The sequence below is a fragment of the Loxodonta africana genome, chromosome 26 (genome assembly GCF_030014295.1).
Source record: "Loxodonta africana isolate mLoxAfr1 chromosome 26, mLoxAfr1.hap2, whole genome shotgun sequence".
Taxonomy (NCBI): domain Eukaryota; kingdom Metazoa; phylum Chordata; class Mammalia; order Proboscidea; family Elephantidae; genus Loxodonta; species Loxodonta africana.
The window spans coordinates 45,527,830-45,672,008 of record NC_087367.1 but is presented as its reverse complement, the minus strand read 5'-3'; the positions used below and the strand labels follow the sequence as shown (position 1 = coordinate 45,672,008).

Here is a 144,179-nt window from a genome sequence, read left to right as displayed (position 1 = left end):
TTTTTAGAATTAGTCTTAATTTGTTTGTTTTTGTGCTTTCCCTGTTTGAGTTGCGTTGATATCAGGACGTTCTGTTTTGTGACCTTGTATTGTGCTGGTACCTGATATTATTGGTCATCAGGCCAAACAATCTCCTTTAGCATTTCTTGCAGTCTTGGTTTAGTTTTTGCAAATTCTCTAAACTTGTGTTTATCTGTAAATATCTTAATTTCTCCTTCATATTTCAGAGAGAGTTTTGCTGGATATATGATCCTTGGTTGGCAGTTTTTCTCGTTTAGTGCTCTGTATGTGTCGTCCCATTCCCTTCTTGCCTGCATGGTTTCTGCTGAGTAGTCTGAACTTATTCTTATTGATTCTCCCTTGAAGGAAACCTTTCTTTTCTCCCTGGCTGCTTTTAAAATTTTCTGTTTGTCTTTGGTTTTGGCAAGTTTGATGATGATATGTCTTGGTGTTTTTCTTTTTGGATCAATCTTAAATGGGGTTCGATGAGCATCTTGGATAGATATCCTTTCTTCTTTCATGATGTCAGGGAAGTTTTGTGTCAGGAGTTCTTCAACTATTTTCTCTGTGTTTTCTGTCCCCCCTCCCTGTTCTGGGACTCCAATCACTCGCAAGTTATCCTTCTTGATAGAGTCCCACATGATTCTTAGGGTTTCTTCATTTTTTTAAATTCTTTTATCTGATTTTTTTCCAGCTATGTTGGTGTTGTTTCCCTGGTCCTCCAGAAGTCCCAGTCTACATTCTAATTGTTCGAGTCTGCTCCTCTGACTTTCTATTGCGTTGTCAAATTCTGTAATTTTATTGTTAATCTTTTGGATTTCTACATGCTGTCTCTCTATGGATTCTTGCAACTTGTTAATTTTTCCACTATGTTCTTGAATAATCTTTTTGAGTTCTTCAACAGTTTTATCAGTGTGTTCCTTGGCTTTTTCTGCATTTATCCTAATTTCATTTGTGATATCTTTAAGCATTCTGTAAATTAGTTTTTTATATTCTGTATCTGATAATTCCAGGATTGTATCTTCATTTGGGAAAGATTTTGATTCTTTTGTTTGGGGGGTTGGAGAAGCTGTCATGGTCTGTTTCTTTATGTGGTTTGATATGGACTGCTGTCTCCGAGCCATCACTGGGAAACTAGATTTTCCAAGTAGTCAGCTGGTGCGCTGGCTCCTAGTTCTGAAAACAGTCGCTGTCTGCCCGTATTTGTTCGTCCTCCGTCTCTAAGTCTGTGCTTGTTGTTCAGAGTTCATAGATTGTTATGTATGTGATCGATTCCCTTGTTTTTCCGAGTCTTTGTTGCAAGAGGGATCCGCGGGAGCGTCCACCTAGTCCGCCATCTTGGCCCCCCCCTCTTAAACAGCTCCATCTTCTTTTGATGCTTCCCGAGTCTTTTAATATTTTCCCCATAGAATCCTTCAATATTGCAACTCAAGACTTGCATTTTTTCTTCGGTTCTTTCAGTTTTAGAAATGCAGAGCATGTTCTTCCCTTTTGGTTTTCCACCTCCAGGTCTTTGCACATGTCATTATAATACTTTGTCTTCAGGCCATCCTTTGAAATCTTCTGTTCAACTCTTTTGCTTCATTTCTTCCTTTCACTTTAGCTACACGTCATTCAAGATCAAGTTTCAGAGTCTCTTCTGACATCTATTTTGGTCTTTTCCTTCCTTCCTCTCTTTTTAACGACCTCTTGCTTTCTTCATTTATGATGTCTTTGATGTCATTTCACAGCTTATCTGGTCTTCAGTCATTAGCGTTTGATGCATCAAATCTATTCCTGAGATTGTCTCTACATTCAGGTGGGATATACTAACGGTCGTACTTTGGCTCTCATTGACTCGTTCTAATTTTCTTCAGTTTCAACTTGAGCTTGCGTAAGAGCAATTGATGGTCTGTTCTGCATTTGGCCCTTGGCCTTGTTCTGACTGATGATACTGAGCTTTTCCGTTGTCTCTTCCCACAGATGTAGTTGATTTGATTCCTGTGTGTATTCCATCTGGCAAGGTCCACATGTGTAGTCGCTGTTTACGTTGGTGAAAAAAGGTATTTGCAATGAAGGGGTCATTGGTCTTGCAAAATTCAATCATGCAATCTCCAGCATAATTTCTATCACCAAGACCATATTTTCCAACTATCAATCCTTATTCTTTGTTTCCAGCTTTCACATTCTAATCACCTGTAATTATCAGTGCATCTTGATTGCATGTTAGATCAATTTCAGACTGCGGAAGTTAGTAAAAATCTTCGATTTCCTCATCTTTGGCCTTAGTGGTTGGTGTATAAATTTGAATAATAGTCATATTAACTGGTCTTCCTAGTAGGCATATGGATATTATCCACCACTGAGAACGTTGTACTTCCGGATAGATCTTAAAATGTTCTTTTTGATGATGACTGCAATGCCACTCCTCTTCAAGTTATCATTCCCGTATGATTGTCTGATTCAAAAAGCCAACAGCAGTCCATTTCCGCTAACTAATGCCTAGGATGTCAATGTTTATGCATTCCATTTCATTTTTGACAACTTCCAATTTTGCTAGATTCATACTTTGTGCACTCCATTTTGCGGTTATTAATGGCTCTTTGCAGCTGTTTCTTCTCATTCAGAGTTGTGCCTCGTCAGCAAGTGAAGGTCCTGAAAGCCTAGCTCCACGCACGTTGTTCAGGTGACTCTGAGGAGGTGGCTCTTCCCCAGTTGCCTTTTTTTAAAAAAATAATTTTTATTGTGCTTTAAGCGAAAGTTTACAAAACAAGTCAGTCTGTCACATATAAGTTAATATACATCTTACTCCTTACTCCCACTTGCTCTCCCCCTAATGAGTCAGCCCTTCCAGTCTCTCCTTTCATGAAAACTTTGGCAGCCTCCAACTCTCTCTATCCTCCCATCCCTCCTCCAGACAGGAGATGCCAACACAGTCTCAAGTGTCCACCTGATACAAGTAGCTCACTCTTCATCAGCATCTGTCTCCTACCCACTGTCCAGTCCCTTTCATGTCTGATGAGTTGTCTTCGGGGATGGTTCCTGTCCTGTGCCAGCAGAAGGTCTGGGAACCATGACTGCCGGGATTCCTCTAGTCTCAGTCAGACCATTAAGTCTGGTCTTTTTGTGAGTATTTGGGGTCTGCATCCCACTGATCTCCTGCTCCCTCCGGGGTTCTCTATTGTGCTCCCTGTCAGGGCAGTAACCGGTTGTGGCCGGGCACCATCTAGTTCTTCTGGCCTCAGGATGATGTAAGTCTCTAGTTCATGTGGCCCTTTCTGTCTCGGGCTCATAGTTATCATGTGACCTTGGTGTTCTTCATTCTTCTTTGATCCAGATGGGTTGAGACCAACTGATGCATTTTAGATGGCCGCTTGTTAGCATTTAAGACCCCAGACACCACACTTCAAAGTGGGATGCAGAATGTTTTCATAATAGAATTTATTTTGCCAATTGACTTAGAAGTCCCCTTAAGCCATAGTCTCCAAACCCCCGCCCTTGCTGCGCTGACCTTTGAAGCATTCAGTTTATCCCGGAAACTTCTTTGCTTTTGGTCCAGTCCAATTAAGCTGACCTTCCGTGTTTGAGTATTGTCCTTCCCTTCAACTAAAGTAGTTCTTATCTACTAAAAAAAGAAAGTAATCAGTAAATAACCCTCTCCCACCCTCCCTCCCCGCCTCATAACCACAAAAGAATGTGTTCTTCTCAGTTTATACTATTTCTCAAGATCTTATAATAGTGGTCTTATACAGTATTTGTCTTTTTGCATCTGACTAATTTCACTCAGCATAATGCCTTCCAGGTTCCTCCATGTTATGAAATGTTTCACAGATTCCTCACTGTTCTTTATTGATGCGTAGTATTCCATTGTGTGAATATACCATAATTTATTTATCCATTCATCCGTTGATGGGCACCTTGGTTGCTTCCAGCTTTTTGCTATTGTAAACAGAGCTGCAATAAACATGGGCGTGCATATATCTGTCTGTGTAAAGGCTCTTATTTCTCTAGGGTATATTCCAAGGAGTGGGATTTCTGGGTTGTATGGTAGTTCTATTTCTAACTTTTTAAGATAACGCCAGATAGATTTCCAAAGTGGTTGTACCGTTTTACATTCCCACCAGCAGTGTATAAGAGTTCCAATCTCTCCGCAGCCTCTCCAACATTTATTATGTTGTGTTTTTTGGATTAATGCCAGCCTTTTTGGAGTGAGATGGAATCTCATCGGAGTTTTAATTTGCATTTCTCTAATGGCTAATGATCGAGAGCATTTTCTCATGTATCTGTTAGCTGCCTGAATACCTTCTTTAGTGAAATGCATGTTCATATCCTTTGCCCACTTTTTGATTGGGTTGTTTGTCTTTTTGTGGCTGAGTTTTAACAGAATCATACAGATTTTAGAGATCAGGTGCTGGTCGGAGATGTCATAGCTGAAAATTCTTTGCCAATCTGTAGGTGGTCTTTTTATTCTTTTGGTGAAGTCTTTAGATGAGCATAGGTGTTTGATTTTTAGGAGCTCCCAGTTATCTGGTTTCTCTTCATCATTTTTGGTAATGTTTTGTATTCTGTTTATGCCTTGTATTAGGGCTCCTAACGTTGTCCCTATTTTTTCTTCCATGATCTTTATCGTTTTAGCCTTTATGTTTAGGTCTTTGATCCACTTGGAGTTAGTTTTTGTGCTTGGTGTGAGGTATGGGTCCTGTTTCATTTTTTTGCAAATGGATATCCAGTTATGCCAGCACCATTTGTTAAAAAGACTATCTTTTCCCCAATTAACTGACACTGGGCCTTTGTCAAATATCAGCTGCTCATATGTGGATGGATTTATATCTGGATTCTCAATTCTGTTCCATTGGTCTATGTGCCTGTTGTTTTACCAGTACCAGGCTGTTTTGACTACTGTGGCTGTATAATATGTTCTAAAATCAGGTCGAGTGAGGCCTCCCACTTTCTTCTTCTTTTTCAGTAATGCTTTACTTATCCGCGGCTTCTTCCCTTCCGTATGAAGTTGGTGATTTGTTTCTCCATCACATTAAAAAATATCATTGGAATTTGGATCGGAAGTGCATTGTATGTATAGATGGCTTTTGGTAGAATAGACATTTTTACTATGTTAAGTCTTCCTGTGCATGAGCAAGGTATGTTTTTCCACTTATGTAGGTCCTTTTTAGTTTCTTGCACTAGTACTTTGTAGTTTTCTTTGTATAGGTCTTTTACATCTTTGGTAAGATTTATTCCTAAGTATTTTATCTTCTTGGGGGCTACTGTGAATGGTATTGATTTGGTGATTTCCTCTTCGATGTTCTTTTTGTTGATGTAGAGGAATCCAAGTGATTTTTGTGTGTTTATCTTATAACCTGAGACTCTGCCAAACTCTTCTATTAGTTTCAGTAGTTTTCTGGAGGATTCCTTAGGGTTTTCTGTGTATAAGATCATGTCATCTGCAAATAGAGATAATTTTACTTCTTCCTTGCCAATCCGGATGCCCTTTATTTCTTTGTCTAGCCTAATTGCTCTGGCTAGGACCTCTAGCACAATGTTGAATAAGAGCGGTGATAAAGGGCATCCTTGTCTGGTTCCCGTTCTCAAGGGAAATGCTTTCAGGCTCTCTCCATTTAGAGTGATGTTGGCTATTGGCTTTGTATAGATGCCCTTTATTATGTTGAGGAATTTTCCTTCAATTCCTATTTTGCTGAGAGTTTTTATCATGAATGGGTGTTGGACTTTGTCAAATGCCTTTTCTGCATCAATTGATAAGATCATGTGGTTTTTGTCTTTTGCTTTATTTATATGGTGGATTACATTAATGGTTTTTCTAATGTTGAGCCATCCCTGCATACCTGGTATAAATCCCACTTGGTCGTGGTGGATTATTTTTCTGATATGTTGTTGAATTCTATTGGCTAGAATTTTGTTGAGGATTTTTGCGTCTATGTTCATGAGGGATATAGGTCTGTAATTTTTTTTTTTTTTTTTTGTGGTGTCTTTACCTGGTTTCGGTATCAGGGATATGGTGGCTTCATAGAATGAGTTAGGTAGTATTCCATCATTTTCTACTCTTTGAAATATCTTTGGTAGTAGTGGTGTTAACTCTTCTCTGAAAGTTTGGTAGAACTTTACAGTGAAGCCATCCAGGCCAGGGCTTTTTTTTTCGCGGGGGGGGGGGGGGAGTTTTTTGATTACCTTTTCAATCTCTTTTTTTGTTATGGGTCTATTTAGTTGTTCTGCTTCTGATTGTGTTAGTTTAGGTAGGGTAGTGTTTTTCTAGGAATTCACCCATTTCTTCTAGGTTTGCAAATTTGTTAGAGTACAATTTTTCATAATAATCTGATATGATTCTTTTAATTTCAGTTGGGTCTGCTGTGATATTGGCCCATCTCGTTTCTTATTCGGGTTATTTGTTTCCTTTCCTGTATTTCTTTAGTCAGTCTAGCCAATGGTTTATCAATTTTGTTAATTTTTTCAAAGAACCAGCTTTTGGCTTTGTTAATTCTTTCAATTGTTTTTCTGTCCTCTAATTCATTTAGTTCAGCTCTAATTTTTATTAATTATTTTCTTCTGGTGCCTGATGGATTCTTTTGTTGCTCGCTTTCTATTTGTTCAAGTTGTAGGGACAGTTCTCTGATTTTGGCTCTTTCTTCTTTATGTATGTGTGCACTTATCGATATAAATTGACCTCTGAGCACTGCTTTTGCTGTGTCCCAGAGATTTTGATAGGAAGTGTTTTCATTCTCGTTGCATTCTATGAATCTCTTTATTCCCTCCTTAATGTCTTCTATAACCCAGTCTTTTTTGAGCAGGGTATTGTTCAGTTTCCAAGTATTTGATTTCTTTTCCCTGATTTTTCTGTTATTGATTTCCACTTTTATGGCCTTGTGGTCTGAGAAGATGCTTTGTAATATTTTGATGTTTTGGATTCTGCAAAGGTTTGTTTTATGACCTAATATGTGGTCTATTCTAGAGAATGTTCCATGTGCACTAGAAAAAAAGTATATTTTGCAGCTGTTGGGTGGAGTGTTCTGTATAAGTCTATGAGGTCAAGTTGGTTGATTGTAGCAATTGGGTCTTCTGTGTCTCTATTGAGCTTCTTACTGGAATTCCTGTCCTTCTCCGAAAGTGGTGTGTTGAAGTCTCCTACTATAATTGTGGAGGTGTCTATCTCACTTTCCAGTTCTGTTAAAGTTTGTTTTATGTATCTTGCAGCCCTGTCATTGGGTACATAAATATTTAATATGATTGTATCTTCCTGGTCAATTGTCCCTTTAATCATTATGTAGTGTCCTTCTTTAATCCTTTGTGGTGGATTTAACTTTGAAGTCTTTTTTGTCAGAAATTAATGTTGCTACTCCTGCTCATTTTTGCTTGTTGTTTGCTTGATATATTTTTTTCCATCCTTTGAGTTTTAGTTTGTTTGTATCTCCAAGTCTAAGGTGTGTCTCTTGTAGGCAGCATATAGACGGATCGGGTTTCTTTATCCAGTCTGAGACTCTCTGTCTCTTTATTGGTGCATTTAGTCTATTTACATTCAGTGTAATTATAGATAAGAATGTGTTCAGTGCTGTCATTTTGATGCCTTTTTGTGTGTGTTGTTGACTATTTCATTTTTCCACTTACTTTTTTTGTGCTGAGACATTTTTCTTTGTAAATTGTGTGTTCCTCATTTTCATGGTAGTTGAATTTATGTTCTCTGAGTCGTTATGTTTTTCTTGGTTTTTATTTTGATTTATGGAATTGTTGGACCTCTTTGTGGTTACCTTAATATTTACCCCTATTTTTCTAAGTAAAAACCTAACTCTTATCGTCCTATATCGCCTTGTTTTCCTCTCCATATGGTAGTTCTATGCCTCCTGTATTTAGTCCCTCTTTTTGATTATTGTGATATTTTACATATTGACTTCAATGATTCCCTGTTTTGAGGATTTTTTGTTTTTAAAATTAATCTTAATTTGTTTTTGCGATTTCCCTATTTGAGTTGATATCAGGATGTTCTGTTCTGTGACCTTTTGTTGTGTTGGTATCTGATATTATTGATTTTCTGACCAAACAATTTCCTTTAGTATTTCTTGTAGCTTTGGCTTGATTTTTGCAAATTCTCTAAGCTTGTGTTTATCTGTAAATGTTTTAATTTCACCTTCATATTTGAGAGAGAGTTTTGCTGGATATATGATCCTTGGCTGGCAGTTTTTCTCCTTCAGTGCTCTATATATATCATCCCAGTGCCTTCTTGCCTGCATGGTTTCTGCTGAGTAGTCTGAACTTATTCTTATTGATTCTCCTTTGTAGGAGACCTTTCTTTTATTACTGGCTGCTTTTAAAATTTTCTCTTTATCTTTGGTTTTGGCAAGTTTGATGATAATATGTCTTGGTGATTTTCTTTTTGGATCAATCTTTTATGGGGTTCGATAAACATCTTGGATAGATATCCTTTCGTGTTTCATGATGTCAGGGAAGTTTTCTGCCAACAGATCTCCAACTATTCTGTCTGTATTTTCTGTTATCCCTCCCTGTTCTGGGACTCCAATCACATGCAAGTTATTCTTCTTGATAGAGTCCCACATGATTCGTAGGGCTTCTTCGTTTTTTTTAATTCTTTTATCTGATTTTTTTTCAACTATAGTGATGTCAATTGCCTTATCCTCCAGCTCCCCCACTCTGCATTCCAATTCCTCGATTATCCTCTGACTTCCTATTGCGTTGTCTAATTCTGTAATTTTACTGTTAATCTTTTGGATTTCTGAATGCTGTCTCTCTATGGATTCTTGCAGCTTATTAATTTTTCCACTATGTTCTTGAATAATCTTTTTGATTTCTTCAACTGCTTTATCAGTGTGTTCCTTGGCTTTTTCTGTAGATTGCTTATTTCATTTCTGAGGTCATCCCTTATGTCTTGAAGTATTCTGTAAATTAGTTTTTTGTATTCTGCATCTGGCAATTCCAGGATTGTATCTTCATTTGGGAAAGATTTTGATTCTTTAATTTGGGGAGTTGTAGAAGCAATCATGGTCTGCTTCTTTATGTGGTTTGATATCGACTGCTGTCTCCGAGCCATCTATAAGATATTGTAATCATTTATTTTATATTTGCTCACTGAGTCTTGTTTTGTTTTCTTCCAATATATGTAGATGGGCTACTAGGTTGCACTGTCTTGATTGATGTATCCCTTGAATCACTTATGTCCTATTACCAGCTGGTTTGGGCTGTTACCACATATATAAGCCCAAGAGTCCATGCACTATTCTTGAGTAGAATCTGATTTTGGGTCACCAAGTGTGTGGTGTAGACTGTCACCTATTTTTTTTTAGAGGAGTAGTGGTGATAGTTGTGTGCACCAGATTCTAGTAGCAGCAAGGGGTCACATTCCGGGGGGGCAGGATGCTAACAGGCTTCCTCCAAGTGCTAGCGAGGTAGGTGTGTCTCTATTCCTAAAGCACTTTGGTGGGTGGGCTCTGCAGCTGTACCTTAGGCACCCAATGTATGTACCTCTACAGATTGGTAGGTGTCACTATCCTCAGACCCCTATGGCAGGAGGCTGGGTGGTTTGGGTGGAGCTTCAGCCCTCAGTTCCCCATTGTGGGTCAGTGAGGCCTCTGTTTAATAGGTAGAGTTATCAGACCTGGGAAACTTGTCTTTCCAGTAATCAGCTAAAATAATTACAGTCAGATCACTATCAGAATTGCCTTTGCGTTATAATAGCCACCTTGTTCCCTGTAGGGATGAAAGCCCAAGACTGTGGATTTCATATGCTTGGCTGGAGCTGGTTCTGTATTTTTAGTCCAATTTGGGGAAGTAAGGGAAGGATTCTTGGTCCCTCGGTTTTTTGTAGCTGCTTCTCTCAGGCCAGGAGAATGGGTTAGGAAAAGACAAAAACAAAACAAAACAAAACAAAACAAAAAAAACACGCAGAGCACTTCACTCTCTGGCTCAGGAAATTCCAATGGTAATGAAGCTGCCTGGGAAGGGGAGGGATCAGATAGATAGGAGAGAGTAGCACCCAGGAATATAGACAAAGTTACTTATCTTTCTTGGTGATGACTGTTTTATCTGAGATTCCCGAGGGGCCTGTAGCCTGTGTGCGCTGGCTGGGTAGAGATTGCCCCCGAGGGTCAGGCCCACGTCCTGTGCTTGTGCTGTCTCAGAAGCCGCGGTCAGTTCCTCCTTTCCCAATCCAAAGCCCAGCGCCAAGGTTCCCTGGCTGGGACGCTGCACTCCAGGCTCCAAAACCAGTCGCTGCCTCCCAGTGACTTCTCCTGTCAGCCGCGTTGCTGCGCTGCCTGCGTGCACTGGCTGGGCTGCCCCCGAGGTCACTTCTGGGGGCTAGGGCTGCGTCCTGTGTTTGCGCTATCTCAGGACGCGCCCCTGCACCCAGTCCAAAGCCCGGCACCAAGGTTTTCTGACTGGGACGCTGGCTCCAGGCTCTGAATCAGTTGCTGCTTCCCTGTGCTCGTTCTCCCGTTAGCCGCGTCAGTGTGTAGCCCACTTGCACTGGCTGAGTCTCTGTCACTCAGGTCAACTCTTTAGATCTGTGTTTGATGGTCAGCATTCATAGATTGTCACGTATGTGATCGATTCACTTGTTTTTCTGAGTCTTTGTTGCAAGAGGGATCCGAGGTAGCTTCTACCTAGTCAGCCGTCTTGGCCCCCCCATCCCCAGTTGTCTTTTGAGTGCCCTGCAACCTGAGGGGCTCATCTTCTGGCACTGTATCTGACAGTGTTCCACTGCTATTCATAAGGTTTTCGCTGGCTAAATCTTTTCAGAAGTAGACTGCCAGGTCCTTCTTCCTAGTCTGTCTTAGTCTGGAAGCTCAGCTGAAACCCCCACCTGTCTGTCAGTTTGTTATACTGTGGGGGCTTACATGTTGCTGTAATGCTGGAAGCTATACCACCAGTATTCAAATACCAGGGGCAGGGTCACCGATGGCGGACAGGACTTTTTTGGGTAAAATCTTCTAATGTCTCTAACCCTGGGGAAAATTTTAAATATTCAAGAAAAAATAATTAGTTACAGCAAAAACTTTAGGGGGAAATATTGTTGAAAATCAACATTTTTTGAGAATGAAAATATTAAAAGAATCATTGGCAGGGAGGGTAAAGTCTTATTTGAAGTTAGATTTCGGTAAATCAAAATAAAGATTTCAGGAGCAATATGCTGTGGGAAAATATCTAGTGACAAAACTTGGAAACATTTAACTATGAAATAATGCCAAACATTGTATGAATTATAGTTACAAAATAAAATATAAGTATTAGTTTCTGTAAAAATGTTAATATCACAATATGTGAATATGGGAGGAGAAGGGAAGAAGGGTTTGGAGCCAAAGTCCTCATCTTTCACAGCAGGGAGTCAGATGATATTGGCTAAAGTACGGAATGAAAAAATGATGACTCTAATTTCATTTTTTTTCTTTTTCAAAATCTTTTGTTGTACTCTTACTCATAGAAGGATCTTTTCAAAAAATACTCTATTGAGGTGAACAAACCTTTATTTGAAATTTTATAATTTCAGATTCCCTTCAGTTTCTTTTTCAAGTGCTAAATACAAATGAAGTTAAATGCAATAACTTACCATAAATAACATAAAATTATCACATATAATGATGTTTCAGTGTATCTACTTAGCAATTCTGGACCACAGGCATGAGAAGATTCTGGAATGATATTTACTAAATGTAAATGTTAATTATTTATGAGGGACAGCATTTGAATATTTTAACCTCTATGCATTGTTTGAATAATTTACGAAACCATGCATTCTTTTTATAAAACTCCTACTGATTTTTCTTTAAATAAAGAGAAAATTTAAAAGACAAATTAACTCTCTGCTTATTCTAATCTTGTCTTCATAACCTTAAATTGATTCTTTGCAGGAGTTCTGTCTTACCCTTTGAAAGTATAACTCTAGGCTTACTGTTAATTTCCGATGGAATGTAACCCTTACTCTCCAGGTCATGGAAACTGCACTGCTTGTTTTATTGTTACATTTGTTAGAGAAGAGTGCAATTATTAAGATGCTTGTGGTAAAAAAAATTCTGAGTGTTCACCTAGACTTGCAAACGAGGAAATTGGATTTGTTTACCAACCACTTGACAAGTAATCCCCTGACTGTGTCCCCTCCGATCTTGTTATAATTAATCTGAGAATATGTAAACTAAGTACTTGAGTCTGGTGAATAATAAATTTAATGGTAAGCTTTCCTTCTTAAAAAAAAATTGTAACAGATTTATTTTTAAATAAAACACAAAAATCTCTTTTAAGACAACTACAGTCCATGATTCAGATCAAACCCGGGAGTGGTGGGACAAGGGGCTCAGCCTCCCAGGCACAGGGCTTTATCTGAGGGGCTCCTGGGAGCGCAGCAAACTCCCTTCCTGCTCAAAGCTAGTGGGGGGGCTGATTTGCTGTATACTTGCTAAATCACACAAGGAAAGGAAATGCCTGCCTGCAGACCAGCCTGGCCAAGACCCAAGGTTTTAGAAATTCTGCCAGTGAATAAATTTTCTTTAAGAATTTAAGGTTATAGTTGAGAGGTGGTGTATTGGTTTCCTATAGCTCCTGTAACAAATGACCACAAACTTGGTGGCTTAAAACAATAAACATTTGTTGTATACATTTTGGGAGGCCACAAATTTGAAATCAGTATTGCTAGGCTGAAATCAAGGTGTCAGCGGGGCCCTGTGCTTCCTCTGGAGGTTCTAGGTGAGATCCGTTTCTTGCCTCTTCCAATGACTGCTCACATTCCTTGGCTTGTGACCACTCCAGTGTCTACCTCCGTTGTTACGCTGCCTTCTTCTCTTCTCTGTGTGTCAAATCTCCTTCTGCTTCCCTCTTATAAGGACACTTGTGATTGTCCAAAATAATTCCACAACTCAAGATCTTTAACTTCATCACATCTACAAAGTCTTTGCTATTAAAGTGACATTCAGGTTCCAGAGATTAGAAGGTGGACATATATGGGGGAAGGGGGAGCATTATTTAGCCTACTGCAAGTGGAAAGATTAAGGAAGAGCTAGAAAAGTTGCTCTCTCTTCAAAAAACAAAACAAAATCCATTGCTATCCAGTTGATTCCAACTCATAGTGACCTTATAAGACAGAGTAGAACTGCCCCATAGGGTTTCCAAGGAGCAGCTGGTGGATTCGAACTGCCGACCTTTTGGTTAGCAGCCAAATGCTTAACCAGCGCACCACCAGGGCTCCACTCTCTCCTCTAGGGGTGGCTATTTCACATTAATTAAGGTTTCAGTCTGATAGATATGAATGTGTGAATTTACTCTGAGGTGAATTGTGAAGCCATCACCTGGGAAGTTTCCAGCTCTGCCCCAGACCCCAGGCTCCAGCTCTCCTCAGGTGTACCCAGGCACCCACCCCACCTCCCTTCCTAAAGGCTCTTCCATGACTAGAGGATAAAGCCTCAGTTGGAGAGCTGCCCACAGCTGACTCGTCTGAGTGTGTTTGCTCTCTTGGCCCCTGGGTGAGAACAAGAAGGCAGAGGGGATTGTGTTGACCCACAAATGGCTGGGCTGAGACTTTAATGTGTTCAGTCCCTACCTGTTTCAACAGGAGTTGGTTCTGACCAACAGCGTCACTTTCTTTTTCCTAACTGGCATGAGTGTTCCGCGGAAACATCATTCACACATAAACAATGGCCCACAATTTGTGAGCCAGAACAGAGAGGGAGACTTGCTGTATTTGTGTCAAGGATGTGTAGCCCCCTCTCTGGTTGTTGGTCTTCTGCTTTGCGCCCCAGGGAATCCCCAAACTTGACTCAACTAAGTCCTGATAGCACTCCTGTGAGTTGAGAAGGCCTCCTTGCACTCTCCAGCCGCACTGAGTACCTGTGTCCCATTGTCTAAGAGTGAACGGCATTCCGCAAGAAGGCCCCTGTGTGGTGAGGTGGGAGGAAGGAAGAGGGTCTGCCTTTAGGGATGTCCACCCAGCATGTATGAATCAAGGACATAGGAGGCTCTCAATCCAAAGATGTGGGATGACATTGTAGGGGCAGTAAGATAAACAGTAGCATGATTTATAGACCCCAGGCTCATTGCTTTAATAATCAGAGGCTTCGTGAACATTTTGTTTCTGCCTCACTGTCCACATGTCCCACAGCCAAGTGGGACAATCTTTGCGATCTCACAGAAATCCGAGTGAAACAGCATGATTTTTGAACTCAAAGATGTATGTAAGTACATTAAACAACTTACAGAAAATGAGTGGATAGAGGACAAGACTTTAAAAAGTCTCTGTTTTTGGAGTAGGTACCTTGTGAGTAAGAAATTAAACTATGCAATAATAATTAAGCTTTTATTTAACAAGTAAATATTGTCCTCTGACAAGAGAAACCAAATACACACAGATATTTTGGGGGCAAAAAGCTATTGATTATTACCTTTTCATTTCCAAGATGAATTTCAAACAATAATTAAAATTTATGTTGATGTTAACTGATAATTCTATTTTTTCCCACATCATTTCTTTTATTCCGTTTCAGATGATACAGAGTAGAAGGTAGGGGGGAAAGTCAGTTCTCTTCTTTATTAAGTTAAAAATAAAGCAGCCTTTTGGCTTAAAGCCATCTCTAGCTTAAGTAAGTTGCAGGGCAGGTGGTGCTTTGCAGGATGGTAAGATCAGCCTTTATTCAAAGTAGCTCATAACTATAAGGGTAAGTCGTAAAAAGGTTACAATCAGAAATACTTTCCTTTTGAGGACTTTGTAACGCAAAGATCATTTATTGTAAGAGGTGGTAAAATATTATTGAATAAAAAAGCCACGTGGATTTCTGATCAGCATCTGATCTCTAAAATCTACATGATACTGCAAAAACTCAACTACAAAAAGACAAATAACCCAATTAAAAAATGGGCAAAATATACGAATAGCCACTTCACTAAAGAAGACATTCGGGTAGCTAACAGATATATGAGGAAATGTTCACGATCATTAGCCATTAGAGAAATGCAGATCAAAACCACAATGAGATTTCATCTCACTCCAACAAGGCTGGTATTAATCCAAAAAATACAAAAGGCTAAATGTTGGAGAGGCTGTGGAGAGATTGGAACACTTCTACACTGCTGGTGGGAATGCAAAATGGTACAACCACTTTGGAAATCGATTTGGTGCTTCCTTAAAAAGCTAGAAATAGCACTACCATACGATCCAGCAATCCCACTCCTTGGAATATACCCTAGAGAAATAAGAGCCTTTACATGAACAGATATATGCACTCCCATGTTTATTGCAGCACTGTTTATAATAGCAAAAAGCTGGAAGCAACCAAGGTGCCCATCAATGGATGAATGGTTAAATAAATTATGGTATATTCACACAATGGAACCCTACGCATCGATAAAGAACAGCGAGGAATCTGTGAAAATTTTCATAACATGGAGGAACCTGGAAGGCATTATGCTGAGTGAAATTAGTCAGATGCAAAAGGACAAATATTGTATAAGACCACTATTATAAGAACTTGAGAAATAGCTTAAACTGAGAAGAAAACATTCTTTTGTGGTTATGAGAGGGGGAAAGGAGGGAGAGTGGGAGGGGGCATTCACTAATTAGATAGTAGATGGGAACTACTTTAGGTGAAGGGAAAGACAACACACAATACAGGGGAGGTCAGCACACCTGAACTAAACCAAAAGCAAAGAAGTTTCCTGAATAAACTGAATGCTTCAAAGGCAGGGGTCTGGGGACCATGGTTTCAGGGGACATCTAAGTCAATTGGCATAATAAAATCTATTAAGAAAACATTCTGCATCCCACTTTGAAGAGTGGCATCTGGAGTCTTAAACGCTAGCAAGCAGCCATCTAAGATGCATCAATTGGTCTCAACCCACCTGGATCAAAGGAGAATGAAGAACACCAAGAATGCAAAGTAATTACGAGCCCAAGAGACAGAAAGGACCACATGAACCAGCAACTACATCATCCTGAGACCAGAGGAACTGGATGGTGCCTGGCTACAACCGATGACTGCCCTGACAGGGAACATAACAGAGAACCCCTGAGGGAGCAGGAGAGCAGTGGGATGCAGACCCCAGATTCTCATAAGACCAGACTTAATGGTCTGACTAAGACTAGAAGGACCTCAGTGGTCATGGCCCCCAGACCATCTGTTGGCCCAGGACAGGAACCATTCCCGAAGCCAACTCTTCAGACATGGATTGGACTGGACAATGGGTTGGAGAGGGATGCTGGTGAGGAGTGAGCTTCTTGGATCAGGTGGACACTTGAGACTATGTTGGCATCTCCTGCCTGGAGGGGAGATGAGAGGATGGGGGAGCGGTTAGAAGCTGGCAAAATGGACACGAAAAGAGAGGGTGGAGGGAGAGAGTGGGCTGTCTCCTTAGGGGGAGAGTAATTGGGAGTATGTAGCAAGGTATATATGGGTTTTTGTGTGAGAGACTGACTTGATTTGTAAACTTTCACTTAAAAAAATTTTTTTGTGTGTTTTAGCAAAGTATATATGGGTTTTTGTGTGAGAGACTGACTTGATTTGTAAACTTTCACTTAAAGCACAATAAAAATTATTTTTAAAAAAAGCCACGTGGGTTGATTTTAATCTAAAATTTACTCAGGATTCCTAATTAAATAAACCTTTGGAAAATTACACATTTGATGTGAGTTTTACTTTAACGATAATTCTGTGCTATATTCCTGGGTCCAGTTATTACGGTGTCCAATTGAGATGCACGCATGACATTTTAACATTTATTCTGTGAAATACAATACACAGGAGTATATAAAACATAAATGGACAGCTCAATGAATTATCACAGATACTGTACCCACCTCCAGTTCAAGAAGTAGAACATTGTCACAATCATAGAAGCCTCTCTCATGTCCCCTCCCCATTGCCAAGCCTTCCCTCCTTCCCAAAGTTCACCACTTTCCTGATTTTTAATAGTATTGTTTAGTCTTGCCTGTTTTTAGAGTCTTAGGGTATGTAGTCTTATGCCTTAGTTTTTCACTCTGTAATGTTTGTGAGATTCATCCGTGATGTTATGGTTTCTATAGCTCATTTCTGTTCATTACTGTATGTATTGTATGTGTATTAGTGTGCTTGTGTATGTGTTGTTTCCAGTTTGGGGCTGTTACGAACAATGTTATGAAACACCTTGGACATGTCTCCTGGTGCACATGTGCAATACATTTATGCTGGGTTTTATATGCCTAGGAGTGGATACTAGGTCAGATAATAGGAAGATATTCAACAATAGTGGAAAATGCAAAAATATTTTCAAAATGATTACACTAATTTACGCTTCCACCGACAATGTATGAGTTTCTATCGCTTCATATTCTTGTCAACACGCAGTATGATCAGGCTTTTTAATTTTAGCCATTCTGGTTGGGTTGTAGTAGAAACATACTGTGTTTTTAATTTTATTTCTGTGATGACTAATGGGATTAAGGACATCTTAATGTATTTACTGACCATTTAAGGAGCCCTGGTAGTGCATGGTTAAGCACTCAGCTGCAAATGGAAAGGCTGGAGGTTTGAACCCACTAGTGGCTCCATGGGAGGAAAGACCAGGCGATCTGCTTCTGTAAAGATTAGAGCCTTGGAAACCCAATGGGGCAGTTCTACTCTGTTGTATGGGATCGCTATTAGTCAGAATCGACTTGACAGCACCTAACAACAACATAGACCATTTAGATATCCTCTTTTGTGAAGTGTCTTTTCAAGTCTTTTTGCACATTTTTATTTTGGATATCTATCTTTTTCTTATTTATGTGTGGGTGCTTGATGTACATATTATGGATATAAGTCTTTTGTCTGTTGTATAAGTTGGAAATCTCTTTTCCCTCTCTGTCACTTGCTGTTTCACTCTCTTAATGGTTTGTTCATTTGTTTATGAACGGAAGTATTTAACTATAATGTAGTTAAATTGGAAACCCTGGTGGAGTAGTGGTTAAGTGCTACAGCTGCTAACCAAAAGGTTGGTAGTTTGAATCCACCAGCTGCTCTTTGGAAACTTTATGGGGCAGTTCTACTCTGTCCTGTAGGGTCCCTATGAGTTGGAATCAACTCAATGGCAATTGGTTTGGTTTGGGTAGTTAAATTTATCAGTTTTTTTTTTTATGGTCCATTCTACTTGTATCCTATGTAAAAATTGTTACTGGGTCCCACTTCCATTTAGAATTAGAAATCTGCAAGAGAACTTTGCTCCCATTCTTAAAACAAGAAAAAGTCCAGATAACCTATAAGGACATAACTTTTCATGAATCTGTCATGAGGTTGAGGTTGCAAGGCAACAAAGGCCACTGGCAAAACACAAGCCATTTCACCTTTGGTGGAGTATGGGAGGAAGATGTGGCCACCAGCCAAGTGCGTAAAAAGAAATCAGCTGCAATTGTAATAAATTCCTAAAAGTTGAATGTGGGCTATCGTACCAGTTTGTAATAACTGGAAATACCAGGCAAAAATACTAATAATTTACTGTTGGATTTAGAAAATACAGAAAGATGTAACATATGAAAACAAAGCACAAAAGGAGGGGAAAAGTAGAAGCATACTGTTGTAATATGATACTGAAGTGGTATAGTATTATTTGAAGGCAGAGTATGGTAAGTTAAAGATATATGTTTTTAGCTGCTGAGTGGGGATCAGCAAACTGTAGCCTGTGAACCAAATCCAGCCTGTAGCCTGTTTTTGTACACCTTACGAGCTAAGAATGTTTTTATTTTGTTTTACATTTTTAAAGGGTTATAAATACAAACAAAGAACATATGACAGAGACCAGATGTGCCCTGCAAAGCCTAAAATTTTTGCTACCTGGGCCTTGACAGAAAAAGTTTGCTGGTTTCTGCCTTAAAGCAACCACAGCATTTTTTTTTAAAGGTAAAAAAACATAAGCCAGTAGCAAAGATAAAATGAAATAAAAGAAAAACTCCCCCTAAAAGAATGCAGGAAAAGAACAAAGAACAGAAGGAATAAATAGAAAATAGGAACAATGTAGATTTAATTGAATCATATCAATAATGGCATTCATTAGTCTAAATATCCCATCTAAAATGCAGAGGTTGTCAGATTGAATTAAAGAAAGCAAGACTCAACTATATGCTGTCTACAAGAAGCTCACTTTAAATATAAAGATACAGCTGGGCTGAAAGCGAAAGAATGGAAAAATGTACATCATAAAAACACTAATCAAGACAAAGCTGGGTGACTGTTTTAATACCAGAATAAGTACATTCTTGAAAAAGAAATCCAAGAAATACTATCAGGTGTAAAGAAGGACATTAAATCATGATAAGTGGGCCCAAAAATAGAACAACCCTAAGTATGCATGCACCTAATAACAGTGCTGAAATACATAAAGTAAAATTACATTCGAGAATATGTATATGCAAAGTAAAACAAGAGTTTTAAAATAAATTATGTTATAATTGCAATAGCTTGTGTTCCTTGCAAGATAATTCTCATCAAAGTTAAATGACGCAAAATTTTGTAGATTCAAAAAGTTGTTTTACTTAAACTTCTTTTTTTTCAGGAGTAATTTTCTTTGACACTTTGTTGATATCAACATTTATTGTATTATACTTAGAAATAAATTTTCTTATTTTTTGAACTTCCTAAATTGACCTTTTCAACTTTAGACTGATATAATAATACTAAGGTAATAGATAATTACATTCATTTAAATATTTCTAATAAAGCAAAAGTTTCAAATATCCTAAAAGATGACTGAAAACCACAAAAAATGTGGTTCCACTAAAATGTAAGTTCTATGAAGGACGGGTTTTTGACATTGTGGAGAGAGGATTTTATACTCACTTCACCACTGTATCTCTGACATCTGCACAATGCCTGGCATACAATGGGCTCTCAAGGAGCACTTATTGCACGAACGGAAGTGAATGAATGGGAACGTATGTATAAAAGTAGGCACACATGCACCCCTGCACACACTCGATCTGTAAACTTGGCCCGGAAAGATTAAAAATGTAAAGATTAATTCTAGATAAAACATTAAAACTTGTGTTTGTCTATTTTTCTTTATGTTTGTCAATCATATACATTCTATCTAAAAAAATAGAAAATTCTCTTTTCTAGTATTCCTTTAAAGATGAGTTTATAAAGACAGGATAATCCATATCTATTTACCGTAAGCCTGATTCCAAGACAATGGAGCCAATAACAAGGATCTAGAGTGACCGCACAGATCTCATGTGCTCTGCAAAGGTCGGTCTGTCATGTGTGTTATGTGTGGTGTATTCGTTCTTCATAAAGCTTAAATTAAAAGGGTAATTAGCTAATGTATTATAAGAATTATCTTCTGAAATGCTTAAATAAAAACTTAATTATACTTTAAAAACTACATTAGTAAAGCTTTAAATAATGGTTTAATGTGGAGCTGGATAAACAAAGAAATAAAAACAGGTGTAGATGATAAAATTGTATAGAACTTAATGCATACATACCCACGCACACAAATGAATAAAATGGGGGAAATCTGAATGAGATGGGTGGATTGTATCAATGTTAATATCCTGATTGTGATATTATTCTACAGTCTTGCAAAATGTTAACACTTGGGGAACCTAGGCGAAGTGTACAAGGGATCTCTCTGTAGTATTTTTACAACTGCATGTGAATTTATAATTATCTCAATAAATTTTCAATTAATAAAAGTATCCTAGAGAAAATTAACCAAATGTAGGATATTTAGAGTAGTATCTGCCCTTTTTCAGACAGCCGTAGCTGCATTTCCCTGGGAAAACTGAAAAAGCATACTGTAAATTCCTGCCTTCAAGGAAACCGAGATGATTCATTGTCTGAGCTGACGCTGCGTAAGGCACCATCCACGCAGGCTCTGGAAAACTGGAATATCCAGCAGCTGGTCTTAAAATACAAGTTAAGACCAGGTTCACCCTACAAATACGTGAATTTTAAAACCTCATATTTTGTTAAATATTTGAGAAATAGTAAGATAATTTGAGATATAAGTTAAGGAGCTTAAGCCATTTGAAACAACAGTATTTTGTGACTAAGATGTGTACAATGAAAAGATATTAAAAATATGAAGTTAAAATCAATTTTACGTGGGGAAAAAGGAATGAACTACTGATTGAATCTCAAAACCATTATGCGAGTGGGGAAAAAAAGCCAGATGCCCCCCAAAAGGGTACATGCTTAAGAGTCTATTTATATGAAGTTCTGGAACAGGAATAAGTGATCTATATAGATAGAAATCAGATCAGTGTTTCCCTGGAAACAAGGAGTATAAGAGTGGGAAGAGGCTGACTACGAATGGGCAGGAGGGAACTTACTACTCATCCCATTGCTGTTGAGTCAATTCCAACTCATAGCGACCCTATAGGACAGAGTTGAACAGTCCTATAGGGTTTCCAAGGAGCAGCTGGTGGATTCCAACTGCTGACCTTTTGGTCAGCAGCCAAACTCTGGAAGAGACTGACTATAAATGGGCAGAAGGGAACTTACTAGGGAGATGGAAATGCTCTAGTTGTGTGGATATATATGCTTGTCAAAACACATTTCCGTAAAGTAGAGAGGCGTCGGTATTATTGTATGTAAATTATACTCTAATACAGTTGATTACAATACCAAGTTTTTGAGAAGATGCAGAGCACGTGAACTCGTCATCATTGGTGAAAATCGTAAAATGTCAGGATGACTTTGGAACCAGTTTGGCAGGTTTCTATAAAGTTCAACATTCTCATACTCCATGATGCAGCAATTTTTATTCATAGGTATTTCCCCAAGAGAAATGAAAACATGGGCCCACCAGAAGACTTGTACACAAATGTTCATAACAGCTTTATTCATAACAGTAAGAAACTTGTAGGTAACTTAAATGCCTCGGTGAATGGACAAACTGTAGTATGTTCATCAATGGAATACTAAACAGCAATAAAAAAGAGGGAACTATTGATCTATACAACCACATGAATGAATTTCAAAAACATTATACTAAGCCAAAGAAGTCAGACACAAAAAGACTATGTATTGTATGTATTATTGTATAATCCCATTTGCATGAAATTCTAGAACAAATAAAGTTAATCTGTAGTGAAATAAGGTACATCAGTAGTTGCTCAAGTGGGGAGGGAAGACAGAGTGGGGCTGGAGATAGTATTGACTGCAAAGGGGTACCAAGGAATTTTCTGGGCATCCCGGAAATGTTCTATATCTTGATGAAAACGGTCATTACATGGTTGTATACATTTGTCAAAACTCATTGAACGGTAAGTGGGTTTAAAATTAGTGCTTTCCGTTGTATGTAAGTTAAAGTCAAATGAAGTTGATTTTTTTTTAAGTTTATTTTCTATTTTCTCCAAGCTTCTGGTCTAATCAGTTAGAACACTAAAAACGCTGGAGTGTCATTAATTGAGATGGGGTACTCAGTAAAAGGAGGTTAGAGGAGAAAGATGGGGAGTTCAGTCTTGAACTTGGACTTGATTATCTCTCAGGCCAAAATCAGACAGATGCCTGGTATCACCACTTATTCCTCACATCAAGTCCTGCCAAATTTCCCTGCTCGTTCTTTCTTTTTTAAATATTTTGTATTTTTGGTGAACATATATGCAGCAAAACACTCTCCCATCGAACAATTTCTACATGTAATGTTAAGTGGCATTGGTTACATTCCTCAAATCTCTGCTCATTATTTCTTCAACAAAGCCCTCTCCCTGTCCCTGTCCCTTTCCCTCTCCCTCTCCTTGTCCCTCTCCCTGTCCCTCTCCCTCTCCAAGGCCCCAGCCCTAGACTGCCCTTTTCAACACTCACCTGGATTTCTGGCGGCTTTGCTTGGCTCTTTAGGGTTGGGGTGGGAGGATTTAAATCCTTACATGGGGCAGGCAGGCTATGTGGGGACTGAACAATCTTAAGAGCACAGGTACCACCTACTCAGCTCTAGCCCATTGTTGTGGGGCTGGAGTGCTGGTTCAGGGATTTTCAAAAGAAAATCTGAGATTCAAACTCTCCCAACTTTTAAATGTTAGTAGCTAATTTTAAAATAAATGTCATGTAGGTCAATTAGAACCCATGGGCTGGGCCCAGAGACAGCCAGTTCCCAAGGTCAGCTTTATAACAAGGCAGGGTCTAGCGCAGGGACCAGCTCCTGCTGACTCAACTTGAGCCCTGGCACTCCAGCAGCACCCAGCCTTGCAGCAGGAAGCCTGTGGGTGCCTGGGATGCTTCTGCTGTGCTCTGGTCCTGCCCTGGTCTCTGGACCCCGTGGGACATCCAAGCTCTGACCCTCTTCAGTACCAGTGTACCCAGCCACCATAATAACAAGAAGGAGGCCTCCCTCCCAAGAGTCTACCTTAGCCAGCAGGGCTCCCACTCCCAAGTACACCTGCAATCCCTGCAGCCTTTTAACATGGAAATCCAGTTGCATCTTGTTTCTGTTTAAAACCTGTCAGTAGCTCCCCATTACCCACAGGTGGAGCCCCAGTTTCTAAAGGAAATGTGTATGCTGAGCCCTCCCTCCAGACCCATCTCCCACCATGCTGCCTTCTGCAACTTGTAACTGTTCGCACTACCTACCTTCTGCACTCCTGGTGCTCAGCACTTGCCGAGTGCCCAGTCTGTGACAGGATGGGCGCTTGGCTCTTCCCCAGGTGGGCAACGACCAGGATACAGACATAAGTTCCTCTCGATGCCGCTTCCTGTCTCCAGGAGGTGCTCTGGTAACGTTGCGGGGCCGGGGGGGGGCGGGGGGGTGATTGGGGGAAGGTGGGAGCAAGGCTACCTAAGCACCTCGCAGCCGCGGAATGATAGGTGCCAGACGGCGACGCTGTGGGGAGACTGACAGCATCTGGATGGGAATACCCCGACACCGAGGGCCAGGTGACCGCCCAGCTCAGGGCAGGTCAGAGAGCCTGGGGGAAACCCTTGTGTGCCCCGCGTCTCCTCCACCCACCCCCAGTGGTTTGTGGCATATTTGCCTCTACTTTTCCTCTTTCTTTAACGTGCTTATTACACTTTTGTATTGAAAATATAGATACACACAATAAACGATACTGGAGGGGCGAGCAGGTACCGGTGTGCTCAGGCCCTGGGCCACTCTAGGGTGGCCAGGGTAGGGTTGCCGTGGGGAGTCCCGCAGGAACGAGAGCGCTCGGCCAGGGAGGACCGGTGGTCGGAGTCGCACCAGGCTAGTGCCGGGGAGTCCCCCAGCCGAGCGCAGGAGCGGACACCTTCCCCAGCGTCCCCTAGCCCCGGGAGGCGTGGTGCCTCTGCAGGTCTCACTGCAGGGCCGCGGCCGAGGGGGCGGCGCCCTCTGGTGGCAGATTGCGACACACTGCCCGCCCACCAGCCTGCGGGCGGGCGCAGCTCTCTGCAAACCTTCACACCTGCGTTCCTGGCGCGCACCTGCGTCGTGGAAATCAGAGAAAAGGAGCCAATACCACTGTCCACTGCGCCTCACTTTCCTCGTCTGTGAAATGAGCATGAGAATTGCATCTCATAGGGCTGTGGTGACGATAAAAGGAGCACTTACGAGGGCGTCTGGTACTTTTCTGAGCTACCAACACACTTAAGCCGTTGAAACTCTGGGCTTCAGGAGCCCTTCTGATATCTGTGTGTGTCTTGAGAAGCGGTACAGGTCAAGGAGCCGGGCAGGAGCGGAGTGAAACCTGTCTCTGACCCCTCTCAGCAGGGATTGAAGGGAGAGCTACTTTGTCCAGAACCGCAAACCAAACCAATGTTGGTCCTTATCTGGGACCTCTGAGGTCACTTTTGTGAATTTTGGGATACCCGGTGTATCTCACTGTGATGGAGCCACAGAGCAAAGAGAAAGTGAATTAACACCACACTGGGGGTCTGATCAGAGGCTCCTTTGAGGTAGCTGACCTGCCTTTCTCTGAGACTGTGCCCCTATGACTTTGCAGCTCCATGGCTGGGGCTCCAGCGTCTGCACAGGGAGAGAGAGGAGGTGGGCTGGGAAGGGAGGGCAGAGCAGCCCCCACATTGCCTTGGGTTGGGCAGCTTTGGGGCACTAGAGGGTGGCTGGGAAATAGCAAGCTCCTCCAAGCATGCAAGATGGGGGCTGCCTGTGAGTGTACTGGGCAGTGGCTCACCCAGGAGCCCCTTCCCAATGTGGACTCAGGAAGGGACACTGAGCTGGGAATGTCTTCCAGGGCTTGGTCAGTTGGCCATTCTCCTGAGGTCTTGAGTGAGCAGAGGTGGCACTGACCCACAACTCATGGCCCTCAGCTCTCAGGACCCTCCAGGCTGGACCCGACTGCCCCTCCAGGCCTTGCCACTGCCCTCCGTGGGCCCTATGCCCAGCGAGCCTCAGAACTTGCTCAGGGGTTCCTGCTTCCTTACCTTTGTCTGTGCTATTTCCTCTGCCTGGAAAGCCTTTTACTGCACCTTTGGTTCTCTTGAAGAGACCAGGATCAAGTTTCTTTCTCGATTTCTCAGCTGAATGAACTCATAGCATTTTGCCCTGTGTTAAGATCATATTCTTGCACCAAATTATATGCCCTTGAAGGGCAGGAACCATGTGTTTGTCACATTTTATCCTCATATACATCAGATACTAAATAAATAAATGAAGGCATGAGTGACAACTGGAAGGGGCCTCATTTTCTCCATCTGTAGGATGGGACTAGTCATATTAACCTCTCAGGGTTGGTGTAAGCTCTAGGAGAGATTCCTCCACTGTGGTTCAGTTCACCTCCTCCCCTTCATGGACTTTGGGACTTCAGCTGTTTTTCTCTGTCTGGCTCCTTGGCCTCTTCTATCCTTCGGCCTTTTGCCCAAGCAAACCTCTCCCATTTTAATAGAACCTTCCTCCAACATTGCATCTTTCTAAGTCACCACACCATTTAAGCCTCCTCAGAGTCAATCTCCTCCCCCACCTCCCCATCACTCTGCAAATTGGCTGCTGCCTCAGTCTTACCTGGAAATCATTTCTTTGCCTTTTGGATCCAGAATTGATGCTCTGTCTTTGTGGAAATTTTTCCAGACTCTCACTTTCCTCTCACTCTCACCAAATAGCCTGATAAAGCTGGCTTAAGCATCCTGGTGAGCTATCCCAGCATTCATCCATAACTGCTTTTTGTCTTTCCTGAGCACAAAGGAAGGTTATCCATTCCCACCCGCATGGCAGTTAGGCAGGGCCATGCAATGAGTTCTGGCCAATGGGCTGTGAGCAGAATGTGTGTTGCTTTGGGGCCAAAACATTTAATTACAGGTGCAAGACCCTCAAGGACTTTTCCCCTGTGGCATCTTGTCATGAAATGGGGCTATATGAGGCTGCAAGTAGCCTAAATTGCTGAGCAACCATTTGAGGGCCACTGCCCTGGAGAGTCCACCAGACCTTCAGTGGACTTTATGTGACAAGATATAAGCTCTTGTTGTGCCAGGTCACCGAGATTTGGTGACATTTTACGACAGCATCACCAAACCTGACTTACCCTAATAAAAAAAAAAATTTGTTAAACGAATGGATGGCTTTGTAAACTGCAAAGATCTATGCACATTTGAGTTATTACTGTCATCAAGGTGTAGCAGGGACCTGGGGTGGGCGGTTTTGGCAAGGTGGGGTGAACCCTGGGTAGTGTGGTAGTGCCATATGGGTGGGAATGGGGGTGGAAAGTGGATGAATGGGCAGGGAGTGTCATAAGAGAAAAACTTCCTCTTGTTTAGGATTTGCCAAGGTCTTGCCCAGGACCCGCTTACATATTTAATCTCTGATGAAAGATTATAACGAATCCAGTGCTTTTGGCAGGAGATAGACATTTCTCCCAGGTATTTAGTACCTGTGGTTGTGAAAGATAGGATTTATCTCCTGAATTTGCAGGGTCTCTCTCTCTCTTTCATACACACACACACGCACAGCATTGCCAATCTCTCTGGGAACCTAAAATATTTTAATATCAAATTTGATACTGATCAGATTCAGCCCGCAGCTTAGTTTTCTCTCTCCATCTTTGAGAATGGTTGGGAAACAACACAATATGGCTTTGTGTCATAAGCAAGACTCTGCTAGTCAGTCACCAGATGGGAGTGCGCCCCTGAAGGTCTGTCTATGTGCAGACTTCTCAGGGCCTTTTCTTGTGAAAGCCTTTTTCTCTTTGTTCAAATGCAACTCTCTTTTCTCCATGACTAAGCTTTAAGAGTTTTTGGGATCCTTTAACTCATGGTGCTACAGGGCTAAATCAGCTCTATTTAATGAATAGTTGTAATGTTCTTGCTACTTGAATTTAAGGTGCGTAAATGAAATTGTATCTAGTTCTCCTCATGTCCCGTTACCCAACTTGCAAGGTCCTCGGTAGAGTCTTCCACTTCCCTTCCATGGGCTAGTGAATTTCACTGGGAGAGGAGGGTACCTCCCTACCATGTTTCAGTGACTCAGTAGGTGAGATGGTGCTGGACCAGACAGATGGACCACCTGGTTTGAGTCCAGGCCTGGTCAGTTATTATTTGTGTGAAGTTGGTCATGACAGCCATTCCTTGATCTCAGTTTGCTCATCACCTGATGAGCAGTCTGGCCTCTGTCACGAGGCTGTGGTGAGGATCACCCCGGGGGGCTTTGGGCCAAAGGACAGTTTATAGAGATACTAACTGGTGTTTGGCTTTCACTCTTCTATTCCAAGAAGGTTCAAATAAGGATGAGGTAAAGAAAAAAGTTCCTGGAGACCCTTCCTTTTCTGGTTGGAGAGGCTGTATCGTGCTGGAGAAGGAAGTGGTGCAGAGGGGTGGGCTTCTATTTTTGGACAGGGAAGGAGGGCGTGGCTGTGGGTATGCACAGGGAGGTGGCCCTAGCCCTGTGATCTGGTCTCTGCAGGGTTTCCAAGTTTAGGGAGAAGCAGGACCACTAACCAAAAAACCAAACCCTTTGCCATCAAGTCGATTCCGACTCATAGTGACTCTATAGAAGAGGGCCTTAAACTGGGAAAGGGCCAAAGACCCAGCATGGCCTTCTAAAATGCAGAAGCACCCAAGGACCTGTGGGTACTCTGGGAGCCACATTCATGCATGACTGATGTTGAATTTCCAACCAGCCAGCAAGATGAGAGCTTGAAGTCAGCTTTAATTGATTTAAAGAAACAACTGTGGCCCATTTGCACACCTAAGCTTGTGGAGTGAGAGTTCCTCTCTCAGTACTTACAGGGCCTAGTATAAATATGAGCTCCTAGACTGTTTGTCATGCCTACTCCTCCTGACTGGAACCTTTCAGGAAGTCAGATTTGCAGCTACCCCTTCACCTTGTCATCCTTGACTCACACTTGAATTTACCAAAGGCCTGTTGAGTTTGTAAATATCTCAGTAGTGTGAACCCAAGTTCTGACGCTCTGCTACCCTGAGGCCCCACCACGCAGGGCTTGAGGACCATTCACATTAGCCTCACAGAACGTGTTGTTAAAAGTGTGATTCCCGAGCCCCCTTCAGACCTATAGAAATGGAGTCTGGGACGGGGTGGAGGGTGTTAGGACTCTGCATTTTAACAAGTTCCTCTATGAAAGTTTTATACTGATGGATGCTCATTCATCTTTGCTCTAGAATGTAAAACGGCACATGCTATTATATTCCCAGCTGGCGGTGGAGAGGAAAGATTTGCTGGGGAAGTAGTACCATTGATTTAACTGTTTGTGTCCAACTCCACTCTGGATTACAAATACGGGGACAGAGATTAGGTCTAGCTAGAGCCCATAGTATGGGCCCTGGACAGTTCAGAACTTAACTGAAGGAACAAGAAGTGCCTGCTGCCTGCTCAGTACTAGCCTGATGATTGAGAACTGCATTCCCTCCCATCCTCATGAGCCCCTCTGTCCCAAAAGTCAGGTTCTGTCTGCTCTGTGACAGATGTACATGTCGGCACAAATTCATGACCAAGTTACATCAATAGTAAAATTATAATATATTAACAGCAATAGTTATAATAGGGTAAAGGTTTCAGAAGGAAACCAGTCTTCCAGAATCTGAAGGTCGGCACTCACTCACTGTTCGTGAACTCAGTTGAAGGCAAAGCCTCCAGAAATTGGTTAAATCACTGTGAGAAGGGCCAGGGTTAGTTGCAGGAAATCATTTTTCAAGCAGAACCATTGTAAATGCTGAATCTGGCCCCTGAGGTTGCAGAGAGCCTCCCTTCCTGCGTGAGATCTTTGGAAATAAGGCTGTCTGTAACAGTAGTTTCCACGAAGACTTCAGTCTCAAGGCAGTTTGGGCATTGGCATAATTTTTTTTTTGACTTATTGCCATATGAGGCCTTCTTGGGAGGTGGCACAAGGAAGTATGTTCCTGGAGTGCTCTTCCCAGAGGAGTGGCACTCAAGGTCCTTGTATGGCAAAGGACAGATGACCAGTTGCTCCAGAGGACATGGTATACCAGGACCCTGCCCAGCAAAGGGTCAGGCGCAAGGTCAGTCTGGTGGAGCCATGGATGGTTAGGATCCTTGTTGACAATCTTTGAGTTCCTGCTGTGCCTCCCCCCCAAACACTGCTCACTGAGCACTCTCTGGGAGGAGGTTCTAGGGTAGCAGAAGGTAGGTGAGGTAAGATCTGTGGAGAACTATGTACTAGGGAGATGTCCGTGCACTGCCTTGCACAACAAAGTTGGTCTCCAGTAAATACAGTGTTTGTTAATGAGAAGCCTCTTTCATTGGCTTCTAACTCTGAGTGTCTACCACGTAGCAGCGGGGTCTCTCAACCCATGCCAGGCTCACAGAGGGCACCCACCTCCCTGGAGGAAGTGAGAAGAGGCTGAGAAAATGTTGATGAACATAAGCATGTCTGAAGCCAGAAAGTCGATCTTGCCTGTCTCCAATTTGGGCCACAGCTAGCTACATAGCATGGTGGCAGTTAGCATTCACTCAGCTTCATCAGTTGCTTTGCTGACATTTCCTACTGCTTCTCTTTACAACTTCTTGGCAGACAGGCTGAAGTCCAGACAGGAAAAACCATGTGAATCTACTTCATGTGCTCCAGAGAAACTTAAGGAGAGTCTTCTCATTACTCTGAGATGAGGGGTCTTGTCCCTACTCTGGGAGGGTGGGAGTTTGAGCACCACCACCATCCCACAGCCTTGCTTCAGGTCTTCATCATGGTGTGGTTTCCTCAGTTTGAAATGCACTCTCCCAGAAACACAGAGAAAAACATATGCAAATACAAGTATAAAAAGGGCTAAGGCTAACGCGAACAGCATTTGGATGGGCCATTCTTGGAGTTTCTTAGTCCCTGCTCTGGTGCCTGAGTGTGGGTGACTGAGAGGGAACTAGCTGGCAGTACTTTCAACATGGCAGCCTCCAAAATGGCCTCTAGGGGCAGGAAGCAATGGTCTGAGGGGGAAAGGAGCTAGCCTCACCTGGGTCCCAAGATGATGTCTAACCCAGCTTGAAGAGAGGCTACAGCCAGGCTCCAGTGCTCCTTCCCCTGGCCTGGCTCTGGGCCATTAATGACTCAGCCCACTCCCTTCTTCCTCTCACCTCTGCTTCTCCATAGCAGTTGGGCAGCTAGAGGACAAGAAGGGCAGATATCCCCTTTCCCCTACCCACTTAGGGGCTGGTGAGGGGCAAGAGCGACCTTAATGGGCATCCAAGTAGGGGGACCCAGCAGTGGGGATAGCCTGGGCATGTGAGGGCCCCTCCCAAGGATCTAGGGAAGACCTGACCCTCCAGCTGTATGCCTACTACCTCCCCCCACCGCCCACCGGGGTACACTGCAGCCCTAAGGAGCCATGGAGGAGGAACTTTGGGAGGACGAGATGGCAGGGAAGGCAAATGATGGTTGGGGTTTTCTTTCTTACTTTAAAAGAACGAAAAGGAAATAACTTGTTAACATTAGTAAATACAGGCAGGTGGGGGAGGGGGCAGGGTCCACTCTCTGGGGCAGAGCGGCAGCCTGAGACCCAGCATCAGATGAGGCCCGTAGCCTTCTCCTGCACATTGTATTCCTTGTTTTTCTTCACTCTCCAGCTGGTGACGAAGAGCAGCAGCAAGCCCAGTACCTTGTAGCCCACCTGCAGGCCCAGGTATCTGTGGGGCAGGAGGAGACAGGCCCAGTGATGGGGAGGGGAGCTCTACTCCCATGTCCCAGGCCAAGGCCAGCAGGAAGAAGAGCATTATTCCCACTAGTGGTACTGAGGCTGCATCGGGCATCACCCAGGTGGGAGCCACTTTCTTTGTTCCTTTGACCCAACAGGGTGCAAAGCTCCTGGGAAGTATGTAGGGAGGAGGGAGTAGGCAGGAAGTAGGGATGGGTCTCCTAATCCAGTGATCCTCATCCCTCCACTAGCACCCCCTAGAAGGCCAGACCAGGAGGGTCCTTTCCTCTAAGCAGAGCCAAGGCTTCCAGCTGGTCAAAATCCCCAGGGCTTCCAGGAAGCAGAGGCTGCTCAGCCAGGGGGAGGAGAGAAGCACCTTTTCTCTCCCCTCTTGTTCTGTCTCCTGTTGAGCTTCAAGCCAGTTCAGTCTGGTTTGAACCCCTGCTCATAATTTGCATTTCTAGTAAGTTCTGTGCTGAGAATTTGCATTTCCACCCTAGATATACTAAGTCAGAATCTACAGTTTAACAAGATCTCCAGGTGAGTCTATATATAACTTCCTGGGAAACTATTAGAAATGCAAATTCTCAGCAGGGGTTAGAACTAGAAGGAACCAGCTTGAAGCTCTGGTCTGCTGGCCTTCTCAGTCACTCTCCAACCATTTCCAGATCCCATTTAGCCTCCTTAAGCCCACCCTCCCCATGGTTTCTGGTCATGTGACGGCAGCAGGTATGGTGGCTAGAAGGAATGCAGAACTCAGCAGTACTGCAAGTTGGGCTCAGGCCACCGAGGCAAGGTGGGCTCCCTGTCCTTTACCTCTGCCAGGAGCCAGGATGGGGACCCCTTCTCTCTGAGCAGTGGGAGGCTGGCGTGGCATCATTCTTGGCTCCACAGCTGTGGCCTCTCCCCTTGATCCCCACTATCCCCTTTCCCTTTGACAAATTTTTCTGCTGTTGCCCCTCCTGAGGGCCTGCCGGGACAGCAGATTGGGGGCTACTTCTGAGGGGCCCTGGGTCTTGTTACCTAGATGGCTCCCTGTGAGCCCTGAGATGCCTGTCACTGGTGGCCCCTACCCCCTGTCCATGGCGGAGCCTGCAGAGATGGCCCCTTGGGTCCCCCCTTTCAGAAGGCTTACAGCCACCCAGTGGCCACTGGGGCCACTGACTGCTCTTTGCTCATTCTGGGCTCTCACCTGTCTCGGAGTGCATCGTTGTCATAGTAGGCGCAGGCGCCTCGCCTCCCCGAACACTGCGAGCTCCACTGGATACAGGAGTAGTCGATGGTGAGGCCGTACAGGGCTGGAGATGGCAGCCAGGCTGGCATCAGCAGGGGAGAGAGTCAGAGAGCCCAGGTCATGCTGCGGCTGTAGGAGCTGGCACCTAGGCCCCCCCCCCAGCACCCCTGACCAGTTGACACACATGAGAACAGCTCTGCCCTGGCCTGGGAGTCACAGTGACTTTGGACAGCAAAAGAGCTTTCAGTGAAGCCTGAATTCCTCTTTCACCAGAAGGCTTAGGAGAGAAGAAGGACCCAAGCTACCCTCTCAGCATAGAATGAGTCTCAGGGGTCACTTTGATGCCAACTCAGAGACATACAAACATAATTCCCATGCTTGGGATTGGCCCCAATTTAAGGTATAACTGAGCTCCACTGTGGGGAAGGAGGCTCTCGAGGGCTCTCAGCAAATTCTCACACAGCCCGGCGAGTGGGAGGGTGCCTTCATTTGTACCAAGGTGGAAAGTGAACTTAGCAGCTGACTGCCACACAGCCAAGAGGGGTCAGGGCCTGGCTTTGAACTCTGATATAAAACCGAAAACCAAACCCATTGCCATTGAGTTGATTCCGACTCATAGCAACCCTACAGGACAGAGTAGAACTGCCCCGTAGGAACACCTGGTGGATTCAAACTGCTGGCTTTTTAGTTAGCAGCAGGAACACTTAACCACAATGCCACCAGGGTTTCCTGAACCCTGGTATACCCAGGTTCAGGTCCCCTGTTCTTCCACTATACCCAGCTGCTCTGCTGGCTTAGACAACCCCTGGAAGACCTCAAGACCCTGCCTCCTCAGAGCCTCTGCCCCAGGCCCTCAAACTTCCCAGGAGCTGAGAGTTAAGGCCCGGTTCGGCAGCAGCATGCCTTAAATTAAAGCCAAACTAAACCCACTGCTGTTCAGCCAATTCCGACTCATGGCGACTCAGCGTGTGACAGAATAGACCCACTCCACAGGGTTTTCTTGACTGAAATCTTGATGGAAGCAGATTGCCAGGACTTTCTTCCACAGTGCTGCTCAGTGGGTTTAAACTACCAACCTTAAGTTAGTCGAGTGCGAACTGTTTTGCACCACCCAGGAACCTTACTAGCTGTTAAATATTTTGAATCTCTCCTACCCTGTATTGTTAATTATATAGCTCTAGGCAATCACTACACCGAGGAGTGACGTGTCTAGGATTTGAACCCAGGTCAGGCTGTCCCTATTCCCAGCCTCTGCTTAGGGCCCTATAAGGTGCTGCTTTGGGACCAAAGGAGACAATCTTCAGGCCATGGCCCCACAATGAGTGGGAACCTTCGCAGAAGCAGCCTCTCTACTCTGCTCACTCCGAAGTCTCCAGGTGAATGGGGGCAGGAACCGACCAGTAGGATTAACCTCCAATGACCAAATCCAGAAAATTTTAAACCAAACCCTCATAAGTAATTTAAAACCTGCTTAAGTTTATAAATACAAAGTTCTTTTTTCCACCCCAGGGTGGAATTCTGTTCCTGGGTGATGACTCCCTCCAGGTCCAAGTTTTCTAACTATAGTTCCAACTTGAGTTAGCTGAGCTCAAACAAAAAGCCAAAAGCAGTAGGAGAGAGCCATTGTTTTCAAGGTCACTGAAATAAGCAGGGCAGGTTCTTCCCAGCCCATCCTAGCTGCTGGTTGGGCTGGGACGAATGCAAGGTTTTTTTCCTAGGGGGAGGTCTTAAAGAATGTTATAAATGAAGGAAAACAAGGAGCTTTGATCCAAGAGCACCTCTAATGTGAGGACTGGGCAGATTCCGCTGTTTGTAACATGGACCAGAGAGCCGGGCCTGAAAGGGCTCAGCAGAGGGGAGAAGAGTAAGTGGCTCGAGGCCCAGAAATCCCACTGAAAAAGCTGTTTCACTCCTCATCATCTGATCTTCACCCAACCCAGGGTCACAGAGGGCCCTGCCCAGGCTCTTGCTCAGCTGGTCCCAGGAGGGACATCACCAACACACCCCGGAATGACAGTGGGAGCCATCGCAGAGTGAGGTGCGTGACTGGCTCCCCTGGCAATAATGACAATGGGCTTTGCAGGGATTTCAGCGTTTAAGGTCAGAAAGTACACTTGATCGTAACTCAAGTTGCTCTGCTGTAATTTTATATTCCCCACTGCAGTGAACACTCAAGCCAGTTGCTGTCAAGTCAGTTCTGACTCATGGTGACCCCATGTGCCTCAAAGTAGAACTGTGCTCCAGAGGGTTGTCACTGGCTAATTTTTTTGGAAGTAGATTTTTAGGCACAGCGGTTAAGTGCTCTGCTGCTAACTGAAAAGTCAGTGGTTCAAACCCACCAGCTGCTCCATGGGAGAAAGATGTGGTGGTCTGCTTCTGTAAAGATTTACAGCTTTGAAAACAGCTCTACTCTGTCCTATAGGGTCGCTATGAGTCAGAATTGACTCGACAGCAACGGGTAGATTGTCAGGCTTTTCTTCCAAGGCACCTCTCAGTGGACTCGAACCTCCAATCTTTCAGGTAGCAGCCAAGTGCATCAACCTTTTGCATCACCCAGGGACTCCAGCGAGCACTCACTGGGTCCTTACTTAATAAACACGTCCTTAGTTGAATTCATTAAATAACTAGCTCTTCATATGAGTGCCTAGTGTTAAATCTATGCCTGGATGTGACAAGAAAGGACAGCACAACCTAAGCAGTCTGGAAAACGACTTGCAACTTGTAGCAAGGCCCACTGCATGTCTCCCTGCCCAGGGCCGAGGGGTCTGGCCTGTGCACCCAGGGACTGCAGGGTGTTCCTGCCCCCAGCAGCTAGCCTTCCCTGTGGGGCAGAGCTGATCATACACATAGATGGAGTCCTCCGCTGGACACTGGGCTGCTTGAGGGCAGGCAGGGCTTGCCGGCAGAGGGCCCACACACAGGAAATATTTGCTGAATTGCAGTAGGAGGAGTCAATTTTATAAATGGGAAGGAAGCCAGGGTTGAGCCCAGCTGCTGTTCTGGCTGACGCAGAAATGCAAGGTTTTGTTCCTACAGCAAAGTTCTTGGAGAAAGATTAAAAAAACAAAATAAAAACAAAAAAACACCTGCCTTGAACTCTTTATTAGGTATTCTCAGCTGCATCCACTTTTCATTTTTCTTACATGATTTAGTGTGGAATTAATGCCATAGATGGAATCTTTTCTAATCCCAACCATTCAGGGAAACTGGCTGTATCAAGTGTTTGGCATCTGCTGTTGATTATGCAGAGCTTGCCTTTATAACAGACGAGACGAGGCCCCAGCCCTGCTCCGCACCCCATAGTCCTCTGATGCCCTGGGGCAGCTTCTTGTGCAGCAAGGGGATGGCAGACACTTACCCAGCAGGCGCATCAGCAAGAACTGTACCCCGATGGCAAACGACTTCTCTTCCTGGTTCACCACCCTGCAAAGGAAAGCAGGAAATCAGGGGCAGGAAGGTTCAGGCTGTGCCGCCTCTTGGTCGGGGGCAGCCAGCCTGGAGCTGACAGAACCTGCCCTCACACACCGACAGGCCACCCGGCTGACTAAGTTCACCTGGACTGAGTGCCCATTTCTCCATCAGTGGTTCTCAAAGCATGACCCCCGGACCAGCAGCAGCAGCACCTGGGAGCTTGTTAGAAATGCACGTTCTCAGGCCCCGATTACGAGGTGCTGAATCAGAAACCGAGGGCAGGGCCTAGTAATCTGTATTTTAACAAGCCCTCCAGGAGATTGTGATGCATGCTCAAGTCTGAGACCCGCTGGTCCATGTGATTCTCATGGCTGTCTAGGACCTCCCTGAAGAGGTAGAAGGCAGGAGAAAGAGGCTGAATATGTGTTTATAAGGGCAGGTCTGGACAACTCCCACAGAGTGGCTTATCCTAGTAAAAGAAAGCCCAGACGCAAAGTGTAATTAGGGCTCCTGGGCCAGAGGCTTCTGTGTGCAACTAGAAGAATCCCCTACCCAGGGCGGGCTTCACGGGAGTGCGGCGTGCAGTCACACAGGACCCCGGACTCCGAAGGGCCCTGTGTTTGCTTAATGCTCTGCTGTTGCTATCTTGAAATTCTTCATCGTTTTTGAATACAGGGCCCCACATTTTCCTTTTGTGATGGGTCCTGCTTCTACCCTTCCTCCCTGAAGAGGAGAAATGTGTTTGACTGATAAAGGGGGTTCAGAGAGAGAGAGAAACGGGGAGAGAGTGGGCAATGTTGCTAGGCCCCGCCCAATCCCAGCTGAGGAGCAGAGCAGAGAGCACACAAGGTGGGGAGCTGGGAGCTGGCCAGCAGCAGCCCAGCCCAGAGAGCTCCAGCAAAAGTATCCAGCTGTAGGCCTGTAAGAAAGGGCCCCTCCCTGGCCTGGCCCGGCTCCTGTTTGGCCCTTAGCCCAGGTCAGCCTCAGTGGACCCTATGGCTTTGGAAAAGCCCCAGATGAGCGACTTGACTACAGACTTTTCTGTGCTCTGAGCATACACTCTCCCAGGTGGGTACTTGTCAGGAGAAAGCACTCAGGGCTGAGGGGAAAGTGAGGAAGGGAACTCAGAAGCAACCCCTGGACCTCCACACCCCCACCGCCACAGTTCTACTAGTACACTGGGCACGGACCTCTGCCAGCTCCTCTGAGTGGTGGTCCAGTGAGGAAAATACTCATCAGGGTGTAGGGAGGGGATAGAGGCACCCACTGGGATACTTTCCACTAGAAAGTGCCTCAAACCCAATCCTAATGGGTGCCCCCTTGACACCTACAGATCCCTCCGACCACCCAACCTGTAATAGACACCCCCGCCACATGTCTTGGACACAGTTACCATGCTTGGCTGCTAGCCAAAACGTTGGAGGTTTGAGTCCATTCAGAGCATCCTTGGAAGAGAGGCCTGATGGCCTACTTCCCAAAAAGCAGCCATTGAAAACCCTACAGAGCACAGTTCTGCTCTGACACACATGGGGTCCCTGTGAGTTGGAATCGGCTTGATGACAATTGTTTTGGGTGTCATGGGTCTGTACTTCCTTACACAGGCAGAATCCCCTAAATCCTCAGCTGAATGGAACTTGGGCACCCTGATTTGACATCCGATTTAAATCGTGGGCTCCTTCCTGGTCTCTGCCCCATTAGGCCCTGAATGAACGCCGATTTCCTGACCTCTCTCTCTCCTTGCACATTTCCAGCTGACCTTCTCTCCTAGCCTGTACTGCATGCCTGGTTGGGGGCCCAGACTGATACCAATAATGCTAGGGTTGCCTACAATGTCATCTTTAAGCCTCACTTTCTCACACTAGATCACATCCATTCTTTTATCTTTCCCAGTGGGATTTCTCTTTAAACCATCTTGGAGTCTCCTTTCCGTTTCTCCTCAGTCCCTGACCTGACTTGCAAGTGACAGATTTTTCTAGGACAGCCACAAGTTGCCTGGCCCGGAGTTGAAATGATGCTCTGTTCTCCATTACTTCCCCATCTCTGGAGTTTGACGAAAGCCCTCTTGGAAGTGATTTGACTGGGATTGCCCTCTGTCGCCAGCTTCTCAGGGACTCCACTATGACATTTCCTTACCTTGTACCCTTTCCTTGTCATGGCCTGTCTCAGGTCTATCTCAGGGTTAGTGCCCACCATGATCCATCTGACCCAGGGTGCAAGAAGGGGCCCATCCAAGTGACTTGAGTGAAAACGTTAGGAATTGGAATGCACAGAATGGGGAGGAATAGAGGAGAAGAGGGTGGCAATAGCAAGAGGCAATATGCATTGGCCTTAGTGCCCCTGCACGTTCTATGCCGAGAATGCTAGGTCCTGATTGCTCTTCTCCTGGGTCATTTCTCAGGGTTGAGATCGCAGCAAGCACCCTTAAGGGATGAGGTAACGTCTTCTTCCCTAGACCAAGAGCCAAAAACCAAAAAGAAACCCGTTGCCATTGAGTCGATTCCAACTCATAGCGACCCTATAGGACGGAGTAGAACTGCCCCATAGAGTTACGAGCGAGCACCTGGTGGATTTGAACTGTCGATGTTTTGGTTAGCAGCCGTAGCTCTTAACCACTACACCACCAGGGTTGATAAAAAGCAGTGGCTCCCCTAAGCTCAGTGTTCTTCAGCTGCAGCACAAACCCACTAGGTGGGAAACACATACCTGAGACCCTTGTATCACCCCCGTGGGGCTGGGGGGCAAGGGTACTCAGTGCTGTATGATGCTCATGCTGCTTGCTGTGCAGTGAGAGTAACACCCTTTGGCTCTGACCCAGGAGTCTCACACTTCCGCCAGCATCTGTGAGATGCTAACAGGCTAACTTATAAATAGGGTAAAAACCCAGGCCCTGAAAATGGCTGCTTCTGCTCCTTCCTTACCTTTTAACCTTCTGAAGAAAACAGGTCACAAGCACCTAGCTATCTGGTAATAACAGTTAGTACTATTATTTGGTTAATAGTGGTAATTAACCAATACATGGAGCATCTGTATTTACTAAGTGAATTACCATCTAACCCTTTGACGTGGATATCATTATCCCTGTTTCATAAATGCGGAAACTGAGGCTCACCAAGGTTAGGCAACAGCCAAGGACATTCAGCCAGTGTGTGGCAGAGCTGGGACTTTGACCCTGGCACCCAGATCCAAATCCTGTGTTTCCCTCTCTGCAGTGAGGGGATGAGGACAGGAGGGAAGATGATGAAGCAGGCCGGGGGATGGGCCAGGTGACCTTGGTTGCAGAGGGTGAGGTGAAGGGAGGGTCACTCCCTGTGTAAACCTCAGAGGCCCTTTAGTAGTGGCTGTAATGGAACGTGTCTCCCTCTCCCTCCAGCTCTGGCCAGCCTCTCCCTGCCTGACCTGAGCACTCAGTTCTGGCTCCTAGCACAATGGGCTGTACTTATCTCCACTCCCACTCTGTCTCTGGAACTTTCCTTCCTTGACTTTTTGCATCCAACTGAATTCTCCTCCCTCCCCTTAGTTCTTCTAGGATTTAAGAATAAGCAACTCTATAGGCATTTCTAAAAGGTGGAGCCAGGCAGCCTGGCTTCACCGGGTGGCTCTGCCATTGTGGCTCTGCGATGGTGGGTGGAGATTTAACCTCTCATGTGCAGAATGGAGGTGCTGATAGTGCTGACATTGAGAGGATGCTGTGAGGACTGATGAGGGTTGCAGTGAGGTGCTCAGCACAGAGCCTGGTACAGGGTGGGGCTCCTCCGCCACTAATACCACTGGCGTTGTCTTCCTGTGTCACTGAGAGAAACCTGAGCATTGCTGTTCAAAGGACTCTGAGGGCCAGCAAAGCGAGAAGGGATGAGAAGCAGACAGCTGGGTATATAGTCAAAGGTGTACATCCCCGCAAAGCACGGGGAAGGAGTAGCCCAGCCTGGCTGAGAGGTGCCACTCACCGCAGAACCATCATGTAGAGGGGGTTGTGGGAAATGCAGGCTATCAGGGCTACAAAGGAGATGAGGAAGATGGATGGGAGCAGGAAGTGGGCACAGGAGATGGGGCACGACCCCGTCTTTGCAGAACTGGATCCTTCAGTCACACAGCTGCAGTTCAAATAGATCTTGAAGAGGAGAGGGAGGAATAAAGAGAAAATCTGCTGTTAGTATTTCACTTCCGCACACTTCACATGCCTGCACCAGTTCTTGCTAGACAGTCCCTCAGGCTTCAAACCCTCTGCCCTCAGGGTCCTCTAAGGAGCACCCAAATCCAGGTGATGCTGGATGCTAAGGGAGGAGAGGAGGCCAGGTGAGAGTTTCAAGGTGCCCCATGGGTCCTGCCTCTGATCGTATAGAACCATCTTCACCAAAACTTGTCATTCCAGCTTGGGCTGGGCTCCTCCAGCAGTTAAACCCACCTCAGGGTGTCCAAGCATGGCTCAGGGCTCTCCTTGGAGCCAAGCCACCCCATACCCACCAGCATTGGTTTTGTGGGTGGTTGTTTTTGCTGTTCATGTGTTTATGGCAGGGGAAGGTATAAAGAGAAAGAGAAAACAATGGGAACACAATGGAGTCCACCAAGCTCTGAATCTGTCAGGCTTTTGCCAGAGCCTCCTGCCCGAGAGGAATTCCTCCTGTGCATAAAGGGCTCTGGGGAAGGAGATCTCACTCTCAAATCAGCAAGTCCATATGGGTCAACACTGATGTGCAACACACCTTGGTGGCCACTGCCTATGCCTGGTGGTCCTTGCTCTCCCTCTTGCAGTGTCCAGTGGCCCAGCCTATGACCATTTCAGTGTCATAGCACTTATGGGGTCAGGACTGGAACTAAGGAGCTGGAATCAACTTGGTAGCAATGGGTTTGGTTTTGATTATGCTTCCTTCTACCAGGTGGAGAGAACTATGCACCCTCTTTACCCTGGCTGTTAGGAAGCTCAAAAATAACTTATGGACAATAGGCTGTAACTTCCCTCAGTTTGGATTTTTATAATACAGATATTTTTCCTTACATTTTATTATTTTTTTCTTGATACTGTGCTAATGGATTTTGGTCTTGATGTGCTTGTGCTATTATTGGAAGCTTGTCAAGATTATTTCTGGAAGTAGATGAGTCAGAGGTAAGTAAATAAAGATAAGAAAACCACAGAAACCACTTCAGACTCCTCCAACTGGGAGCCAGCTAAGAAAGCATCTTGTCTAAGTTCCTTGTTCTTCCCCTGCCTGGGAGCTAAGTTCCTTTGCCCATAGAGGTAGCTGTGGAGCAGCCCTGCCCTGTCCTTTCAGAAAAAAAAGCCTCCATGCAGGCTTAAGGTAATGAGATGCATTCCTTTTCTAAGGGCGTCCTTAAACCAGAATCAAACCCATTGCAGAGTTGATTCTGGACCATAGAGACCCCCTAGACTTCCTACTGTTCTTAGGAAAAATAACATCCAGCTCCTAAGTCTGGCCTACCCAACTCTGTCCCCTGCTTGCCTCCCTAACCCAGCTGGGTGTGAGGCTCCTCCCCACTCAGGACCAACCCTGGCCTTCTCTCTTTTCTCCTGGGGCATATCCAGCTCATTCATGCCCTGGGGCCTTGCACTTGCTGTTCTCTTTACCTGGAATGCTTCACTCCCAAGTTTTCTTCTGATTGTTCAATTTTACTGTTGCCTCCTCAGGGAGGCCTTCCCTGACCATCAGTGTCAAGAAGGCCCCCAGGCACTCTCGGCCCCATTAAGTCTTTCTGTGGCATTTATTGCTCATTCTATCTGATAGACTGCAAACTCCTTGTTTGATGTGTTCATTGCTGTGTCCTCAGCACCTGCGGCTGTGTCTGATGTTCACAAAGTATCTATTCAATCACTGAACAAACAACCCTATTTGGCTTGTTGCTGGCTGACTTTAGAAGGTGGGAGCCACAACGCGCTCACAGCACGGATGGAGAAAACCTCATCAAGTACGCAACAGTGAATGCAGGCTGCATGAGTGAAGGGCTGATGGCCAGGAGACATCTAGCCGTGAAGAGAAGAGCCCTGGGGCTCTGGGTGCTAGTCCCAGGTCTACACTAAACAGGCCGACTTCCCTCCAGCTGTGTGGCCTCATCTGGGATCTGAGGGGTTGAACCAAATGACCTCTATTCTGGCTCCTAGCTCTAACCTTGAGGCTCACACCATAGAGGCCCTGTGTCCTTGATTGATCTAGGTCAGTCCACGTGGCTTTGCAACATGGCCAGGTCTCAGGACCCAGAGATGCCCACTAGGATCCACCAGGATGAGTCTCGAAGAATTTGGCTGAAGCAGTGCTTTGCATTGTCTGCTGTGAGCATTGTTAGGCCTCAAACATTTGAATTTGTTGGGTAGCGACCAGTCTTTAAGTGTCTTTGGGCTGTAGGCATCTGGTCATGACCCTAGGGAAGGGGATGTGGGAGCAGAGGGTGTGGCCCAGAGGAGGCCAGGATGCTGGTAATGAGAGAGAGTAGAGCCCATCCCATCCCAGAGCCAAGGGGCAGTCTGTGAGGACAGACACTGAACTCGGAGGTGCTCTAGCCTCCTTTTGCCCCCGGGTCCCCAGCTACCCTCACCATTTGTTTGGAGGCCATAGAACTGATGTTGATTTGGCTGCAGCCGGCATGGCAAGGGGAGAGGTACTCGATTCCATTTTCTCCGCAGACGGGGTGGAAGATAGTTTTTGGGCACGAGCAGTTCCTGCGGCAGGCAGGAAACTGCGGATGTATAGAACTTGATGTGCTGCCAGCAAAACAGGAAACGGGGAATCAAACAAAGTAAGACCAAAGAAAAACTATACTCCAACCCAGTGTGAGCTCCTAGACTGGTTAACATGCCTGTGTGTCTTAGTTTGTTTTGGGCCAGTGCCACCCTGGGATCTGAATTATGCCTATTAGAGCCAATGGTGAATTTGTCACTGGCTGGCGGTCATAACACCTCCTCTTTCTTCCACCACTTGGCGCCCTGTCCATCTGCTTCCCAGACCAAAACCAGCAACTATTCAGAAAGCTTGCCTGGCAAATCCCCCGCAACAGCAGGGGTCAAGGCCACCAACCAACCAGGACTCTAATGAGAGAAACGGCAGCTGGGACAGGAAAGCCGTAGGTAGTATTTTTTTCTCTTCCACTTGTACTCAAGTTGGGGGGAGACGCTGGGACCTCTTGAGACAATCTTGGGTCTAGCTGGCTGCCTGTCTCCTGGGTCTGTGTAGACATTGCCCAGGTCACTCAATGCCTCTGAACTTCAACGAAGAGGATTTCACTGGCTGATCTCATGGTTCCCACCATCCCCATCTCTGATATTCATGATATTCTTTGGGGAGAGCTGGGATAGGGACAGACAAACCACAGTTCAGAGCTTTGCTAAAATAATATCAACGTTGTTGTTCGTTGATATTGAGTCGGCTCCAACTCATGGCGACCTTATATATAACAGAACGAAATGTCGCCTGGTCCTGCACCATCTTCAAAATTGTTGGTATGTTCGAATCCATTGTTGTGGCTACATACAAATGATAGTTAATGCTTATGTATGGGACATCTCCTGTGTGCCAGGCACTGTGCTGAGGGCCTTTTATGCATAGTCATCACAATAACTTTAGAGATAATTATCCTCATTTTGTGGATGAGAAAATTGAAGTGAAGTAACTTCCCCTAGCTAGTAAAGAGCAGTGCCAGGACAAGAATCCAGGCCTGCTGATTTCTGAGCCCTGTGCTAAACTCCCAGTGAAAGCCACCCAACCCCTGAAGGCTTCTCAGGTTCCCCCAATCCGTAGTCAGCCTGAGAAGACCAATACGGGCCAGGGTGAGGTTCCCATCCTGAGCAACCCTCCCTTCTTTGGCCCTTTTCCCCTCACCCACCAAAGACAGAGGAGGTTATTTCAAAGAAAAAGACAGAAAACATGAAGACCAAAAGGTATACCACCTCCAAATGCTGCAGTCTCATTAGGCAAAATCTAAAAGAAAAAGTTGTTGAAAGGTGGTAGCCAGGGAAAATGAAAATGTTCCTTGCTCAGCCTCTTTCCCCATAGGCCTCTAAAGTCCTTCCTCGGCTTGAAAGAAAAAAAAGGCTTGAAGCCAGGCTTAAAACTTACGTCTCACATGGCTTTGTGCAAACCGACAGATAAACTGCCGCTTTTCTCACCTGCCCTAATTTTTCAAGTCTGCCATCATTTTCATTGTTTTTCTCCAGATCTTTTCAAGCCTACTTCTCTCATCTTTCTTTAGCAGCTCAATGAGACGCTGTAATTGTAGCCAGGACAGAGACAATGCTAAACAGAACTTACTTCTTGGTTTCTGTGGCTCACAGCTCAACAGATTCATCCTGAAACTGCATTAATCAGTGTCTTAAAGAACGGGACTCTAACCCTGATTGCTGTGTGGTCCACTAGGACCCTCCGATCTCTTCTCATAATTGAGTGACTACTCGGGATTTGATTTTCTAAATTGCTACATGAGACATTAGTTCAAAAACAGAAAAGGAGAGAAAAGATTTGAGGAGGCAGGAAGGACAATATGTGGCAGCCAGATCCAGACTCTGGCCTCAGCGACAGGTATCTCTGTACCCCTCATTCCTATTACCTGGGGGGATAGACCTCTGCCACGGTTGGAGTGGAGCATCCCATGAAGAAGAGAGGGGTAGAGAGGATAATGGAGATGATGATGATGGTGGCAGCCACACGGGGGATGGTTTGCAGGGAGAAGACAAAACGCTTCATGAGGATCCCTCCAAACAGCATCCCCAAGGCCGCAGCAGGAAGGTTCACAGCACCTGGGGATGGAGAGAAGCAGTGGGTCTCAGGGCCCAGGCCTGGGGGTATGCGTGGGCCACTGACATTGAGCTGGACCATGGAGACGGGGCATGGCTTCAAGGAGAAACATTTGATATGTTAAAAAATAATAGCAAGACCATTGCCCCTGAGTCGAATTCCGACTGAAAACTCATAGCAACCCTGTGATAGCTATAGCCAGCACTTATTGAGTTCATACTGTTTGCCAGGCAGTGTTCTAGGTTCACATGACAGAATTATCTTGACACGGATAATTGCCCTGTCTGTGCAAAGAACACAGGAGGAAGAAATGGGGCCAGAGGGCTACAAGTTGAATGTGCATGTATTAAGCACCTTTCATTGCCTGCCCCTTCAGTGCATCCTCCCTGACCACATGGGGCTGGAAAGGCAAGGGTGATGACCCCCAATGTGTCATTCAGAGGAGTGAAGTGTAACCTAGCGCCACACGGGAGGTCGGGGTACAGAGGAGCTGCCTTGGGTCTCGCCCTGACCCCCTGCACTGCCCAGGTGGCCTTTCGTACAGAAGTCTGGCAGAACGCCGTTGCTCTCGAGAAGCTGGGGAATCCGATCTCATGGCCTGTTCTCTGCAGCAGGGAGCTCTCTAGGCCTGTCGGGAGACTGAAGGGTTCTCCCTGGAGGGACAGGAAAGATAAATAGGGAGCCTTGCTCCCTTTCAAGACACCGTTCCTGGGATCGTCTGGCTCAATACTAAGGGAGGGGCAGGCCTGCAGCTCAGAGATCTAACTCAGCTGCCAGCGGACTCTGCCCAGTCCTGCCTGGTCGAGGGCTTGGGCAAGCTCCCACGAACTCCTGGGGCCAGTGGGTTGTAGGGCTTGGAAGTGTGGTTCACGCCAAAGGGGCAGAGTGTCAGGGGGTAAATGAAGCCAGGGTGGTGTTGCTGGGCTGGGGGTTAGATGTCCTCAAGGTGCCCCCAGGGGTGGAGCAGAGGCTGATGGCACCAGTGAGACACTTGATCCGCAGACCATGGAGCCCACAAATAAACCAATAAATAGTGTTTTCTCCATTTTGTAAAAGTAATATATGTTACATAAGTTAGTAAATGTACAGGAAAACTATAAGAGAGTCCACATTCAACCCTTAACCATGACCGTGTCTAGGTGCATGTTGAGGGAACTTTTAGTTCCTGGTTTTTAGACTTTAGTTACCATTTAAATTTCTCACACCAGCCTGTATTTTTATAAGCCCCCCTCCCCCAAAAGCTCATTTTAGAACAAATGGTAGTGTTTCAGAAGATTAGCATGTACTTTAAGTGTGATCCACCTCCCTCATCGGACCGAAAACAGTGCCTGGAACGATACACAGGTACCGGTTGCCGTTGAGTCGCTCTGATTCCACAGCGACCCCATGTATATCAGAGTAGAACTGTGCTCCATAGGGTTTTTGATGGCTGATTTTTAGGAAATAAATCACTAGGACTTTCTTCCGAGGCGCCTCTGGGTGGACTTGAACCTCCAACCTTTTGATTAACAGCTGAGCGTGTTAACGGTTTGCACCACCCAGGGACTCCATCTGGGATGCAGCAGGACCTCAAAATGTATTGGTTAAATGAAGGGAATCTTTCTGAAGGTAGGAAGCACATATTTTTCCCTTGAATCTCCTCCCAGCCACTAGAGCATCAATAAATTTTGTGGGCAAGAGGGAAGAAGGAATGGTAGGTGGCCTTATGGAGGCTGGATAGAGTTGGGGGAGTGGTGGGTGTGGGAACCCAAAGTCCAATGTAAAGAAGATTCTGTGCTGGGGTGTTGGGAGGGCCAACAGCCAGCACTCCATCCACCCGATGGCTGATGGACAGCAGGCCTCAGAGCTGCCCCATGACTGACCCAGTTCTGGGCATGGGCATGGGTCTGGCAGGGCATATCCATCACTGCTCCTCCTGGCTCCTCACACTGGAGGGGCCGTTCTGGTCTGGAGCTGATCAGCCCCCACCTCAGGATCTTGGGAAGGCTGCTTGAAGCCCATGGTGAATACCATGGTTTTGCTGAGTCTCTGAATCACAGGTGCTGTCTGTAGGGGCTTGCTTACAAATGACCCCAGAGTAATTTCACCAACTGGCTGGTGGGACTCAGCAGCTGAGCTCTGAGAACTGAGCCTGACTTTCCTGGGGGGGCCTACGGAGTGTGATCACACCCATATGGTCAAGCTCACCTATGGATTGGGCCCCCACACTTGGGTGCTTAGTAGAACCTCATTAGCGGTTCTCAACCCCAGCTGTAAAACAGTGATGCTGAGCCCCGCTACCAGAGATTCTGGTTTCAATAATCTAGGGTGAGGCCTAGGGCACCTGTATTTTTTAACCCTAGGGGAGCCTAAGTCCCTGGGTGGAGCAAATAGTTAAGCTCTCAGCTACTAACCGAAAGGCAGTGGTTTGAATCCGTAGAAGTCATCTGGCAACCTACTTCTGAAAGATCATAACCGTTGAAATCTTATGGAACACATTTCTACTCTGACATGCATGGGATCACCATGAGTCAAAATCTACTTGATGGCAACTGGTTTTTTGTTGTCGGTTTTTTTTTTTTTTTTTTGGTTTAGGGGAGCCTAAAGTATGGCCAGGGTTGAGAATCATTGGGCCACATAGTCTCTTACCTCAGCAAATGTATCCAAGTGCCTGGAGGAGAAAGCACTTGCCTAAGCCAAAATTCCATCCTCCCCCTTCCCTCTGTTGTCCTCAAGATGTCAGGACCTTTGAGAGGCTGCCAGACTTGCAGCCCCTCTGACAGGGAGGAAGGCAGCCCCCAGGCTCCACCCATCTGGGAAGAGGAAACCTTAGACGACCTCCTGACTAGAAAGATAAAAAAAAAAAAAAAGGATAGGGGCCCTAGAAATCTGCCAAGAACATTCTAGATTGCCAACCAGGAAAAATGTCCTTAAAATTCTTTCTCCTGGGCAAGCCTTTCTTCCGCTCCTGTCTGTGTCCGGTCTGGCCTCCACACCCCTTCCCCCTAACCCCCAGGGGTAACCGGAGTGTCCAGCCCCTCCCTCAGGCAGAGCCGTCTGGCTCCTGCTGCACCTTCCCAACTTACCGATGAGAAAGTTGGCATAGGCCGCGGAGGCGCCATACTGCTTCTCCAGGAACTTGTTAAGGAACGTGGAGAGACCGGCAATGACGGAAGAGAAGGTGCACTGGGCCAGGACCACCAGCATGAAAAGTGGGTTCATCAGAAGCCTTAGGAAGATGCGGGGGAACCCTGCAAACAGACCACGTCAGGGGCCAGGCCTACAGGGCAGACTATCACAAGAGTACTGTGAGACTGGTCACTGCCCTTCCCCTTCCTTCCAGGAAATTCTCGTCTCTTCCTCAGGGGAGAAATTGAGGCATCAAAATGTTCAGTGGCCAGCTCAGCGGCACAGCCACTCAGACTCACACTCAACATGCTCATGGGCTAAATAAGATTAGGATGCGACTAAAAGAAATCAGGTGGCAGGTAGACTGAAATACGACAACACTGGGAATGGTCTCCTCTCATAACAGCCCCCTCCACATGAAGAAGGGAGAGGAATATGGGGGCCAAGTCATAGGGTGGGAGGTGGGACTGACTCTGCCTGGAGGTCTGGGCTTGAATTTGGGTCTCCTAATACCTGGAAGGAGCCCTGGTGACGCAGTGGTTAAGAGCTTGGCTGCTAACCAAAAGGTCAGCAGTTGGAATAAACCAGCTGCTCCTTGGAAACATTATGGGGCAGTTCTACTCTGTCCTGTAGGATCACTATGAGTTGGAATCAACTCGACGGCAACAGGTTTGGTTTTTTAGTTTGATACCTGCAAAGAAGCAGAGTCACCAGGACCCTGGCAGAAACCCTCCTGAGCTGCAGGACCTGGGGGTTAGGGTCCAATTACAGACCATCTGCTTTTACTGCCTCTGAGGGGTCCTGGTGACTCTGCTTTGCAGGTACTAAACCAAAAAACCAAACCTGTTGCCATTGAGTTGATTCCAACTCATAGTGACCCTGTAGGACTACATACCACCACATGGGTTGGGGTACCACCTGACTTCTGCCCTGCCTTAAGCCAGCCCACCCAGTGCTGCTGGGTCAGTCAGTTACGTTTAATGAAATCCACCAGGGAGCCTCTTGACTTGGCCTCTTCTATCTTCCTTGTCTCATCTGCCACGGAAGCAGAGCTCTGAAGGCAGAAAAGGGAGTGAGTGTTAATGGCTCCAGCTCCTGCAATTACCCTTCCCTGGGCCTTTGACCCTTCTGGTCTTTGTGGCTTTGGGCTGGACAGCTGTGAGCCACCCAGGTGTGCATGTGGGAGGGCATCCGGAGGATGTTCTTTTTGAAGCAAACGCTGCCTGCCTTTCAGTGAGCCCAGTGCTTTGGCTGACGACCAGCTTGCATCCATGCCAATGTCTCTGAAGATTCCCACAGGCCTGTTATTTCATATCTAATTTGCCCATGACTGATGCCAAAATGTGTCTTACTGGATCCCATGCCTGTCTGTCTGTCATAACTACACTCCTCCCTAATTCTCAGATTCCAGGAGGTGCTGGCTTCTGGGGCACTCTGGTCTACGATGTCCTCTATTTCTAGCTCTCCCCTTTTGTCTCCTCTATGGGGTCCCTGCCTCCTCCTGGTTCAAAGTTGAGTCCTGTTTAAGACTCTGTACTGGCCCTTTGCCTGCACTTCCTGTGCATCTACCTCAGTGAACACGTTTACCTCTGGTTAACTCATCTGCTCTAGCCTGAGCCCCTGACTCTGAGCCACCAGCACAAATACTAGTCCCCTGAACTCTGACACTGTTTGGACCCTGTAGGGGAACTCATTGCCAGGAACAGGAGCTCCGTCTTTTGAGGGCTTACTGCATGCCGGCTGCTGTGCCTAGTGGTACATGCATCATCTCGTTCCTCCTAACCTCCTTCCAAGATAGATACCCTATCTCTAGTATTTCAAAGAAGACAAAACTTAGAAACAAAGAAACTTGCCTAAATCTAAATTCAGAGTTGGGTTCAACACCAAGTCTGCCTGACCCCAAACCACCAAGACGTGCTGCCAACTTCTGAAAATTTTACCCTTGCCCCTCTTCCCATGAATGGGCCTTCATTTCGCACACCTCATTACTGAACATTGAGCTCAATCCCTGACTCAAAACCTTGGCACAGGCACAAATGGTTAAGTGCTAGACTGCTAACTGAAAGGATGGTAGTTCAAACCCACCCAGAGCTGCCTCAGAAGAAAGGCCTGGCAATCTGTTTCCAAAAACCTTGAAAACCCTATGGAGCAGTTCTACTCCTCAACACGTGGGGTGGTCATGAGTCAGAATCAACTCGACACCATCTGTTTTTCAGTTTTGGTCTCCAAATCTAGCTCACTGCTGGGTCCTTCTTGGCATTCCTTCTAAGAACGTTTGTCTTTGCCCTGACCTCAGCTCCTTCACGGCCATTTCCCTGGTCCTTGGCGGTGTCTGCCATCTCTCCCCTGGGCCTCTGCACTGGGCTCTTCAGATTTCCAGCCTTCATTCCTTCCTGACCCCCAAACTCAACGTAGCCACCATGTTGCCAGCCAAGTGGCTGCCCAGCAACTGCAGTGTCCCAGGACTTTACGGCATTAGAGCAAGTTTTAGACCCTTCAACCTAACATCAAGTCTTCCTACCCCAACTTCTCATCCTTCCCTGATTTCTTTCCCCAACAGATATGACTGGAAGAAGCATGGGAAGTCACCCTGCTCACAATATGTTCCACTTCCACCTCACCCCTCACACTTTTCAGTGCTAGGAATCTCTTTCTTATTCAGTTCTTCAGGTTCAGACATCGATGGGCTCTGTTAAAGGCGAAAATCAGCTGCACCAGGTCACATACTCAGGTTTTACTGCCTCTTAACTCTTTAGCCCAATTTAGATGAACTCAGTGCTTCCCTGGAATCTCCTGACCCTTGAGATGTTAACACGGTAAGGGAACACTGATGAGATACCACATTTTGGGAATTTACCAGCACTCTCTCCTCTCAAAGCCTCTGCGAGGTCCTGCACCCATGAAATTTGTTTGAATTTCACACAGAATTTGCCTAATCTGCTGTAGCTTCTTAGCTCTGTGTATATTCTACACGCCCACTCCCCCAACCGCTCCCTTTCTTAAACTTCTATGGGTAGAATCATGGGCTCTGAGAACCTTACCTCTACTCCTCTGGACATTGTTCGGGGAAAGAAAAAAAAGGGGAAAGAGATGACAACCAAGAAGGCTGAGGAAATGAGCAGGCCCAACCACCAGGCTCCAATCCATCGGGGGTCTCCAGGGCTCAAGTTAACTGTGGCTGAAGAGAAACCAAAGAACATGAGTGTTTGTTGAATGAATGCATGATTGAAGTTTACTGGGAAGAGACCCTCTGATTAGGGGGCATTTCAGTGGCTTTCTGCCCGTGATGGAGAATAGGTAAGCCATGGACTAGATAGAACCTTAGGCACTCCGGGATGTTCTGGTCTTCCCAGAGAGCCAAGGCCGTGCACTACACATAGAAAGTTAAAAAAAAAAGAAAAATCCTCAGGCTGAAGGGACCACAACTTCTACCTCACCTTGTTTTCTTCCTAACTCTTGGCAGAATACTGATGAAAGCAGCTGACCCTGCTGAGGGCTTCCCATGGGCCAGACACTAGACCATGTGCTTTGTATGTGTTAGCCCACTGGGCTCTCCTAGCAAGTCTATCTACCTCTAACCAATCAGAAAACTGAGGGCCAGAGAGGGTAAGTCTTGTGCTCAAGGTTAAGGCTAGTAAGTGCCATTTCATTAGTCAGTTTCAACCTAGATCTTTCTAGTGCCCAAATCTGCACTCTTAGCCACCAAACTCTCCTGTCTCCTGTCTCCCAACTTTGTTAACCCCTAAAAAAGTAGGTCCCCATAACCCTCTGGGGCCTGAGCAAACAGCTATCAGCAGTGTGGCCTCTGAAAGGGAAGCTTTCTCCTGGCAATTCTCCCCACCCACGTCTCAAAGTCTGCCTTAATGTTTCTCTACATAAAGCAATCACACACAGAGAGGGAGAAGGTGGCAGAAAGGCCCACAGATAAATAAGAAAAGGCATTCCTGGACACTTGCCCAGGGTGGATAGGGAATTCAATTGGTGGTCTCTTCAGGCAACCAAGAGCCACGAGTCAACTCCGGAAGGATGGCCTGGCTCTGAGGCAGGAACACTGTCCCTCGCTTTCCACTTTCATTTGCAGCGCAGATGACATAGTGCAGATGACACGGTCTGACAGTCTTGGGGACAGGAGTCTCTAGGCTCTGGCAGTATGGCTGGGTTTCACACCTGCCCAAATTTTTTGTGAAAATGCTCTGATCTCTGTGACGGGCACCAGTGGGGGTGTTATTTCTAAGGGTCTGGCTCAGACCTACCTACAAGCTGCACCTTCCAGCAAGTGGGAACCCTACATGCCATCCACACACTTCCCACACATTCCACTCTCTTGGCTTTGTTCAGGTGGTTTCCTCCACCTGGGAATGCCTTTACCCCAATGGCTACCTGCTGCAATCCCACCTATCTGTCATGGCTCCATGCAGATGTCACCTCCTTGGGAAGCCCTCACTGATCCCATCATTCAGTAGCTCTCTCTCTTCCTTTGAACTTCGAAGGCACTTTGCCAGTTCCTCTGTTGTGGCACTGACACTCCCTGCATCACGGGCAGCTGGGTATGTGTAGGACAAACTTACAGAGGCTAAGCCCTTGCTGGATTCATCCTAAAGGAGCCTTGGTTGTACAGTGGTTAAGCACTCAGCTGCTAACCAATAGCTCATCAGTTTGAACCCACCAGCTGCTCCACGGCAGAAAGATGTGGCAGTCTGCTTCTGTAAAGATTTACAACCTTGGAAACCCTGCTGGGCAGTTCTGCTGTGTCGTACAGGGTCGCTATGAATCAGAATTGACCTGATGGCAATGAGTTTGGTTTTGGTTTTGGATTCATCCTGGCGCTGGCTCCCTGAATGGCTGACTCAGTATTTGTGGCCTTATCCATGGTCTATATTTTCTCACTCTAAGATACACAGCGATTTATTCCATACCATTTTTTTTGAAAAATAAGAGATCATACCTATTAGCCTCTTACTATGTATCAGGCATGTTCTAATCTTCCCAACAACTCTATTTTACCAGTGCCAGCCCCATTTTATCAACGAGGAAACTACGCATAGAAAATGGTTACTTGCCCAGTGTTGCTCAGCTCGTAATAGGTGGAGCCAGGGTTAACACAGGCAGTCCAATACCAGTGCCCCCACACTTAAACATAGCGTTATACCCTCTAGATGACACTCACAATCCATGTGTACATGTTATACAGTGAGCTCTTAATTTTTTTTTTTTTTAAGGAAATCCTACAATTTGTTTTAGAAAATTCTATGATGGGCACCTGTGGTGGCAAGACCAGAGGCCCTGGCCTGGGTCTCAAGGCCTCCTCACACAAAAGCTTTTCTTCAGCAGGGCATTCCCACAGCGTCCAGCACAGGCTGTGGGACAGGAGGTGCACAGTGACTGTACCTGGCTGGTGAGCGAGTGAGCCAGTGAGGTGGCAATGAGCATTTGGAGTGGAAGCCACCCAGAAAGCCGCCTCATTTTCTGCCCCGACTGGACAGTAGGGACAGCTCTGTGGAAGGTGATGGAAGTGGGTGTCCTCCCCATGCACTCACCTGTGTCCACCCTGCCGTAGTCCACAAAGATCTGTAGCATGACAGAGCCCAGCAGGTACCCGAAAGCTGGTCCAAATACAGCAATGGCAAACAGGATGGCTGGAAATGGAGCGAGTGAAGGAGGCTGAGGGGCTCAAGAGGGTTTGGTAGCCTCAGGCTCCCAAGCTGAGAGGGATTCCTGAGATGTTGCCCCATTTGTCCCCTGGCCATCACAAGTCCACAGCTGTGACATCTCTAGGAAAGAAACAGCCTCCTGGATTTGAAAGCTGCCAGCCCAGGGGTGTGCTGATGGGTGAAGCTCCCTGTAGGTACAAGGTTGGTGGCCCAGGCAGGAACTTGTGGGGCCACTGAGCCTGTGGGGCTGGTTTGTCTGGTCAGGTGCGTGGGCCCCGAGGATGCTGAATGTTGCTCGTTCTAAGGGAAACGTTTGGGCATTCAAATGGTCATCTGCAATCTGCTTCGCATGGGTTTCTGTGAGGCCACGCCTGTCCCTGAGGACACATGTGGCCCAGTCTGTGTCTGGAGGACCGGAGAGCAGCAGTAGATGCTTGGTTGAGGGCTTACCCTGTAGCTGGCATGGGGCTAAGTGGTTGCACACGTTATCTCATGTAATCTCACAGGCATCCAGTGCAGCAAATAATACTAACCCCACTGCACAGGCAAGGAGCCTGGGGTTCAGCCGCAGGATCACATAGCCGGTAGGAAATAGCACTAGCAGCCAAGCCCAGGTCTGTCTGACCCCCAAACCTCTGCACTCATTTGCTCAGTTGTAGGGTAAAGAGGGTCAGACCTGGATTCTGCTCTCCAGGGTGCTAAGCCAGTACCATGTCAGAGCCCGACCTCCCCCCGCCCCTCGAAGCCCTCCTCAAGTGCACAACTTACAGATGTACAGGGGTGAGTTGTTGGGCTCTGCAAAGTCGTCCACATAAGAGATCCCAAATGGCTGAATAGGCACCGTCCCAATGCCGGCCAGCAGCTGGGCAACCACCATCAGGCCCCACATGCTGCTGGTCTCCTTCCGGAAGTCCTGGGTGGTACTGTGGCATTTATGGGAGGGCAGGCCCTGCCCGTGCTTCTGACAGAGCTCAGCCTGGAAGTGGCTGCTGTTCCCTGCAATGAGAGCATGCAACGGCTGTCACCACTTGGGTCTCTCGGTGCTACCAGTTAGCCTCCAGACCTGGGTTCACTCCCAAGTGCCTCAGTGAGGGCCAACCCTGGGCCAGAGGCTGTGCTGGCAAATGGGGCATGATCCCCAAGGACCACCTCCTTCTGTTTGGGTAGGCAGAGGGACTCTAGAAACAAAACTGAGTGTGGCCCCCACCCTGCAGGAGCAGCCTGCTCCAGTGGGAGAGGATTCTTCCTCTGGTGGGTGTCCATTCTTCCTCCTCTATGGGGACTATGGGGGGCTGAGCATGGAGGGGTCAATACCTTCATCCCTGGAGGGAGGAGTCACCCAGTTGGAAAGGGGGAAGGTGGGATAGAAACCCAGGCTTGCTGGCCTCTATGCCTTGTGCTTTGTCCTGGGGTTCTGAACCCCCAGGTACGGCCCTTACGACTAGGACGGAGGTCATTCTGTCCCACAGAAGATGGTGTTGACTCCAGCCTGGGATGCACCCCTCCGGATCATGACTCCCAGAACTATTCCTCCTAAATAAGCCCTATGTCACGTCACATTGAAGGACCTACTGCCAAAAGACAGTTAATGTCCTTACTATACCTGGGCAGCTCCCCAGAGTCATAGAACTTTCTGAGGCTGGCAAGGACTCTGAGACCCCCTGGGAAAACTGAGGCTGTAGCCAGAGGATCCAGGCTGCACCTTGAGGTCCTCCTGTGAGGGTCCCAGATGCCCCTAGTGTCGCCTGCTGGTTGGTCCTTATGACTGTGGGCACTTGGCAAGGCTGGGCCGCTGCTGCCATGCCTCTGCTTTGAATTTGGCTGACACTAAACAATTAGCAATGCAGAGCTTTCCAAGGCCTGGAGGGCTCTTTAGGGCTTGTTTCTATGAGATCCTTTCTTGTCCTGCCTTGTCCAAGCCAATGGAAACCACTGACATCACCCATATTGCTCTGTTGGGCTGTTCACTTAACACTAATGCAATTCAGGTTCTCATTTGTGCTGCTCTCAGAGAGGTGGGCACAGCCCTGAGCTAGGTGGGCTTCATAGTCCACACCGAGGGAAAATGAGAATTGTAAACTAGAGCTGCTTATACTAGACTCTGCCCAGGACAGTTGGGCTCAGCGCTGCCCTGATGGTGGAGCTGGGGGGAGAAGGGGTGCCCTGCCCTCCTCATTGTCCCCGCCCCAACTTCGTCCAGCCTCCTTCCACTGTTGCCAGTACACTGGCATCTGTACAGAACACGTTTGAAAATTGCTGGCCTAGGGAACAGCCTGGAAGGCCTGTCCAAAGAAAATCCAAAGCATTGGTTTGGTCGGGGTCATATAGACCTAACCCCAGCTGTGGCAGGGAACTGAGTGCCTGGGCAAGCAGCCAGTCCCCTGAACTCTGGGCGGCGTCCCCTCTGTGCCTTCCTCCTTTCTTCCACTCTCGTTACCTTACCTTCAGTTGCAAAACTCAAACAAAGTGGTACAACCACACGATGAAGTAGTGTACGGTCGTAGAATTATGGTGGGAATATGGGTTTATTAGCAAGGAAAGAGCATTGTAATACCTTGTTAGAAGAATATGGGCCCTAATTGATGAAACTTACGTGGACTGACTAATTGAAAATATAGAGAAAAGCTCTGGAAGACTGCCTTTCTGGTTCGTGGACTAGATTTGGGTTGTGGGATTGAGGTGATCTTTTCTGTATTTGTTGAAATGTGTTTTCGAATTTTTCTGTAATGAATGCACGGTACTTTTGAAAGAAAGCAATCAATAATTAATTTTTTTTAATTAAAAGTTTTCATACATATTTGCAAAATTGAATGATGTCTTTCCCATTCATTTTTCTTTGCTCCATTCCTATTGCCCTTCTCCCTGGTCAAAGCCTTAGGCCTGCCAACCCAAACAAAGGTATGTATTACACCAGGGCTGTGTTCTCTGCCACTCCCACCACCCACCACCTCCTCTTCTCTGGGGGGTGTTCAGCCTGCCCTGATTTGAAGGCTCCACTGTAAAGACTCAAGTTCCAGCACCAGGATTTTGAGTGTGTGTGTGTGGTAGTAAATATATAGATAACAAAACATTTGCCGTTTCAATGTGCTTCAGATGTACGGGTAGGTGACATTGTGCTCGTTACACTGCCAGCGTCAGACTTTTTAAGCTCCCATTTACTGAATGTGCCTTTCTTCGTTGAGACACCGTCCCTGCTCACAGAGGGCACTGGCATACCTAAGGGGCTGACTGGAGCCCTGGTGGCACAGTGGTTAAGAGCTTGGCTGCTAACAAAAATGTTGTCAATTCAAACCCACCAGCCACTGTGGGGCAGTTCTACTCTGTCCCTTAGGGTCACTGTGAGTCAAAATGGACTCGATGGCAATAGGCTTAAGGGCTGATTGGGGGCAGAGCTGGGATTTCAATCCAGGTCTGTCTGACTCCAAGTCCACACTGGCCTAAAGTGCCAACTTTGAAAAGACAGAATATACATTTAAGCTTCTCCCAGGGATGAAGGAGCAAGGCTTGAAGGGGAATTCTCCCATCCCTAGCCAACTTCAAACACAGTAGCTCTCCTCCCTCATGCCCTGTAGGTGGCTGGGGTTTATACCTGCACACGTACTTCCTCCCAAGCAGAGGTGTTCTGGAAAGGGGCTGGCTGCCGGGAATTTTGCTAAAATCTGGGATTACGAGATGAAATAAACACATAGTATAAGGAGTCCAGACGCCCTGGTGGCATAGTGATTAAGTGCTACAGCTGCTAACCAAAGGGTCGGCAGTTCAAATCCGCAAGGTGCTCCTTGTAAACTCTATGGGGCAGTTCTACTTTGCTCTATAGGGTCGCTATGAGTCTGAATCGACTCGACGGCACTGGGTTTGGTTTTGGTTAAAGAGTCCAGGGCATATAGGGAAATTGGTTTTAACCCTAAATAGCTACGTGACTTTGAGTGAGTCTTTGACTGTGTGACTCTCAGCCTCAGTTTCCCTGGATACAAAGATTCTCCTTCTGGGTTCTCAAAGAGCTGGAAGGCTATGGGCTGTGTCCTGGTGTGACTCAGCAATGCTGCCAGGGTTCCAATCTCAGGCCAGTCACTTTAGCCTAGAAGTACAGAATTGTAAAATGCTCCTGCTGAGAGAGACCACGGAGGCTGTCTACCCCACTCCACCTCACTCAGGGACTGTTCCAACCACACTGACTTGTGTTAAACACCCAGTAACAGAGATGTGATGCTGGCAGACTCACGTAGATCCCTAGGGGGAGGTCTGTGTGGCTGTGGGTAGGCAAGGCCAACAGATGTTGGAAGGGCTGGACTGGGAGCCTGGGACATGGGATCTAGCCCTGAATCTGACACCTTCTAGCTTCTTGACCTTGATGTTGAAAGGCCTCCGAGGATTCTACAGGGGGGCCAAGCACTGCAGAAGGTGAGTAGGCTGCTGGTCCCACGGTGTCAGAGGGCCAAGTGAGCAGTGTTGGTGTCAGGCTCACCGCTTGCTTCCTACCCTCAGTGCCGTGGTCACACAGAGAAGCATTTACATGTCACTGCCTGTGATAGAATGATTGATGGGCAAATTCCATAACTTTATGCTCTCCCCATTGTCGTAGAGTTGATTCTAACTCATAGGAGCCTATAGGACAGAGTAGAACTGCCCCACTGGGTTTCCAAGGCTGTAATCTTTCTAGAAGCAGGCTGCCACATCTTTCTCCCCCAGAGCGGCTGGTGGGTTCAAACTGAGCACTTAACCACTGAGCAACCAGAGCTCCTTCCTACGCCCTTACCAAGACCAAATGGGCATGCTCAAGAAGGAGGGCTGAGCAGCCTGCCCAGCCTGGAAGGGCTCAGGCACTTACACACAGATCGTTGCAGCACATTTCTCTGCTCACCTCCCTGTGCCGGTTCTGACTGAGGAACAAAGATACACTTGGGGATCCATAAATAAAAGGGCGGTTGACAATTTTGCAAATGGGTATTTCTTCCAGGAGATTCAAACAAATTTCTAGTACATTTTGTAAGAGGAGACTGAGCAAGTTCTGATATACCCTAAAGCCACAGGCTGTTGTCATTCGTGACTGTATTTGGCTGAGCTGGCTCCCTGTGGTATGTTGTCTCATAGGCTAGGGGGTGGCAGGGAGGGCCAGGTTTATGTTATATGCAAGAGTGGTTTAAAGACCACCTGAAGACAAATGATGATTTTGGGAAAGAAGTGCACAGAATCAGCTCCTTCTCCCAGTTGAGCCGTTCAACGACCACACCCAGGCCTGACCCGTCCGTGGTCCTCCACACCCCTGCCATCTTTCTGGCTCCACCTAGGATGATGCCTGCCAAAACCTGAAGCTGGGTCATTCACTCTTCAGTTACTCAGTTATTTGGCCAATAGTAGCTGTGAGTGGGCACTCTGCTGGGCTGGGAGATGTGGAGGTGACTGAGACAGGCACAGACCCTTTGGACCTGGATCATCAAATAAACAATCACCTGGTATTTGCTGAGCTATGGAGGTCAGGGTCCCAGGGAGCACTTGAGAGAGGCAACAAACCCAGTGTTGTGTGTGTGGGAAGCGTTTGGGAAAAGCTTCTCAAGAAGCCAACAGGAGCAGACGGAAACTAAGTTTGAGGAGAGAGAAAGAGTATGTGGGAGGGTGGGAGGTGCGTGGGCACCCTCCTCAACGTGAAATGAAGCACAACCGGGGCGAGGCATGGATGCTCCTGGAGTGCTTGTGTGTCCTGGGAAGGGGGTAGGATTGTGTCCTAAGAAAATGGAAAACTCCAGAAGGGCGAAGATCATCAAGGGGGCAGTGTAATAATAACACATTAGATGCATTAAGACCAGTTTTTAAGGAGTAAGTTTTTAAGGATTAAGTCCCAGTGCGTAAGGAGGGGAGTTGATTTGATCAGGAGGTATTTAGGAGGTAAAATAGCTGAGGCTGCATGTGGCTTGAGGAAAGGGAGGGCTGGGTAGCTGCGTGGATGGAGAATGCACTGCCCAGAGGGGTGTGTGTAAGACACACAAGGCCAGGTTTGTTGTATGAGTGTCCACCAGCTGTCGTCAAGTCGATTGGGACTCACAGTGACCCCATGTGTGTCAGAGAAGAGCTGTGCTCCACAGGGTTCTCAATGGCTGATTTTTCAGAGGTAGTTTGCCAGGCCTTTCTTCCAAGGCACCTGGGGTAAACTCAAACCTCTAATCTTTCAGTTACCAGCCAAGCATATTTACTGTTTGCACTACCCAGGGAGTCTGTTGTACAGAAACAGAGGCACGAGGAAGACCTCTGGCAAAACAAAGGGCCGGAGAAGAAATGTTTCTTTTAAGAGTGCTAGTTCTTTATTTTGCTGATTCTCATTATTTTGCTAAGTTCACATGTATTAGAACATTGTTGCTGACTTGGCTGGTAAAATTATTTTTCGTGGGACATTAAATGGTCATCAAAGATTGTAAAAATGTTGACTGGCATATCAAGCCTTTACTAAGTCTTTACATGGCACACTGCATGGCATGTCAGTGCCACAAACATCCTCATGAAATGTCACCCAAAGAAACGTCCAGGAGGCAAAGATTCTCAGGGATGGTTTAACCATTATCATTAACTTCAAACATCTCCAATTATAAGTTAAAACGGCTTTTATTAAAAATGTTTATTTCTAAAAATAATTGATCGGCCCCAATTAAATCCAAGTCTACGGACATCATCTTTGTCTAGTTCAAAGTGATTCCAAATCGATTCAAGATCTCCCAAGGAGCTCTGTTTTCACAATACCAGCCTGAATGGGGCCTAAACTCATCCCAGTCAGGATCTGACACATATGAAGGAGACGACAGTTAAATTTAACCCGAGGGCCAGGTTTCTTTCATCTGTGGACACGGCTCTCAGGGAAGTAGCAGCTGACTGGCCTGAAGACAGGGAGGCTTTGAGCCCTGGAGCCAGGAAGAAAAGGAAACAGCAGTGGGTAGGGCCTTCTAATCCCCACTTATGCCTGGCTTTATGTGGGGTAAGTGTTTATTTCAGAGTCAGCCACAGTGTGGGCTTCCCAGAAACTTGTGTTTGGGACCCCCTGCAGTGTGTGGCCCTGGCCAGCTCACCAGGTGAGGCAGAATCTTCTAGAATAGACATTTAGGATCTTCTCTTAAAAATAAGAGTACAGAAACAGGTAAGTCCAAGGGATGGGAAGAAGGGGAAGATAAGACCTTGCCTTGCCTCAGGAGCACCCCCCGGCCCCCGCCATGGTCAGCCCTCTGGTCCAGGGACTGTGACAGTAGGTAACCCTGGCAGACAGAATTGGGGGGTTTGGCTTTCTTTTCCCCATTCCATCCCCCTCCTCCTTGGAGCAGACTCCCCAGCTTTCTTCAGGAGCTCGACCCAAGTGAGGGAAGACACAGCAACCTCTAACCATTTCTCAGGGTCTGCAGCAAAGGCTCTGTCACGACTACTCTCCCTTTAACTTATGGAAGCACATGGCCTCCCCCTCAGAGACTGTTAAATCCTACTATCCCACCATGTCAAATCCTCTGGGGAGGTCAGAGAAATGCCTGTCTTTTCCAGCCACCACAGTCCCCATAGGCCACCTGCCCACCCAAGGCCACCTACCTTTGTCTTGGAGAGGGCCCCTATAAGGCAGGGGAGTCTCTTTGTTAGCAGATGTCAGTCTGTTTCTCATTGTCCCTGAGGCAGGCTTCTGGACCGCTCAAGTTCATCAGAGCACATTCTTTTTCGCTCAGGACACCAGAGGCCTGGCTTTGCCAGTTTTCACAGGGATGTGAAATGCTAACTAGAAACAGGCCAGCACCTCTCTCCTCCTCCTGCTACCCCAGCCTCACCCTAGCTGCACGTGAGTCAACTCTCTGTCTCAGCCTACAATTTAAATATGCAGAATTTCAGTTTTAATTTCTGGACCCATTAGCAGATTAAAACCCATTGCCATTGAGTCGATTCCAACTCATAGCAACCCTGGTTAAGTGGTTAAGTGCTATGGCTGCTACCCAAAAGGTTGGCAGTTCAAATCCACCAGGCACTCCTTGAAAAGTCTATGGGGCAGTTCTACTCTGTCCTATAGGGTTGCTATGAGTTGGAATTGACTCGATGGCAATGAGGTTTTATTGGCAGATTTGGAAATACAGGAGACTCTCCACCAGAAAGGTCTACTTTCCTTGAATGGGACCTATGAAGATGGAACAAATCTGGCCACTCCATTCTTCAAGGATACATGTTTCAGGCCTTCTTTCTACCCCTCTGTGTGCCCAGGCTGAGCCAGCTGGAAGGCTGTCAAGGGTATGATAAGAGGTCTTTGCACAAAGCCTGGATCTAGAATAGAGAGAGGACCCTGGAGAGATCAAGCCACATGAGAAGGCTGTGGCAAGTGGGACTTTCCTTTAGCTAGTCATTTCAGTCATTCTGGCAGAGAAAAGAGGAGAATTCTACAAAGTAACAGGCGGGCAGCAGCAAGTTCCCCATGTAAGTCATGGTACTTGGGTAAAGCCATCCATCCCCAAGCTGGTGGGAGAGTAGGGTCAAATGGGGATATGGTTGCCCCCAAACCTCAGAAAGCAATCCTTAAAAGAACAATGGGTGAAAGCCAGGGGTGTTTCTGCAGAGTTGGCCATCTGACTGCAAAGGTGCCAAGCCCTCGGGCTATCAGCACAACCCCTGGAACCTCATTCATAATGTTCCACTTTCAAAGACCTATGTCCTCATTCTCCTACATTCGGCTACTCAAAAGTTCTTCCCAAAACCCCACCAACACTCACTGGCAGGTCTGGTACAGGCTGTCCCTAACTCACTCAGAATTTGTGATCTCAAAGTCATTTGTAAATTGGGTTGTTTGCAAATAAGAAAGTGATTGGGTTCCCAGTGGAGTCCACAAAGTCTTGATAATCCATGTTGTTGTTGTTAGGTGCCATCAAGTGGGTTCTGACTCATAGTGACCCTATGTACAACAGAGAAAACACTGCCCAGTCCTGTGCCGTTCTCACAATCCTTGCTGTGTTTGAGCCCATTGTTGCAGCCACTGTGTCAATCCATCTAATTGAGGATCTTCTTTTTCACTGGCCCTCTACTTTACTAAGCATAATGTTCTTCTCCAGGGACAGGTCCCTCCTGATAATATGTCCATCAAAAGTAGACGAAATGAAGTCTTGGCATCCATAATGCCCCTTAATATGTATTCTATTCTAACTAAATGAAACATCCATTTACAAAGAGATTTCTGTGAGGAAATACATTCTGAGTTCTATCTTGGAAAACTAGGAGAACATATTCTTCTGCCCCAGGAGAACCAGCAAAATGGAGATTGACAGCCTGGGGCACATTGTTCTCTCTCTCTCTCTCTCTTTTTTTTTATACTTTAGATGAAGGTATATAGAACAAGTTAGTTTCTCATTAAACAGTTAGTACACATACTGTTTTATGACATTAGATAACAACCCCATGACATGTCAACACTCTCTCTTCTCAACCTTGGGTCCCCTATTACCAGCTTTCCTGTCTCTCTTGCCTTTTAGTCCTTGCCCCTGGGCTGGTGTGCCCCTTTAGTCTTGTTTTCTGGGCCTGTCTAATCTTTGGCTGAAGGGTGACCCTCAGGAGCGACTTCATTACTGAGCTAAAAGAGTGTCCAGGGGCCATACTCTGGAGGTTTCTCAAGTCTCTGTCAGGCCAGCAAGTCTAGTCTTTTTCTGTGAGTTAGAATTTTGTTCTACATTTTTCTCCAGCTCTGTCCAGGGCCCTCTATTGTGATCCCTGTCAGAGCAGTCAGTGGTAGTAGCTGGGCACCATCTAGTTGTTCTGGACTCACTCTGGTGGAGGCCATGGTAGTTGTGGTCCATCAGTCCTCTGGGGCACATCTCTGTGGTGCAATGAAAGGAATTCATGCTTTGAAGCTACATAGATGTGGTTCAGATCTTGATTTCACTGCTCACTAACTGGGGGCTTCTCTGAGCCTCAGTGTCTTCATCTCCAAAACAGACATAATAATACCTACTTCGTAATATCCTTATGAGGATTAAAAATAATGAGTCTCTGGGATGTAGTGATCATACAATAAGATCGATTTTCATCCAAATAGTTGGGTAACTTTGAGAAACTCAAATGAATAAGGGAGATGACAGAACCATAGAGACAGGCAATGTTGCCAGGTTTTTAAGAACTTGGGGACAAAGTCCAGAAACTAGAGACAAGTAAGATAAGTGCTGGTCACCAGCAGTGGAGGAATTGTAATAAAGGAGTTATGGGGACAAGTGGTATGCCTGGAAGAATTTTCATCTGTGGAAGAAAAGAGTGAGCTCAGGAAGGAGCAGGAGGCAGTTCCTCTGTTCTGCTCTCAAGACTGAGTTTCTGAGACTAGTTCTGTGGCTGTAACTGGAAACTCCTTCCAACACAGCCACCCTGGAACTAGAGGGGGAATGTGGGGAAAATGCCTACTTGTATCAAGGAGGCCACAGGAAGGGTGAGCTGGGCCCACCATACATGACACAACCAAAGCTGGGGGTTACACTGCTGCTAAGAGTTTCTCTCTGCCCTTGCTCACCACCCTGCACACGCTTGTCCCTTGCACATATATCTACTCCCTGAGGAATCACCACCAGGCCAAGGAAGGAGGCAGTGCCAGGCGGCTCATCATTGTAGATGTTTCTGCAGTTGATAGGAGGGAAGCAAGACAACCTAAGAGAGCAAGGGGGCAGCTCAGAGATATTTAATCTTAACATTCAAAGAGATGTGCACTTAATTTGCAACCGCCCAAGAGGGTGTGAAGCAGAACTTATAGATCACAGATTTGTTCAATAGATTGATGAGGTGCTCTTAAAAAAAAAAAAAGCTATTAGCTGAGCCAACATGAGTTCGTCAAGAGCCAGTCATGCCAAAACAACCTCATTTCCTTTGTTAATGGGGGCACTGAGACTAGCAGGAAACCATAACATAGTGTTACTTGACTGGTGGAAGCCTTTTGACAAAGCCTTGATGACATCAGTGGTGACAAGGACATGTGGCTGGAGAGTTCTCAAGACAGAGCTAGCTCAAAGTGTGCCCAGTGCTGATGGGCTAGTGTAGTCTGGGAAGAAGGCCACCATAAATGTGCACCTGTTCAACACTATTGCCAAGGACTTGGGGGAAAGTGAGGAAAAATCTTTTTTAAAGATATGTGAATGACATGAATGGTGTGAAGCTGGGAGGAATGATTAATAGGACAGTCCAAAGGCTGAAAATTCAAAATTAGACCCAAGGCTCTAAGGAGGGGCCCCAACCAAGGAGAATACATCTAATGGGGATAAAATACGAAGCATTACTTTCACTTCAAAGAATTTAGGTAGTCAAGAATTGAATGGGCTAGACCTGGCATGAAAAAATTTATGGGGATAAATCCTTGGTATTTTGACCACAAGTTCACAATTCCAGCCTGCATTGATGGGGGCCTTCCCATCCAGAGGGGAGAGTCCCACTGTCTCCTTACCAGGGAGACCACCCCAAGGGTGCCATGTTCCAGCCTTGGCAGCATTGGACCCAAAGGGTCTGAAGCCTTATTTTGTGAGGAAGAGCTAAAGAGACTAGAGCTACCGAAGCCAAGACCCTGGGATCATGTGATGACAGTTTCCACTGTTGTGGACTGATGGATTTGTTCTGGATGGTTCCAGAGAGCAGACCTGGGACCCACAAAGTAGCGTACAGAAAGGCAGAATTCAGGGAAACCTAAGGAAAGAGGGACATGAGAGAGAAAAAAGAGGCCTGTTCCTGGGAATCATGACTATCCATTTCAAGGCAGCCTTGAGGTCCTGTGTCCCCAGGGTTTGACTCTGTATATCTGGAGGGCCTGGAAGAGATCTTGGGGACTATCTAGTCCAAAAGTTTGCAATTTATAACCCAAAGGCTAAATTCCACCCTCAGCCTGTTTTTGTCAATAAAGTTTCATTGTAACATGCTGTTGTTGTTAGGTACTGTTGAGTTGGTTCTGACTCATAGCGACCCTATGTACAACCGAACGAAACACTGCCTGGTCCTGCACCATCCTCACAATCTTTGTTATGCCTGAGCCCATTGTTGTAGCCACTGTGTCAGTCCATCTTGTGGAGGGTCTTCCTATTTTTCTCTGACCCTCTACTCTACCAAGCATGATGTCCTTCTCCAGAGACTGGTCCCTCCTGATAACATGTCCAAAATATGCAAGATGAAGTCTAGCTATCCTTGCTTCTGGGGCAATTATTGTTAAATTGCTGAATGATTTTTCACAGCTGGGATGGGAACTGTGATGGCCAACAGAATAGAAATTGTTAATTGGTGCCCCGCTGCCAGAGGTGCCCCTACCTGCTCCCACCACTAACTTAGGCCTCTGGCTAACATACTGCTGAAAGTACCTGGTGGTTCCCATTTCAGGCCTTGGGCCACAGTGGGTATCTGGGCACAGCCAGTGGCCCTGGCTCTACTGAGTGTGGCAAGAAGAGCAGAATGTTCCTCCCTTTCTATTCACAGGGTCTTTGGGGAGGCCAGGGCCTCCCTTGACGGGAAGAGCAATGATTTTCTCAAATAACTTTTCCCAGCAGGACAGGGGCCACATCCTGTTTCTGTGAGGTATCCCTCACTCCCCAACAGTTTTCCCAGGGTGCCCAAAGCCACTGGACAGTAACTAGCCTTCCTTTTCCACCCTGGCTGATGACTGTCCCAAGGAAACCCTCCCACCAGCCTCAGGTGAGCCCGAGACATAGTCTGCCAGTGCTTCTGGGGAAGTGGGACAAAGTTTGCCTCCTAGGCTTGGCCCAAGCCAGGCTCATTCCTGAGCAAGGGAAATGACTAAATGTACCCAAGAGAGAATGCTGGGGCACAGGATCTGGGCTCAGGTCTCACTCAGGCCTGTGCTGGAGACCAGGAGGGGAACATGGGTTGTTTCCAGCCCGGGCAAGGGGGGTTTATGACTTGCCCATAAAACAGATGTTAGAAGGGCTTGATGAAGAGCCAACTACTTTTATGCCAACTGCCCAGCTCATGCCTTTGCCATGGAGACGGCCAGTTCTTCCACAGAGCCCCTTGTTCTTTCCCCAGTCTTCCTCTAACGTTCAACACAGAAGTCTCGTGTTTTCTATCTTTCCTCCGGGCTTGTTTCTATTCTTTCCTACATTATGCATTTAAAAACGTTCCACATCAAATCTCATCAGGTTTTGTTCTGCTCATCTATTTGAGGCTATTTTTCTTTCAGTTAAATTAATAACACCCATATGTTTGTGATCTCTACTCTTTTTCTTTTATTGTGCTTTAAGTCAAATTCACAATTCAAGTTAGTTTCTTATACAAAAATTTATACACACATTGTTATGTGACCCTAGTTGCTCTCCCTATAATGAGACAGCACACTCCTCCATTCCACCCTGGATTTCTCGTGTCCATTCAACCAGCTCCTGTCCCTTTTTGCCTTCTCATCTTGCCTCCAGATAGGAGCTGCCCATTTAGTCTCATGTATCTACTTGAGCAAAGAAGCACTCTCTTCATGAGTATCATTTTATGTCTTATAGTCCAGTCTAATCTTTGATCTTCACTCTTGTTTTCCTTTATAGGTTAAATAGATCAAACTGGCCAGGCTGTGCAGCTTCCACTTCAACCCTACACCCATTCACACACACATATCCCCACATGCACACATATATACATGCGTTTTCACCCCTCACATGCGCTTTCCATCTCACACTCCACGCACCCACTTAAATACACATACACGTTCCCCTTTGCGTGCATCTCGGACTCTCACCTACACACACCCACCCACAGGTACACACACACACTCCCCTTCACATGCATCTCCCACCCTCACTCTGTACACATCCACCCACAGATACACACATTCCCCTTCACATGTATCTCCTACCTTAGCCCTCCACGCACCCACATATTTCTCACATCCCCACCTCTCCACATATATCCACCTCCCCTCTACACCCATACACCTCCTCACCACACTCAACTTCACACAGATAGAAACACCTCCTTCACGCACACACCTCTCCACAATTACCCTACAAACACCCTTGCACCTCCCTGCACACCAGGTGCCCTTTACTTTCCTCACAGCTTCCCAGTGTATCCATTTCACACCACTGTGGGTGTTCACCACTGAGTCTTCCTGAGCTCAAGACTCAAGAAAAGTTTCCTCAGTTAGAAGACCCTGCACATCATACATGGTTTAGTGGAGTGGGTTCTTTTCTGGGAGCTGGGGAACTGAGTCTCAGCCCCACGTGTTCCCCACTGATGAAGGAATTGCAGTCACCTAGGACACCAACACTTCCCTCACCCTGCGGTTTTCCACCACCTGCCTTCCCAGGGACACCCTTGGGATGTGTGAGCACGGGTTGCGGTTCTGGGAACTTCAGGAAAAAATAACTCGAAAGGACTCTTCCCTTCCTTTTCAGGATGGCACCAAAAATAAATTCCCGACTCTTCCCTCCCTGCTTATCCGTAGGAAGCTTCCTGCCTGCGTGCATCCATTGTGTGTGTGTGTGTGTGTGTGCAGACTTCCCTCTGGATTCGTGGAACCAACTTCCACAGTTTACACCTAATCCTACCAGACTCTCGTTTCCACAGACTCTTATCTCCTGGGAGAACTGGTCACATGTTGGCCTGCTTCCCTTCTAAGAAAACCTCTTCATGCCTTCCAGAACTGATCTGGGAGGCTTTGGCTGGGTAGCTAGTCTTTTCTCCAAAGGCGCCAGGGCACATTTCCGGACCCCACTGACATTTAGAAAATCTAAACATTCAAAAGCCTTTGCATGGCCTGTTTAAAATTAGCAATTAGTTGCTAAAGGTCTCTGTGATTCCCACAATGATCAGCTTTTCTGTAATTCTTTTTCCTAAAACACATAGTTACTCTTCATTTCCCATGCTCATTTCTGGAGCAGCTTTGCTCCAAGGGGAGGAAATCATTAATTGACTCATAGTAATAGGTCTGGGTGACATGAGTAACGAATTTCAAATACCACAACAAGCTCAGGAAAAGAGAAATTTGCTGAACAACCAGTCACTTTACCCATATGATTTCGTTTTAATTTTACCCTCAGAAGAGCCCCTGGTCAGCACAAATGGTTAAATGCTCGTCTACTAAGCCAAAGGTTGGCAAGTTGAACCCACCAAGAGGCACCTTGGAAGAAAAACCTGGCTATCTGCTTCTGAAAGGTCACAGTCATGAGAACCCTATGGAGCACTGTTCTGCTCTACGCACACTGGGTCACCATGAGTTGGAGGTGACTCGAGGTTTTACCCTCAGAGTACCCTGAAAGTAAAGGTATTGTGGTTCTGTTTTTACGGTTAAGAAAACTGTGATTCAACAAGATGAAGTAGCTTGCCTAAGGAGACTAGGCAATTGTTATGGATTGAATCGTGTCCCTCCCCAGATATGTGTTGGAATCTTAACCCCTATACCTGTGAAAGGAGCCCTGGCAAAACAATGGTTAAACACTTGGCTTCTAACCGAAAGGTTGGCGGTTCGAACCCACTGGCCATTCCATGGGAGAAAGATGTGGCAGTCTACTTCCATCAAGATTTATAGCCTTGGAAATGCCATGGGGCAGTTCTAGTCTGTCGTATGGGGTCTGTATGAGTCGGAAGCCATTGGAAATAGAGTTTTCTATATTACGTCAACAAGCCCATATGCAGAGTATGTGTCCTAAACCTAATCATTTCTGAGTTATAACAAGAGCAGATTAGACCAAGATGCAGGCACGTAAGGGGAAGACAAACTCTACCTGAAAACGATGGAGGCAGATGATTCCATAAGTACAGAAACTGCAAAGACTGCTAGCTACTAGAAGTAGCTCTGGTGGTACAGTGGGTAAGTGCTCGGTTGCTAAATGAAAGGTCAACAGTTCAAACCCACTCGTCACTCTGTGGGAGAAAAGACCTGGTGATCTGCTCTTGTACAGATGACAGCCTAAAAATCCTATGGGGCTGTTCTCTGTCCTATAGGGTTGCTAGGGTTTGGAATCAACTCAATGGCACACAACAACAACAACAGAAGCTGAAATAGTGAAAGAAGGACCTCCTCCTAGAGTCACACGCTAAATTCGAACATCTAGCCTCCTGAACTGTAGGAAAATAAATTCCAGTTATTTAAAGTCACCCGCTTGTAATATTTGTGTTACAAAAAAACAACCAAAAAACAAAACCCATTGTCGTCGATTGATTTTGACTCTTAGCAACCCGATAGGACAGAACAGAACTTCCCACAGGCTTTCCAAGGCTGTGATCTTTATAAAAGCAGGCTGCCACGTTTTATTCCAGCAGAGCGATTGATGGCTTAGAACTGCCAGCCTTTTGGTTAGCAGCCCAGTGCTTAACCACTGTTCCACCAGAGTGCCTTATTTGTCTTATAACCAAAAAAAAAAAAAAAAAACCAAAAAACCCACTGTTATCAAGTTGATTCCATCACACCAGGCTGCTCCAGCCTGGGAATCTGGGAATAGAATAGAACGGCCTCCTAAACTAAAACTGAGGGAAACCCTATGGACTACATGTCAAGATGCAGCATGGACTACACTGAGATAGGGTCCCTGCTCTAATCCAGAGTAAAGGACCTACTGTGAGGCAGAAGGAAAAGCTGCCTTCAGATGGACCCAGGCCAACCGGCCCATCAGTCAAGAGCTGTCAGACTCTCGTCCTTCCCAGGAAGCAAGGTGCTTCCTCCTTTGAACCCTGAAGACTCACCACTTTTCTGAACATCACATGTGTATTGTCCCCACCACCAGCAGTAACAGAGCCACCACTTACTGTTCATTGCACATGACAGCCACTGGGTTCAGTTCTGAACAGGCATCCTCTCAGCCCCAGCAGCTGAGAGGGAGGGTCTCTCATGTATCCATTTTATATGGGGAGGAACTAAGAGCTGTAGGGGAAGTTACCCGAGGTCCCGCCTTTAGGGAGTATCCAAGCCCAGATTTGGACGGAGGACTGCCTGGCTCCGGAAGCCAGTGCAGATTCACCACACCATTCAGAGTGGTGAATTTAATGAGATTTATTTGTCCTGACAGCCTTGCATAATTCAAAACTAAAGTTCCCGTAGGAATACATTTGGAGTAGGAGTCACATTCCAAACTTTTTCCATGAAGTGAGACTTTATGAATATTTTTATTTTGCATGTATTAGCATAGTGCTATACTCCATTGGCCCACAATGCAAGCCCCAGCTAGATCCCAGGACCTGGTTCCAGGGCCAAAGTCCTTCTCATCCCACCTCTGGTACCAGGCAGGTGCTCCAAAGGTAGCTCAGCCCTGAGTACTTCCAGTGGCTGCTCAAACCCCAGATGAAGCAAGGGAGGCTATAGGGCTCTACTGTTACAATTAGAATTTATACAAATAAAATGAACAACAATAACAAAAAAGTCCACTCTCCTGGCCTGCGATTCCTCCCTGCAGCCCTAAGAGGCAAGCTGTCTTATGTCTCTCACTGCCCCTTGGTCCTCTTTCAATTGCCTCATATGTATGCAAAAGCTGGGCAATAAACAAAGAAGATTGAAGAAGAATTGACGCATTTGAATTACGGTATTTGGGAAGCATATTGAATATACTACGGACTGCCAGAAGAATGAACAAATCTGTCTTGGAGGAAGTACATCCAGAATGCTCCTTAGAAGCAAGGATGATGAGACTTTGTCTCACATGCTTTGGACTTGTTATCAGGAGGGACCAGTTCTTGGAGAAGGACATCACGCTTGGTAGAGGATCAAAAAAAGAGAAAGACTCTTGACAAGATGTATTGACACGTGTTGCAACAATGGGCTCAAGCATAACAATGATTGTGAGGATGGCACAGGACTGAGCAGTATTTCGTTCTGTTATACATAGGGTTGCTACAAGTCAGAACCAATTCGACAGCACCTGATAACAACAGCAGAGTTTGGTGAATAGAACTGAAGTCAGGTCTGAATGCTAGAGTGTTTCCCTCTGAGCAGTGGAGGATCATGGTGAGCTGAAATCAAGCTGACAGATGGTCTCCTAACAAGAAGCAGAGTGACAGCTTTCAGAGGCCCATCCTAGCCATCCTCTTGTTGTTGCTCTATGCAAAGCAAATGCCACTGGGATGTGGACCCAGGCCCTGGGGGGCCAATCCGCCAGGCTGAGCAGGCTGCAGGGTGTGGTGCTTGGCAGGATGCCCTCCCCTCAGCCTGAACCCAGCACCCCAGGATCCCTTGCTGATTTCATTAGCCCAGTCTTCATGCTAACGGAGAAGGCAGGGACTGTGGTTTTATACAGAGGGCATTGTAGTGGACCTGGCCTGAGAGGGTAGCCAGCAACTTCTGACTCTCCTTTAGAGCTGGCCTCAAACCCCTTGTCTAGACCAAAGGGGAGAAAGAGCATAGCCAGACCCTTGGGCTAAGGTCTCTCTATGCCCACCGGAAGCAAGACTCAGCCCTTAGACAGCCCACAGTAGATCCAAGGCCACAGTGCATTTATGAGATATGACTAGTTCACTGGCGGTTTATGGAGAGATGGGAGAAAGATCCCCATGGCCAGAACCCAGCAGACATTTCATCATTAGATGTCCCTGTTCCTGCCCCATTCTTTTTCCATTCCAGGCACCTATTTACCCCCACCCCCATAGGTCTTACAATTTATAAAGAAATCCCTTCTATCATGCTAAAGGATTCATCTCTTGAACCTGATTTGCACATCTGACTAAAAAAAAGGGCTTGGTATTTAAGTAAACCAGAATCTATTATTCCCTTAGCACCTCCCTGGGTAGCTAATTTATCCTCAGACATCTTCAACTCTAATACAGTGGACTGAGGATGAGCATTTATGGACTGAGCCTTTATGGGCTGCTACTCCTTACAATACCAACTGGCCACTTCCTGCATCCTTTAAAAAAGTACAAATGCAAAACCGCTCTATTGGGCTATTTCCACAACCGTGACCACACAAAATTCCTGTATGGGAAAAAATCTCACTGAGAATGATCTTATGGTCACACATTATAAAACATACAAAGAAAAGGATCTACCAATCCAGATTCTAATAGAATAATCTGAAACTTAAAATAAATATATTTAAAATAATTTAAGAAATCAAAAATGAAATAGAGACCATAGGAAACAAAAAGAAACCATGAAAACAGGGCAGGCTGACTTGAAAAACTATTACAAGAACTTTTAGAAATTATCAAAATATATCCCCCCCCAAAAAAACCCATTGCCGTCAAGTCGATTCTGACTTATAGCTACCCTATAGGACAGAGTAGAACTGCCCCACAGAGTTTCCAAAGAGATCCTGGTGGATTCGAACTGCCGAACCTTTAGTTAGCAGCTGTAGCTCTTAACCGCTATGCCACCAGGATTCCCTCAAAATATACAGAGCCATTAAAATTTACAATGTAAAGGATGGATTGCACATCAGATTAACAGAACTGGAGACTTAAGTGAACAGAAAAACATATCAAGAAAATCCCCTGATATGCAGCACAGATGAATAAGCACTAGAAACTACAAAAGAGGGGTTATGAGACAAGAAGGCCAGAATGAAAATCTCCAACATACATCTAAAAGGATAGAGAGAATAGTGGTGCAGTAATATCAGGAGCAATTTTGGCTGAGAATTTTTTCAGAATTAAAGAAGAACCTTAATGGTCCAAACAAATAGCACACTAAACTTCCAAACAGGATAAGCAAAAATTAACCCAAACTCAGATACCTCATGGTGACCATACATGAAACAAAGAAAAGAGAAAATCTTAAACACAACTATAGAGAAACAACAGAGTACCTATAAAGGAATGACAGACTGACAGAGATGTCCTAACACTATAAAGAGATGCTAGAAGACAGAGGCATGATACCTTCAAAGTGCTGAGAGGAAATAACCGTCAACTTAAAATCCTATTTGTAGCTAATCTATAATTCAAGAGCAAGGGTGAAATTCAGACAATGACTTTAAGATTTTCTCATTCATGGGCCGACCTGAAAATAACTCTGTAGCATGTATTTCAGGAAAAAGGAAATTGAATCAACAAGGGTGGGTGAAATCCAAGAAACAATGGTGAGCACATAAGCCATTACTGAACTTGTGGGTAAACATATATAAGTGTTGACTTATTTATAAACAATAACTGTGATAATAACGGCCACTTGGGGAAGGGTAAAAACAGGTGGAACTGAAATACTGGTCAACAATAATGTGGAAGATGGGAGAAGGTGGTGGACACTAAAAAATTCTAGGATTCTTGTTTCATTCTCCTTGTTAAATCATAGGTCACTGTTAAAATATAAGGGTAATGGAGAGACATACCATGTTCATGAATTAACAGACTCAATATAGTATGCATGTCAATTTTCCCCATATTGATCTATGGATTTAATGCATTTCCAATGAAGAGTCCAGCAGTTTTTTTTTTTTTTTCCTGTAGGTATAGACAAGCTTATTCTAAAATTTATATGGAAAGGCAACTGAATTAGAACAGATCTAACAGTTTTGAACAAGAAGACTAAAGTTGGAAGAATCACACTACCTGATCTTAAGACTTAATAAAAAGCTGCAGAAATCAAGACAGGTGTGATATTGGCAAAGGGCTAGACACATAGATCAATGGAGCAGAAGAGAAAGTCCAGAAATAGACCCACACTAATATGACCAATTGAATTTTGACAATGCTGCAAAAACAGTACAATGGAGAAAAGATAGTCTTTTCAGCAAATGGAGCTGGAAAAATTGAATGTCCGTATGCAAAAAGAAAAAAACAAAACAAAAAACCTCAACACATACCTCACACTTATAATAAATTAACTGAAAATGGATCATAGATCTAAAAATCATTGTAAAACTATAAAACGTTTAGAAAAACACAGAGGAGAACATGTCTGTGATCTGGGATTAGGGAAAAAGTTCTTAGATGTGGCACCATAAAGCATGATTCATAAAAGAATAAGTTGATACATTGAACTTTAATAAAATTAAAAGCTTTTTTCTCTGCAAATAATACTACCAAAAGAATGTAAAAGATAAGCTAAAGACTAGGAGAAAATACTAGCAAATTTCACGTCTAAAAAAGAATTTATATCCAGAATTACAAAAAACTCTCAAAATTCAGCAGTAAGAAAACAAACAACCCAACTGAGAAATGGGCAGAAGATCTGAACAGACACTTCATCAAAGAGGCAAGCAAATACATGAAAAGATGTTCAACATCATTAACCACCAGGGAAATGCAAATTAAGACCACAGTAAGGTATTACTACATAAATAATGACAATGCTAAGTAATGGTGAGAATGTAGAGCAAGTAACTCTCAGACATTGCTGGTGGAAGTGCAAACTGGTACAGACACTTTAAAAAATAGTTTGTCAGTTTCTTAAAAATTTAAACATACACATATCATATGACCCAGCAATTCCACTCCTAGGTATTTGACCTAGGGAAATGAAAACTTATATTCCCAGAAAAAATCTATACACGAATATTTATATCAGCTCTGTTCATAACAGCTACAGACTGGAAACAACACAAATGCCCTTTGACAGGTCAATGGATAGACCAAAAGTGGCGCGTCCACACAGCAGAATGCTACTCAGCAATAAAAAGGAGTAAACGACTGATACATGCAACAACTTGGATGAACCCCAAATGCTACACTGAGTGAAAGCAGGCAGTCTCAAAGTATTATACACTGTATGATTCCGTTTATATGATATGCTCAAAACCCACAAAACCACAGTGATGGAAAACAGGACAGTGATTGCCAGGGTATAGAGTAGGTATGACTGTAAAGGAATAGCACGAGGGGGATTTTTGGGGTGATGGAACTACTCCGTATCCCCACCTTGGTGGTTACAAAAATCTGTACATGTGTTTAAACTATTGTGTACCACCTGCAATTAAAAGTCAATTTTACTCTATAATAATTTTTGAAAGAGAATTTTGAAATTTAAGGATAACTAACAATGCATAATTCCAACAGTAAGAAGAAATAAAAAGTTGGACTAAAGAAATAGGCCACTAGAAGGAGAAATATATACAGATAAGCAACAGGCTTAAAAGCATACCAACTGCAGGGCAGTGTCTCCCTCTGGGAAAGAAGTGAGGCGTCGAGAGGGAGGTAATGTTTTATACAGGTTTTTTAAAAGCGGTATCTGAAGGAAAATTGCTAAATTTTGATGGTCAGTACTTGGGTGTCTATTATTTTCTTGACTTAGCTGTAGTTTGAATTTTTCTGGTTAAAAAAATAGTTTTTAAAGGAAAGGGAATTTAATACTATGTTTTTTTTTTTTTACAAATCTCATAAAATCCTCACACATTTCACCCTGCCACAGGACACATCACTAAGAACCCAAGGTACAGTGTCATAGAAGCCTAAGAGTCGGGATACTTGAGCCTCTCTCTTTCTAACTGACCGTGTGTCCTTAGGAAAGCTATTGGATGTCTTTGGGCACTGTGTCCTTGTCTTATTCCTTTTCTTTCTCCTTCACGGTGTCCAGAGAAATCAGATGAGGGCATAGGATAAGAGTGCACTGTAACCTGAAGAATGATGGACAAACGTGCAAATACCAGGGACTGTTAAATGATTAATTATCCACAGATCTCGTCACATTCATCGCTTTAACCTTCCTCCCGCCAAGCCCCATTGCAGGCGCTGCTCACAAGTATCCCCAGGCAGGGGATCTTGGATCATTCCAGGCGGTAAAGCCCAGGGAATCAGAGCAGGAGAGAAGTCACGCGCCTTCCTCAACAAGCCAGAGCTCAGATAGCTGCTCCATGTCTTTACATCCTGCAGTATGTTCTGAGCTTCAGATGAGCTTGGTGGAGAAGCCAAACAATAAAAGCCAAGGAAGCATGGCCCAGTGGAATGGAATTGTCCCAGAAGCACCCCACTAACTTCGTGAGATGTCTGCTCATTTCTTATGGCCCTGAAGCAGAGGCAGGAGGCCACTCACCGACGTTGGCCAAGGTGTACTGGTAAGGCTCTGAAAGGAAGTGTGGGAGGGTGAGGAAGAAGGCACCTGCAGCCAGGAGGAGGCCCCCAATGCCAATCACCCGTGGACGGTGCACCCGGCTGCCGAAGTAGCTGACAAAGATGATAAGGATGGCATTGCTGATCTGCGGAGAGAGAGAGAGGGGCCGAGTGAGACCAGAAACCCTGTCTTCATCCACCCACAGAGCAGACCTGACTACACCCCGTCCGGGAAAACTGGAGAGGCAAGAGGATGCCCGGTGTCAGCTGGGGTCCAGGCAGAGCTGTGGTGTCAGACCTGCCCACAGGGCCTCCAACATGTGAATCCAGCTTTCTCTCTGGGGCCAGAAGCCTTTCCCTGCCTGAGCCTGAGAGACCAGCCCTGGGGAATTACCTGAAGACTACGGAAAGCTCACAGCCTAAACTTAACTGTTTTAGGACCAAACCCTTTGAGGCAAAATCCAAGAAGCCTCCAATTCTGGCTGGCTCCTAAAAAAAAGGAACAGTAAAATGTTCCCTAATTAGAGTCTTTGGTAGTCAGTAACAACAAAGCAACATGCACTACCTCGTTTAACCATACAGTATCCCTCCATTTACAGGTGACAAAATTGAGGCTCAGAATATTAAGTAGTTTGCCCACATCCATGAGGTTAGGAGGTGGTCAGTCCAAGGCTTAAGCACAGAATGGCCTGACTTTAAAGCCTTGAGTCTTAAATAGACAGGTGTCTTAGAGAAGTGGATCTCTGCCCCAGTTCTGCTGCTAAGCGGTCTCTGTCCCTCGCTGGGCCTTTTCCACTTCTGTAAACTGAGGGATGGGGATGAAGTAAGCTCATGTCCTTAAGCTCCTGTTGTGCCCCACTCAGAGCCAGGGAAGGAACAGGAGGCTCAGCTTGAGGAGCAAGATCTTGAATGGGAACGGGGGTGCAGGCAGGTCTCTGATATGTCACTGTCCAAAGGGATGATACTCTACCCCAGAACGCAAGGTCATCTGGACTAGAGGACTTTTGAATGTCAGCAGCCATAGCCCCAGCCCTGCCCACACCACAGTCTCCTTCCAGCTGAAGAAGCAGGTGTTTCTCTCAGGAAATCGAGGCTAGAGTCTTCGTAGATGGCTTTTGCTAAAGTCCCCAATGACCTCCTTATTACTAAGTTACAGGTCCATTCTCAGCTCCCTTCTTATTTGATCTCTCATCATTTGACTCAGTTGATCATTTTTCTTTCTTCCTGAAACACTTCTTTCACTGAGTTTGCATGACACTGCTTCTCCTAGTTTTCTTCCTGTCTCCCTGGCTGCTCCTTCTCAGTCTCCTTGGCTGGTTCTCCCTCATCTCCTGATCGCTCAACGTTGGGCCTAGAGCTTAAGCCTTGCACCTCAGCTCTTGTCTGGATGGTCTAATCCAGGCTCATGGATTTACATGCTCTACATGTGCTTTGAATTCTCACAGACTTAACACATCCAAAACTTCACTTCTCATGGTCCCCAGATCCCGGCCTTGCCTTTGTATCTCCTCATCTTAGTAAACAGCACCTCCATCCTCCCAGCGGCTCATGCAAAACACCTGAGCATCATCCTTGACTATTCGTTCACACCTACAACCACTTCATCAGCAAATCCCATTTGCTTGACCTTCAGTACCAGTCCAGAAGTTGACCACTTCTTACCACCTCCCCCTGTACCACCCCGGTCCAAGCCACCAGCATATTGTGTCTGAATTAATGCAGTAGCTAACTGGCTGGTCTCCCTGCTTCCACCCTTGCCCCAGAACAGTCTATTCTCCATTCAGCAGCCAAAGTGGTCCTGTCGAAATGTCAGACCAATTCCCTCTGCTCAGTCCTCCAATGGGAAAAGGCAAAGTCCTTCCCAGAGCCTCCAGAGCCCTACACATTTCTCCCCTTCCCTGTTACCTCTCTGATCTCCTCTCTTACCTCTTTTCCTCCCCTCCTTCCACTCCAGCCACTCTGCCTTCTGGTGCTCCTTCAATAATACATCTCTGAAGGAGCAGGTGGATTCCCTCCTCAGGGCCTTGTATATGCTGCTCCCGCCTGGACTGCTCCTCCCTTACGTGTCCGCAGGGCTCCCTTATTTTCTAACCAGCTTCAGACAGCTGCTCAGATTTAACCTTCTTATTAGGATCTTCTCCTATCTCCTTATTTAAAATTCAGCCACCACCCCCAATTTGGCCCCGTGCACCTTTTTCCCATCACGTCTTTGTTTTTCTTCATACCACTTATCATAATCTGATCTGCCATATGTTTTATTTATTTCTGTAAATGGGTGTCATATTAGTCATCAGAATATAAGCTCTATATGAGCAGAGATTTTTGTTTGTTCATTCCTGTATTCCTAGCACCTAGAATAGTGCCTGACACATAGTAAGTGTCCTTTAAATATTGGTTGGGCAAATGAATGAGTGTGTAAATGGTAAACTTTGTCAAAAGGATACAGTTGCCCAGGAGACCCCTCTTTAATAGCACAAGTAAGATGGCTTCTGATTTACAAAGAGAAAGGGGAGGAGCAGGTGTGTGAGGAGGAAGGCCAGCCCGAGCTAGGGAGTTGCTCCAGGTGGTTCTAGAACATTCAGAAACCTGCATCTGGAAAGAAAGCTTTATCCTTTTGCTTCTTAGATTTTATTCATTTCCTTCTTGTTTCCTCATAATTTTTCACAAGTTGATTGTAAATGTCAGAGCATATCAGCTATGCTAACTGAAGCTACCTGACTTTAAAATGTCTGAGTGAGGGATAGTGGAGGGAAGGAAGCACTGGGGTGTCCAGACCACCACCACCACCCACCCCACCCCCGCCATCCAGAGGGGCCATTCCAGCACTCTCCTGAGGCCTGAGCTTGTATTCAGAGGGAAGCTGGACCTCCATAGGTGTCATGGATGAAGCTGGCTTACGGCCTTAGTTTCCAAACCTTTCTCCCAATATAAAAAAAAAAACCCCAACATGAGGCTGTTATAGGTGAGGAGAGGAGGGCCTCTGCAGCCCAGGCCTTAGCCCATCCCCAGCCCCTGGAAACAAACCAACAACAACCCAAACCCATTGCCGTCAAGTTGATTCCAACTCATAGCGACCCTATAGGACAGAGTAGAACTGCCCCATAAGGTTTCCAAGACTGTAAATCTTTACGGGAGCAGACTGCCACATCTTTCTCCCATAGAGTGGCTGGTGGGTTTGGACCACTGACTTTTTGATTAGCAGCCTAGTGCTTAACCACTGTGCCACCAGGGCTGTTTCCAATGGAATGGCCCCTAAAGCAGCTCTGTGGATTTCCTGTTGGGCCATTTGAAAGCTGTTACAAAGCCTATTTGTAACACATCACTGCTTTTTAATATCTCAAACCAAAGTGGCATCAGGTCAAACTGGTGGGAATGCATTAAGGTTGGAGGGGCTCTAGGGCTCCCACTGACTTAGTCTACTCAGCCCTGGCCTTTAATCACAGACAAGAGAAGGCGCTGCTTGCACAGGGCCAAGACGCCACATGTCTTCTGTCAGCTGAACTTCTCCTTCTGCTGCTGGTCATTCATACCAGCCTACATGGACCTTTTACTCCACCTATTGGCCCCCATAAGACTTTAAGACTGTGAGCTGCACCTGAAGGCTGACGCCCCCGGAGGGTTGCTCACCCAGGCTTCTGGTAGGTAACCTCCTTATAGTCTGTGGTGCCTTCCATCCTGCACTCAAGCAGCTGCCAAAGTCTGCCTTTTTCTTTTCGGTATCTCTGGGATCCTTCATTCCTTCAACGTCTTAAGGCTAGTGCAGCTGCTGATTCGTTGATGAACTGTTTCCCGTCTCCAGAGTTGCCTCGTCACCTCTTCCATAATGAGACTTTCCATCCCTCCCTGGCTTTGCTCAAGAAGCCATGACTGCCAAAAAAGCAGGGACTTTCATGCCCAACCTTCTGCTTGCCCTTTAAGGGTCCCTGCTTTACTACTTGGCCTGTTTCTAAATGCAACGGTCAGAATCAACAGGGGTGTGGAAAGTCCTTTGGCTGAGTTCCTGTCTTACCTTCTCCACACACTCACTCATGCACCTTTTCCACATACATTGACACAAATACATACTCAGACACACAGATTTAGACATGCACAGACACAAATACACAAGTAGATGCAAGCATACACACACATTGTCACACACAGAGAGACAAACACACAGGCTTGTTAGGTCACAGGAATGAACTTTCTTATGTTATTTGCCTCCAATCATGACCATAAGCATGATCTGAAACCAGGTTGTTGTAAAGCTCATCTGAGTTTGGGAAAGAGAAGATTATTTAATGGATGAATTATTTTCATTTTTGATTGAGCCATAGCCTTGTTTGAAATGTTATTCCCCTTATTCGCCTAAACAACCTCCCATCATGTACCAGCTGGCCACTCCCTACCCCCTGAAGAAGCCAACTGTTTCTGGGACTACATTTTTGCTCCAGGGATAGGGACAATATGAATGAAAATTTACTCATGGAGAGATGATAGAATATACCATCATATGGGGCTGAGGTGGTAGGGAGGGTTCACCTTACCTGCCAGTTCTGATTTTAATCAGTAGACGTACCTAGAATACTGTGTTGAGAAGGATTCAGAGTCTGCGTCTGGATTCAGCAGGAAAGAAGACTGTGGTAGATTAGTGATGCTTGCCAGGGCCATGGGTTAGCACTGTGATGACACAAATGTCAGAGATTTGTTTTCCCTAATGTCTGTCAGGAGGGAGGACAACACGTGCCATGGTCATTATCAAAGGCTGTTATGGATTGAATAGTGCCCTCCCCTACAAATATGAAATTTTAGCCCCTATACTTATGGTTGTAACTCTGCTTGGAAATAGTGTTTTCTTTGTTATGTTAATTACATCATGCTGGAGTAGGGTAGGTCCTAAACCTGATCACTTCTGAGTTATAAAAAGACCAGAAAAGACACAGAGACACACACACAGGGAAAGACAGATGCCACGTGAGGATTACAAGTCAAGGAACCAAGGAACTCCCAGGGCACCCAACAAGAAAGGAATCTACACAGCCAAGACCCTGATTTGGACTTTCAGCTTCTAGAACTGTGAGAAAACAACTTTCTGTTCTTTAAAGCCACTCACATGTGGTACCTGTGTTACAATAACACTAGGTAAGTAAGACACAGGCCCACTTTTGGGAGGGAGCATTCTGTGTGAGGGGTGCCAGGTTCAGTCCTGAAGAGAACAATCTACAGGGTGAGGTAGACCTAATCACTGCACATCACAGGAAGTTCAGGACACAGACACACATCAGATGGAGACACACTTGAGTATACACACACACAGACACACACAGTTACACAGACAGTCAAACACACAGACGCATACATACAGAAAGCAGTATAGGCACACATGTGGGCCTGGGAGTTCAGAGCAGGGGGTCTGAGGCCTGTCAGGCCAGCAAGGACAACTCAGGACACAGGGTTGTACGTGTATATGTACATGTATGTCACAGGTGTAGGGGAAATAGCTTGTGTTGGGCAAATGCTGTGCAGAGACAGCACCCATAGAGATTCCACTGAAGCATTAGGCAATGCGACTTCTTTGCATAGAGCAGAGCTGTGGACCAGGGGTTGGAGGAGGTGTGGTAGAAGAGGTAGGGTGGGGAGTCATATGGCAGCCATCAGATGGACCTGGGTTCAGATCCTGGTGGCACTATGCTCATGACATGTGGCTGCTGACCTGGCATGGATTATTAGCCTTTCTGACCCAGGCTTCCTTCCCTGAAAACATGAATATGAAGAGGTTCTTCCTCTTAGGACTGCAGAGGGGACCTGACACAGGTGAGGGGCTCCTGTGTGGCCACCGAAGCCAGAGGAGGAGCGGAGACCAAAGCCACGTGTTCAGCTGAGTAGCAGGCTAGGGGAAGGGAGATTGAAAGGTGATGGAGGGGGTTTTAAGAGACATCCCATCTTCTTGTACAGCTCCATCATAGCCAGAGCTGTTCTGGGGGAGCCTCATATCTCTGAATTGCTGCATCTACCTGATTTCACTACATTAAGGGATGGTCCAATCATGCTCCAGAGGCACAGCTTGGCTCCCAGAAGGGTGAAGCCACTGCCTCCATCCAGGAACAGTGGGCCTCAGGAAAGAGAAGAGGGAAGCCGGGTCTGGCGCCCCATCTCCACACCATGAAGCCACTGATGCTACAGCCGTGATGGCGAGTGGGATGCATCCCATCCCTCTTTCTCCCCAGCTTCCAGCGACTTCTGGCAGACTCTGCCCTCTGACCTCCCACCCCCTGCCTCTTGGCCTACCCTACCCTCCTGTAACTTTGATATGGAGTCACTGGTGGAGAGTGTGAAATGGCCTCATCCATGTTGCTGGAAGGTCACAGAGATCTGACCTCATCCGTGAGTCAGGTGTGCTTAGCAGCCCTGGCTCATGTAACATTTGCAAGACTGGAGCTGCCTGGACCTGGGGCTGCTATCCCACTTGAGTGCCTAGGGCTTATCTCTCCGTGCATGGAGATGGGTCTGAGGCCACACAAATTCTTGGGCTACCGTGGAACTCAATTAAATGCACAAAGTTTGGAGGTAGATAGACTTGCACACCTTGGGCAAGCCACTTGCACTTACTGAACCTCATTCTTTTCATCTGTCAAGTGGGGTTGAGCAGGGTACCCGCTGGAAGAGCTGCTGAGGCCCTGAGGTCAGGTGCGGGAGGCTCTCAGCACAGTGCCTGGTGCATGCTAAGGCCTCACGGACTGTGCCTGCTGGTTCAGACTGTTTCCATTCCCTGAGTCCCCAGGCAGAGAGAGAATTGCACCCCATTTGCACATCCCAGCCCCCATTCCCCTTTCCTGGATCCCATGACTAGGAAAGGCCATAGGTAGGCTCTGCTGAATCAGTACCTCCTGCTTACCTCATTCAAACTGGAAATGAGACCAGAGGAAGAACTGGAGAGGCCGAAGCGCTTCTCAATGGTAGTGAGGCTGCTCTTGAAGTAGGCACTGTACAGGAGCTGGCAGAGCTGTAGGAGACCATGGCAGAGCACGAAGACCTGGGGGCACAGAACAGGAGCCCCGTCAGACTTCTGGACAGCCAGCACTGGCCACCCTCCCGGCCCTCCACTCCTAGACCCCAGCAGCCTGGTGTGGATCCTCCTCCATTCAGTCTCGCTGGCCTTTGCTTCCTCACCTGTTACATGGGCAACACCTACTTCACAGGGTGGCCTGGAGGGTGAAAGGAGACCATTGGTGTAAGGTATTTCAGCCCTCAGGAAGCGTTCAGTAAGTGTTAGCTGCTACTATCATTACTGCCATTCTTATCACTGTTATAAATGGCCCAGGAAAACCAAGATCACGAGCCCAGTGGTGCAAAGGTTAAGTGCTCAGCTGCTAACTGAAAGGTTAATTGGCTCTGCTGGAGGAAGACCTGACGATCTGCTCTCATAAAGATTACAGTCAAGAAAACCTTATGGAGCAGCTTTATTCTGTTACATGGGGTCGCTATGAATTGAAATCAACTCAACACACCCAACAACAAAGCCAAGACAAGGATTGGAGAATTACCACCAAAAGAAAGACTAGACTTATCAGCCATCAATTCGCCACCTCGGATTTCTTCTCCAGTGGGCTGCTGGTCAGCTGTAGGGTCTATCCTCCCTCCTATGCCCTGCAAGGGCTGAGCACTACTCTCCATCCAATTCAGACCACTCCCAGGCCCACACAGAAGCACTTGGTCACACTGCTCCCCTGTCCCCTTCTCTTGATGTGTCCCTCATTCCCCTCTCCCTCATTAATACCCATCCTCCAAGGCCCACTTATATTGCCCCAGTTAAGCCCCATGATGCTGACCCCAAACCACCTGGTTAGAATGAATGTTTCCCTCCTCACTTCCTCACTTGTTATGGCCTCTTATCAGAGGTATCTTGGGGAGCTTGGCTGCTAACCAAAAGGCTGGCAGTTGGAATTTGCAAGCTGCTCCTTGGAAACTCTATAGGGCAGTTCTACTCTGTCCTACAGGGTCACTATGAGTCAGAATTGACTTGACTGCAACAGGTTTGGTGGGTTTTTTTTTTTTTTGGCTTTCATCAGAGTATCTGTGATTGTGCTTGCTCCTCTCCTGGATGGATGATAACGGCTTCAGGGAGGTAGCTGAGGCCCTTTGTCTTTGTAACCTACCTCCCTGCTCACCTAGCCCTATGGGTACATGGAAATGTGAATCCTCAGTTATGGGGACAGATACACAGCAGGGAGGGAGGGAGAGAGGTTTGATGGTTTGGAGCAGGAAGGCTCAGGGCCCGGAGTCCCACCTTCCTGAACATCCCCTGGAAGGTGTTCCTTCTGGAGACCACACTTTTCCTCCAGGGAAGGGTGGGGTACCATTCCGTTTCATAGTCTGCCAAAGCTCTTCCCTTAACTGAAGAACTGGCATCTCAGGAGAGCAACTGAGGCTCCACCTTCATTTCCTTTTCCTCCCAAAGTTGTGCCTGGCCCCTCCACAGGGACCAGAGCTAATGTTTCCTCTTCTACCTGATAGGGCGGAGCATTTTCAGGGCCAGCTTGGAGCTTCTGACAGGGCCCAGCCCTCACTGCCTGCACAGGCATTCATACTTGGAGGCCTCTAAATCTGAGCTAAGTGAAACCACGAAAATAGATCCCCCTCCAAACTGCTCCCTGCCCCTGATCCCACGCTGCCACCACCTTTTCACCCAGTGATGGGAGGAAGTGAGCCAATTGCAGGCAGAGGTGGCACTCTTCTGCTTTGTTTGGGTTTATATATTGGGATTCATCCTAACCTTTTATTTGAACCAAAGGTTTCTACTGATAAAAGTATTTTGGAAAATGATCTAGTCCTACTCTCTTTTCACAAATGAGGAAACTGAGGTCTAGAGAAAGGGGACCAGAGTGCCTAGCATAGCGCCCTGCATGAAGTAGGTATTTCTGGGCTTAGGTGCTAGTTGCTTGAGATGTTCTGGGCCCGCCTGTCACACAATTGTGCGGACTTAGCACATTTTCGTCCTCTCAGGGCCATGGTTTCCCCAACTGTGAGCTTGTGGGGCTACATCAGTGGCTCTTAAGTCAGCTTTGATTTAGAGTCACCTGATCAAGGTGGGGGTGGGGAGTGTCTTCAGAACACACAGGCGGCCCAGATCCAGACCTGCCAACTCATATTCCATGGGGTGAAGCCCAAAACGCATATCTTGGCCAAGTTCCTCCAGCAGAATTTCATGGAGAACTGTAACTTAAAATCATTGGCCAAGAGGAAACTTCTCAGCTCTAACAATCTATGTGAAGGATTAGGAAAACAAGACAAAAACAAAACAAACGTTGTTGTTGTTATTTACCTCACTGTTGACTCCAACTCATGGTGACCTTATGTATAACAGAACGAAACGTTACCTAGTCCTGTGCCATCTTCATGATAATTGGTAAAACAAACAGCGATATTCCCTGATCTGTAGGCATTTCTACCATAAGGTATAAGGGAACACAAGAGGCACGGAGCCAGGCTAATGGGGATGTAGCAGAAGATAGTAATGGGTTTCATCAAGGTCCAATGTTCTTCTATGGACACAGGGCATCAAAGCACACTCAAGCCCAGATTCCCTGGTCCAGATCAGATTCAGAAAACAGGCTACTTGATCTCGAATGCCTTGCCAGATGTTCTGCTCATCCCATAACAGCTAATGCCCCCATAACTCTATCTGGAGTTTCTTTTTCTACACACAGCACCCTTTCTGCACACTTTCATGGGAAATCCCATTTGCCCATAGGATGATACCACCTAAATCTCAGTTCCTCACTTAGAACTTTCCCTAGAGCTTTACACTCAGGTCCACCCCACTGTCTGCTGGACGTGTCCACCTGGATACTCTCAGACCCCTCAGGCTAGTTACTCCTCAGATGGGACTCATTTCTTTCCCCCCTCAAACTACAACTCTTTTTCCTTCATCCCCTGTCACCTTCATTCAGTCTCCCAAAACAGAAGCCAGGAATTCTCCTAGATGCCCCTTGTTCCTCACTCTCCACTCCCTGGCATTTGTTCCACTGTTGAGCCCTGTGATTTCTTCTCAAAAGAAAATAAAGATATGTTATATGGGATATATTATCGCCTTTAAAACAGCACACCACCATTCCTCACTCTCTTTTATTTCTTCTTTATAACATTTATTGCTTCCTAAAATTACATCATGACTTGATTACTTATTTCTCAACATCTCCTTCGCCAGAACGTAGACCTCATGAAGGCAAAGACGATGTGTGTCTTTAGGACACCAATATCCCCCGTGCCCAAAACAGTGTCTGGTCCATCACAAGAGCTCAATCGTTGTTGAATGAGCAAATGCGGCTTTAAAGTACTCTATGAACCCATGCTCCAGAATATACATCCATCAGGGTAGCCATTCCGGGAAGCTGCACATTCATTCCAATAATCTGTGCTGTTCATTTCTGATTCCCCTTCTGCATTGCCTTCAATGAATATATAAGCCACACAATCTACCAGAAATGAAACAGGATTTTAGCTTAGTTGCCTCTCTTAATCGACTCTAAATCACAATCCAAACTAAAAACTTAAAGATTAATATCTCTGTATGAAGGAATTTTTTGGGGTGGTGAAAATATTCTATGTTTTGATTGTGGTGCTATTTACACAGGTGTTGTCCCAATGCAACAAACCTTTAAAATCTGTGTGTTTCATTTTATGTAAACTATATCTCAATGAAGTTGATTAAAAAATTAATTAAAAAAAGATTTGTAGGCCATGAAAGGTATTCAAAATAATGTTCTAAGGTTTTGAAGGGAATTCCACAATCAGTTTTATTTATTTATTTATAATGTTATAAGCAATGGCAATGTCATGGGAATAAGTTTGTTTATTCAGGGCGCCTACTTTGAAAGATTGAAAATGTGTGTAAAATGCATATAAAGTTTGTGGTGTATGCATGTGAGTGCTAAAGTGACACGTGTCACTTCAGGTACATCTTGTAGAAGAAAGCTAGTAGAGAAATCCCACGCCAGGGGAATAACATTCCCGTGAGGTGGGGTGGGAGGGTTCTCATAGTTTTAAATGTGAAGGAAATGCTCACAGCCCCATCTTTCTCTAATCCCAACATATGTAAAGAGGGAGGTTGGAGAGGAAGCCAGGAAATTGGAGTAACTATGAAGATCTTTCTTCTAATAAAGAGAGAAATTTTTACCACCTGTGCCAAAGAGCTGGAAACCCTGGTGGTGTAGTAGTTAAGTGCTACGGCTGCTAACCAAGAGGTCGGCGGTTGGAATCTGCCAGGCGCTCCTTGGAAACTCTATGGGGCAGTTCTACTCTGTCCTATAGGGTTGCTATGAGTCGGAATCGACTTGACGGCAGTGGGTTTGGTTTTTTTTTGGTGCCAAAGAGCTAAGAAAGGCTGGAAAGATGCTGAGATCCCAAGTGGGTGGGGCCCCAGGCCTGAGTCAAGCTTCAGGGATAGAGGCATGGGTATGACAACTAAAAAGAAAACTGTAAAGGGCAAACCGAAGGAAAAGGAGAGAAACCCTCACAGTTCAGGATGAATGAGAAAGGGCCAAGGGGCAGCCTGGAAGTGGTCACTTCACTCTACATGTTTTATGATCTTCTTTTCCAAATTAAACATTGAAATTACGGACCTGAGGTGTCTAACCATGGTATAGGGACACTAAGCAGAAGTTCTGAAATGTGATCCCCATAGAGTTCTTACTTATTTAGTGCCTGACTTTCCTGTTGACCAACACTGATTGTGTCTACACTCATCCTGGGAAAGGTAAAGCTCTAGGGATTTACCTGATACCTTTATGTCCCCTCAGGTGCGACTTCTCTGTGGTGATTCAATATATTGAGGGGGCCCAAGAGTGGGAAGAAAACAATTCAGGAGCCAGAGATGGGGGTAGACTGAGACACATGACTAGTGACCTCTGTTTGGAAAAACTGCTTTCATCCCTAAATGGTAGCTGTCAGCTTTCCCAGATAGGAATATTTAAATGGAACAATTCTCCCAAAGGAAGAGGGCAGGGGAGGTTGGGGGATTTAGTTCACTTATACCTACATCTTCTACCCCTCTCCCCACTCCTCACAATTTTGCTATCAGTATTTTTATTACTTTTGGATAACTTTATTTTATAGCTGGGAGCCAGAAAGAACAAGGCTTCCCTTCTAGATGCAAACACCCACACTAGCTGATAGTTCCCTCGATTTGTAGAGAGAAGGTCCCTCGCGGTTCCCCTGGGGTAAAGGACTTTTCTGTCTTAATCCCTCAGTGTTTATGCTTTCAGTCACAACTGCTGATTCTAAATCTGTTGCCTCTCCAGGGTTGTGCCAAGCCCAAGGGCTCCCATCCACTCTTTGCCCTGTGTACACACTTGAAAGCCTGTGTACCCACTCTTTTTCATTCAACGCTTTCCACCTTGCTGAAATTATTGAAATCTTTTATCCACTAGCCCATAGACTTCCAATCACAACCTCTCTCCATTTCTTTTTTCTGTTACCAGTTTTCACCATTTTTTATTCTTTACTTTCATAATAATGGGGTCTTAGAGATGAGGGGAGACAGACACGTGCTCAGTCTGCCAACTTGAATTATAAATCCAGTCTACATCCTATTGCTAAGCCTAGCAGACAAAGTAATAACTCTGTCCTCACTTTTTCAATGGGAAAAAGAAAGGCTCCAAGAAGTATATGCTTGTCAGCGGACTAAGTTGTTAAACTAAAAAGTGTACCAAGGTCCTTTTTTACAACTTTTCCCAACCCCACTAGATTCATTCTTCCTCATAACTCATTTATTTGACTAGATTCTTCCAAACTGGTTGTTATGTTTCCAATTACAAGGCACATGGCTGGAGAGTGATGCTGGCTCTCGGTTGTCTGCCCCATCTCCACTTGTACTTCTATTTTTCAGTGTCTCCACCCTCACAGCCCATTCTCAGGGCTGGTTGGCAGTCCACCAAATGGTAACGCCTGGGAGGCGAATCTCCTGTCTCCTGAGGTTCTAATGCAATGGAGATAAAGACGGGAACTCAGAAAGGATGACCCCTATTTCCCAGTGATGTCAGAGATACAGGCATAGGAGGATGGGAGGGGGTCCGGTTGGCTCCTCTGAGAGGCCTTTCAGAGCTGGAGGGGAGAGCACAATCCTTCCCCATGTCTCCCCAAAGAAAGAAGAGGGGAGCAAAGCAAGAACCAGACGTGTTCTGGAATGGAAAGCCTCCTTCAGCCAATCAGCCTGCTTATCCCTCTTGTACCTTCTGCAGGCTGTGACTTTGGATCCAAATCACAGCCCAGTGGCCCAAAGAGGAATCTCTCTTTTAAGAAGTGATTCAGGAACCAAATCAATACCATTCACAGTAGCCCCCAAGAAGATAAGATACTTAGGAATAAATCTTACCAACGATGTAAAAGACCTATACAAAGAAAACTACAAAGCTCTACTACAAGAAATTCAAAAGGACATACTTAAGTGGAAAAACATACCTTGCTCATGGATAGGAAGACTTAACATAGTAAAAATGTCTATTCTACCAAAAGCCATCTATACATTTAATGCACTTCCGATCCAAATTCCAATGTCATATTTTAAGGGGATAGAGAAACAAATCACCAATTTCATATGGAAGGGAAAGAAGCCCCGGATAAGCAAAGCACTACTGAAAAAGAAGAAGAAAGTGGGAGGCCTCACTTTACCTGACTTCAGAACCTATTATACAGCCACAGTAGTCAAAACAGCCTGGTACTGGTACAACAACAGGCACATAGACCAATGGAACAGAATTGAGAACCCAGACATAGATCCATCCACGTATGAGCAGCTGATATTTGACAAAGGACCAGTGTCAATTAATTGGGGAAAAGATAGCCTTTTTAACAAATGGTGCTGGCATAACTGGATATCCATTTGCAAAAGAATGAAACAGGACCCATACCTCACACCATGCACAAAAACTAACTCCAAGTGGATCAAAGACCTAAACATAAAGACTAAAACGATAAAGATCATGGAAGAAAAAATTGGGACAACCCTAGGAGCCCTAATACAAGGTATAAACAGAATACAAAACATTACCAAAAATGACGAAAAGAAACCCGATAACTGGGAGCTCCTAAAAATCAAACACCTGTGCTCATCTAAAGACTTCTCCAAAAGAGTAAAAAGACCACCTACAGATTGGGAAAGAATTTTCAGCTATGACATCTCTGACCAGCGCCTGATCTCTAAAATCTACATGATTCTGTCAAAACTCAAACACAAAAAGACAAACAACCCAATCAAGAAGTGGGCAAAGGATATGAACACACATTTCACTAAAGAAGATATTCAGGCAGCTAACAGATACATGAGAAAATGCTCTCGATCATTAGCCATTAGAGAAATGCAAATTAAAACTACGATGAGATTCCATCTCACACCAGCAAGGCTGGCATTAATCCAAAAAACACAAAATAATAAATGTTGGAGAGGCTGCGGAGAGATTGGAACTCTCATACACTGCTGGTGGGAATGTAAAATGGTACAACCACTTTGGAAATCTATCTGGCGTTATCTTAAACAGTTAGAAATAGAACTACCATACAACCCAGAAATCCCACTCCTCGGAATATACCCTAGAGATACAAGAGCCTTCATACAAACAGATATATGCACACCCATGTTTATTGCAGCTCTGTTTACAATAGCAAAAAGTTGGAAGCAACCAAGGTGTCCATCAACGGATGAATGGGTAAACAAATTGTGGTATATTCACACAATGGAATACTACGCATCGATAAAGAACAGTGACGAATCTCTGAAACATTTCATAACATGGAGGAACCTGGAAGGCATTATGCTGAGTGAAATGAGTCAGAGGCAAAAGGACAAATATTGTATAAGACCACTATTATAAGATCTTGAGAAATAGTAAACCTGAGAAGAACACATACTTTTGTGGTTACGAGGGGGGGAGGGAGGGAGGGTGGGAGAGGGTTTTTTATTGATTAATCAGTAGATAAGAACTGCTTTAGGTGAAGGGAAAGACAACACTCAATACATGGAAGGTCAGCTCAATTGGACTGGACCAAAAGCAAAGAAGTTTCCGGGATAAAATGAATGCTTCAAAGGTCAGCGGAGCAAGTGTGGGGGTCTGGGGAACATGGTTTGCGGGGACTTCTAAGTCAATTGGCAAAATAATTCTATTATGAAATCATTCTGCATCCCACTTTGAAATGTGGCGTCTGGGGTCTTAAATGCTAACAAGCGGCCATCTAAGATGCATCAATTGGTCTCAACCCACCTGGAGCAAAGGAAAATGAAGAACACCAAGGCCACACGACAACTAAGAGCCCAAGAGACAGAAAGGGCCACATGAACCAGAGACTACATCATCCTGAGACCAGAAGAACTAGTTGGTGCCCGGCCACAATCGATGACTGCCCTGACAGGGAGCACAGCAGAGGACCCCTGAGGGAGCAGGAGATCAGTGGGATGCAGACCCCAAATTCTCATAAAAAGACCAACCTTAATGATCTGACTGAGACTAGAGGAATCCCGGCGGCCATGCTCCCCAGACCTTCTGTTGGCCCAGGACAGGAACCATCCCCGAAGACAACTCATCAGACATGAAAGGGACTGGTCAGCGGGTGGGAGAGAGACGCTGATGAAGAGTGAGCTAATTATATCAGGTGGACACTTGAGATTGTGTTGGCAACTCTTGTCTGGAGGGGGGATGGGAGGATAGAGAGAGAGGGAAGCCGGCAAAATTGTCACGAAAGGAGAGACTGAAAGGGCTGACTCAAGAGGGGGAGAGCAAGTGGGAGTAGGGAGTGAGATGTATGTAAACTTATATGTGACAGACTGATTGGATTTGTAAACGTTCACTTGAAGCTTAATAAAAGTTATTAAAAAAAAAAAAAAAAAAAGAAGTGATTCAGGAAATCAAATTATGTTCCCATACAGGAAGAATGTCTGAACAAGATAAAGCTCAGGGATTCAGAATAGCCAGCCCAGGGTCAAAGCTGGTCTATTCATAGTAGCAGTAATAAAAGGTATCTTTAGCATTATCAGTACTATTATGAACTAGAAAAAGCATTTGATTAGACAGGGTCCTGTGGGCCCTTGGAAGTATAAAAATCAGAACAAACTGAAAAAAAATACATAGATTGCCATTGTAGGGTTTTTGTTCCTTCTTAGAGCAAGTAAAAAGGAGGTAGATGAGCTTTCAGCTCATAATGCCACTAGCACTCCTAAGATCCTTGTTGTTCTGTTTCGTTTTTTGCCTAGTGGTCCCCCTTTCTGAAGCTCAGCAGTCTCCCTCTCCCATTGTCATTGAGCCGATTCCGACTCATAGTGACCTTTTAGGACAGAGTGTTTTTTTTAGAACCATAGGGTTTTCTAGGCTGTAATCTTTACAGGAGCCGACCACCACGTCTTTTCTCTGGTGGAGCAACTGGTGGTTCCAACCGCCAACCTTTCAGTTAGTAACCGAGAGCTTAACCACTGCAGTAAGACTAGAGAAAGGCAGATGGCTAAGTGGGGCTGTTTGTCAGGGAAAGTGAAATGGAAGAGCAAATAGGGAGAGATTGCCTGAGGTGGTAAGAACTGGGGTCTGGGCTTTAGAAGTCTAAATTTAGAAAAAGAAATTCTAGAAGGGATGAAACAGGAGACTAGATGAGTTTATCAGATTAGCTAGAAGCATGGTGCTCAAGGTTTCCCCAAAAAACAAAAACTTTGAAACAAAATTACCATTGATGTTTATGTAAATAAGTATCCAAGTTCTTATTCAGAAATCCCCAAAGTCCTTTCTGTTATTAAGCCAGGAAAGCTTTCCTTTATGGAGAACAAGTGCCATCGTGTCTTTTTTGGAAGTGGACATGAGAGTCATTTGTTAAAATTAGGGACCACGAGAGAACCTGTTTTGTATCCATCCATGGCAGAGAGGGCTGGGGAACATTCAGACTGTTTTAATATGGAAACTTCCCCAATTTTATTTTCTTCCTATTCTTTGCTATGACAACAAGATGGGAAGTAATATTTCCCCTCACTTCATGGAAGGATTGGACGATTAAGCCCTACCTGCTCCTAGGAAAGGAAAACTAGTTTTTCAAAGAAAGAGAACATGGAGGCTGGCGGGGGCGGGGGTGGGATGAGGGTGGGGTGGGGAGTGAGAAGAGCCTGGGAAACTGAGCCGATCTCGAGGAAGAAGAAGTTTAGGGACGCTTACAAAATTTTCTCAGTGTCACACAGTTAGTTGGTAAATGGTAGCGAAACGATGCCAAATTGTGTCATCGTTCTGTTCCACCACACTGCCCAATCTTACAAGCGTTTGCAGTTCAGGGGATTCCGTGGGTACTGTTTTCATCATGCTGACCAGTACCTGGAGACTCTGGTGGTGTAGTGGTTAAGTGCTACCTGTGCTAACCAAAACGTCTGCAGTTCATATCCACCAAGTGCCCGTTGGAAACACTATTGGGCAGTTCTACTCTCTCCTGTAGGGTAGCTATGAGTTGGAATTGATTCAAAGGCAACAGTTTTGTTTGTTTGTTTGTTTTGGTCCAATACCTAATTGTCAAATCTAGTCGACACTTGGCAATGATCGCTTTATGTAAGATCTGCGGCTTTGACACTTTTGATTTCCGCCTTGCCTTTTTTTTTTACATAACATTAAAAAAAAATTATTGTGGTAAAACATATCTAACACAAAATTTGCCATTTTAACCATTTTTAAATGTATAATTCAGTGACATTAGTTACGTTCACCATGTTGTGTAAACATCACCACTATCCATTTCCAAAAGTTTTTTTTCACCCCAGACAGAAACTTAGTACTCCTTAAGCAGTAACTCCCCTTTCTCCCTTCTCCCCAGCCGCCTGGTAACCACTAATAAACAGAGATGCATTTGCCTCTTCTAGAAATTTCATATAAGTGGGATCATACCACTTTTAAAAATGTTTAGTAAAAAAAAAAAAACAAATTCAAAAGACAAACAATAGACTGGGGAAAATATTTGCGGCATGTATAGATGTGACAGATAAAAGATTAGTATCTATCATATTTTCTATACAGGAACACGAGGATCTTTATAACTTATGTCATATCCCTTTTTTATTTTAAAATTTTTATTGTGCTTTAGGTAAAAGTTTACAGAGCAAATTAGTTTCCCATTTGATAGTTTGTACATAAAGTGTTGTATGACATTGGCTTCGTTCCCCACAATGTGTCAGCACTCTCCCATTTCCATCCTAGGTTCCACATTTTCTTTCCTCCTGGTTTTCTACCCCTTTCGGTCTTCTCATCTTTGCTTTTGGGCAAATGTTGCCCTTTTCATCTCATATAACTGATTATTCCAAGGAGCACATTCCTATGGTTGTCTATGGTTTAGCTAACAGGTGGTCTCCAGGAATGGCTTCAGTTCCAGTTTAGAAGGGTGTCTTAGGGCCATAGTCCAGAATGGTGTCTTAGGCCATACTCTCGGGGATTCTTCCAGTCTCTGTCAGACCAATAAGTCTGGTTTTTTTTTGAGAATTTGATTTTTTGTTCAGCAATTTTTCTCCCACTCTGTCCTGGAGCCTCCCAGTCAGAGTGGACAGTAGTGGTAGCTGGGCACCATCTAGTTCTTATGGTCTCAGGGTTGTACAGGTTGTGGTTCATGTGGTCCGTTAGTCCTTTGGACTGATTGGTCCCTTGGGTCTTTGGCTTTTTTAATTCTCCTTTGCTCTGGACATAAGAGACCAATAGTTGTATCTTAGATGGTTGCGTGCAAGCTTTTAAGACCCTATACCCTACTCACTAAAGTAGGATGTAGAAATCTGTCTTTATGAATTATGTAGCTGTCCCCCATGTCTACGGTCTTTTGCCTTTGAGCCTGGGACCTTCATCTTGAGAGGTATTTGGTTATATCTAAGAAGCTGTCCTGTCTGCCATCCTGTGTGCTTAGTTATCTATATTAATATATAGGCAGCACCTACAGTTATGTATATAGAAATATCCACCACTAAACCTATCCCTGCAGGTGAGAGTGTTCCCTTATATTCTCCCGCACCTCTTGGCGTATTTATCTCCCTATATATCCATTCATAACTTAGCGTTTGTTGATACTATTGTTGCAGGATTGACTATGCTGTAGTATTTTCCATTGTTGCCCTTTGTTCTTGTGTTCCTCTCAATGTCCTCCCATGCCTTGTTCCTGTTTTTGCTGACTCCTCCCATATTGTATATGGCCTTTCCCTTCACCAGTATTAACATGTGTCTTCCATTTGTTAATTTTTCCTCCTTTCTGCCCCCCATCCCTGGTAACCATCAAAAAAGGTTTTGTGCTTTTTTTCCTTTTAAACCCCTTCTTGTTTCTTTATAATGGTGGTCTCATATGGTGTTTGTCCTTTTGTGATCGACTTATTTCACTCAGCATAATGTCCTCCAAATTCATTCATGTTATGAGATGCTTTGTGGATTCATCATTATTCTTTATCGTTGTGTAGTATTTCATTGTGTGTATGTACCACAATTTGTTAATCTATTCATCAGTTGATGAGCACTTAGCTTGTTTCCATCCTTTTGCCATTGTGAATAATGCTACAGTGAACATGGGTATGCATATCTCTATTCATGTGATGGCTCTTATTTCTTTAGGCTATACACCTAGGAGGGGGATTGCAGTGTTGTATGGTATTTCTATTTCTAACTTTTTAAGGAAGCGCCATACTATTTTCCAAAGTGTTCATACCATTTTACATTCCCATCAACAGTGCAAAAGAGTTCCAATCTCTCCAACATTTGTTATTTTTTTTTTTTTATTATTAGTATCAGTAATGTCAGGGCGAGAAGCTATCTCATTGTAGTTTTGATTTGTATAGCTTTAATGGCTAATGATCGAGAGCATTTCTTCATGTGTTTGTTAGCCATCTGAATGTCTTCTTTTGGTGAAGTGTCTGTTCATATTATTTGCACATTTTTTTTAATTCAGTTGTTTTTCTTTTTGCTGTTGAAGTGTTGACGTTTTTTGTAGATTTGAGAGTTTAGACCTTGTCAGATATGACGTAGCCAATTTTTTTCCCCCAGTCTGTAGGTTTTCTTTTTACTCTTTTGGAGAAGTCTTTTGATGAGCATAAGTGTTTAAATTTTAGGAGATCCTATTTATCTAGTTCATCTTCTGCTCCTTGTGCATTTTCATTATGTTTGGTATTCTATTTATGCCATATATCAGCGAAACCTTGGTGGCACAGTGGTTAAGAGTTACAGCTGATAACCAAAAGGTCAGCAGTTCCAATCCACCAGGCGCCCCTTGGAAACCCTACAGGGCAGTTCTACTCTGTTCTGTAGGGTTGCTATAGGGCCGCTGAGTTGCAATCGACTCCACGGCAATGGGTTTTTTTTTTTTTTTTTTAGTTCCCCCTTGCCATTTGTGAGGTCACTTGCCATCCCAGTTTTCCTGCTCCCTCTCCCTGACTGTTCCTTATTTGAAATCTTTGTGGAAGCACTTTTCTGTCTCCCCACCTGTTGTTGATGCTACCTGGTTTCTGTCTTCTTGGGCGTCTCACTCATCCATCCCTGGGATAATCCTCATCTGCATGCTGAAACCTCCCAGGACATAGCAAAAGTGTAGACCTCCCTCCTCAATGCCAGGCCTGTATCCAACTATATCCCACACATTTCAACTTCGACCCCCACCAGGACCTCAAATTCATGCCCTAAACCATTATCTTTAGTCCACACCTTGTCCTCCTCTCAATTCCAGTTCTTGTGCAAATCACATCTTGACTTCATCTGTGCTCTGCATCTCCTTGTCCATCCTCCAGCCCAGGTCACCTTCAGCTCCCACCTGAGCCATTATAACAATTTCCCACCTGTTCCCTGCATTCACTCTTTCCCCCTTCCAGTCTATTCTTTAGTCAGCAGTCACAGTACTCTTTGTTTTTCATTTTTGCTTTTTTAACCATTTTGTTGTATTATAGGTGAAAGTGTACACAGCAAAAGAGGTTCCCATTCAACAATTTCTACACATATTGTTCAGTGACATTGGTTACATTCTTCACATTGTGTCAATATTCTCATTATCTCTGTTTTAGTTGCTCCATTCCCATTAACCTAGTCACACTGCCCCTTAACCTTTTCACCTATGCTTTAGAGTAATTATTTACAATTTGGTCTCATAGAGATAATTTTTTTAAAGGAGCACAACGCCCAAAGCTGATATTCTTTACTTTGTGAGCTAACCTGCTATTCAGGTAAAGGGTGACTTCAGGCAATAGTTTCAGTTCAAGGCTTAAAGAGTATTCCAAGGCAACAGTCTCAAGGATTCTTTCAGTTTCAATGGGTTCAGTAAGTCTGAATTTTTTTAGAATTCGAAGCTCTGTTTCACATTTTTCTCCCTTTCTGTCAGGATCCATCTATTGTGATCCCAATCAAAACATTCAATAGTGGTAGCTGGGCACCATCTAGTTCTTCTGGTCTCAGGGTGGAGGAAGCTGTGGTTCATGTAGAGTATTAGTCTGCCAAATCGATCTTTTAAGAAGCTTTTAATTGCAACGTAACTGTCATGGATTGAATTGTGTCCTGCCCCCCCCCCCCAAAAATATGTGTCAACTTATTTTGTTGTGTGGTTGTCCTCCATTTTGTGATTGTAATTTTATATTAAAGAGGATTAGGGTGGGATTGTAACACCCTTATGAAGGTCATATCCCTGATCCAATGTAAAGGAAGTTTCCTTGGGGTGTGGCCTGTACCACCTTTTAGCTTACAAGAGACAAAAGGAAAGGGAAGCAAGCAGTGGGGGGCATCATACCACCAAGAAAGCAGCACTGGGAGCAGAGCACATCCTTTGGACCCAGGGTGGGTGCCTGTGGGGAGAAGTTCCTACGGGGAGAGCATGTCCTTTGGACCCAGGGTGAGTTCCATGGGAAGACTGATGACAAGGACCTTCCTCCAGAGCCAACAGAAAGAGAAAGCCTTCCCCTGGAGCTGACTCCCTGAATTTGGACTTCTAGCCTACTAGACTGTGAGAAAATACATTTGTCTTTGTTAAAGCCATCCCCTTGTGGTATTTCTGTTATAGCAGCACTAGATGACTATGACTAAGACAATAACATTCACACAGAAAATGTGCTAATCATAAGGGTACAGCTCAACAAAATTCCACAAACTGAATACACCTGAGGGACTAGCACCAAGAAATAGAACCTTACCAGCTTCCCAGAAGCCCCCTAGTATCTCTTCCCAGTCACTACCCACCGCCGAGGGTAATGACTCTCCTAACTTCCAACATCATAGATTAATTTTGCCTGTTCTGTGTTTTATATAAGTAGAATCATATAGTATGTCAGCATGATCTTTTGAAAATATAAATCAGAGCCTGTCACGGCTATGTGAAAAATCCTCCAGTGGGTTTCACTGCTTCAGATTAAAATCTAAGCAAAGTATCCAACCTTATAGGGTTCTTCCTGCTCTAGAATCCATCCATCTTCTGCACTCATTGAACTTTCGACCACAACCGTTGCCTCTTGGGTACCCAAACCAAATACCAAACACGAAATCCATTGTCTTTGAGTCGATAAACAGTTCCTGCTTGGCTACTAACCTAAAGATTGGCAGTTTGAATCCACCCAGGGACACTGTGGAATAAAGGCCTCGTGATCTGCCAAGAAAACCCTATGGAGCAGTTCTACTCCATCACATGAGGACTTGGGTACCACGCTCCCTAAATTCAGTGTTCGGTAATAAGCAGTTGAAATGTGTAGCTGATGGAAAACTCAGGACCCCTGTCAGATAGTATCTTGCCTTCCCCTGGGGCCATTCTCTCTGCCTAGGGTGCACTTTGCCCCCACTTCCTTCTACTCACTTATTTTTCTGGTGACAAAGAATGCCTCTCCTGTTACTTTTCTGCATTGTTCCTTCAGGGCATTGAACACTGCAATTACAATAACCATGAGTGTTTTATGCCCACAGCAATCCTGGCACCTAGCACATACCAGCAAGACAGAGGAAGCAAATGACCACAGAAGTGGGGTAATTTTATGAGAAGAAGTAATCCACTTGGCAAATATTTGATGAATTAACAAATCAAAGAAAGCATTGTAAATTCCTTAAAGAAACAATTATTTTTCCTTCTGTTGTACTCATGTATCTCCCCTCCCCCCCCCCGCAAGAAAAACAAAGAAGCGCTGGTGGCACAGTGGTTAAGCACTTGGCTGCTAACCAGAAGATCAGCAGTTCAAACTTGCCAGCTACTATGTGGGAGAAAGAGGTAGCAATTTGCTTCCATAAAAACTACAGCCTAGGAAACCTTACGGGGCAGTTCCACTCTGTCTTACAGTGTCGATATGAGCCTGGATCAAGTCAAAGGCACAGAACAACAATTTGGCAGAAAGTTATGGAGCACAGTAGGTTAATTAGAAAACCCTTGTTGATTCTTTCACATTCTTCAGATTTAAGCCAAGGGTCAGCTCCATATCAAAGCTCCCCAGAAAACCCTCTCCACTTGGAGAGATGAAATCCCAGAACTGTTTTGACTCTTGGTCCTGGCAGTTTCCTTTAGCAGACAGGAGACTAGGAGACTCACTCCTCGAGCAATTAGGAAGGAAGGTCGTCAGACTATGTGCCTGGGGAGGAGCCTCAGGAGATTTCATCAGGGCTAGTCAATGCCCTGCTCTGTAGGCGCCCTGGCAGGACAAAGAAGGAGCCCTTGCCCAGAGAAACCCCTGCCCCGTGGAGCCCGTGCCTGCCCACCACTGGCTCAGCCTCTTCATCGGCTCCAGGAAGACCAGAGCCTCCCTCTGAGGCTGACACACTCTTCAAAGCACAGCACAACAGAGGTTTGAGAGCAAAGCTTCAAAAATAGGACCAAAACCACAGACGCGTTAGAGGACAGTGAGCAGGTTGCCCGCCCTAGGATATGAGAAGACGTGGACGTGCATGGACGCCTGTCTGCCTCTACCCCGGCCACATACTTGGCCCTGCTCATTGTAAGCTATCTCCTCTCATCTCTTTGACATCAGAATTCCTCCTGAAGCTACAGCCTGCTGGAGTACACACACACAACAAACAGACCTGCTCAGCCCTCCAGCCCTCTACCCCCATGATGCGTGCTTGGTAGAGACAGAGACGGGGGTTCCCATGCAACAGGCCTGCTCACTATCGGGGACGTGCTTTCCTGCACAGGAACATTCTCATTCCCATTCTGATCATCCGGCCATTCCCCTGCCTGTTGAGGGACCCAGAATTCACAACCAAGGGCTGTTTTCACAGGTGCCCACTCCCTCCCAAGGCCCCTAAAAATTCTGTGCCATTCCGAGCAGGCCCTCAGCAGCCAAGATAAGATGCTCAGGGAAAAGAAAAAGAAAAACCCAACCTCTGACCAAGGGGATGGACTCTGCCTAGGAAAACTGCCCCATTTCTGTAGTCATTCCTTCCATCTACTTTTCTGGGGGTAGGTGGAAGAGAGGCAGGAGGAAAAGGTTCTTTATGGACATTCAAACCTCTCTGTCCGACCAGGCACTGCAGGAGTATGAAGTGTCCTTCCTGAAGTGTTAAGCGGTCAGAAGAACTACAGATTCTCCATTTGACTCACTGCAGATCAAAGGAGGGTTGTATGACTTGGTGGTCTGTTTCCTTGCTGACCAAGGACAGTCAAAGTACCAAGTATATGGATCCGAAGGACCCAAAGGACCACAACCCCTATGGATGGCTCTGGGAGAGGAAGCCAGGATGTCTTTCCCTGCCACACCCATGGGCCTCCATTTTGCCTACCCACTGAGCTGCTCTCCCCTACAGCCCCACAGATGGTCACTCAGAACTCTTTTCTGGCCTCACAATTCTCTCCACCCTACTCCCTCTGCCTCTGGAACTCACAGCAAAATGCTGAGGACATTCTCTGGCCACTTAGGCTGCCCCTAGCTTCCTTTCTGGGCCAGAACTTTGGCCTGAAGGCAAGGTTAAAGGCATGAGCTTTGTCATGAGACCTGAATTCGAACCTTACTTTTGCCAAGTACTACAAACTGCAAAATGACAGGCAAGTTACACTGTCTCTTTTAAGTCTCGGTATCCTCATTTGGAGGAAGGAGTCCCTGGGTGGTACAGCCACTGTGGAAAACAGTGCGGCAGTTCCTGAAACATTTAAGCATAGAATTACCTATGGCCCAGTAACTCCACTCCTGGGTGTGTACACCAAAAAATTAAAAACTCAAACAGAAACTTGTACAGCAATGTTCATTGCAGCATTATTTACAATTGCCAAAAACTGAAAACAACCCAAGTCCCCATCAACATATGAATGGATAAACAAAACGTGATATATTCCTAAAGTGAAATACTATTCAGCCATAAAGAAAAACGAAGTTCTGATACTTGCCACAACATGGGTGAACCCTGAAAACATCATACTGAGTGGAATAAGTCAGCCGCAAAAGGACAAACATTATATGATTCCACTTACAGGAAATATTTGGAATAGGCAAATTCATAGAAAGAGAAAGTAGGTGAGAGGTTACCAAGACCTGGGGGAAAGGGAGTATGCGGGGTTATTTTATCACACAAGAGGTAAAGAGCTTCTGTTAGGGGTGATAAAAAGATTTTGGAAAGAGTGGTGAAGGTTGTATAGCAGTGTGAATATAATTGATGTCACTAAATTGTACACTTAAAAATGTTTAAAAGGGCAACTTTTACGTTATATACAGTTTACCACAACAAAATTTTTATAAGTGTTACATAAAAAAAAGAAAGAAAGTGGGGAACAGAGTTAGTGGTAGGAGGCAGATTTAGGCTATGGGTCTGGAGGGAGACCCAAGTAGAGACATCCAGGGAGGCACTGGCAGATCAGGGGAGGTCACGCAGGGGGCACAGAAGGATAGGAACAGAGATGGATGGAGAGAGGGAGAGCAAAGGAAAAAGGGCCATTGGAAAACATGAGGGAAGGGGGAAAGGAAAAGCTGAATACCACATGACCACCTAGAGCAACAAGACCAGTTTCTCTCCAATCTTGTAAACAATTGATGACACCTTGAATCACGTAATAGGGAAGAGAGTGTAGAAGGCTTATAGGCAGTGGCATTAGAAATGGATCTCTGGCTTTCAGACTTGTATAGCGGTTGTTTCTAAGGAAAGAGAGCCTCACTTCTGCCAACTATTCAACTCCACACCCAGGAAGAAAGAACAAGGTCTTTCCTGGGCTAATCCCTAAGTTAAAATGGTAGCCCAGTAGCTAAGTTTGGGTCTTGAAGTAAATTTGCCTTGAACTTTATGCAATGTTGGAGCTCCTTGAGCAAGACCACAGCTATGGAAAGGTATCTTGTCCCATTATTTCCGTTACCTTTTGTTCCTTCTCCCTGAAGTCAGAGGCTCACGTATTATTAGACTACAAATATCCGCGAGATCCCAACAGTAAGATGGAGGCCTCACTTGAAATGGAGCCCAGGGGATACCTCCTAACAGAACCTTACCTGCCAAATTTGCAGAAGAATCGGGAGGACAAAGGCCTGTTACTTGCCAAGGCTCTTTGGGATATCTAAACTCTGAGTTTTGAGAGATCAAGGATCTGGGAACTAGACAGGGGGTGTTTGAGTTCTAATAACATACATGTGGTCAAAGTTGAGTCTTTTGTCCAGTGTTTATATGGGTAGAAGTCTGTCCACCTGTCCCTCACCCAGGGGTAGGGCAACCTTATGACTGAATGCTGCAGTAGGTGTGTAGGTGCTTCGTCTGTGGTCATCCCTGGCCACCACCTGGACCAGGGCACCTTTGCTATAAAGAATCCTCATTCTTGCTCTACTCTATCCTTCACTACTCCTTTTGTGGCCTCACTTTTGACTGTCCTCTGTTTCTCCCAAGGTGACCCCTCCTTTCACTCTGCCTCCCCACTCCCACCTCCACTGCTCTTTGGCTGACAGATCAGCAAAGAAAGGGAAACAGGGAGGGAACCATGAGCAAGGCCTGTAGAGGAAAAGGCGGGAGAGATTGAATGGGAGCTAGTCTTCAGGAAGAGATAAGAGAGAGGACTTTTGTCAGTGTCGCAGAAAATGCCCAAATCCTTTCTTGGCAAAGTTTCCTCAGGTCCCAGGCTGATGTGGATGAGGAAAGGAAACTGTTACATGAACAGGTCAAGGCTGGAGATCAAGTAAGGCATGCTTGCTTCCTTCCAATCAGAAAAACATGTTTACATTTGAGCAACTAGAACATCCCTCCCTGGAACCCACACCATCTAGCACTCCTTCCCACCCCCCACTGCCCATGACCCCAGGGAGCAACAAAGAAGAGTAACACACAGGGACCTCCACTGTTGTTGGGAGGGCTCATTTGCGGGTATTAAAGTATTCTCTGCAAGAGAGCAAGAGTAGGTGCAAGGGAAAAGGAAGCCAATTTCTCAGGTTCCCTGTTTACCTGCAGTATTTAACTTTAAGCTGTAAATATCATAAGGTACAACACCTTTGACCTCAGCCTCAAACATCTGTCATCTCCAAACTATCTGGGGAAGAGAAGACTGAAATAGAAAAAAGCCTAGCACAACAAGACTGTGTGTACAGAGTACCACTAGAGATTCTCCTGATAACAGTCTGTGGTGGGCCACATTTCTCCTTGCTGAGAAAGCTCAGCCATCAACACCCTTCCCTCCCTCCTTTCTCCTGGTCCAGAGGTAGGTCTCAGAGCCTGACGGTCCCATAGCCTTGGCTTTTTCCCCAGACCATACACAGCGGGGAGCTCTCTGAAGCCTTCTCTGGCTTTTCTAGGATGTTCTCAAAATTCATCCCATCAATTGTTGTTGTTAGCTGCCACTGAACCACCCCAACCCATGGTGACCCCATGTACACTGGCTAATTTTTGAAGTAGGACACCAAGTCTTTCTTCCTAGTCTGTCTTAGTCTGGAAGCTCCACTGAAACCTGTTTGGCATCATAGTAGCACAGAAGCCTCCACTAACCAACGGTTAATGGCTGCACATAAGATGTTGTTGTTGCTGTTGTTAGGTTCTGTTGAGTCACTTCCGACTCACAGCGACCCTGTGTACAACAGAACAAGATACTGCCTAGTCCTGCGCCATCCTCACAATCATTGCTATGTTTGAGCCCATTGTTGCAGCCTCTGCGTCAATCCATCTCGTCAAGGGTCTTCCTCTTTTTCACTGACCCTCCACTTTACCAAGCATGATATCCTCCTCCAGGGACTGGTCCCTCCTGATAACAAGTCCAAAGTACATGAGATGAAGTCTCACCATCCTTGCTTCCAAAGAGCACTCTAGCTGTATTTCTTCCAAGACAGGCTTGTTCGTTCTTGCAATCCATGGTATATTCAATATTCTTCACCAAAGCCATAATTCAAAGGAGTCAATTCTTCTTCAATCTGCCTTATTCATTGTCCAGCTTTCACATTCACAAGAAGCAATTGAAAATACCATGGCTTGGGTCAAGCTCACCTTAGTTTTCAAAGTGACATCTTTGCTTTTCAACACTTTAAAGAGGCCTTTTGCAGCTGATTTGCCCAATGCAATACAATGTTTGATTTCTTGACTGCTGCTTCCATGGGTGTTGATTGTGGATCCAAGTAAAATGAAATCCTTGACAAAGTCAATCTCTTCTCTGTTTATCGTAACTTTGCTTGTTTTTCCAGTTGTGAGGATTTTTGTTTTCTTTATGTTAAGATGTAATCCATACTGAAGGCTGTAGTCTTTGATCTTCATCAGTAAGTGCTTCAAATCCTCTTCACTTTCAGCAAGTAAGGTTGTGTCATCTGCACATCGCAGGTTGTTAATGAGTCTTCCTCCAACCCTGTTGCCGAGCTCTTCTTTATATAGCCGACCTTCTTGGATTATTTGCTCAGCATACAGTTTGAATAGGTATGGTGAAAGGATACAATCCTGATGCACACCTTTCCTGACTTTAAATCACGCGGTATCCCCTTGTTCTGTTTGAACAACTGCCTCTTGGCCTATGTACAGGTACTGCATGAGCACAATTAAGTGTTCCAGAATTCCCATTCTTCGCAATGTTATACATAATTTGTTATGATCCACACAGTCATATGCCTTTGCATAGTCAATAAAACACAGCTAAACATCTTTCCGGTATTCTCTGCTTTCAGCCAAGATCCATCTGACATCAGCAATGACATCCCTCATTCCATATCCTCTTTGAATATGGCTTGAATTTATACCAGTTTCCTGTAGATGTACTACTGCAACTGTTTTTTAATTTCTTTAGCAAAAATTTACTTGTGCAACCAAGGTGCCCATCAAAAGATGAATGCATAAATAAATTATGGTATATTCACACAATGGAATACTATGCATCAATAAGGAACAATAATGAATCTGTGAAACATTTCATAGCATGGAGGAATCTGGAAGGCATTATCCTGAGTGAAATTAGTCAGTTGCAAAAGGACAAATATTGTATGAGACCACTATTATAAGAACTTGAGAAATAGTTTAAACAGGGAAGAAAATATTCTTTGATGGTTACGAGAGTGGGGAGGGAGAGAAGGAGAAGGGTATCCACTAATTAGATAGACAAGAACTATTTTAGGTGAAGGGAAAGACAACACACAATACAGGAGGGGTCAGCACAACTGGACTAAACCTAAAGCAAAGAAGTTTCCTGAATAAACTGAACACTTTGAAAGCCAGCGTAGCAGGGGCAGGGGTTTGGGGACCATGGATTCAGGGGACATCTAGGTCAACTGGCATAATAAAATCTATTAAAACATTCTGCATCCCACTTTGGAGAGTGGCGTCTGGAGTCTTAAATGCTAGCATGTGGCCATCTAAGATGCATCAATTGGTCTTAACCCACCTGGAGCAAAAGAGAATGAAAACACCAAAGATAAAGGTAATTATGAGCCCGAGAGACAGAAAGGGCCACCTAAACCAGAGACTACATCAGCCTGAGACGAGAAGAACGAGATGGTGCCCGGCTACAACCAATGACTGCCCTGACAGAGAACACAACAAGAGAACCCCTGAGGGAGCAGGAGAGCAGTGGGATGCAGACCTCAGATTCCCGTAAAAAAGACCAGACTTAATGGTCTGACTGAGACTAGAAGGACCCTGATGATCATGGTCCCCAGACCTTCTGTTAGCCCAAGACAGGAACCTTCCTGAAGCCAACTCTTCAGACAGGGGTTGGACTGGACTTTGGGATAGAAAATGATACTGGTGAGGAGTGAGCTTCTTAGATCAAGTAGGCACATGAGACTATGTGGGCAGCTCCTGTCTGGATGGGAGATGAGAGGGCAGGGAGGTCAGAAGCTGGCCGAATGCACAAGAAAATAGAGAGTGGAAAGAAAGTGCGCTGTCTCATTAGAGGGAGAGCAACTAGGAGTATACAGCAAGGTGTATATAAATTTTTGTATGAGAGACTGACTTGATTTGTAAACTTTCACTTAAAGCACAATAAAAAAATTTTTTAAATTTACTTGTGTGTGATATTAATGATACTGTTCAATAATTTCTACATTCTGCTGAATCACCTTTCTTTGGGACAGGCACAAATATGAATCTCTTCCAGTTGGTGGGCCAGGCAGCTGTCTTCCAAACTTCTTGGTGTAGAGGAATGAGCACTGAATCCGTCTGTTGAAACTTCTCAGTTGGTGTTCTGTCAACTCCTGAAGGCTTATTTTTCACCAATGCCTTCAGTGCAGCTTGGACTTCTTCCTTCAATAGCATCGGTTCTTGATCAAATGCAACCTCCTAAAATGGATGAAGGTCAACCTACTCTTTTTGGTACAGTGACTCTGTGTATTCCTTCCATCTTCCTTTGATTCTTCCTGCATCATTCAACTTCGGAGCAACCTTCAAAATTGCAACTGGAGGCTTGAATTTTTTCTTCAGTTCTTTCAACTTGAGAAATGCCGAGTATGTTCTTCCCTTTTGGTTTTTTAACTCCAGGTCTTTGCACATTTCATTATAACAGTTTACTTTGTCTTCTCTAGCCACCCTTTAAAATTCTCTGTTCAGCTCTTTTACTTCATCATTTCTTCCATTTGCTTTAGCTACTCTACATTCAAGAGCAAGTTTCAGAGTCTCGTCTTTCAGAGTCTATTTTGTTCTTCTCTTTCTTTCCCGTCTCTTTAATGACCTTTTGCTTTCTTCATGTATGATGTCCTTGATGTCATCCCACAGCTCATCTGGTCTTCGGCTATTAGTGTTCAATGAGTCAAATCTATTCTTGAGATGGTCTCTACGCTCAGGTGGGATACACTCAAGGTTGTACTTTGGCTCTCATGGACTTATTTTAATTTTGTCCAGCTTCCACTTGAACTTGCATATGAGTAACTGATGATTTGTTCTGCAGTCGACCCCTGGCCTTATTCTGAGAGATGATATTGAGCTTCTCCATTGTCTCTTTCTGCAGATGCAGTTGATTTGATTCCTGTGTATACCATCTAGCGAGGTCTGTATGTATAGTCACCATTTAAGTTGCTGAAAAAGATAATTTCAATGAATAGGTTCTTGGTCTTACAAAATTCTATCATGTGATCTCCTGTGTCATTTCTATCACAAGGGCCATATTTTCTAATAACTGATCCTTCTTCATTTCCAACTTTTGCGTTCCAATCTCCAGTAATTATCAATGCATCTGGACTGCATGTCTGATCAATTTCAGACTGCAGAAGTTGGTAAAACATCACCAGTTTCTTCATCTTTAGCATTAGTGGTTGGTGTGTAAATTTGAAATTGTCATATCGTAGGTTTATGGATATTATCCTATCACTGATGGCATTGTACTTCAGAACAGATCTTGATATATTCTTCTTGACAATGAAGGCAACGCCACTCCTCTTCAATTTGTCATTCCCAGCATAGGAGACCAACATTACTGTCTAATTCAAAATGGCCAATACCTGTCCATTTCAGCTCACTAGTGCCTGGGCATCTATCTCTAAGCGTTCCATTTCATTTTTGAGAACTTTCAATTTTCCTAGATTCATATTTTGTACATTCTATGTTCTGATTATTAATGGATGTTTACAGCCATTTCTTCTCATTTTGAATTGTGCCACATCAGCAAATGAAGGTCCTGAAAGCTTTACTTCACCTGTGTCATTAAGATCAACTCTACTTTGAGGAGACAGCTCTTTCCAAGTTGTATTTTGAGTGCCTTCCAACCTGAGGGACTAGTCTTCTGGCACCATACCAGACAATGTTCCACTGCTATTCCTAAGGTTTTCAATGGCCAATTTTTTTAGAAGTAGATTACTAGGTCCTTTGTCCTAGTCTGTCTTAGTCTGGAGGCTCCGCTGTCCTGTCCACTATGGGTGACCCCACTGGCATTTTAAATCCTGATGGCATAGCTTCCAGCATCACAGCAACAAGTAAGCCACCATAGTAGGACAAACTGACAGATGTGTGGTGAATATGGGGTATAATGGCTGGGAATCAAACCTAGGTCTCTCGCATGGAAGGCAAGAGTTTTACCACCAAGAGTCACTGCCTCTCTCCCATTAATTATAGCTCCTACGTTCAAGCTCACCTTCACTTTAATACCAATTATTCCCCATTAGTCACTTTAATGAATACATTCGCCACAAGGACATCAGACCACCGCAGTATCCACTGGATGCTGGGTGTGAATTAGTTTCCTTGTCTCAGAGAAGAGATCCTCAAACTTCAGGGTGCATCAGAGACACCAATGGTACTTGTTGAAACAGCTTGTTCGCCCCACCTCCAGAGTTTTGTTTCAGTAGTTCTGGGGTGGGACTGAAAATTCACACTTCCAACAAGCTCCCTTGTAATGCTGATACTACTGGTCCACACTTTGAGAACCACCACCTCAGACTCACGTTGAGTCTTCCTGAACTCTAACCTAAATCCATACTTTCTGACACCTTTCCTGGAGATAAGGCTCAACCTCTGTGCACAAATTCATTCTCTACAACAAGGCAACTTAAAAAGGGGTGGTTATGGATTGAATTGTGTCCCCCCACAATGTGTGTCAACTCGGCTAGGCCATGATACCCAGTATTGTGTGACCGTCCACCATTTTGTCATCTGATGTGATTTTCCTATGTGTTGTAAATCCTGCCTCTATGATGTTGATGAGGCAGGACTCAATCTATGAGATTAGGTTGTGTTTTAAGTCAATCTCTTTTGAGATAGAAAAGAGAAGTGAGCAGAGAGACATGGGGACTGCATACCAACAAGAAAGCAGTGCCAGGAGCAGAGCATGTCCTTTGGACCTGGGGTCCCTGTGCTGAGAAGCTCCTCCACCGGGAAAGATTGATGACAAGGAACTTGCCCCAGAGCCAATAGAGAAAGACTTCCACTGGAACTGGTGCCTTGAATTGGGACTTCTAGCCTACTAGACTGTGAGAGAATAAACTTCCATTTGTTGAAGCCATCTACTTGTGGTTCTTCTGCTATAGCAGCACTAAATAACCAAGATAGAATTCCTTCTCTAGGGTAAAACTGAATCCATCCCTTGATTTCTCTGTACTCCCCTAGGCCATCTGCCATCTGTGCACGGAGCCTCCTCACACAGTGAGGGTCTGGCGGCCCTGTCAGGGTGGACTGTCAGAGTTCTGGACTGGCCCTGGCTGTGTACTTCCATTCACTTCCCAACTCCTTTGAACACTCCATGTCGCCTCATCTAGAGCTCTTGAAGGCAAGTTTAGGGAAGTGTGGCTTTGTCATCCACACCTGGCTTGTTTGGGCTGTGATTTTTACTTGCAGGTTTCAAGATTCCTGAATGAAATCATCAATAAGCATCTTTAGATGAGGAGAGATTGGCTAAGCAAATACTTGCCGCCTACCAGCTACAGCCCCAGGAACAGCAGACATGAGCTCATCCGTCTTTCCAGCCTGTGGGCTGATACATGTCTACAGCCCAGGGCCCGTGACCTTAGCAGGGGCCATTTGAATAAACAATGGTAAGCAACATAAACCAGAAAAAAGTTGAGTTAATTCCTGCTCACAGCAACCCCATGTGTTGTGGATAGAACTACATATACTCCAAAGGGTTTTCAAGGCTGTGGCCTTTCAGAAAGCGGAGGTCTCTCTTCTGCGGCCTCTTCGATTAGTAGTCAAATGCTTAACATTTTTACCACCCAGGGGCTCTGAGCACCTAGAACTGGTGATAAGCTGTGCATCTGATCTGTGTGGCTCTGGCAGCATTTGTGTAGAGGAGAGAAGCTGACCTCTGTCACAGAGTTTTCTAACTGTGGGAAGGAGGAACAGTCCCTGTTCCAGGCCTCCTTGCAGAAGTTCACCTCCAAATACATCCTCTTCCCATTGGTGGTTTCAGGAAGCAAAGCATCTTCTGGCTCCCTGCACCCCTCCTTTTAAGGTTTCCCGTTGCCCACTGGGGCTCACCACTCCTGGAGCCCTCTATCTGCTGCTGCCGCATTCTGTTCTGTCCACATCTGAGATACCACTGACCTTTGACCATGTGACAGTTATTGTCTTTGTCTATTCATGATCGATAATTAATCACATTCTTCTCTTGTCTTCTCTGTTGGATTTCTTGCTTTTTGACTTCAGTCCTTTAGCAGTTTTAGTGAGGGTTCATGATCAGTAAACTCTCCGCCTTGGTTTGAAAATCTCTTTTTTTTTTTTTTTTGCCCTCTTGAATTGAGGTTTTAGTCAGTTATAAAATTCAAACTTGATGGCAATTTTCTCTTAGCACTTTTTAAATTATTTCATTATTTTCTGTTCTCTATTATTTGAGAAGCCTGTTGTTGGCCTAATGAATAGCTCTTAAAAGTAGCCTGTAATTTTTGCTCTAGTCATTCTTAAGTTTTTTCTCTGTCTTTAGTGTTCTGCAGTTTCAATATGATGTCTCTAGGTGTGCTTTTTTTGTAAATTTCTGTCAGCAAATTCCTGCTTTCTTTATACTGAGATGTTGTATGTTTTATTAATTCTGGAAAATTCTTTGTTATTATCTCTTTGGATATTGTCTACTGCCTACTCATTTTATTCTCTTCTTTTGGAACCCATTTCAAACTTACATTGGACTTTATCAATACCATCCCTTATCTCTTTGTCTGCGCTTCACAGTTTCTGCTTCCTTATTCCCTGTGCTGCATTCAGGGTTGCTTCTTCAACTCTATCTTCCACCTACTAGTTCTCTTTTCATTTATGGTTAATCTACTATTCAACCACTCGTTAAGTTTTTTATTTCTATATACGTATCTGTGTTTTTCATTTGTAGGATTTCCATGTGTTTCTCAAATAGGCCTGTTCCATCTACATAGTTTTTTTGTTTGTTCATTTCTATTTCTTCTTATATCTCCTTCTTATAGCCTCTTTCAGAATGTTCTGTTACCTCAAAATCTTGAAGTACTAATCTTTCTCATTGGTATTTCTGCTGACTCTTGCTTACGTTGGATCATTTCCTTGCATAACTTTGTTGTAAGCTCTTCTTCTGTAGGGATTGTCTCCCTGGAGATTCCGGTTGGGCTGGAATGTGAAATCATCCTTCCAGAGTGGTTTTACTCTTGTGTCTGTCAGATGATAAAGAGTTATCACCATCCCAGAACCAATTTTTATGTTAATTTGTTTGCTTAGGGATTCTCATACCATATGGATATATAAATTCAGTTTCTAATTCCATGTGGCACAGACTGTGGTACAGACATGGGGTTTTGATTTCGTAGAGAAATTTTTCACCCAGGAGTCCTGTTACAGACAAGCCTCTTTGCTGTCCCTGGGGAGGAGGGCAGAGTTTTATTCATTCCTCTTTCACCAAGGGGCCCCACTTTATGCATGAGTCTGAGTTTCAACTCCCTGTGTCACCTTAGGTAACTTTGTCAATACTAAAACCAAAATTCCTAACATTTAAAAAAAAAAACTTGTGATTGGTATAATCACAACACGCACACTTGCTCCCCTACCCCACTGAGGGCTGCTTCAGGGTCAGCTAGTGCACTCATTGTTTTGGTATTCAATTCATCTCCATCTCTTGCACCTAAAGATTTTATTTCCTTTCTCGAAAGCTTGGCTGTATGTTTAACTTTTGGGTGCAATTCTATTTTATGCAGCATGTGTAAGCATTTGAGGTCGGTTCCATGTATGTGGACCTGTCATACTGATGGACACCATAGTTCATTATAGTTCTTTGTGGGTCCATCTTATCCTTACTAACCACAGCATCTGGAAGATAGAGACATTGTCTGATTCATGACCGTTCCCCATTCAGAGATTTATATATAAGAACCACAAAGGGGACTTGTTAAAATTCAGAATCCATGGTGCCAGATGTATACATCAGAATTCAGTTCTGTTTCTACCCTCTTCTCTCTCACAAACCCTGTTCTCTTTTGTAATTCTGTGTTTATTTGCGCATCTGTACACTATTTCCCTCGTGAGGACATAGCTCACTCTGTTTTATTCATCACTGTATCTCCAATAGATACAGTGTAGGTGATCAATAATTACTTGTTGAATGATTGTGTCTCAGGCAGCCATCCTGACACCATTCCTGGGCCCAGAGTTCAGAAACTCCTGCTGTGTACAATGCCAGCGGAGCGTCACTTTGCAAACAACAGGTGGTCAATCAAGGCTCACCAAATGGCTGGGTGAAAGCCCACCCAGGGGTGTTCCCCACATCATCTCAGGTGTAAAGCTCTAGGCTCAGGACCAGGCCCTCAGCACTTAGTAAACCCTTTCTCAGCTGCTTTCCTCCCCATCTCACCCCTGAGCCCACTCTTCTGACATGACAAGCAGTCAATCAGATACACTAATTTTTCTAAGATGTTTGGCCAACTATTAGGGCTGGATTCCCAAGCTCGGAGCCAGCCCCTGCAAGTAGACATTGGAAAAGCACAGAGAGCTTCTTGGACAAAAACTTCTCTCAGTCTTGCCAGGAGAGAAAATGTTCCACATTCTTACCTCTCTTTAAGAGTTAAAGTATTGTGATCTGATTCTGCCGCTACCACTGAGGAACTGTAAAACTTAAATCGATGTTTTCGTTATGGGTGCTGTTGAGTCGATTTCAACTCATAGTGACAGAGTACAACTGCCCCACAGGGGTCATAACGCATGTAAAAATGCTATTGGGATAGCAATGGTTACTGCGGGAAATTGTCCTTCCAGAAAACCCTATCATGCTAGCTACTATCCTGGCCCCATCACATTTCAAATATCACCGTGAGATGTCTTGGTTCATCTGGCAAGGGGGGGGGCGGGGTGTGGGGTTGTGATCACCACAGAATTTAGGACTTTTTACCTGGTAGTTGCTTCTAGTTATACATACAGGACATGCTTACTATAGAGAAATGGAAAACACAGAAAGCAACAAAGAAGAAAAACAAAAGTATTTATAGAGTTCTCACTAAGAGAGAACCGCCACTGTTTGGGAATATCCCCTTTTAGTCTTCTGGAAGTCGTGTCTTCTGCATATTGTGGTTTTTAAAAATCTGGATCATCTCCACAAGTGGTTGTCCATCCTGCCTCCTTTACTTAACATTATAGAACGAACTATTCCCCAATGTTTAAACTTTTTAAACTGATTGTAAATATTCCATAGATGGGTGCCCAATGATTTACTTATTGACTCTCCAACTACTAGATATACAAGTCTGTCTGTTTGTCGTACTTGTTGCTGTGAGGCTGGAAGCTATGCCACTGGGATTTAAAATACCAGCAGGGTCACCCATGGTGAGCAGGTTTCAGTGGAGCTTCCAGATTAAGGCAGACTAGGAAGAAGGACCTGGCGGCTACTTCTGGAAAAAAAAAAAAAAAAATGGCCAGGAAAAACCTTATGAATACTGGTGGAACATTATCTGGTATAGTGCTGGAAGATGAGGCCGCTCAGGTTGGAAGGCATTCAAAATACACTGGGAGAAGAGCTGCCTCCTCAAAGTAGAGTCACCTTAATGACATGGATGGAGTAAAGCTTTTAGAACCTTCATTTGCTAATGTGGCACAACTCAAAATGAGAAGAAACAGCAGCAAACATCCATGAATAATCAGAACATGAAATGCACAAAGTATGAATCTAGGAAAATTGGAAGTCATCAAAAATAAAATGGAACACTTGAAGATGGATACCCTAGGCATTAGTGAGCTGAAATGAACTGATATTGGCCATTTTGAGTCAGACAATCATATGGTCTACTATGTCGGAGATGATAAATTGAAGAGGAATGGTGTTGCATTCATCGTCAGTGATAGGATAATATCCATACTCCTACAAGGAAGACCAACTAATATTATTATTCAAATTTACACACCAACCACTAATGCCAAAGATGAGGAAATTGAAGATTTTTTCCAACTTCTCTGCAGTCTGAAATTGATCAAACATGTAATCAATGTATTAATAATTACTGGTGATTGCAATGCAAAAGTTGGAAGCAAAGATGAAGGATCAGTAATTGGAAAATATGGCCTTGGCGATAGAAATGACATTGGAGATCGCGTGATAGAATTTTGCAAGATCAGCAACTTATTCATTGCAAATACCTTTTTTCAACAACATAAACGCAACTATACATGTAGACCTTGCTAGGGGAATACACAGGAATCAAATCCACCATATCTGTGCAAAGAGATGATGGAAAAGTTCAATAATATCAGTCATAAAAAGGCAAGGGGCCGACGACGGGACAGACCATCAATTACTCATATGCAAGTTCAAGTGGAAGCTGAAGAAAATTAAAACAAGTCCATGAGAGCCAAAGTACAACCTTGAGTACATCCTACCTGAATGTAGAGACCATCTCAAGGATAGATTTGGTCCATTGAACACTAATGGCCAAAGACCAGATGAGTTATGGGAAGACATGAAGGATCTCTTACATGAAGAAAGCAAGAGGTCATTCAAAAGACAGGAAAGAAAGAAAAGACCAAAATGGATGTCAGAAGAGACTTTGACACTTGCTCTTAAGTGTGGAGTAGCTAAAGCAAATGGAAGAAATGATGAAATAAAAGAGCTGAACAAAAGCTTTTGAAGGGCAGCTTGAGAAGACAAATTAAATATTATAATGAAATGTGCATAGACCTGGAGTTAGAAAACCAAAAGGGAAGAACACACTCGGCATTTCTGAAGCTAAAAGAGCTGAAATTAAAAATTCAAGCCTCCAGTTACAATTCGGAAGGATGCTATGGGCAAAATATTGAATGATGCAAGAAGCATCAAAAGAAGATGGAAGGAATACATAGAGTTACTGAACCAAAAAAAATTGGTCAATCTTCAACCATTTCAGGAGGTAGCATATGATCAAGAACTGATGGTACTGAAGGAAGAAGTCCAAGCTGCACTGAAGGCCCTGGCAAAAAAAAAAAAAAAAAAAAAAGGCTCCAGGAATTGACAGAATACCAGTTGAAATGTTTCAACCAAAAGAATGCAGCCCTGGAGGTGCTCACTTGTCTACGCCCAGAAATTTGGAAGACAGCTACCTGGTCAATCAACTGGAAGAAATCCATATTTTGCCCATTCCAAAGAAAGGTGACAAAACAGAATGTGGAAATTAGTGAGCAATATCATTAATATCACATGCAAGTAAATTTTTCTGAAGATAACTCAAAAACAGTTGCAGCAGTACAGTGATAGGGAACTGCCAAAAATTCAAGCTGGATTCAGAAGAGGACATGGAACCAGGGATACCATTGCTGAAGTCAGATGGATCTTGGCTGAAAGCAGATTATACCAGAAAGACGTTTGCCTGTGTTTTATTGACTATGCAAAGGCGTTAGACTGTGTGGATCATAACAAATTACGGATAACATCGTGAAGAATGGGAATTCCAGAACACTTAATTGTGCTTATGCAGAACCTGTACATAGACCAAGAGGCAGTTGTTCGAACAGAGCAAGGGGATATTGGATGGTTTAAAATCAAGAAAAGTGTGCTTCAGGGTTGAATCCTTTCTCACCATATTAATCAATCTGTATGCTGAGCAAATAATCCCAGAAATTGAACAATATACAGAATGATGTGACATCAGGATTGGTGGAAGATTCATTAACAACCTGTGACATGTGGATGATACAACCTTGCTTGCTGAAAGTGAAGAGGACTTGAAACACTGATGAAGATCAAAGACCACAACCTTCAGTATGGATTACATCTCAACATAAAGAAAACAAAAATCCTCACAACTGGGCCAATAAGCAACATCATGATAAATGGAGAAAAGAGTGAAGTTGTCAGGGATTTCATTTTATTTGGATCCACAATCAACGCCCATGGAAGCAGCAGTTGAGAACTCAAACGATGCATTGCACTGGGCAAATCTGCTGCAAAAGATCTCTTTAAAGTATTAAAAAGCAAAGATATCACTTTGAGGACTAAGGTGCATCTGACCCAAGCCATGGTATTTTCAATTGCCTCATATGCATGCAAAACCTGGACAATGAATAAGGAAGACTGAAGAAGAATTGACTCCTTTAAATTATGGTGTTGATAAAGAATATTGAATACACCATGGACTGCAAGAAGAACAAACAAGTCTGTCTTGGAAGAAATACAGCCAGAGTACTCCTTGAAAGTGAGGATGGTGAGACTTCATCTCACCTACTTTGGACCTGTTATCAGGAGGGACCAGTCCCTGGAGAAGGCCATCATGCTTGGTAAAGTAAAGGGTCAGTGAAAAAGAAGAAGTCCCTTGACTAGATGGACTGACACCGTGACTGCCAACAATGGACTCAAACAGAACAATGATTGTGAGGATGGCACAGGACCGGGTAGTGTTTCGTTCCGTTGTACATAGGGTTGCTATGAGTTGTAACCGACTTGACGACACCTAACAACAACAAAGTATGTATATTTTATATAAATGAAAAGGAGCCCTGGTGGAGCAGTGGTTTAGAGCTCAGCTGCTAACCGAAAGGTCATCAGTTTGAACCCATCAGTCGCTCTGAGGGAGAAAGATGTGACAATCTGCTTCTGTAAAGACTGTATAGCCTTGGAAACCCTATGGGGCAATTCTACTCTGTCTTACAGGGTCACTGTGAGTTGGAATTGACTCGAAGGCAACGGGTTTGGTTTTTTTGGTTTATATGTGTGTATATATACATATACATCAAACCCATTGCTGTCAAGTTGATTCCGACTCATAGTAACCCTATAGGTCAGAATAGAACTGCCTCATAGGGTTTCCAACGAGCGGCTGTTGGATTTGAACTGCTGACCTCTTGGTTAGCAGCCTAGCTCTTAACCATTGCACCACTAGGGTTCCATATATATATACAGCTCTGATTGTATCTGACAGTGTGAAGCAATGAAGTAGCAGAGCTCTGGCTCATCTGGTTGAGGTTTGTGGGTGAGGGGTGCATGGGGCAGCCAAAGAGGAAAGTGTGCCAGAGTCTTAAAACAGAGTACCCTAGAGCCTCTAGTCTCTGCATAATGTGGCAATTCCCATAACTGCCTCCTAATTTCCTGGGCTATATAATGTGGACAATACCTACCTTGCAGCAGTGCGGGGAGGGTTTTGTCAGATAGTGTTTTTTGGAAAGACCTAACTGTCCCCATTTTTCTCTAGTATCTCACTAAATCTGGCACATAATGAATGCTCCTGAGCAGGAGGCCCCCAGTGCATTTACATTCACAGCTAAATATCCATACACCTCTACATGTTTTTCCATACATGTGTGTCCTAGTGAAATGTATCACCTTTATGATGATATCTCAGAAAATCATAATCACTACTAAAAAATGTATTGGTGCTGAGTGTGGGAATTCTGAATATTCGTGATTTTAAGGCAACCAAACAGGCTGGACTAATGCCTGTCCCCTCTCAACGCATGTTGATTCAGTGGGTCCGGGCTTCCCTGAAACACCGAGTACTGAGGAGGAAGAGGGCTTGAGCTGCAGTGAGGTGGATTCCAACTTCACAGGAGAACATCTGCCTGACAGCGATGGCAAAGCAAAAGTTCAATAGGCCACCACAGAGCCCTGTTGGCTCACTTTCCAAGGCAGTGGCCAGTCCAGGGGTGGAGAGGACCAAGTTGCCAAGGCAGGTTCTACATCAGTTTGGCCCTGCCAGTCTGGGCTGGGGGGGTGTGTGGGGTGCAGCCCTGGGGCACAGGCTAGGATCCACAGATGCTCTCTGACAGCGATCTCTGTTGGGCTTCTGGACATGAACCCACGGCATGTGGTCTCCAGTGAGCCCCTCTCTACTACCTCTGGAGAGATGTTACCCAGTTGGAGGTGGGAGGGTAGACTCAATGACCTGTCCAGATCTGTTCCAGACTTGGCACTGACGTTCAGTGAAATCTCCCAAAGTCATGGAGAAGTGAGAGTGTAAGGACAGAGGGAGGTGGGGGTGAGAAGGAAGAGTGTGTGAGAGATGAGTGGCGGCAGGTCTTGGAACTAGTGAGGGCGTAAAAAACTTGCAGGGCTTTTTGCAGATGGCAGTACCCATTATGGAAAGGTCTGCTGGCTCCATGGGGACCCTGGGCCACTTCCTACCAGCTGCCACAAAACCCAAGGTACCCCGATGCATGATAACCAGGTTCCTTGCAGTAAGCAGAACCAGCAAGGAAACCTTTATGATGTGGTACAGCAGGAGTAGAAGGGTTGCGCGCTCCCCAGCAACATCTACTTTCAGGGCCTGGTTCAGCTTTCAGGGGAGGGTGGCCTGGACCCCCTGGCTTTCTGCTTCAACCTGCCTGCAGTTCCCCAGTCAAAGGGGCTTATGGGAGAGAGGTGACCACTGTCCACCAGAAACAGTGAGGAGAGTGATCAGGGAGAGAGGGGTTCCACTAGCTTTGCTCTGCAGAGGAAAAGCACATTTCTGTTCACCATAAGGAGAAACTTGCCAAAAGCTCGTGGGGCGGACAGTTGCTGGGCCTGCCTTGTGATGTAGTGAGTTCTCCATCACTGGAGCTATGCTAGCAGAGCCAAGGGCATCATCAAGAGGATTCCTGCATCTTTGAGCGAGTGAGGTTTTACATCATTCTCAGTTCTGAAATTCAATAATTCTATGAACCAGAAGCACCATCATTTTGTATCTCAGGTTTGTCATCATTGTATAGACCTGTACAACGAGAAGTTAAGTGCCACAGAAATCATGAGCAGCAATGAAGACAGAACCTGGGTGGGAGGATTTCCATGTACAAACCAGAGGGAGAACTGGCTTCTTTCTTGACTCCCTGGCTCTCTAATTCTTATCTCCCTCTCTGGAAGCCTCCAATTTCTACCTCCCCTGGATCCTTGAGGTTTATTTCATTCCCAGGCACCATCCCCGACCCTCTGTCACTACCTCCCCTGCCGCACAGTCTGAGGGTGAGGGTTAGTTTCTTTTCTTTTTTCCAAATTTTCATTTCTCTTGGTAAATGCTGAAGAATATGCACAGCAAAACATACACCAATTCAACAGTTTCTATACATATGATTCAGTGACACTGATTACATTCTTCGAGTTCTGCAACCATTCTTACTCTCCTTTTCTGAGTTTTCCACTCCCGTTAACATAAACTCAATCTCCCCTAAGGTTCCTATCTAATCTTTCTTTTTTTCTCTCTTACTTTTTTGTTGTGGTGAAAATATACACAACAAAACATTCAACTATTTCTACAAGTATAATTCAGAGACTGATTACATTCTTTTTCTTTTTTCATTCAAAAATTTTATACGCAAATTGTTTTGTGACATTAGTTGCAATCCTTGCAATGTGTCAGCACTCTCCCCTTTACCTTTCCATCCTGGGTTCTCCGTGTCCGTTCGTCCAGTTTTCCTATCCCTTCCTGCCTTCTTGTCTTTGTTTTGGTCAGGTGTTACCCATTTGGTCTCCTATACTTGATTTAACTAAGAAGCATGTTCCTCACACGTGTTGTTTGTTTTAATGGCCTGCCTGATCTTTGGCTGGAAGATGGGCTTCAGGAATGGCTTCAGTTCTGAGTTAGCAGGGTGTCCAGGGGGCCATAGTCTCGAGGATTCCTCCAGTCTCTGTGAGACCAGTAAGTCTAGCCCTTTTTTGTGAATTTGAATCTTGTTCTACATTTTTCTCTACTTGTGATCCCTGTCAGAGGTATCCGGGCACCATCTAGTTCTTCTGGGCTCAGGCTCGCGGAGGCTGTTTCACACATGTGGTCCATTAGTCCTTTGGACTAACGTTTTCCTTGCGTCTTTGGTTTTCTTCATTCTCCTTTGCTCTGAACGTGCTGGGATCAATCGGCGTATCTTAGACTGCCACTTGCGAGCTTTTAAGACCCCAGGCACCACTCACCAGAGCAGGATGTAGGACATTTTCTTTATGAACTATTTATGCCAATTGACCTACCTATGCCCCCAGACCATGGTCCCCAGCCTTCAGCCCCAGTAACTCAGTCCCTCGAGGTGTTAGGAAGTGTCTAGAAAGCGTCTATGACTTTGAGTTGGTCAAGTTGTGCTGACTTCCCTATATTGTGTGTTGTCTTTCCCTTTACCAAAGTTAATGCTTGCCTACTATCTAGTTGGTGATTTTCCCTTTCCTCCTCATAACCACCAAAGATTTTTGTTTTCTGTGTGTAAACCTTTTCTTGGGTATTTATATTAGTGGTCTCTTACAGTACATTTTGACTTACTTCGACTCAGCGTAATACCCTCAATCAGCCGAATACCTCAGCTGTTTCTTGTGGGGCGTTCTATTGGTCTTGTATCTTTGTACAGTATCCCATTGTGTGTGTGCCATAATCTGTTTATTCATTTACCTGTTGATGGGCACTTAGGTTGTTTCCATCTTTTTGCTGTTGTGAATAATGCTGCAATGAACATGAATGTGTGTATGTCTATTTATGTGACAGCTCTTATTTCTCTAGGATATATTCCTCTGAGTAGAATTGCTGAATTGTATAGTATTTCTAACTTTTTAAGGAAGTGCCATCGTTTTCCATAGTGGTTATACTATTTTATATTCCCACTAGTAGTTCATAAGAGTTCCAATCTCCCTCCAACCTCTCCAACATCTGTTATTTTCTGTTTTTTTTTTTTTTTTTTTTTGATTAGTGCCAATAATGTTGGGGTGAGATGGTATCTCAATGTAGTTTTGATTTGCATTTCTCTAATGGTTACTGATCTCTCGCATTTCTTCATATGTCTGTTAGCTGCCTGAATGTCTTCTTTGGTGAAGTGTCCATTCATATCCTTTGTCCATCTTTTAATTAGGTTATTTGTCTTTTTGTTGTTGAGGTGTTGAGGCCTCCTACTTTCTTCTTCTTCTTCAGGAAAGAGTGGAGGTAGAGTATGGGGCTACGTGGGACGGAGAAAGAAAAGAAAGAAGGGGGAAAAAATGGCATGGAAGTAACCAGCAAGTGGAAGTGGGGCGGACCTGGGGTGGCATTGGGCCAGTATCTCTCTAGCCAAGGCAGCATGTACTAACTCAGCAGGAAGGGGTAGAAGTCGGGTATGGGGCTAGGCGGGAGGGAGAAAGAAAAGAAGAAAGGGGAAAATATAATATTTTATATATATATACACACATATATATATATATGACGTGGCTGGAGATGGCAAGTAGGCTGGGGCGGGCCAGCGCCTCTCTAGCCAAGGCAGCATGGCGTGGCCTAGCAGGAAGAGGTAGAGGTGAGGTACGGACTAGGTGGGAGAGAGAAAGAAAAAGACTAAAGTCAGGAGCCGGCACGCGGGGGCAAGGTGGACCTAGGTTGGTAGCAGGCTGGTTGCTCTCTAGCCAAATCTGGGAGGGGTGGAGGTGGCACATGGGGCAGAAGGGTGAGGGGTGGATAAGGGTGTTTCTCTGATTACTGGGTACTCTGTCTCCTGTTAGGAGCTCCGTGAAGTTGCCCTGCTGTACTCTCTGTCCAGGGTCATTGATGGCTGTGCTCCAAGATGGCAATGCTATGCTGTGTTAGTTGGCAGGGGACCTCTAGTCCATATCTCCCCTTGTTCTCTGTTTCCTTCAGTTTCTTCTTTCATTCAGTGTTTATTTACTTCTTTATCCCTTCAATTGATGTTTAGGTTCTAGGATTGATGTTTGTATGTTTTACTTAGTTTTTTGGGTCTTTGCTGCAGAAGGATGGCATGATGTGTCTGTCTAGGGCACTGTGTTAGCTCCACCTCCCCAATCTAATCTTTTGAGTTGCTGTTGTCAATTTGATCCCATAAGGATAGGTCTTGAAAGAGCACAGTGCTCAAAGTAGACATTTTTTACTCATTAAGCTAAACTATTATTTGGTTTTAAGAAGACTTCAGGGGATATTTTTGGTTTAAGGTTTAGAGATTATCTCAAGGCATTAGCTTCAGGGGCTCGTCCAGCCTCCATAGCTCCAGAAAGTATGGATTCCATGAGAATTTGAAATTCTGCATTTTCTCCCTTTCGATTAGAATTCTTCTAAAGAATCTTTGATCAAAGAACATACAGTTCTTCTGGTCTCATGGCAAAGGAGACAGTTGTTCCTGGAGGCAATTAACCACACATTTCATTTCTTCCTCCTATTCCTGACTGTCTTTCTTACTCTATTGATCCAGGTGAATAATGACCAATTGTTGTGTCTTGGATGGCTGCTTGCAAGCTTTTAAGACCTCAGGCACTACACAGCAAACTAGGATGTAGAACAGAAGCACTAAACACTTTACTAGGCCAATTAACTGGGATGTCCTTTGGAACCATGACCCTAAACCTCCAAACCAAGGAACAAGATCCCATGAGGTGTTTGGTTGTACATAAGTAGGCTCAGCAGCTACACTTTTTTGTTGTTGTTATTGTAATATATCTATCCCACAACTTTTGACAATTCAACTTCTTACAGATGTACAACTTACTGACAGCAATTACAGTAATCCATTGTGCAACCCTAGCCTTAATCAATGCGATTTTTCCATCACCATAAACCAAAACTCAGTACTCCATAAGCAGTAGCGCCCCCCCCTTCCCCTTCCCTCCCAGTCTTGGTAATCACTAATAAACTTTGGTCTCTATAAATTTGCCTTTTTATATAAGTGAGGTCATACAATATTTGTCCTTTTGTGATTAACTTACGCCACTCACCATAATGTCTTCAAGCTCCATTCACATTGTAGCATATATCAAGACTTCAGTTTTCTTACTGGCTGAGTAGTATTCCATTTTACGTATGTACCACATTTTGTTTATCCATCCATCTGTTGATGGGCATTTAGGCTGTTTCAACCTTTTAACTATTTGGAATAGTGTTGTAATAAACATTGGTGTACGAGTATCTGTTTGAGTTTCTGGTTTCAGGTCTTGAGTACATACCTAGGAGTGAAACGCTGTGTCATATGGCAACTCTATTTTTAGTTTTTTGAGGAACCACCACGCTTTTTTCCACAAGAGCTGTACCATTTTGCATTCCCACCAGCAATGGATAAGGTTTCCGATTTCCCCACATTCTCACCAACATTTGTTATTTTCTGTATTTTTTTTTCAATCTTAGCCATCCTATGGAAGTGATATGGTATCTCATTGTGGCTTTGATACGCACCTTTTTGATGGCTAATGACATTGCATATCTTTTCATGTATTTGGTGGCCATTCGAATGTCTTCTTTGGTGAAATGTCTATTCAAGTCCTTAGCCCATGTTATTACGTTAGTTTTTGTAACATATGACAGAAAGAGAGGCAGCAGAGAGACCAACTCATCCTGATTTATCCAAAACTTTTTCAGATTTAAAACTGGAAATCTTGTGTTCCGGAAACCCGCTCAGTCCTGGGCAAATTGAGATAGCTGGTTCCCCTACGAGGCAGGTGACTTAGAGACAATTGTTTCTCAGAAACTTGGGGGCTATAGATTAGGATTGACTTGAATTTAGACAAATTTACTTCCAACTCATGAAAGATCTGCACTCTCCCACCATTATAACAAACCATGAGATGGCTACTGCTTTTTATAGATGAGGAAAAGGTCATTGTTCTCAAGGTGCCACAGCTGGTGAGTGAGTGGAGGGGCTCAGAGTCCAGCTGGCTGCAACAGCATCTGGAGAAGAAGGGGACAAAGAATGTGCTGGGCGAATGTGAAGGTCCATAAGCCCTTAGAACAGTGCATGACACATTGCAAATACTCATTAAATATTAGCCGTTGTGATAAAGATGATGGTGATGATGATGATGCAATCTTCAAGGAAAGGGGATCTAAAGATCAGCCCCCTTACTGGGGGTTGCTGAGGTCAGACAGACCACACATGCCTTGGCTGGCTATCTCTGACTTCACATGTGGCTCACGCCCATAGTGTCTTAGGAGCTCTTCTGAGCTTGCCCTCACTAACGGCAGTGGGCTTGGAGGTGACTGCTACCCAGGCACCAGGGCTAAAGGTGGCTGGCCCAGGTGGCTGATGTTCTTACCATATCCACACCTAACACACACTGAAAGAAATTGTCTCTGGTTTTTCACACCTCCCTGAGAACCACACCTTGCCTGACCACTTCTCTCCAGTAAGGAGATGACCAATAGCTTAGTCTACCCCTGGCTTACCTCTGGCCCTATTATGGTCACTGGACACCTTTCCCCTGTTGCCAAGCCCAACCCCACCCAGGCATTCCAAGACAATCCCCTTGCATTAGTCAGCCAGCCACCTGGGTGAGGTCCACTCTGCCCGAGCTCACCGCATGGCCCCCAGCCCAGCTTCAAAATTGCCCTACCATTGCCCTGAGGAGGATTCCTGAACTCCACCCCATCCAGCACCTGGTCCAGGGCCTTCAGCCCAGACCTCTGCTGCTGTCTCCTCGAACCAAGCTGCCCTGCGCCCTAGCTGCCAGGACTCCCCTGCCATCAGACAGGAGCTCCTTGGTGAGCCAGGCTGGACCTGGCTGCCAAAGTCTGCCTTGGGCCTACTCTCCCATGGCATGGGGAGGTCAGGCTGCATTCTGGTGAGTCCCCTTTCTCCTCTAACATAGACTGCCCATGTTATTATTTGAGTGGCCTGGAGGGAGCCAACGGAGACGTTGGAGACTGGGGCAGAGCCCTCTAAACCTCCCCACTTGGCACAACACTGTTTCCTGGGGTTATACAGCAAATCAGTGCCAGAACAGGAAATCAAACCACATAGTTTGAATCTCTAACCAACAGCAACAACAGCCTTTAGCCAGGAGAGAGGCAGGTCCCAGGTGACTACGGTACAGGCCTGGCTGGGAGATAGGAGAACAGGTGGGCTCCGGACCTGCCACAGTCAGGGAAGGGAGTAGGCAGCCGAGACTGCAAAGTGGAAGCCGTGGACACTGCGGAGGAGCTGGCCGTTTTCTCCAGAGCCAGGGACACTGCTGGAGGATTTTAGCAGCAGCAACATGGTCTGATGTGGAGTCTGGGAAGATCATTCTGGTTGGTGTGAAAAATGGATTTTAAAAAGAGAAAGACCAGTTAGGAAATTATTGAAGTAATCCAAGAAGGAAATGGATAGCAGAGTTCACAGGTCTGTCTCCTACGAGGCCACACACTCTCAGAGAGCCAGGTACAGACAGTGACAACTAGTGAAGGTCCTCACACACGGCAGACACTCAATAACACCTAACGAATAAGGCTCCGACTCAAGCCTTAGACTTCCGGCCACCTCCCCTCTAATGCACTGTGAGTCAGAGGAAAGGCCTGGGCCAGGAGTGAGGAATGACTTGGAAAACAGATCAAGAAAGTGATCAGTTCAATCCCCTCCTGTGATTCATGGCAGCCACTCGGGCAGGACAAGTGTGGCTCCAGAAGCCAGTGCTCTCCCTGCCCCTCCTTCCTCCACCCAGGCCCCATATCCCTACCCCAGGCCAACGAGACCTCACTGCCTACCCTAGTACCCTAGCCCTCTAGTACCCTAGCCAGGTCCTTTCCTGGGTGTCCCACAGGGGTCAGGCCGGGAACATTCTGACGTCCACTTGCCACACACCTGTCCCCTTTAAACTTTCTAGGTACTGTTCCCTCCGAGCCCAGCAAGCTGGCTGGGTGAACTAACCGGATAAACTAGTTGAGACTTGAGGTCTGCCTGTGCTGTTTCCCGAACTCAGTGTGCTCAACTTGTAGTTCGCACCTGGGAGACATGAGGCTGACAGGATGTAGCTTTCTGGAGCATCGATGTTACTCAAAGATTGCGGAAGCGGGAAAGTACGACATACTGTTATTTGGAAACAAATAGGTATGTTATGGAGGAAAAGATAAAAATTCATGTGACTTTAAGATAAAACACAAAATATCAAAGAGATATGATACTCAGGATGGTACTCAGGGTGAGGCAAGCCACGTCCCTAGGCACACCCCCCTTGCTTCCTTACCCCACTCCCTTCTGGAATTTAGGGCATCTCGATGAGGCTGTTTGATAAACACTAGCTTAATGCAATACTCCCTGATGATACTTGCGTTTTAACCTAGTCCTTCTGTGCTCTAAGCCAGTATCCCCCAAGGGTGTTGGATGCAGCATTCTTCAGAACACAAACAGGCATTACTGATGCTTGCGCAAACAAATGGGAATTGTCATTAGGACTCCCCAGTTCCCACAGAGCTCCGGTGCACTATAACTTCCTCAGAGGCTGTTAGTTTTCCCACTTTTCTGGAGGCAGGGAGGTCAGCACCAAACACTGACCAGATTGAGGCCCAAAGGTAAAAAGACCGGGGGCAACTGCCCTGACTGGTGCCCAGGGGTGTGTAAGAGCCTCCAGCATTTTCTCCAGAGCCCTTCTTAGCATTTCCATTCAACAGGGCAAAGAGGCTGGGAAGACAGGCTGAAGAGGAGGGCTACTCAGGGGTAGTTTCATTCTTCAACCCCTCATTGTAGTCTGAGGCTCCCTGCCTTGGTTTCATTCCCCACCCCTGAGCAAATTTAATCCATCCCAAAGAGTAAGGCACACCCAAGGAATCAAGGTCCTCTACACGGAGGAGTTGGGGGTTGAGCAAAGACAACCTGGCCAGCTCACTCGTACCCTTTGCTTTTGCCAGGTTTCATAACAGGTCTCCCAGCAAAGCACAGGCCCAGCTGGCCTTGCTCCTGGTCTCACCTCAATCAGCAACTTCACTGCATGAAATGAGACTCTGAGAACCCGAAAGGACCTCAGAGATCCTTGAGCCCAGGCCCAAGTGTTCACAGCAGAGAGAATCCAGAACTGATAGGCACTCTGTGGTTGTGGAAAGAAGACGGCTCTGGAGTGAGCTGACACCATGTGGGAATTTGTGATTTGTCATTTACTGGATATGTGGCCTTGGATGGGCCTCAGTTTCCTCAACTATGGAATGGAAATGCTTATAGCTGTCTTGCAGAGCTATTGTTGAGGTTAGGAAAAGTTTAGGAATGTAGATTAAAAAATCAAGTTCAAGAGGAAAGATATACCAATCAGCTAAGACCAGAAGAAAAGTTGAAGCACATAAATACATAAGATCCTAACTAATTACTAAAGGAGAACTTTAAATCTATCCTTAAATCTTCCTAAAAAGCCAAAGTAGAAAAGGAAACTGAATGGGTTATAAGACTTAGTATTCATAAGATAAACACATGCCATTGCAGAATAAAAATCAAGCTTTCACTTGATTTCAAGCTCTTGCTTTATAGCTACACTAATCAAGACTGTGTCATATTGGCAGAGATAGAGACACACAGATCAATAAAACAGAATAGAAAAACAGGAAATAGACCCAACCAAGTACAGCCAACCAATTGCTGACAAAGGTCTAAAGACGATTTAATAGAGAAGGAATAGTCTTTTCCACAAACGGTGTGGGAGCAATTGAACATCCATAGGCAAAAAAAATGAACCTTAATCTAAGCCCCACACCTTATATAAAAATGAACTCAAAATGGATCATAGATTTAAACCTAAAATTATAAAAATTTAGGAGAAAACCTTTAGGGACTAGGACTTGCTGAAGAGTTCTTAGACGTGATACCAAATGCACGATCCATAAGATAAAAATTTGATAATTTGGACTTCATCAAAGTTAAAAACTTTTATTCTGTGAAAGACCCTGTTAAAAGAATGAAAAGACTGGGAGAAAATATTTGCAAACTACATATCCAACAAAGGATTTGTAGTTAGCATCTATAAAGAGCTCTCAAAATTCAACAGTAAAAAAGCAAATAATCCAATTAGAAAATGGGAGTATTGACACATCACGGGGTTGGCAACCAATGTCACAAAACAATTTGTGCGTTAACTATTTAATAAGAAACTAATTTGCTCTGTAAACTTCCACCTAAATCACAATAAAACGAAAATGGGCAAAAGACGTGAACATATGTTTCTTTGAAGAGAATATACAAATGGCAAATAAGCACATGAAAAGATGTTCAGCATCACTAGTCAGCAGGGAAATGCAAACTAAGACCATGGCGCAGATGAAGACCACCACAGACATATTAAAATAGCTAAAATAAAAGTAGCAACAATACTGAATGCTGTCAGGGACGCAGAGGAATTAGATCACTCACACATTGCTGGTGGGAATGCAAAAGGGCATGGCGACTCTGGAACAGAGTTGGGCGAGTTCTTACAAAAACAAACATGCGACTACCACACAATCCAACAATCGTACTCCTGGGCATTTATCCCAGAGAAATGAAAATTTGTGTCTACAAAAAGACCTGTACCTAATTGTTCATAGCAGCTTTATTTGTAACAGCCTCAAACCGGAAACAACACAAATGTCTTTAAATGGGTGAACAGTTAAACAAATTATGGTACGTACATACCATAGAATATTATTCAGCAATAAAAAGGACCAAACTACTGATTTATACAACAACTTGGGTGGATCTCACAGACATAATGCTGAGTGAAAAAAAAGCAAGTATTAAAAGGTCACATATTGTATGATTCCATTTATATAACATTCTCAAATGACAAAATTATAAAGATGGAGAACGAACAGGTTGGTGGTTGTCAGGGGTTAGGAACGGTGGTGGGGAAGGAGGTGTATGTGACTACGAAAGGGTAGCACAAGTGAAATCTTTGTGGTGATGGAATAGTTCTGTGTCTCGATATTGGAGGTAGGGTGATGGTTACAGGAATCTACATATACGATAAAATGGCATAGAACTGTACACACACATTTTGGCAAGGTCAGTTTCCTGTTTTTGATGCTATGCTATAGTTACGTAAGAGGCAAGCTTTGGGAGAAATTGGGTAAAGCTTACACTGGACCACCCTGCACTATTTTTGCAACTTCCTATGAATCTATAATTGTTTCAAAATAAAAAAGTTTTTTAAACCTTCAAACTAAATTAAGTTTCCTCTGGTTTTAAGAACTCATGATTCCCCCATGGTCCCTCATACGAGAGCCCCCAAGGACTGTAGGGGACCACTCATCTATAGTGGTCCTGTTGGATACAGGCAAGAGTAAATTCACGCAACTATTTCTTCATGTCATTCCTCAACAGAAACTGAGGGTGGAACGGCTAAGTCCATGTCAGTGAATGTTAAGAGTGTAAGAACAGCAGTCAAAGCAACCCAGCCCTATCCAAGTTCCTCTGACGGGCCCAGGAGCGCCTCCGGCTTCTTCTCAGGCCACCATTGCCAGCTTTCCCACTTCTCTCTGACTCTCTGCCTCATTGACTATCTGCAGGCCAATGCGTCCATGGGTGGAAAGGGGATTGAAATAGGGCTGATGGTGGTTAAAACCACGGAACAGGATAAAACCAAGCAGGGGTGTTATGAGAGAGAAAGATGAGGGGGAAAGGTCTAGACCTGAGGGACCATCTCCGTTCCTCTGCAAGGACCATGACCTCCGTGCACAAGTGAAGCACAGGAAGAAGAGGGGAAGTCGCATTGCCACCCAAACATTCCAACACCACATCTGGGTTTCCCAGGATGGGAAAAAAGTCACTGTCACAAACGAATTCAGAGAGATGAAACGAGCTACAGTTGGTCCTCGTTATTTGCAGATTCCGTAATTGCAAATTCACCTACTAGCTAAAATTCATCTGTAGCCCCAATCAACACTCCAGGTGCTTTCCCGACCATTGGCGGGCACGTGCGGAGAGGTGGAGAGTTTAAATTGCCTGATGTGCACCCTACATCCCTAGCTGAGCGGGGACACGGTGATGCTCTGCCTCCTTGCTTCAGTTCTCATACTGTAAATAAGGGTCCTTTTCAGTCTATTTAGTACCATGTTTTTTCAGTTCTTATGCTTTTCATTAGTTATTTCACTGCTTAATATGGTCCCCAAGTGCAGTGCTGAAGTGCTGTCTAATGTTTTTAAGTGCAAAAAGGCTGTGATGTTCCTTATGGGAAAATACACGTGATAGATAAACCGTGTTCAGGCATGAGTTATAGTGCTGGTGGCTGTGAATTCAATATTAACAATTCAACAACATGGTACATCCAGAAAAAGGAAGAGGAAATTTGCAAATATGCCCGTGAGGCTTCTCCTAAAAGTGCTAAAGTAACATGTATAGTGAGTGATGAAGCTATGGAAAAGTGTCATAATTTGTGAATTCATGAAATGAAGACCAGTACAAGGTCCCAGGAAGTTATGCATAAGAATTACTTGGGGAAACTTGCTAGATTCTGATCCAATATATCTGGGTAGAAATGCAAATTCTCAGCAGAGAACTTGTTAGAAACGCAAAATCTCAGCAGGGGTTCAAACTGGAAAGAATTCATTGGAAGCCTTGCTTTAAACAGAACCACATAAAAAACAAGGCTATGTATTGATTGGTTAACCAAAACTTTGTGACCAGAGGCTCACAGGAACCTAACCTTGTATTTCCTGTAGGAGCAATGGTTCAGTATTCACTAATTCAGTGTTCAGGGCTGCTGGGTGGTGAAAATGGTGATGTACTCAACTACTAGCCAAAAGGCTGGTGGTTCAAACCCACCCAGATGTGCCTTGAAATACAAGCCTGGCCATCTTCTTCTGAAAGGTCACAGCTTTGGAAACTCTATGAAGTGGTTCTACTCTATACACATGGGGTACCTCTGAGTCAGAATCGACTCATCAGCAACCAACAACGACAACAATTCAGTGTTCACAGTGAGTTTATAGAACATAACTACTGTGAATACGAGAGTTGACTATATGTATATTATAAAATATATTATACTGTTCCATTTATTCTGTGGCAGAGTAGGTCACAAATTCATCACCAGAATAGAAAATGGAAGCTCAGAAGGGCTTTGAGCACCATCTCATGAGGAGAGGGTCTGAGTGACCTGTGATCACCTCACCCTGGCCCCACCCATTCCCATTGTTCACTCTTGTTTCTCTCCACTCCTACAAGCAGAGCAAGGTGACTTACTGGGGACAAATCCCTACCCCCAAGAACACAATAAATGCTGTCCTAAATGCTAGAGAAACACCACCCCTGGAGAGGAATATGCATATCTTTGTTCCCTGGGTCAGTTCATCAATCCTCAGGCCCAGGGAATACTACTGAGAATGTTTTCCTGAGCATGAATTTCAGGATTTTGGGATATAGCACTTTCTTCTGGAAATAGAAGTTTAAGCTCAAGATGCTTCCCCATGGTTCAGGTTCAGGAGCTTCAGGAAGTTATGGACACAGGCCAGGACAAAGTGCCTCTGCCCCCATTTCTGGTTCTCCCAGGTCAGAGGTCACCAGGGCCACCCCGGCTAAGTTGTGAAATTTGCTACCCCTTTTTTCCCACCTCCCAGCTCTTCACCCCTCCTGGGACGTTCCCCTCACTCACTGGATAGAATTAGTTCACTACACTGGGGCCTTGGGCGTGCAGGTCCCTGAAATTTGGGCAGCAGATGCCAATCAACCACACTTGTAAGGTAACCCCAGTGTGGGCCCCGAAGAAAGCTTCATTTTAAGGAGAAAGAGATCTCGGTCGGGCTGCCAGGATAAGTTAGCCACAAAAGCACCCCTGTAATCGCTGAGCGAACCTGTTTTTAATTCAGAATTCTGGACTCTGAACTGCTCCCTCGACAGTGAATGGCGAACAGGTCCACTGCTTCTTAAGAATCCTGTGAGCCAGCAGTAGCAGAGACTATTTCTAGATTAAACACAAAGCATTTACTTCTGCAGGGTCAAAAAAGAAATTTACCCTGAGACATGCCGGGATCCTTAGATGAGAGTTATGAAGAGTGAAAGGTTGTGAGCCTGTTAGTGGTTAGGAGCATGCCTCCTGAAGTCATTGCAGCTTCTCCTGGCCATGGCAGGGATATGTGTGTTACCAGGGCCTAGAGAAAGCACTGACCACTTGAACAAGCATTCCCATGGTATCCCCACCTGCTAAATCAGAGTTGAGCAGTACCGTGTTGGCAGGGTAAGGAGGATCTGGGAGGTGCAGTAGTTCGGGTCTCTGACTCTGCAGTTTCACCTACCTGCTTCTTCTCAACTTCACCCCTTTCTGGTTATATGACCACACACAAGGGCTGATCTCTCTAAGCCTCCATTTCCTGGCCATTAAAGAAGACAATAACAGTGTCTGCCTCATAGGGTTGCGGTGAGGATTAAATACAAGTAAAATATTTCCACAGTGTGCGGTACATCCTAACAGCTCAGTTACCATTAGCTGAGTCCCTGGGTGGCACAAATGGTTGAGCATTCCACCACTGGCTGGAAGGGTTGGCAGTTCGAACCCACCCAGAGGTGCCTCAGAAGACAGGCCTGGTGATCTGCTTCCTAAAGGTCACAGCCTTGAAAGCGCTATGGAGCAGTTCTACTCTGCAAACATGGAGTACTTCATGAGTTGGAACTGACTAAACAGCAACAAACAACAGCTACTACTATTCTTTTGGACATTATCATTTTAACTTCATTTTCTCTTAACTATTCATTTTCTCGTTAAGTATTGGAACGAGACAAAAGCAGTGGAACAACAGCTCTTAAATGATATTTGAAAGTGCAGTCCTGCTTGTTGAGACAAGAATTGACCTCACTTTGATACCAGTCCCAGAGAGTCCAGCATGGTTGACAAAGCCCTTTTCCTGTGCCTTAGCCCACATAATCCTTACTGAGACTCAGTGAGATGGGAATTATTAATATCACTCACTTGTTTTTCAGGTAAAGACCCTGAGGTCCAGGGAAGGTGAGAAATGCTTCCCCGTGTCACTCAGTTAGTAAATGGCTGGGATGGGACAGACGTGAATTTGAGTCCTCTGGCTTCATTCTTTCCCCCTAAACCATGCGGAGTAGTGGTTAAGTGCTACGGCTGCTAACCAAAAGGTCAGCAGTTCAAATCCACCAGGCGCTCTTTGGAAACTCTAGGGCAGTTCTACTCTGTCCTACAGGGTTGCTATGAGTCAGAATCGACTTGACCGAAACGGGTTTGGTTTTTCTGGTTTAAACCATATGGAAGGAGCCCTGACAGCACAGTGGTTAAGTGCTAACCGAAAGGTTGGTGGTTTGACCCTACCAGCTGCTCCATGGGAGAAAGATGTGGCAGTCTGTTTCCATAAAGATTACAGCCTTGGAAACCCTACTGGTCAGTTCTACTCTGTCCTATAGGGTTGCTATGAGTAGAATTGATCTGACAGCAGTGGGTTTGGTTTTTATTTGTTTGTTTTAAAACCAGATGGCACACAGATTTTTGTAGCAATAGTCACAAGCTGATTGGTTAGTCTGTACCTCAGGGTGAGTGATGAAAAGAAGGCCCAGCAATGAGGAACCTAGAAAAATGACAAGTCCTCAGGTTGGGTGTCTCCTACTCCCCCCACATCACACATGGCACAAGACATGTGCAGCCTGTACCCTGCTGGGCGGGTGGAGGACAGTCACTCAACCTCTCATTGGGAAGGGAAATCTTCCTTCAAATAACAAAGGCCCCAAACAGCCATTAGTGCCCCGGGAGGAAAAGGTATAAGGGAGCTTAACCAATGGAATTCCAGACTCTAGATTTGCCTTGAGATATTGAACTTCTACCCAGTTTCAGGCTGATAATCTAAGTTTATCAATCTGATCTTAGAATTACTTTGGATCAAATGAGCAGATGATTAAGACAATTTGATTTTTGGAGTCAAGAAAAGCTCTTAGCTGGTATGAACTTTTGAAAGGTCAGTTAGCCTGGACCCAGGACTCAGGCACATGTGGCTGCAATATCAGCATGTGAGAAATTATCTTATTTTTATAGATCTTCAAAGAAACTTCTGCCATAAATTCATTTATTTTAGAAACCCAGGCTGGGTCTAAATGGGTCAGTCTAACTGGGGGTCACCCTCACTGTCAGAAACCTATTCTGGGATAACTAAGAACCATCTCTCCTGCCCTTCTTGGTAAAAACAGTGGGAGACTGCCTCACCCTGGCTCCCTCCTAGCCCCTCTCTTATCAGACCACCCAACCCTTGCCCCCACCCTTTCCGTCGCATTTCTAATAGATAAACACCCAATTTCCCACAATTCTCTGCTGAAATTTCTCCAAGACCCTTTTAAATGGTGGAACCAAAAAACTGCACATAGTGTTCCCTTCTGATCTCACCAGGGGTGAGGAGGTTCACAGATTATCTTAAGCCATCTCAGAATTTCTGTGCCTTATTTATATCCAACAGTAGAATTAATTCGATCTTGTTGTTATGTGGATAGAGAGCAGAAGCAGGAGCAGGACTCCCAACTCCACTGCTAGTAAGCTGGGTAAGTAGGTAGGTGGGATCCACTATGACCTCCAGACCCCTTTCTGTTGGACACTCACATAACCAGCCCACAGAGACTCCCAACCTCCCTTTGTGTGACCTGGGCTACCCTAAATTGCACCAGTGGAGGCTTTATTCAGCCCCACCTGATTGTCAGAAACAACCTCTCCGGACCATAATCCCCACCCTGATCCTGATGCAGGCTCTGGCCTATCACATCTTTACCACAATGGCGGTGCCCTCCGGACTGTATCTTTCCCACTTGCTTTGGCCTGATAGAACAGGACCGAAGAATCTAAATGAGAATTCCACCATTCCAGGTCCTCCCAGACCTGTGAGGGAGTGGAAAGTGTTCCTGAACCCTGGGGAAGGAGATGACTTCATCCCACAGCTGCCAACACCCCCAGCTTCTCTTCACTGCCCCCCATAACTTGTCAGATGAGAAGCACCTGCTAAGCCATTGTTAAACTCTGAGAGCCCTCAGCTTTCCTGGGGCCATTTCCAGCCCAGGAAAGCTGGTCCTATAGCCCGCCTGGACTGTTACCGGCCTCGGAAAGCTGCTGCAGAGGGGAAATTCTGGACCACGGACGTTGCCTGGAGGAGTAGCATACTGGGGTAGTATCGCCTCCGCACCCCGCCCCCGGCCCCGGCTCCTGGGGAATATGAGCACCCGGGCAAGGAAAACATCCCCTCTGCCACCCAGCCCAGGATGAGAATGGAGGACTATGACCTCCTCCATCTCCATCTCAGCGGGACCACAACTAATCTCCCATCTGGGCACTTCCAAGCCCAAAAGCCAGCAGGAGACAGAAAAATTACTCCACGAGATGTTATTTTTCAATCAAAGAGCAGGAGAAGCCAGAACTACGTGAACAGAGTTGTCCCAGTAAGCAGGTACTTTCATCGTCCTATATTTTACCCTAATGAGGGCACGTGAACGCGCGCGCGCACACACACACACACACACTCCCAGCACTCGCGCCGCGGGTCCAGGGCCCCTTTGCCCGCCGTGCCAGGTCCCGCGGGGATGCGTCCGGAGCGAGGTGCCAAAGGCGGGGTACGCACCCTGGTGCACCCAAGCCTGCTGGACTTGGATGGACAGCGCCGGCGCCCGGGACCCCGCCAGCTTGGGCCCGGACGACCCAGAGGACTCCGCTCACCTTAATGTTGTGGAAGACCGAGCGGGAACAGCGGCCGACTCGGCCCGAAGAGGCGTCTCTGCGCTGGGGCGCCCCAGGCTCCGGCAAGAGCCCCATGCTGGCGGTCACCCGCGGGTCCAGTGACCGGCCAGGCAGCAGCGGCGGCTCGGGGGCGCGTCCCTTCCGCCCGTCCGGGAAGGCGGCTGCAGAGCCCAGGGACCGCGGCGCGGCGCACTCTCAGGGCCGGGAGCCAGGCGAGCAGGAGCCGGGCGCCTCTGGCTGGGGCGGCCGAGCCGGTGGGTGGGGAGCGTCGCGGAGGTGGCCGGAGGAGGCGCGCAGCGCAAAGACTGAGCAAAAGTGAGAGCCCAGAAGTTTTTATAAGTGGCTGCAGTCGCCGGCGCCGGAGCGGATGATGAAATGCTCTTCCTCCTCCCTCTTCTCCTCCGGTGTCAAAGGCGCCGCGAGCCCCCGCCCCTGCGGCTGCCGCCCCCCTAGGACAGGTGTGACGCGGCGGCGGGCAGCACTGGACCTCTTCCCGCGTCCCGGCTGCGCGCGCGGGCCCGCGGCGCCTCTCTGCTTGGGGAGGAATGATAGGACTCGCAAGGCTCGATCACCCCCGGAGAAGCGGAGGGTCCAGGAGAAGGAATAGTATAGCTGGAGGAGACAGAAGGGGCAGGAATGCAGAGGGGCCTAGGGGACTGGAGGAGTGTGAAGACTGGTGCAGCTGCGACCAGTGGGCGGGAGAGGAGCTAGTATAGCCCAGGGGAGGGGTCGACAGGGCCAGGGGTAGGGGAACTGAAGGGTAGGGGGGTGCTGGAAGGGGACCGAGTGTGCTGGAGGGCCCAACGCGAGCCAGGGGGCGGGAGGGGGCCTGAAGTAAGAGTGGGGCTGAAAGGTGGCGGGGGAGGGAGGGGGAGGACTTCTGGAGGAGAGGGGAGCACCCGCGCCGCTCCTGACAGAGCAGAGCCGAGGAGAGTTACGTAGCCGGTCTCTGCTTGTTTGCACTCGCAACGAACCTGGACTCTCGGTTCCGGTGATGGCTCCGAGGCTTGCCGAGGCTCTGTTTGTGCTGAGGTCTGATTTATATTTAAACTGCTCTTTGCGCAGGAGAGGGGGAGGGTTACAAGGTGGAGGGGTGGGGGCCGCCCCGGGCTGGGCCCGAACTCTCTGGACCTGAGCCAAGGTAAACTGCAGGCGCTGTCAAGTGTCAGCACTGCCTGGTCTGGGCTGCAGTGCTGCGGGGGATGGGGAGGGGAGCTTGGACTGAGGGGACGCATCCACCGACCTCCTTCTCAGGGTTGGGGTAAACAACAGGTTTATTTTCTCCCCCAAGCCTTTTTACCGCCAGGGTTCCAACTGCAGAGAAGAGAAAGGAGGTGAGGCTTTTCAAAAGAATAAGAATGTTCTGTCAAAAACAGCTACAGCAAGGAATCCACTGCCGGAAGCGTTTTTTCAGCTCCCTAATTCTCTGTAGTCCCCTTCAGAGCCAACCTCTCCAAGCCATCCCAGCCCCAGGAAAAGATTCCGCTTAATACCTGGGAAGCTTTGGCTAAGACAAAGGTCACAGAATGGATGAACCATGCAGGCATCTTATTTCTACCCAAGACCTGTTGCCTTTGTGTGCCTGGTCTGTACTGTCCTGTATTCAGTGGCTACTCCTATCCACCAGCAGCCCAAGGACCCAGGTCACCACAGCATTCAGTGCTGGGGATGAAGCCATTAGACAAGGGCAGCCTCAGGCCACTTCAGTTACCCACAGAGGGAGTTGGTGGCTTTCCAGAGCCCTGCGGCAGCCCTGGCCCCAGAGCAGCCATGATCTATGGGTCCCCAGTCTGCTCCCTTGAAAAACATGGACCACAAGACAGCTAACACTTCGGAGCACTCACTGTGTGCCAGGCAGTGGACTGCAACACCATAGTGGATGTCTATTGTGCCAGGCAGTCTGCTGAGCACCCATGTGATTCCATGCCATCCCAACATTGGCCCTACAGTTATAGGATTACAACCTGGAATCTCCAGATGAGGATGCCAGAGACGTCAATGAACTTACTCAAAACCGTGCAACTAGTCAATGGTAGAACTGGAATCTGAACCCAACTTTGTCTGACTCCAAAGCTGAGACTTGAAGAATTATGCCCTTAGAAAAGTTTTCTGTTCCAGCAGCCTCATTTCGTAAATGAAACCAAGCAGGGAACAGAGAAGGCTCAGGTCAAGGTCACCAGCAAATTGGTGCTATGTTGGCAGAGCCTCCTCCTCAAACCTAAGGGCAGGACTCTCTCCACTGTACAGTGATGCTCTGGTAGAATGCCTCTCCAGCCCTCACCTTGTCCTCCTCCATAAACCTCCCTCTCTGCTCACTATTGGGACCAGTATCATCTGGGAAGGACGGGCGTATTCAGAAAGGCTCACAGATGGTTATCTGCCTTCACTAGGTGGAGTCCAGCTAAATGTAACAGAGGCCCAACCAAAGGGTCCTAAGCAAGATTTATTTGTCTCTCGTAAGAAGTCTGTAGGTAGACCAGAGGTCATGATCTAGGCCCTTTTAGAATTCCTTAGTGTGTGGCTCTCATCCCATGTCTGGCTCATAGTCACAAAATGGCTCTTCTACCTTCAGCCTCCTCTCTTAATTCCAGGAAGGAAGTGAAATCAGGAAAATGGAAGGGGCAGGCTTAAATCAGGCAAGCAAATCTTTTCCATGTGTACTCAACTTCTTTTCCTTAAGTCTTACAGGCAACAGCTGGGTCATGTCGCTGCCCTCTGCAAAGACGGCTCAGAACTGTATGCAGTTGTTTCACACTATTGCTGTCCCTTGATTTGAACAAAATTAGGGTTCCATTAGGGAAAAGGAAACCCTGGTGGCGTAGTGGTTAAGTGTTTCGGTTGCTAACCAAAGGGCTGGCAGTTCGAATCCACCAGGCACTCCTTGGTTGCTAACCTATGGGGCAGTTCTACTGTCCTATAGGGTTGCTATGAGTTGGAATCGACTCGACGGCACTGTGGTTTGTTTTTTTTTTTTAATTAGGGAAAAGGGCAGAAAGAGTATTAAGTGCTCTATTCTCAGTGTCTGCACACTGAGTCAACCCATTAAAAGAATACTCCCAGGGTCTGCTTCCCAGACTTTCCATCCTTCAATTTCAGCAACTATTTTCTAGCAGTGTACAAACAACACAGAACAAGAATAGTCCCTGACTTTAAAGACTGTAGTTTCCGGGTAGGGAGTGGGAAGAAAAAGTGTCAGTGTGATGTTAGAAGAGAGATATGCCACGCAAGCACACAAAACAAAAAAATCCTGTTGCTGTCGAGTCAATTCTGACTCATGGCGACTCTATGTGTTACAGAGTAGAACTGTTCTATAGAGTTTTCTTGGCTGTAATCTTTATGGAAGCATGTAATCTTTATGACAGGACTTCTTTCCGTAGTACCACTAGGTGTGTTCGAACCACCAACTTTTAGGTTAGTAGTTGAGTACAAACTGTTTACACCACCCAGGGAACACACAAGAGGGTCCCTAACTCATCCTGGGGCAGCAGGAAGGCTTCCTGGGGGAGGTGACCCTCAAGATGAACCCTAAAGACTAGATGGATTGGTTGGATGAGGGTAAAGGAGGGTAATTCTGCTCCGTGGTTTCAGTGTAGCTGGAGCAAGGACCAAGGACAGTTGAAATGCGTGAGGTGAAGAGGTGAGGACATTGAGTGGCATGCTATGAAGTTTAGGCCTTGTCACCTGCACAATGAGGAGCCACTGAAGTCTTCTGAACAGGGAACCTGGTCTGATTTGGATTTCACATGGATCTCTCTGGCAGCCGGGTAAGAGTAGAATGGGAGCGGCCCGTGGAATGAAACCACGGAGCTGTAGTGAAGGCCTGTACTGCAGCGTTGGGGATGGTGGTGGGCAGGAGAGAAAAGATCATGAGATGTTGAAAGGAGATGGCATCCATATATCTGTGAGGGAGATGTTAGGGATGACTCCCAGAACCTGGCTTGGTCAGCCCCCATTGGTGACGCCAATCCTGACAGAGGGACCCAGGAGCAGCAGCAGTGATTGGGGGAAGATGATGAGTCCCTCTGGGCTCATTTTGAGTTCAGGATGCCCAGGGTACATGTGGGTGGAGATGACCAGCAATGGGTGGGTGTGTGGGTCCAATGCTCAGGGTGGACACTAGGCTAGAGATATGGGCTTGGGGATCCCAGTGGAGGTGGTGGTTAAACCCCAGAAGGGGCGAATTGCCCAGTGAGAATGTGTTGATGAGAAGTGGGTTCGGGACAGGCCCCAGCAACATCCTGAGGTAGCACAGGGGGCAATAACCAGGGCTGGGGTATTGGTAGGGCTGAGAGCTAGTGCTTGATGACCTGGAAGACAAGAGCAGGTCCAGGCTGCTGAGGGGGGAAGTGAGACCTGAGGAGTGCCATTTGACCCACACCAGCGTGGAATTAAGGATATTGGCAAGAGTGCTTCCAGTGGGTGATGCAGGCAGAGGCCAGATTTTGTGAGCTGCAGAGACACAGGAAAGGAAAAAGAACAAATGGATACCACCAACAACTTTCTCCAAGTTGTGAAGGGAAGGAGAAAGACAGGGTGAGGCTAGCAGCTTCCGGCTCTCCTCTCTGCCCCAGTTGTCCCCAGCTTTCCTGTGCCTCCTGCTAGAACAGCCCATGTTCCACCCACAGGCTTCTGCTCACGCCCTTGCCCCGCCAGCAGGGCCTGGCCTCCTCCCTTGTAGGAGCAGCTCACGTTACTGCCTGCCCCCAGAGCAACAGGAGAAACGTGTGCTAGAGTCCTGCCACATGCATTATCCCTTGTCACCCAGGAGGCTGGAGGTCATCATTCCCATTTTACAGATGTGTACCCTGAGGCTGGAGGCTCTTCCATTGCACACACAGTGTGTTCTTACCTTTATTATCACAGGTCACAGTTGAGACAATATGTGTGGTGGTGAAGGGCACAGAGCTTAGAGTCCGACAAAGATGCTGACTACCCTCCCAGCAGCTGTGTCACCTTAGATAGCTTCTTTAGCTTCTCCGATCCTCCAAACCAAAAACCAAACCCACTGCTGTCGAGTCGATTCTGACTCATAGCCACCCTATAGGACAGAGTAGAACTGCGCCATGGAGTTTCCAAGGAGCGCCTGGCGGATTTGAACTGCCACTCTCTTGGTTAGCAGCCATGGCACTTAACCACTACGCCACCAGAATTTCGCTCTGATCCTCAGTGCCTTCTCCTTCAGATGAGGATATTAACGCCCACCTCATGGGGCTGTTGTAAAGTTATGTGAGATGATGCTTAAAGTGCCTGGGGCGTAGTAAAGTTTCAGTGCTGGGCAGCTGCTGCTGCTGTGGTGCTCAGTGGGATTGATCTTAGTAAGCTGTACTCTGTCTCTTCTTCCAACTCAGCTGTGACGCTTCTTTAGGGCAAAGGTCGTGTGTTAATTCTCTTTGTGTCCATTTGGCCCAGTACACCAGTTTCTCAAAAATGTTTACTTAATTGATTTGAGCTGAAAGAGTTCCAAAAAGAGCCCAGCGACTAGGGCAGGCCTCATTGCCTCTGAGGCCCCCGGGTCACTGCCCTCTGTGGAAACTCCTGCTGTGTCCCCCAGCCCATCCCTTTTGTCCCTTGGAGCCCTTTTGCCCATCTCTGGACGTCAGCCTTGTCTCACTGTTGTCTATTTTCACTGGTGGCTGGCCATGGCCTGTTGGTGGCTTTATCGGTTCAGGGGATCAGTGGCCCACTCCTGCAGTGGCTGATAAATGCCCGTTGGCAGTTTGGACACCTGAGTGCGATCATGAATTAACTCTTTGGCCACCTGGCTCCTTTTGTGCCATCTGCCGACAGATACGTGGTAGGAGGAGCATCCCCGATGAACCAACCCCTCCTCAGCTGATGGCATCTCTGCAGCCAAGCCTCAAGCCCTTTGTCCCTGTTTGGCAGCCTGCTCCCCTTCTGAGCACCCTGACCACTATTTTATATTTTTACTTAACAAACACACAGCATTTGGTCTGCAATCTTGACTCAATTTAACCCTCATAACCACTCACTGAGAGAGGTTACTCTTATCAGTGTTGTTTTACATTTGGAGAAACTGAGACACCAAAAAAAAAAAAAAACCCAAACCCACTGCCCCACTATGAGGCGATTTCGACTCATAGTGACCCAATAGAACAGAGTAGAACCGCCCCGTAGAGTTTCCAAGGAGCGCCTGGTGGATTCAAACTGCTGACCTCTTGGGTAGCACTTAACCACTACACCACCAGGGTTTCCTACAGAGAGGTTAAATAACATGCTCAAGGCCACTTAGCTAGTAAGTGGCAGAGCCAGGATTCAAACCTGGCAACTGGCTGCAGGGTCTGAGCCACAGCATGTGGGCAGGCCAAGCCCAACCCCCTCCCACAGGATAAGCCCTTAGGAGATGGAAGCCCACCTTTGTTGCTCCCTCATCCACGCCGCGTCGGAATGCTTTTCCTACTTCCTCCCAGTGGAGCAACCTGCTGCCAGCGCCATGCCCAGCCTGGTGGGCTCTCCCAAAAAGAAAGCCAGAGCACGGCTTGGGGCTGCAGTGGGCTCTCACTAGATTCAGCTTCAAGGACACTTCTCTCCACGCCATCCTGCTCTTCTCTATTGAACATATTCCGTCACTCCAGCAACGGTTTATACAGCACCTACTGTATGCCATTCTCTCTTCTATTGAGACACAGGGCCTCACCCCCACTCCCCCCCCCCTCAGGATCCGAGCCCTCATGGGCTCCTCACAGAAGGAGGAAGACCTTGCCTCCCCTCCCCCCCGCCCTGAGAAAACATAGGGTGGAGAGGGAGGGCACTGTAGCACCAGGGTGGCCTGCCTCCCAGGATCCCAGCTGTTCTGTGCCTTACTTGGGGTACCCCAGTGCTGGCACAGGGGCTGGCACTCTGTGGGTGGCCAATACACACTTGTAGAATAGAGGGAGTGTTGGGATTTCTAGTTTCTTCCTCTGGGTCTGGCTCTCCTGGTTCCAGCTCTGGGTTCACCCACTGGAGGTCACTTACTGCCTTGGCAGGAGGTGCAAGAGCAGGGAAAGGAGAAACCCCACAGGCCTCGCCCCATGGCCTCCACGTCCGCTCCCTCACTGTCTCCTCCCTGTGGGTGGGGAGCCCCAGTCCGGCCAGTCCTCTGCCCCGCACCCACGCCGGGTTCAGGCCATACCGCAGGGTGGTGCTTATCGTAGCCTGCCCTGCGTGGGTCTGGGTCAACAGCACTCCTGGCCATCATCGGCCACTCTGGGGAGCAGGGACTGCGTCTCCTGTCTCCTGATCCTGCCGGCCGTCACTCAGCACACATCCACTGAGCACCGGCTGTGTCCTCAACTCTGTGCTGGCCCGTGGGGGGACACCCTTGCCCTGTCAGCCAGAGGTTGCTGAGTAAACAGAGAACTAGTGCTTTGCCTCTTTGCTGTGATGCTTGATTTTTAAACTGCTTTTTAGTCTTTACATTGGACCCTTTCAAAAATAATTTAACTGTTTAACTCTACCGGGAGAGATAAAACATTTGTTTAAATCTTTAAATAATTTAACTGTGTTTTAACTCTGCTGGGAAAGATCAGGAGCCCTGGTGGCACAGCGGTTAAGAGCTACGGCTTCTAGCCAAAAGGACAGCAGTTTGAATTCATCAACAGCTCCTTGGAAACACTCTGGGGCAGTTCTACTCTGTCCTATAGGGGTGCTGTGTGTCTGAATCTCCTTGACAGCAACAGGTTTGGGAAAGATAAAATATTTGTATAGACTGCCCTGACAGGGAACACAACAGAGAACCCCTGAGGGAGCGGGAGAGCAGTGGGATGCAGACCCCAAATTCTCGTAAAAAGACCAGACTTAATGGATTCTGGAGGTCATGGTCCCTAGACCTTCTGTTAGCCCAAGACAGGAACCATTCCCAAAGCCAGCTCTTCAGACAGGGATTGGACTGGACTGTGGGATGGAAGGAGCACCTGGCTGGGTATGGGATAGAAAATGACACTGGCGAAGAGTGAGCTTCTTGGATCAAGTAGACACGTGAGACTATGTGGGCAGCTCCTGTCGGGAGGGGAGATGAGAGGCGGTCAGAAGCTGGCTGAATGTACACGAAAATATAGAGTGGAGAGAAGGAGTGTGCTGTCTCATTAGGGGGAGAGCAACTAGGAGTATACAGCAAGGTACATATAAATTTTTGTATGAGAGACTGACTTGATTTGTAAACTTTCACTTAAAGCACAATAAAAATTAAAAAAAAATTTGTATAAATCACCTGTAATTCCATACCATTATTTAATTTTGCAGAATTTTCTTTTTCTAATTTTTTCCTTTTGTATATTTTTACTTAGAAAAATCGTGATATACCATTTGTATCTTACTTTTTACTGTAAGCATCGTTCTGTGTTGAGAGGGACGATTTACAACCATCTCTTTGAATGGCTATGTGGGCAACCAAACCAAACCCCATTGCTGTCGAGTTGATTCCAAACCATAGCTGCCTCACAGGGTTTCCAAGGAGCGACTGGTGGATTCGAACTTTTGGTTAGCCACTGTAGCTCACCACAGCTCTTAACCTCAGCGCCAGCAGAGCAACTAAGAGTTATTTAAACCCTCCTCTGGTGTCAAATGGCAGAGACGTTTCTAGCTTTTGTCTCGTACAAATAGTGACTGGATGGCTAATTTTTACATAAAGTTCTTCGCCTCAGGACTGATTGCCAGTAGTGTAATTACTAAATCAGGAGGTTTGAACACTTCTAGATATTTTTCTCTATAACATTCAAACCCACTCCTCCTGCTGTTTTCCGCCACTTAAGTTCCATCTTCCCCATTAGTGACGCCCTTCCCAGGCTCTGAAAGGATGGCTGGCAGCCCAGAGGGAATGGCA

The 144,179-nt window shown here is 45.6% G+C and overlaps 1 protein-coding gene across 1 annotated transcript; it reads right to left on the bottom strand.

Moving 5' to 3' along the window:
- Positions 1 to 28,790: 28,790 nt before the first annotated feature.
- Positions 28,791 to 135,713, bottom strand: SLCO2A1 (solute carrier organic anion transporter family member 2A1). Its single transcript, XM_003419991.3, has 14 exons — positions 135,338 to 135,713; positions 82,815 to 82,952; positions 75,924 to 76,086; positions 53,846 to 54,073; positions 52,964 to 53,062; positions 50,468 to 50,604; positions 48,402 to 48,480; positions 47,384 to 47,548; positions 44,131 to 44,320; positions 42,127 to 42,292; positions 39,528 to 39,691; positions 35,531 to 35,595; positions 32,131 to 32,254; positions 28,791 to 30,930 (listed from the first exon to the last, which is right to left on the bottom strand). The coding sequence occupies exons 1-14, from the start codon at positions 135,431 to 135,433 to the stop codon at positions 30,810 to 30,812; spliced, it is 1,935 nt and encodes a 644-aa protein (XP_003420039.1). The 5' UTR covers positions 135,434 to 135,713; the 3' UTR covers positions 28,791 to 30,809.
- Positions 135,714 to 144,179: the final 8,466 nt, after the last annotated feature.

Excerpts from the sequence above, each read along its gene's own strand:
- SLCO2A1 (XM_003419991.3), bottom strand. The coding sequence starts at position 135,433 with ATGGGGCTCTTGCCGGAGCCTGGGGCGCCCCAGCGCAGAGACGCCTCT. Across the intron at positions 48,481-50,467 it reads CAATGTCCAGAGGAGTAGAG|AGCTCTGCTTCCGTGGCAGA; the intron begins GTAAGGTTCTCA and ends TTCTGCCTTCAG. Across the intron at positions 32,255-35,530 it reads CTTGCTGATGCGCCTGCTGG|CCTGGCTGCCATCTCCAGCC; the intron begins GTAAGTGTCTGC and ends TGCTGATGCCAG.